This window comes from Phocoena phocoena, chromosome 1 (assembly GCF_963924675.1).
Source record: "Phocoena phocoena chromosome 1, mPhoPho1.1, whole genome shotgun sequence".
NCBI classification, from domain to species: Eukaryota; Metazoa; Chordata; class Mammalia; order Artiodactyla; family Phocoenidae; genus Phocoena; species Phocoena phocoena.
The window spans coordinates 35469380-35597993 of NC_089219.1; the positions used below are offsets into that span (position 1 = coordinate 35469380).

At 46.4% G+C, this 128614-nt stretch overlaps 2 protein-coding genes and 1 pseudogene across 2 annotated transcripts; 2 read left to right on the plus strand and 1 right to left on the minus strand.

The window, feature by feature from the left end:
* The first annotated feature begins 3006 nt into the window (after positions 1-3006).
* On the plus strand, positions 3007-50400 carry SZT2 (SZT2 subunit of KICSTOR complex). Its single transcript, XM_065880773.1, has 72 exons — positions 3007-3039; positions 10237-10362; positions 10673-10846; positions 11156-11326; positions 14634-14765; positions 15528-15669; positions 16082-16188; positions 20059-20269; positions 20492-20662; positions 21085-21319; positions 21501-21630; positions 22376-22518; positions 22773-22925; positions 23072-23186; positions 23401-23618; positions 23718-23933; positions 24322-24400; positions 24647-24741; positions 25013-25181; positions 25382-25496; positions 25610-25723; positions 25924-26094; positions 26259-26353; positions 26595-26718; positions 26825-26989; positions 27081-27285; positions 27590-27705; positions 27816-28062; positions 28931-29072; positions 29214-29306; positions 29445-29523; positions 29626-29919; positions 30076-30217; positions 30397-30492; positions 30581-30644; positions 30877-31062; positions 31410-31577; positions 31666-31753; positions 31853-31924; positions 32102-32303; positions 33131-33230; positions 33954-34083; positions 36036-36188; positions 36295-36397; positions 36487-36592; positions 36679-36790; positions 37422-37540; positions 37657-37821; positions 38102-38186; positions 38350-38514; positions 38603-38770; positions 39126-39277; positions 39705-39871; positions 39965-40062; positions 40151-40283; positions 40399-40529; positions 40661-40761; positions 40835-41011; positions 41211-41478; positions 41581-41660; positions 41745-41870; positions 41996-42195; positions 44125-44215; positions 44455-44535; positions 44618-44692; positions 46931-47144; positions 47568-47721; positions 47860-47982; positions 48090-48495; positions 48627-48743; positions 50052-50120; positions 50257-50400. The coding sequence occupies exons 1-72, from the start codon at positions 3007-3009 to the stop codon at positions 50398-50400; spliced, it is 10311 nt and encodes a 3436-aa protein (XP_065736845.1).
* Positions 50401-51138: 738 nt separating this feature from the next.
* On the minus strand, positions 51139-53704 carry HYI (hydroxypyruvate isomerase (putative)). The gene is made up of 8 exons (XM_065885742.1): positions 53479-53704; positions 53290-53401; positions 52243-52357; positions 51964-52042; positions 51825-51874; positions 51645-51714; positions 51410-51544; positions 51139-51291 (listed from the first exon to the last, which is right to left on the minus strand). Exons 1-8 carry the CDS (start codon positions 53675-53677, stop codon positions 51158-51160), a joined length of 894 nt encoding a protein of 297 aa, XP_065741814.1. The 5' UTR covers positions 53678-53704; the 3' UTR covers positions 51139-51157.
* Positions 53705-101844: 48140 nt separating this feature from the next.
* Positions 101845-101939, plus strand: LOC136140514 (U6 spliceosomal RNA; annotated as a pseudogene).
* The last annotated feature ends 26675 nt before the right edge of the window (positions 101940-128614 follow it).

Consider the following 128614-nt stretch of genomic DNA (forward strand, 5'->3'; position numbering starts at 1 on the left):
CCCGAAGCCCAAACATTCGTTATCTCCTCTCCCGCGCTTTCCTGGGGGGCCTAGAGGAGGAGCTTGTCGCTCTTTGGTTTGCCGAAATTTCATCCACGACGCGAACTCTAGGGCTTTCGGGTTCTTTGACCTCGCAATGGTATTAAGAAAACCTGTATTTTGATTTTCCGTTGCAGTTTCAGTGGGCAGCTTTGCCAGTTGCTGCATTTCTTCAAATATTGGAATGCCATAAACAGCATGAATTTAGTTCTAGCGCTCATGCTTTTGGAGAGCAGCTTTGGTTTTATGAAAAAACATTTGACTCAGACAGAAGCCTCGTTCCGGTATTGGCGCTGCCGTGTAACTATCTGTGCAACTTCGGGCAAGTCTTGACTTCCCGGCCTCTTTCCTTCTTCATAAAGTACTTATCATTGGTGTATTGTTAGGGTCACATGTTTTAAATCAGAAAATGCAAGTAAAGTATCCATAAGGTGCTAAGGACCATGCAAGGAACTTTATATACATTGTGTCATTCAGACTTGTGCAAAGGAAGGTGGCAATACCCACTGTCATTTACAGGTAAGAATCTGAAAATCGAGAGAAGTACCTTACCCAAGTGCTACTCTCAGCTGGGGTGTAGCAGAGTTTTGGAGTTAGATGATCTGAGCGTAAAATCTCAGATTTGGAAAGAACAACGTCACTAGGAGAGGGGCGCAGTGTTACAAGAGAATATATGAGTAGGTGGGAAGGGTGAGAGATGTGTATAATGATGCCGATAGTTGTCATTACTTATTGAATGCTTACTGTGTGTCAGGGACCATCTCAGCACTTTACCAACATCAATTAATACTCTGAACCCTACGCGGTAGACAATATTATCATCCCCATTTTTCAGTTGAGGAAACTGAGGCACAGAGATAGATATTAAGAGTAATAAAGTTGCACAGCTAGTAAGTACCAGAGCCAGGACTCCAAAACTGGTGGTCTGCTGTAGATCTTGTGTTCTTAGTCATAATGTTTACAGTATAAATAATAAAGTAGCCACAGGATGGTAAATCTCCAATTCGATGTCACAAGCCCCAAGATTAAATATGGTTGTAGGAAACTACCCTGTTAAAAAGGATCAGATGTGTTGACAGGGGTGATGGAGTAGCCTATGCATCAGAAATATCATTGAGAAAAACCGATGAAGGAATTTGGAGTATGTTTTGTTATGGATTAAAATGAGAAGAAATGGAGGGATGTTGTGGTGAAATACAACGTACCTTTTAGGCAGGTAGTCTAAAACAGCATTGTATCCAATGCAAGGCATATATGTCAGTTTTCTAGTAGCCACATTTAAAAAGGTAAAAAAAAAACAGGTAAAATTAACTTTAATAATATATTTTTCTTTAACCCCATTATTTCCAAAACATCATTTCAATATGTAATAAATATTAAAAATTATGAGATATTTAACATTCTTTTTTTTTTTTTTTGCGGTACACGGGCCTCTCACTGTTGTGGCCTCTCCCGTCGCGGAGCACAGGCTCCGGACGCGCAGGCTCAGCGGCCATGGCTCACGGGCCTAGCTGCTCCGCGGCATGTGGGATCTTCCCGGACCGGGGCACGAACCCGTGTCCCCTGCATCGGCAGGCGGACTCTCAACCACTGCGCCACCAGGGAAGCCCTTAACATTCTTTTATTGTACCAAGTCTTTAAAATCCAGAGTGTATTTTACAGCATATCTCACTTTGGACTAGCAACATCTCAAGTGCTCACCATATGGTAGTGGCTACCATATTGAGCAGTGCAAATCTAAGGGAACCTGGAGTCCAGACATATGCTCCTGGAAGTCTCACTCAGCCAAAAGTTCATTTGTTGAATTCTTGATTTACATTTCTGAAAATTTTATCTCAGAAGGTAAAGGGAGTGAAGAGTTCTGCCCCTGAGCAGAAAAGTGACTGATCGTTAGATGTTATTACAATTCCAAGAGGAAATATTGGGCATAGTCAGATTTCAGAAGTTATTCATTCCTCAGATACTTAAATTATTTTATGCTGCTGCTATGTACTTAGAATTGTGCTAATTATCAGGGTGGATATGGAGCAGTGTAAGACACATTCCCTATTCTAATGGAGTGCACATGTTGAATTATGATAATAAGCGCTTCAAAGGAAAAGTACAGATTGAATGAGTGTTTAACAGGGGTTCTTAAACTAATTGTTCAGTGGAGGGGGTGGATCAGAAAGCCGCAGAGGAATAACATTTAAGCCGGAAGAAGGAGTGGAAGGTGGCTGTGAGAAGAGGCAGAGCGCATGCATTACAGGCAAAGGGAACAGTGAAAATCCTGAGGTAAGGAGGAGCTGAGGACCTTCAGAGAACTAAGACGAAGCAGCTGCCAGTGTGGGCGCAGTGGCAGTGAGAATAGCTAACACTAGTGCTTACTGAGTATCATCTAATACTGGGAAAACCCCTGTGAAATAGGCACCGTGGGACTTCCCTGGCAGTCCAGTGGTTAAGACTAAGGCTTCCAGTGTAGGGGGTGCGGGTGCGAGTTCGATCCCTGATCGAGGAGCTAAGATCCCACGTGCCTCGCGGCCAAAAAACCAAAACATAAAACAAGTAATATTGTAACAAATTCAATAAAGACTTTAAAAATGGTCCACATCAAAAAAATCTTAAAAAAAAGAAAAAGAAGCACTCTTACTATCCCTGTTTCTCAGATGAGGAAATTAAGGCACAGAGCGTGTAAGTAACTTCACCAAGGCCTTATACTAATAAGCAGCAGAACCAGCGTTTGATCCGAGGTGCTCGAACTCAGGTGGAGGTGGGTGAGAGAGAAGGCTGGTGAAGAAGATTCAGGTTGAAGCCGTGCTAGAGGTTCAGGACTTTGGCATAAGTACAGTGGTTCAAGGGCACGTGGAGACTACATTATTTTGTGGGATTCTGTTAACAGAAAACAGCACAGGGGTTGGAAAAGTCCAGGAATAATTTATACCTTAACCACCAAGGGACGGGGCAATGAACAAACAACAAATTAACGAGATGGACAATGTTTGCTTCATCCTGGTATACGTGGTATGCAGCACAGTACCTGATAATGTTTTATTCATCTTGCTATAAATGGCATATAGGCCTCAATAAATTTTCCAAAGTATGATAGGCTTCCTCTATCATTGTTCTGACTCTCCTGATTAATTGCCACAACATCCTTCTGAAGTAGACATTCTTTTCCTTTTTTTAAATTTATTTATTTATTTTTGGCTGCCTTGGGTCTTTGTTGCTGCACGTGGGCTTTTCTCTAGTTGCAGCGAGTGGGACCTACTCTTCGTGGCGGTGCGCGGGCTTCTCATTGCCGTGGCTTCTCTTGTTGTGGAGCACGGGCTCTAGGCGCACGGGCTTCAGTAGTTGTGGCACTTGGGCTCAGTAGTTGTAGTTCGCGGGCTTTAGAGTGCAGGCTCAGTAGTTGTGGCGCATGGGCTTAGTTGCTCCGTGGCATGTGGGATCTTCCCGGACCAGGGCTCGAACCCGTGTCCCCTGCATTGGCAGGTGGATTCTTAACCACGCGCCACCAAGGAAATCCCTGAAGTAGACATTCTTATCCACACGTTATAGATGAAGAAACTGAGGCCTGGGAAAACTAACTTGTCCAAGCTCACCTAGATAGCAAGTAGTAGAGCCAGATTTAAATCCAGATCTCTGACTTCGAAACCCTGCTTTCCCTTTGCCAGACTGCTCCAGTGCACTTCAGACTCAGAAGGATTAAGTATCAGGGATTAAAGCTCCATATGAGTATGGGTGCTGGGAGAACACAACCAATTCAGGGATTCTCAAACAGTAAAGCGGAAGAATCACTTGGGGGAGCTTCTTACGTACAGCTTCCCGAGCTCTCTCAGCTCTTAATTCAATTGGTCTCGGATGGTGCCCAGGAATCTGCATTTTAACAAGCACCTCAGGTGGTTCTGATGCTGCTGGTCCTTGGATCACACTTGGAAAAATACCATTCTAGCTGCTTTAATTAATTCTTGAGTCTTTAGTTCTGTTAAATCACCTCTTGAATGTGAAGAAAACTTAGAGATGATGTTTGTGAAAATGTAGTCGTTGACTTGGAAGGATCACGTATGGGGGGAATGTTGCGAGAAAACTCGAGTTAGGAAATGTTCCTGGTTTCAAGAGAGTGGATTCTATAAGAACTGATTGGTGAACTAGACTTCAGTTTGGCCTTGAAGAGTCAGTCTGTCATTCAAAATAACCTTCGAAACAAGGTGGAGAAATGGAAGCTGCACAGCAGTGGAATTCAGCAGCCTACTAACAGATAGTGTGAAGAAAATCTAATAGGTCAGTGCTTGTTTATATCCTCCATCTGGTGTATTCCCCTTTCCCTCCTCACTAGGCCAACCCTGCTCAGTCTTCAGGGTCACTTTCTCTTAAGACTCTTGCCTGAGTCAGGTTACTTTGTTACATGCTGTCATAAAACCACATTCTTATCCTTGGCACACTTAGTTTGTATCAATGTAGTATTTAGAGTGATGATTTGATTCGTTTTTTCCTCCGTTACAGGGTAAATCTTGCGAGGGCAGAGAATGCCAATTTTTGCTTTCCATTGTGTCCTTAGGACCAGCCCAGTGCTAGCATGTATCAGGCTCTCCGTAAATTTGTTGACTGATAAATGAATGCATGCTCACCTTGCCTTTGTCCTCTTGGGACTTGGATGAGGACTTGATGGCATCCTGATCAAATTAGCAGGGAAATTAAGCTGGAAAGGGATTTACTAGCAGACAAAACAGCAGTCAAGCTTCACAATAGAAAATAGGCTGGATTTATCCAATGTAATAGGACGAATTGAATAATTGTGTGTGTCCCAAAAAAGCCAGCTGCATGAGAGAATGGGGGATGTGTCTAAGCAGCAGCAGAAGCGAGAAAGTCACAGAGGTTTCTTGGGTCAGTAGCATGGTAAAGCTTCGCCTGAAGTAAATAGAATCTAGGAGATTCTGAATCTGTGACCTCACCTGGCTATTGTGCTCCATTCTGGCCCCCACATTTTAAGTTGAAAAGTAGACCAACCAGAGTTCACTCGTAGGCACGTGATCTAAGATCTAAAATAGTGAGGGAACTTGAAACCATGCCGTTTTCTTTTTGTTTTATTTTCTTTTTATTTATTTTTGGCTGCGTTGGGTCTTTGCTTTCTCTAGTTGCAGCAAGCGGGGGCTACTCTTCGTTGTGTGGGCTTCTCATTGCGGTGGCTTCTCTTGTTGCAGAGCACGGGCTCTAGGGACGCGGGCTTCAGCAGTTGTGGCTCGCGGGCTCTAGAGCGCAGGCTCAGTAGTTGTGGTGCACGGGCTTAGTTGCTCCGCGGCGTGTGGGATCTTCCCGGACCAGGGCTCGAACCCGTGTCCCCTGCATTGGCAGGAGGATTCTTAACCACTGCGCCATCAGGGAAGCCCGAAACCATGCCGTTTGAGCTACATTCAAGGAACCTGGAGATGTTTATTATGGAGAATCAAAGACTCAGAACCATCATCAGATGTTTGATAGCTTCTCCTTTGGCAGAGGTTCAGATTTTTCCCTGTGTGGCCTCAGGAGGTAAAACCCAAAGTGAGTTAGATATGTTCAAGAGAACAGATTTCAAGAGCAGGCCAAGGTAATATCAACAAGACAGACTCTGGCTCAGTGTGAAGAAATTTCCAACTCTGCCAGCTAAGTGGGGGTGAGCCAAAAACGCTGAGGGGAATGGCTGTGCAGGACTTCCCCCAGACTCAAAGAAGCAGCACCTTGTTACCACTACTGTGTGCATTTGTGTGACACTTTTAACTTTACAGTGTGCTTTCACCCATCATTGGGGTAGGTGGTGGTATTTTATAGAGGAGGAAACTAAAATTCAAGCCCGGAGTCTCAGCTATGATATCACATTTTCTTTCCATAATACTGTAATTCTGTCTAAAACAAATCTATTCAGGTTTACACAACTCCCCTTCCCCCGATTCCAGAATTGTAGAAAAGAAGATGATACCAGTAAAGAACATACTAGTGAAAAAAAACTTGGTAAAAACAACTTTCAGGGAGGCAAAGTCCAAACAACAGACTGGGTTAGTTTTTCCATAAAGCAGATGAGGAAGGATGAGAACTCTTGAACAACAAAAGCCAGATGTTGATAAAAATGAAAAATTAGGAATCTCTGGTAAGATACTAAGAACATAGCTTGAAATAGAGAAGAGAATAAATATAGCTTGCGAGAGCAATTTCCCTCATTCATACATTCATTCAACAAATATTCAAACCCTTAGTGTGTCTTGGCACTGCGCTAGTTACTAGAGATACAACAAAGAACAATACAGACAGCCCCTACCTCCCTGGAGCTTCTACACTTGTAGGGGAAACCAACATTAAAAAATACACAAATTCTTCGTTATGAACTGTGGTGGATGCTATTAAGTAGTCCAGACTGCTTTGTGAATGCCTAGCAGAGATAACAAACAGTGTAGGGAATCATGGAAAGGTTCATTTATTAAACCCAGAGTGGCCAGGATTTTAGTCCTAGAAGATGAAGTGAGCCAAGTGTCCCCAACTGTCCTTATGGTGCTCCCTCCTTTAACCCTGGCTCAGTATGGGCCAAAACTCCTTTCCTGGATATTTCCTTGCATAACTGAAACAGGCTGGCATTTGAAAAAAAGTCTTCACTAAGCACCAAAGAAGAACAAAAGGAAAAACATGGAGACTAGTGTTAAGACTACCTTACCTTAAGAAAAGTTGTACTGCCTGTGATTCATTTTAAATGCCGCGTTTGCTTTGCTTAGCTTAGAACATATAGTGAATTCACTTATTCAGCAAAATTTTATTGAGCATCCTATTGCCAAGCAATGCACCAGGCTCTGGGGATAGAGTGATAAACAGAAAGGGCTGCTGAACTGGGATATCCTTCCTATTCTGATAATACTGAGCCCAGCCCGTCCTTTTTTAGATAAGAACCTTGGCAAGGATCCAGCATAGTCAACTTGTAGACGAGAGAGGTCACTAATATCATACCCACACCAGTTCAGCCAATCCTGAGGGAGAGGTTGCCTACTGGCATTGAGCACAGTTGCTCTTTCTCTGAGAAAGCCAAAGCCCAATACAAATGAATATATTTTATGGTGTTTATTGGTGCTCTAATCATACATATGGAAGCCATCAGGCCTTGAATTTCTTATAAGGGTGTTGACAAAATACCAATGAAAAGTTAATATTAAATGTTTTACAGTACAATATGTAAGTATACCCAAGTTAATAGACTAACACTGTGGGAAAGAAATTAGGCAATCTGGCAGAATTTTCGAGATGTTAATCAGGGAGAAGGCCGTCTTTTCTATTTATTTATTTATGGGAATATCTCCTCTTGAGACCAAGATCAGAGAAAGAGAGGGCAGGTAATTGCTGCAGTTTCCTTCTTTGCCGGTAGACCCCTTTTGTCTTTTCAGGAGTTTGGCAATAAGAGCGTTCAGTTTGATGGGACCTTTTGAGGGGGATGGTGGTTAGAAATGATGGGAAATAGCTATATCTGATTTCTCTAGCTAACGGAAATCATCCTGCAACTTACTGGTTTCTGATGTTGCCTTAGTCATCCTTGACACCTTGTGTTTTTGGCTTTTTTTTGGTTACTTTCCTCCCTACCTCAGGTAATCACCAGTTCTTGTCCACTTTTTTTTTTTTTTTTTTGCGGTACGCGGGCCTCTCACTGTTGTGGCCTCTCCCGTTGCGGAGCACAGGCTCCGGACGCGCAGGCCCATCGGCCATGGCTCACGGGCCCAGCCACTCCTCGGCATGTGGGATCTTCCCGGACCGGGGCACGAACCCGTGTCCCCTGCATCGGCAGGCGGACTCTCAACCACTGCACCACCAGGGAAGCCCCTTATCCATCTTATTTTAAAGATTCCTTAAAGTACAATTGAACTCACTTCACTTGATCACTTGTCTTGAAGGTTAGTTCAACTGACTTTTCCAAGACTCTCTCAGTGAAAGTCAGTGCTGGTTTTACATTCTAGCACAACTACTTGTCTCTTCAGGAACAGTCTCAAGCAGTTCACAGAATGGCTACTTTGAGTAGCTCTGGTCTCGGCCATTGTCATCTCCCCTGGTTGTTAGGGGATCTTTCTAAGTCATGTGGTAGCCAGATGGAATTTTTTTTGAATGCAGATATAATAGTACTGCCCTGCTGAAAAAAGAGTTTGGTAGCTTGACCTAACTCTTGGATAAAATCCAAAATCCTAGCCAGAGCCTGCCTCAGGCCAGTGCAGGAAAACAGTACAACAGAGAGTAGTATTTCCCAAAATGTGATTTTAGATGGTACAGAGACAAAACACAAAATAATACTAAATCACATCATATTGATGTTTAAATTGTCTTTTTGATTATGTCAAAGCATCCTTTCTATTTATAAACCCCCATCGTGTTCCTTCTTGTAACCACTTTAAATCTTTTCTGCTCTTAAGTCCCCAGTTTGATCCAGTTGTCACACTCAGTAGATGGGTTTTGCAGCTCATCAAGCCTGGGTTTGACTTCTGACCCTATGCCTACGAATTCTGCTAAGAATTCTGCTGAGAAATTAACTTTTTTGGACCTCAGCTTTCTTCTATTAAATGTTTTGTGTGAAGACTGAATGCAGTTACTTAGGTAAAGAGCCTAGTACTGGGCCTGGTAATAACCTGTAATAGTTGACTTCTATTATATTCTTATAAGTGCCATGCACCATGCTGAGTGCTTCATATGCACGGTTTCCCTTCATCTGCAGGACAGCACAATTAGATTGGTATTAGGATTTATCTCCATTTTACAAATGAGGACACTGAGGCTTAAATAGTTTAAGTACCTTTTCCACAATCTCACAGCTGTTAAGAGGCTGAATTGGGATTCAAACCCAGGCTGTTTGAGTCTGAAATTCTTGTACTGAACTTTTACAGTGTACAATTGAATGTATTTTAGGTGCTCAATAAATATGAGTTCCTTCCCTCTTCTTCCTTCTCCTCTCATCCATGCCATTTCCTAATATCTGTTTCTATACCTCTTTATGCTTGCCTTCTGAGGAAGAAAGACTTCCTTCATCTTTAGTCATTGCATCTCTGCTCTCCACACTCTTCTCCGACATCAGGCACCCTTCATTATTGCTTTTCCAGGACTTTTTCCATCTCTTCTCCATGCATATTTCCCCATTATTGAAAAAAAAAATCTTCACTTCCTTTCAACATCCCGTTTCTCAAAAGGTAGTCACTGACTTCTGCTCACTTCCTCACAGCCTGTCATTTCCACCTCACTAGGAACACTGGAGGAGAAATTTGCAGTTTGTCTAAACAGGAGGAGAGTAATCTTTTCATCTGAGGCAAGAGTAAGGGGGTAAAGGAATGTTACAGATAAGGGTTAATCTGGAGGAAACATTGGGGGAGTTCACACCAGTTGACCCTTATTTTCTCTGCGAAACAGTAGGCACATTTATCTGCTGGGATGGCGGGGGTTGAGAGATTGGAAAACCTGAGTGGGATAAGGAAAGGTTACTGACCAGGGAGAAATAAAAGGATTGGTAAAGGCCACTAGAAGTGGCACCACTGGCGAGTTGACAAGTTTCTTTCTGTCAGAGTACAGCTGGTGTGGTATTTGTGTGGATAAGGAAGAAGGTCAAATTCATCTTGAGTCAAGATTTAGCTGGGCTTGTGTAGTGACAGGTGAGGACACGGGCAAGGGAACTGACACTTGTTAGGACACAGTTGAACCGACTGCCCATGAGGCAGCGGAAGGAAGGAACTAGAGCGTTGACAGCTGAGAAGGGTGTGGGTGGGAGACTGTGACCCACAGAAGTTGGGCTTTGAGGTCTTTAGTAGGCTTGCCATTCACCCAGTGAAGATGCTTTAGTGCGTGCTGATGTCAGGGCTTATTAGGAGAAACTGCCAGGCATTATTGTCTGCTCTGTTTTAAGCAATTTGCTAAGCACAGGGACACAAAAATAGAGCAAGGCACAATCCCCACCCTCAAAGAACTTAGAGTTTATAGGAGAAACTCACATACCCATTGAAATGTGCAAAAGTCACTTGGTCTACATAGAGGTCTTTATAGGGGGAATGGGAGCCAAGAGTTGAGAATTGAATCCTTGGGAAGCCCTTGCACTGAGGTGGGGGTAAACATTTCACTTCTGCTGCCTTGCCTCTCACTAATGGATTCTCAGCTCTTTGGACAAGTTACTTGCACCATGATCTATATGTACTAGGAACTAGTGAATTTTTATGGATTTATTAAATATCTCTTTGTCCCCAGGTGGAAGAAGCTGGGCAGGTGTTCCTGTTGATGAAAAAGGATTATCGAATATCCCGAAATGTTCGCCTGGCTTGGTTCCTCAATCACCTGCATCAGACTGTGCAGGCCACGCCCCAGGAGATGCTGGTGAGGCCCAGAGACACACAGGATGTGAAGGGCTAGCCCCGAGGATCTGTTTTTTTAGGAGGGTACTGGAAACACACAGGAGGGGAGACTAACTCTGAGGGGTCTGATTCTAGGAGGGGCAAGTGACTTTGCCCACAAGATGATTCCCCAGGGGAAATCTTGTTTAATTGTTTTTCCAGCTCAGAAGAGTGCTTGGTTGGGTTGCAGAAGGTAGAACCAATGGTGTGTCATTTTGGATATGGAAGTCAGGTCCTGGAAAGAAAGGGGTGACTTCCTGACTCTTCCCTTTCCTCCCCATCCTAAATGTCAGCTTCAGTCTGAGCAGGAGTTGGAAGTCCTCAGTGTCCTGCCTCCTGGATGGCAGCCAGAGGAACCGGTGGTCCCCAGGCCATTCCTCCTTGTACCATCCACCCGGGTCACCTTCCTGGCCTGGCAGTATCGGTTTGTCATTGAGCTGGACCTCAGCCCATCTACTGGCATTGTGGTAAGGGGTTGGTTGAGGGGAGACAGTGGGAAGAAAGGATTGGGTGGGAAGTGAGGAGAAGAGGAGGGGCCTGGGATAAGTAAAGAATGATCCCACAATGATGCCGTTTTGGAAAGGAGACAGGTTTCCTTTACACAACGGAAGGAGTGGGGGGTGTTTGAAGACAGATCCCATTCATCTGTGGCACCGTATTTGGATGTGTGATCAACCTTAAGAGTCCCACTGACCCATGGAAGCTGCTTGTTTCTGCCCTCCACTCAGGGCTGCCTTTGGTTACCCTTGAGAGACCTTTCTCTGCATTGCCCTCAGGATGATTCCACAGGCGAGATCTTGTTTGATGAAGTTTTCCATGCCCTCTCCCGCTGCCTAGGCGGGCTGCTCCGGCCCTTCCGAGTGCCTGGATCTTCCATCGACTTCCAACCTGAGATCTACGTCACTATCCAGGCCTACTCCTCAATCATTGGCTTGCAGTCCCACCAGGTATTGCATCCTTTCTTCAAGTTTGTATCCTCAGACCTAATTTCGGATAGTCCACTGACCAAGTCCTTATCCTGTCTCCACTGTCCGTGCCCAAAGTCCCCAGCTCTCCTCGAACCTGTTCCTAGTCATCTCTGTGAGTCTCTGTCCTCTTAAGAAGCATCCATTGCTCTGGTCTTAAAGGGCCTTCCCATAGCATTAGGTGAGTTGGCATTGACTGGACAAATGCCCCTCTCATTCCTCCTCTAAGTCTCTGGTCCTGGCCACTGAATGACTGTTTTCTCTCCCCCGCTCCCTTTAGTTCCATCAGAAGGTTAGCTAATGTCCTAACTCCTTGCACTACCAGCAGGAGAAACAAAGACCCAGAAACATAATTTCTTCCAAGGACAGAGGAGGGTCATTTTTCTCCCAGAGCCCTGTGAACTGGTGGGTGTAACGCTGACCACACGATAATTACAGGGCTTATCCAGCACCCAAGCAGGCCATCAGAAGGCACTCCTTTTTGGAAAACGGCCAAGTCTGTTACTGGAATATCTGTATTGGGCTTAGATAAGCATTGGTCCAGTTTCCCTTCATCTACTCTTAACCACCCTCAACTCACTGGTAGAGGCTTACCCTGAAATTGTCCCTGATGGCTTCATTGTCACCTTAGCTATCAAACTGGCTTTGAGAGAGGGGGATGCAAGGAACAGTATCTGAGGGGCTGAAATATACACAAGGCAATTGGTACATGCCTGGATCCCAGCCCTCTACCCTGGTTTAAAGTGTTCTCCTAGTGCAGGTGTTAGGACTGTTGGTTGTGGGCTACATCCCCAGACTTTGCAGGTGCTCACAGTCAAGGCGGGAAAAGCTTGGATATTAGGTAATCACTCAACACTTGGTTCACTTTGACAAACACTTACTAAAGCCTGATCTATGCCAGGCCTGGGCTAGGTCCTGGAGACACATGAATCAGACCCTGTCCCTATCCTGATGGGAGGGGTTGAGAGTTAGTTGCGGAGACGGATATTAAAGGGGGTAATTTCCGTTGAATGTGATAAGGGCACTGATAAGTTTTGACTCGTGATATGGGAGCACCCAGCCAAACCTGGGGCAGCAACAGGAGAGACTTTTGGACAAAGAGGCATTTGAACTGAATCTTGAAGGATGAATTGATGTTAACTATTCAAAGAAGAGGAAATGGGCTTTCCAGGCAGAGGGGCCAGCAAAAGCAAAGGCACAGAGCTATGAAACTGTGCTCTCAATCACAGGGGTTCTAGGGAACTACATGTTACTCAGTTGGACACAATGAAGTTTGAATGATGGGGGGAGGGTTAGGGGGGTGGTAAAGAGGAGACTGGAGAGATAAGTGGGGGCAGAATTATGAAAGGCCTTGAATGTCATGGCTAAGAACTTATACTTTATTCTGTAGGGGAGTTTAGTGTGGTGGTGAAGAGCACTGGATCTGGAATAACAGTGCCTTATGTGCTTCCTGGCTATACCACTTACTGGCTGTGTGCTCTTAGGCAAGTTACTTAACCTCTCTGTGCATCTGGGTCTTTTCTCCAAAATGGGGATGTCAACAATACCAGTGTTGCATGGTGATTGAATTAATACATGTCAAGCATTTAAAACGGTGCCTGCCACATAGAAAACATGCAAATGTTAGCTTTTAAAACTATTAGCCATGGGTAGAGAACCACTGGAGGTTTGGAATGTCAGTGACAGGATCAGATGCGAACACTAGGAAGGTCACACTTGTTTGTGGCTGGTGAGAAAGATGGTTGGGGGACAAATTCTGGATTGGGGAGAACAGGCAGAAGAGTATTGCAGCATGGGAGAGGAGATAAGTCCTGGACAAGGACAGCAGCTGTGGAGAAGACAAGGAGTGAGAACTTAGGTAAGCCTCCAGGGCCACTTGCCACTAAGTCAGCTAAGAAGTCAGACAGCTTCCTCACTTGTCTCTGTAGCTCCCTCAAGATGCATCCTGCTGTTTTTCAAAACAAACAAACAAACAAACAAAAAGTCACGTTTATAATACATGCCCAGTGAAGAAGATTTGAAAAATACGTAAAATATAAAAAACTCACAAAACTCACTCATAATAACCACGCAGAAATAACTATAACTACTATTGACATGTTGTGGACTGTGTTTCTTCTCTTTGAGTTTGTGTTTACTTCCCTCGCCACCACCCCTCCATCCAGAGAGAGGAGAAACATCAGGCTCATTCTAAACACACAGTTCTACATCCTGCTTTTTTAACGTGTGATACGGGCATTTTTCCACGTCACTAAATATTTTTGAAAACAATTTTTAATGACCACTTGTCTTCATATTTTATCATATTTTATATTTAGCCAAACCTTTACTGTTGGACCCCTAGGTTGACCCGGTTTTCACTCTTCTAAACAATACAGCTCTGAGCATCTTTCTCACCTTTTCACAGCCCCAGTTCCCACTATTCCTCTGATTCTGTTTCTCTTCTCACAGTCAGGCCTTTAGTGGTCCAGAGTCCCGCTCTGCCCTCTTCTGGCTGTCCCCACCCACTCACCCAGTTCTGAATAGAGAGAAGTAGCTGTTGCACGGGAGGGCAGGGGTTGGGGAGAAGTGGGCAGGTTGTAGGAGTCTGATGGGGGCAGGGAGAGAGGAGAGATCCCGAGGGCCACCACAGGGACCACCAGGCCTTTATAAAATTTTTAGGATGGGGGCACTTATTTATATCTAGAGTAGAAGGAAGGAAACCGCATGGAGAGAGAATGAAGCTATTAGATAAAAGATCCAAGAGTAGATGGAGCGATTAGCTTTAGGGAGAAAAAGGAGGAAGAGGAATCTTTTCTTCTGAGCCTGAAAGGAAGAACTAGAACACATAGATATAAACATCTAGCAAACACTGAGGACATTTTCGATGGGTTGGAGAGTAGTACACCCTCAGGGTTAGGGTGAGTGGGTAGTTCCTGTTGACTTGTTTCCTTTCTCTGTGAAGAGGGGGGTGGGAATTATCTGCTGAGGGTAAAAGGAAGGAAGGAGCATTCACTGGGGGAATAAGATTTTGAGCTTAAAAAAGAGAAAAGGTCCAGAACAGCTTCTGTGTGCAGTGCTTAGAAATCAGCAAGAATAAGAAAGTATGAGTCAATGAGAAAGGCTTTGCCTGGCCAGATAGGGCAGCTTATAGACAATGTTCCGGAGGCCGAGGTGGAGGAAACTGGAAGATCTTCTGGTGCATCCATGCTTGGGGAAGCCCAGTGTGGAGAATAAATAGGGAGACCAGAGGGGTACTGCCCATGTCCCCCTGACCTTCATGGCTTGCTCTTTCCATCGTGCTTCTCAGGTGCTGGTCCAGGGCTGCCTTTTGGACCCTTCCCAGCGGGAGGTGTTCCTGCAACAGGTGTATGAGCAGCTCTGTCTCTTTGAAGATAAGGTGGCCACCATGCTGCAGCAGCAGTATGATCCCCAGAGCCAGGTATGTGGGAGAGAAAGTGGGTAGAGGCCACTTAGAAAGAGGAGCTGTTAAGGGACAGAGAGGAGAGAGGAAGGACAAGCCAAATATTATAGAGGGAAAAGACAGCAGAAAAAAAGGGCTGAAAGCCGGGGACAGAGGGAGCCAAGGAAAGAAGTGCTAGTGAGTGCACACAACAGGTTTCCCGTTGAAGAGCGCTCGGATACACTCCCCAAGACACACGTTCTTGCTGGGAGAAAACGTGAAGGCAATTTGCTTGTGTTTTTTCAGTCCTGCATCTTCTCCCCCAGTGGCTCTGAGAAGGTGATCATGGGTGACTTTGGTCTCTAGTATTTTGTACAATCAGTGATAAAGCTGCTTGGGCTCACTACAGTGCACTTTCTCATTCCTTTAGATATCCTAGAAGTAGCCAGGCAGATCTGTATGTCTGAAGACTTAATCTGATTGATGTGTAAGACATTTCATAATGGCGATGGGAAAAATATGGAAAAGGGGCCTTATTGGCAAAAGGTGGGGAAGCCCTGCTGCAGTGCAGTGTGGTGCTTCATCTGGTGCTGGATCCCCTGCCCATCTGAGGGACAGTATCCAAGCACACACTAGGGGAGGGAGCATAGTCAGGACTTGGCCGCACAGTAGGGGAATTGGGGTCCTCACAGGATTAGACCCACCTGGCCTGGGCAATGCTGGGCTATAAATTCTGGTTTTGCTGTGGAGGGGGCAGCAGTGCCATCTGTCCCATTCTATCTTTTCTGTAACTTGAACCAGGCAGAGGACCAGTCCCCAGACTCAGGGGAGCCCCCGGGCCGGAAAGTGGGAGTCTCCATGGTGACAGCTGATCTTGGACTGGTCAGTATGATCCGTCAGGGCATCTTGGCACTGCAGTTGCTGCCATCAAACTCTAGTGCAGGTCAGTAGAAGGAATGTCGGTGGGATTGGGGAAAACGGGGAATATAGGAAGGGAAGGGGGCATTATCAGCAAAGATAGAGGTTCCAGGGGATCAGTGGGCCCCAGGGAAGAGTGTCTGTTTCCTTGTTTGTAAAAGGTAAGTGTTTATTAGCGTATATCTCAAGTACCCCCTGCTCTGACAACCGTCATGGACCCTAGTGGGAAGGAGTAGAGCACCAAGGTCGTCGCTTAGGAGGAAGTTGGGATCCAGCCCTCAAGAGGAAGGAACGGGAGGGAAGGAGAGAAGGAAAAGTGCTGGAGGATTATAAAACACATTGGTTGGTGGACACTGACGCCCCGTCCATCAGATGCCTCCCCGTGACTTTGATCAGGCCAGGGTCCCCAGGTCTGAGTCTGATGCTTCCTGCTCCAGGTATCATTGTGATCACAGATGGGGTGACCAGTGTCCCTGATGTTGCTGTCTGTGAGACGTTGCTGAACCAGCTTCGCAGTGGCACTGTGGCTTGTTCCTTTGTGCAGGTGAGGACTTTCTGGGAAGGAGGAGAGGGAAGTGTCGTATATCACAAGGTGGGCTGTGGCTGGTTACTTTCTTGCAATGATTTCCCAGGTAAAGCCAATGACATAGTTCTGGAGGGTGTGGGGGACATCATGTCTAGAACAGGGTAGGTACTGTGGTGGGAGAGGACTCTCATCTTTGTCCTCTTTCCTTAGGACGTGAGAGACAGCATGTTATAGGAAGAAGAATGCAGAATTTGCAGTCTGGCAGTCAGTTCCAGTCCCACCTCTCTTATTAGATTAATTATTACTGTTTTGGTTGCAAGGGTCAGAAAACCCAGCTCAAACTGGCTTAAGCAGAGGAGGGAGTAGGTATATTCAGGGACCTGCAGCCAGTTTGGATTGACAGACTATAGGATAGGAGGCAGAGAGCTGTGGGAAACAAGGCTGGAGGGTAGGCATACGCCACGCATGGAAAGCTGCTTCTGCTGTGTTAGGCGTTCCAGCATAATTCTGCGGGTGATACAGATATATGGAAGGAAAACCACTAGCTGGGTTTATGTTTTATAAAGGTCACTCGTGTTGCTGGGGGAAGGGCAGGAGAGAAGGCAGGGAGGCTGTTAATTGCAGTGGTCAGGTAAGAGAGGATCGCGGTTTAAACTGGGGGAATTCAGGGTAAGAGAGAAGGGGGTAGGATTGAGGAAATGAAGCGGTAGAGTCAACATAACTTGTGATCAGCAGAATGTAAGGGATGAGCAAGAGAGAGGGGCTAAGGATGTCTCCAGGTTTCTGACTTCACTGATGACTGTGTATCTGGCAGAGCAAACAGAGAGCAGCAGTTGGGGTGGAGTGAGGACAGGACGGTGAATCCAGGTGTTGTGCATGTTGTGTTTGAGTTGCCTGTGGGTCAACAGGGTAGCTGTAAAGCATCACCTCTGGAGTTAGGCATGCCTGGCCGGCATCCTGGCTTCAGTTACTGGCTGTGTGACATGGGGCACATCACTGTCACTTCTTGGTTGGATTCATTTGTAAATGGGTGAGATGATGCATTTAAAGGGCTTAGCATAATTACGTAATAAATGACTGCTGTTCATAGCAGCTAGCAGTTGGATATGCAGATCGGATACTCAAGAGACAGCACTAGCTGAGAGATAGCAAGTTAGGATTTGGCAGCCGAAACATGGTGTTTGAGAAGGGAGGAGGGTCCCCAAAGAACCTGGGGGCCGCCAGTGTTCAAAGATCTTTCATAGGAAGAGGGCCCAGCAAAGAATGAAGGAAAATCATCAGACAAGAGCCAGGAGCTCTGGTGTCAAAAATTTCAGAGTTTGGGGGAGAAAAGCAGAACTTAACAGCATGCGATGCAGCAGAGAGATCATGTAAAATGAGGAATGAAAAGTGCCCTTTGGGAGATCAGCTTGGTGCTTTGTGACCACCTAGAGAAGCGGGATAGGGAGGGTGGGAGGGAGACTCAAAAGGGAGGGGATATGGGGATATATGTAAATGTATAACTGATTCACTGTGTTATAAAGCAGAAACTAACACACCATTGTAAAGCAATTATACTCCAATAAAGATGTTAAATAAAAAGAAAAGTGCCCTTTGGGTTTGGCGATTAGGAGGTGGTTATGGGGATTTTTTTCCAGGTCATTTCAGTGAAGAGGCGGCGAGGGAAATGATTGCAGTGGATTGAAGAGTGGATAGAAGAGAAGGAAGTAGAGAAAAGTGTTGACACCCAGAATTTGGTTGTTCAGATCAAGTTGGGAGCGAGAGAGAGAATGGCAGCCAGAGGGGAGTACAGGGTGGAAGGAGAGGGGTGTTCTGCTTTGTTTTGTTTTTTAAGCTAGAGACTTCAGCGTGTTTCCAAGGAGCTGTGGTGAAGCAGAGTTTGAAAATAAGGGAAAGGAAAGGAAGCCGGATGGAGTAAAGTCCCTAAATTGACAGGAGGGCATTGGCTCAAGAAACGGATGGAGGGACTCTTTAGGAGCAGGAGAGTGTCACTTCTTCTTTGAGACTAGAAGGATAGAAGTGAAGATGTAGATAAATTCTGCCAAGGGAGCCTCTGATTTCTCTCCAAAGTAGAAGGTGAGGATGTATACTGGAGGGAGGGAGGGAGGGAGGCAGAGCCAGGAAGGACGAGCGGCACTGAGGACGGCCCTGAAGGACTAGCTGGGTTGGGTGTCGTATGTTTTGATGTGGTGCCAACCTACACAGCTATGCAGGGTTTTTTTCCATTTGCGATTCACTGAGATCTCATTTGGGATCTGGGTATAGAACTTGTGATCCTAGTTGGGGTTTTCAGGTGGAAGCAGAGAAAAGGTGAAGGCAGCCAGGGAGTTGAGAATGATGCATAAGAAGTTGCTTGACCATGGGGTCCAGGCTGGGTTGAGAAAGGAGGGCCAGGAGGACATGGATAGATTTGAAAAGAGTAGAGGTTCAAGGCCTGGGAGCCTTAAGGAAGTCAAAGAGCAGCAAGAGGAGGATGGAAGGAACCTAAAAATGGGGCAAAGTTGTGTGTAATCAGTCAGATGTGGCAATTGAATTTGCAAAGAGGAAGTAGTTCCAGGTGAAGCCCAGGGCTAATGTGTAGTCAGCGGGACACGGGCTTTCTCTAGTTGCGACTAGCGGGGACTACTCTTCGTTGCGGTGCACGGACTTTGCATGGTGGTGGCTTCTCTTGTTGCGGAGCATGGACTCTAGGCCTGTGGGCTTCAGTAGTTGTGGCGCGCGGGCTCAGTAGTTGTGGCTCACGGGCTCTAGAGTGCAAGCTCAGTAGTTGTGGCGCAGGGCTTAGCTGCTCCACGGCATGTGAGATCTTCCCGGACCAGGAATCGAACCCATATCCCTTGCATTGGCAGGCAGATTCTCAACCACTGCGCCACCAGGGAAGTCCCCTGACTAGTAAACATTTTAAGCTTTGTGGGCCATGTGGTTGTCACAACTACTCAGCTGTGCTCTTATAGCCTGAAAGGAGGCACAGGCGATAAGAAAATGAATGGGCATGGCTGTGTTCCAATAAAACTTTATTTATTTTACTTATTTTATTTATTTATCTCTTTGGCTGCATTGGGTCTTTGCTGCTGCATGCGGGCTTTCTCTAGTTGTGGCGAGCAGGGGCTACTCTTCGTTGCGGTGCGCGGGCTTCTCATTGAGGTGACTTCTCTTGCTGCAGAGCACGGGCTCTAGGCGTGTGGGCTTCCATAGTTGTGGCATGCAGGCTCAGCAATTGTGGCTTGCGGGCTCTAGAGTGCAGGCTCAGTAGTTGTGGCGCACGGTCTTAGTTGCTCTGCGGCATGTGGGATCTTCCCGGACCAGGGCTCGAACCCATGTCCCCTGCATTGGCAGGCGGATTCTTAACCACTGCACCACCAGGGAAGTCCCAATAAAACTTTATTTACAAAAATAGATGATAGGCTAGATTTGACCACAGGTTATATGTTGTTTGCCAATCTCCAATCTTTAGGCTTTGTGCTCAAAATATTGTCCACAGTCCAGCAGCCTTGGCATCACCAGGGAGCTTGTTAGAAATGCAAAATCTCAGGCCCCACCCCAGACCTGCTGCATTTTAACAAAATCCCCAGGTGTTTTGTGTGCACCCTAAAGTTTGAGAAGCACTTTGTTAGACACTGTAGTCTTGAGATGATGACAGGAATCCAATGAACCAGTGGCCAAAATCTTCAGTGAACGGGGGCCGGCTCGTATTTGATGTGGAGCAAGACGGGTGTGGCTAGATGGCATGGGCTTCAGACAGAAGGGCTCAGGGAAGGAAAGCTGCAGAGCAGTGGTCTGTCTTGGGAGAGCACTGGCCCACTTCCCACCGTGTGGGTCAGGGATGGGAGCAGCCACCCAGCCCGGTGGCTCTTTTGGAGCTAGGTCTCTAATTGCTCACTTCTTCAGGTAGGAGGAGTTTATTCTTATGACTGTAGTTTTGGCCATGTGCCCAATGTGGAACTGATGAAGTTCATCGCGATGGCAACATTTGGCTCCTACCTGTCCACTTGTCCTGAGCCCGAGCCAGGCAACCTGGGTCTGACTGTCTACCACCGGGCGTTTCTCCTCTACTCCTTCCTGCGCAGTGGGGAAGCCCTGAACCCTGAATATTACTGCGGTGAGTGGCAGACTGGGGCAGGTATGGGAACGGGGGAATATAATGTGGACCTAGAGATGATGCAGGAATCCATCTAGGGCTTGGGTCCCCGGGGCACTAGCAGTATAACTGGGGCTGATGGCTTTGGCCCCGTTCTCTCGCGACTCAGTGTAGCCTCTGCTTCTGTGCCTCTGTCAGCTAACAGATAAAGCACTTTCCCCTTTCCCATGCTCACTGGTCTAGGCTCTCAGCACCGCCTGTTTAACGAGCACCTGGTCTCCGCAAGTAGCAATCCTGCCTTGGCCCTGCGCCGGAAGAAGCACACTGAGAAGGAGGTGCTGGCTGACTTGGTCAGCACCGTGTCTGTGCGGCTTCGAGAGGGCTACAGTGTCCGAGAGGTCACACTGGCCAAAGGTAAGCGTTTAGGTCCTGCTGTATCCCACAAGTCTGAACAAAGCAGAAGACACACATGTACCGTGCATGAGAGGGTGTCTCAGTGACAGATTCTGCCTGTCATTTGAGACAAGTGGGTTCTGAGTTGCCTTCAGGGCTTAGTTCTCATAGCGTTTAGCTTCCCAATTCCATCTCTTTTTGACCCAGGTGAGTCAGCTGACGATGGTGTGGTGTCCTGAACTTAGCTTTGTTTTCAGATTACTCCTACAAACTTCAGTTTGTGTCAGTTGGCAGGCTCTGGGCCTGCATTCTGTGGAACCACGCTTGGAACCTTTGGCCAGGCTAGAGTTCCATGTGGTAGGCGGGGTTTCAGATAGGACTCAGTACCGGGCCTGGAGTCCCATGCCCTCCTGCCCTAACCAGCTCTCCTTCTTCCCCTGAAGGAGGGTCCCAGCTGGAGGTGAAGCTGGTGTTGCTGTGGAAACACAACATGCGCATTGAGTACGTGGCTGTGGCACCCTGGCCCCTGGAGCCTGAGGGCCCTCGAGGCACCCGGGTGGAAGTGACAATGGAAGGTGGCTATGACATCCTGCACGATGTGTCCTGTGCACTAAGGCAACCCATTCGCTCGCTGTATCGGACCCACGTTATCCGGCGGTTCTGGAACACGCTGCAGAGGTGAGTGAGGTCACCGCTCAGTGAGGGGTGCCCCATTTGTTGTGTGGAGGGACAGATGTGGGGGCTAGAGAGGGTCACCCCGAGCACTAGGCTTGTGTCCAGGGCCCCCTGTGCCCCTGGGGCTCCCCTCCTCTGACTCACCGGAGTCCGGTGAGGCTCAGGGTTGGCACTTGTTCTGCAGCATTAATCAGACGGACCAGATGCTAGCCCACCTTCAGTCCTTCTCCTCAGTCCCGGAACATTTCACGCTTCCCGACAGCACCAAGAGCGGAGTGCCTCTCTTCTACATCCCGCCCGGCTCCACCACCCCGGTGAGGGGCCCCAGCGCTCACTCTCCCCATCTTGTGCCCACCCAGACTTGGATTGGCACTGCATCTAGAGCCCAGAACCACGTTCGTTTTCCTCTCCTCTCAAATCTAAGGCCCCCAAACCAGGACCCTGAGCTTTCGCCTTGAGAGCCCCCTCCCTCCTTCCATGCCCCCGGGGGAAGGAAGGGTCTCTAGAGAGAGGCTGTCCTCAGCAGACCACGGGTGTCAGAGGTAAAGACTTGCAGAATGTCTAGGTGGTTGTCTCCCAGCCGACTGCGAGCCCCCTTGCCCGTCTCCATGTGGCATACTCTGGCCTCCCCCAGCACCTTCAGCCAACCACCGTGAACTATGCACTTCCTGAAGACCATGGCTCCCTTTGTCCTGTGCTTTCTCCACACTCAGCCCCGGCTGTCAGCCTAGCACTGACAAGCAGGGGGCTTATGCTAGCAAATAATGGCCTCATCCTGGGGTCCTGCCATCCCTCAGCGGCTTTCCTCCAAAGTCAGTGGTGGAAGTTCCATCCTTTGCCTGGATTCAGCTTTAAAGGACTGCACAGCCTGTCCCTGGGTTCGTTCATCCTAATCCAGCCTTCATATTGGAGGCCGTTTTTGCCTCTGTCCCAGGCTGGGCCATGGGTTCCTCTGGCCTTACACCAGTGCCACCTCTGACCCCCTGAGCCCCACGGCTCTGTTTGCTGCGTGGAGGTTATTCATGAATGCTCCTATAGGGCTGTCCTTCCTGTCCCCAGGTGCTCTCCCTTCAGCACAGTGGTTCCGACTCCTCCCACGCCCAGTTCGCTGCCTACTGGAAGCCAGTGCTGTCCATGGATGCTAACTCATGGCAGCGCTGGCTGCACATGCATCGCCTGGTGCTAATCCTGGAGCATGACACGTGGGTACCCGCCATAGCTGGGCCATCGTTGTGGGGGAGGGGCTGGGGTGAGGGGACAGGGAGTGATGGAGAAGGGAAGCAGCAGATGAGCCCATACCGACCTCAGCCAAGAAAACCCCGAGCCGTCCTAGCCTTCCTGCTCATGAGCCTTCAGATCCTCAGACAGGTCCTAGCAGAGAGGGAGGTAGCAGCCTGTTCTTCTGCCCCATGACTGGGGCTGGGAGGGCTGCCCTCTCTCCACACCCTCTTCCCAGGCCAATCCCCAAGCACCTGCACACCCCGGGCAGCAATGGCCGCTACAGCACCGTCCAGTGCAGGATCTCACACTCCTCGCTGACCTCCCTGCTCCGTGACTGGAGCAGCTTCGTGCTAGTCGAGGGCTATTCCTATGTGAAGCTGCTCTCCAGGTGGGCAAAGTGATGTCCCCTCACTCCTCCCCCTCCCCCTCTTCCCACGTCTCTTCCTCTCACCCCAGACCCTCTCCCTCCTACCTCCTAAACCCATCTTCTCCCAGCCAAGGGCTGCTCACGGACTCCCTCCCGTTTCTCCCCAGTGCCCCAGACCAGCCCCCCTCCTCCTTCTACATGGTCCGCATCATTTCCAAGGCCCCGTGCATGGTGCTCCGCCTGGGTTTCCCCATTGGCACGCCAGCACAGGCTCGGCACAAGGTGAGCTGGGCCCCGACTCACTCCCAGACCAAGGAGCCCTGGAATGTTGACTAGCTCTTTCTCCCCAGACTCCCCAGGGCCAGGGCCAGTAGAGGGAGGAGCCCCCAGACCAAGTAAGGCTTGGGGTACAAGGCTTTCTCACCTTGTCTGTGGGCCCCTCCTCCACATCTGTAGGAGACGGGAGTAGGAGGGTCCGATCACATTTTTCCCTCAGATCGTGTCGGATTTGCGGGAAGAAATCCTGCGCCTACGTTTCCCCCACCGGGTGCAAAGCAAGGAGCCAACACCCAAGGTGAAACGAAAAGGGCTGGGGGGCGCCGGTGGGGGCAACTCTCCCTCCAAATCACCCCCGCTGCTGGGGCCACAGCAGGCCCTGTCTGATCGGCCCTGCCTTGTGGTCCTGCATAAGCCACTGGACAAGCTGCTCATCAGGTTGGTAAAGAGAGTGGGGACAGGGCCAGGAGCATGTGGGGGGCTGCGGCTAAGCTGGGTATGAGTAGAGATCAACTGGGAATTGCCCCCGTTGCTCAGGTATGAGAAGCTACCACTGGACTACCGGGCACCCTTCTTGCTGACACTGGAGCCACCAGGGCCACTGCCCTTGGTGTCGGGCCGCTCGGCCTCTTCTAGCCTAGCGTCGCTATCCCGCTACCTCTACCATCAGCGCTGGCTCTGGAGCATCCCATCAGGACTGGCCCCTGCACTGCCGCTCAGCGCCATCGCCCAGCTCCTCTCCATCCTCACTGAGTACGTCACCAAGCCTGCTGGGCAACTTGGGGCAGAGTCTAGTGTAGACTCTGGGTTTGGAAGCTGGCAGAAAGCCTAAGCCAGATACTGCCCCGTCTCAGCCCCAGTTTCTGCTGTGGCCGCTGCTATGCAGAGGATCCAGCACAGAGCAGTGTGGGCTGCTGCCCTCCCCACCACGACTCCCCAGACTCAGTTTATTTTGGCCTCTGGCCCTAACTGGACCTGCCCCCCTGAGGGACCAGTCGTTTGGGCAGGGCCACCAGCAGACAAGTCTGCCTGGATGGCTGCTGGAAAGTGGGTATGTAAGTGGCGTGGGAAGCAGGGGCTGTACACTGAGTGTCTCTCCCCATCTCATCCTGTCCCCGCCCCCACTCTTGTGGGCCTTCAGGGTCCGGCTCTCGGAAGGGTTCCACTTTGCCTGCAGCGGGGAAGGAATCATCAACATGGTCCTGGAGCTTCCAATTCAGGTATGTGCTGTCCCTCACGACCCCTCCCACCAAGGTCCATCATCATCCCGGGGATACTGGCCTCTGAGCTGGGTTGGGACCGCTGGAAACACTGCCTCACAGGGACCCCGTGGCCAGAGGACCCAAGGCCTGAGGCCAGTCCCCGGACAGTGTGGCGAGGGGACTAAAGTGCTGAAGGTCAGAGCTGGGCCAGGCCAGATCTCTGCCTGGGCTGGGGCAGGGCCAAGCTCTCCCATCCTGTCCCAGAATGAGCCCCCGGGGCAGGCTGCAGTCGAAGAGAGGCACACGTGCGTCGTCCAGTACATCCTCTTCCCCCCGCACTCTACCTCCACCAAGGACAGGTGAGGCCCAGCCCCTCTCTGAGCCGCCTTGCTCCACATTCCCCCTTCTTGCTACTGTCCCCTGAAGTTCTGTCTCCCAATGCTGAGAGTTGGGGTGGGAGATACTGTCTCCAGATGCTTTACTGGGCAGACGCAGGTCTGGAAAGACCACGTGTGAATTGTGGCTGTCCCGTGTGCCCTGGCCTTCCCGCCCTCCGTGGACCAGCTCCCAACCAGGTGGCGGTGGGTTGGACTCTCCTTTCTTCCAGGCTCAGAGCCCTTCCTCCTTTAGCTTCTCAACAGATGATGACAACGATGTGGAGGTGGAGGCCCTGGAGGGAGACTCGGAGCTCAACCTGGTCACCGAGGTGTGGGTGGAGCCGCAGTATGGACGAGTGGGACCTGGCCCTGAGAGCTGGAGGCACCTCCAGGACTTGGCATACTCTGAGATCCCTCGAGCTGTGAGTGGCTTCAGGAGTACCCCACCACTTACCAGGTTGGGTGCATCCCCTTGGGAGCAGCACAGCTTGGCGGCTTCCTGGTCCCCCTGAGTCTCCGTGTTCTGAATGTCCGTGACTGTGAGGGCTTCCTTGAGAGCTGGAGGCTGGGGTCCTCTCGGCCAGGAGGGGCTGACCCCTGTCCTCTGCTGTTCCTCCTCTAGCTCCACCCTCGGGATGCTGCCTGCATAGGCTCCATGCTGAGCTTTGAGTACCTGATACAGCTGTGCCAGAGCAAGGAGTGGAGTCCCCTGCCCCCGGAGCCGAGGGTCTCTGATGGTCAGTGGGGAGGGGGCCCCTGGGGAGGAGCAGGGGAGCGGGTGGGGAGAAGGCAGCCACAGGCAGGGACTGTGGGCCTCACTGCGCTCTTGTCTTCCTTCCCTCCCTCCCAGGCTTGGACCAGGGAGGAGACACCTGTGTCCACGAAATCCCTTTCCGTTTTGACCTAATGGGACTATTGCCACAGTGCCAGCAGATCCAGATGTTCTTCCTTCTGCTTTCCAGAGGTGGGTGAACCTTGTACCTAGAGGGCCAGCCAGCCAGGGGGTGTTAGAATACAGAGGGCAGATGAGTCTGCGAATGAGCGGAAGAGTGAGGGGGCAGGAGGGGGCTGGGAGGCTGCAGGAGGGGCCGGGCTGGTTGGGGCTGAGCCGGGGCGCCGGGCAGCAGGAGACCGTTGGTGCTGAGCAGAGTGTGTGTCGGGCAGAGCCAGAGGGCGTCCCTCTCGCCGAGGGGCCCTGTCCCGCCAACGACATGGTGCTGTGCCTGCTGCACAGCTGCCTGGGGCAGGAGCTGAGTGACCGGGAGATCCCGCTGCCCGCCGCCGACCAGGCCGCCTTCCCGCGTGAGGTGCTGCGGAGGAGCTGCCACAGTCCACGTGAGCCCCCGCCTCGTTCCCGGCACCGGACTTCGGCCCAGCCGCTCTCCCCCACCCCGCAGGGTGCCTTCTGTCTGGGTCTTGGCCTCCCCTACCCTTCACCTCAGAGCCCTGCCTCTCTTGCTGGCCCTGCTCTCTCCCACCCTTCTCTACCCGCATTGTAGGTCCAGAGGGGCCACCGGTAGGGGACTGTGGGATCCTGAAGGATGAAGCAGGCGGCAGCGCCCAGGCCAGCGGAGACTCAGTTCTTCCCACCCGGGTCAGCACTGGCGCATCTCCTTGAGCCCTTTGTCATAGTGACCTCCTGCCGTCCCCACATGTTCACACCCCAGCTTTCCATCACTGGGGATACTAAGTGCCCCCCTCCACTGACAGGATGCCATCATTCCCCTTGGTCCCCGATCTTGCAAGCTATCCCTGAGGATGGACTCGGGCGGAGGAAGAGAGCGGGCATTGGATGGTCCCTTATAGATGGCTCTAAGTTTGTTTCTCTCTTACAGAGTCTAGGCCCTTCTGAAACTCTCGGGCCTGTCAACTCTGCCCAGCTCCCTCAGTGGCGCTGCTATGCAAGGCTTGTGACCCCCCAGCATGTATTTCTGACTTTCCTCCCTGCGACCTTCTCAGGTACCAGCCGCAGACCTCTCTCACTGACCCCCTCAGATACAAGCCCCGGAGCTCCCTCCCCAGCCCATCAGGCGGCTCTGAGTTATGTCCTGCTTTTCCTCTTCAGATGTCCAGCATCTGGCTGCCTATGGCCTGGAGGGACCCTCTCAAGAGGAGACAAAGTCTAAGTTCGAGGACTGGAGTGGGGCTCCCAGCCTGAAAGATCTAGGAGGAACCGGGGTCAGGGCAACAAAGTCCCAGGTCCCCATCCTCAGTGTCACCCCAGCCAGCGGTAAGGCTGATGACTCTGAAGTCAGTTAAGCAGCAGCGGAAATGGGAACAAATAAGAGGGCTCAAAGCCATGTGCCACCTCTTGCCCACAGACAGTGTCCAGAATCCAGGAGAGCTGAGCCCACCCTTCCATCGGGACTTACCAGCTTACACTGGGCGCCAGGCTTCACAGACAGAGGGTGCAGATGGGCCCCGGACGCGGTGTCCTGTCTACATCTATAGCTGTTCCCTGGAAGCGCTGAGGGAGCAGATGGTGGGTGTGCAGCCCCCTCAGGCGCCCCGAGACCTCGTCTTCCGGTGAGTGCCCTCAGTGTTGACCTAGGTCCTCTCCCAACCCCCAGCCAACCATAGCCCCCAGCTGTGGCTCAGATACATACTCAGTGGTACGGGCAGACAGGTTGATGGTCAGTGGCAGGAGCTCAGCTTCTGAGCCATGTCCTGCCCGTTTCGTGCTGGACTTCCTCAGCACATCAGTTGAGCTTGCTGGGCCGTGGATACATTTGGTAGGGACCTAGGGATGATCCACTGGAAGGTTGGGGATGGTGAGTCTGAGGTGTCACCAGGGGAGCTGGCCAAGCCGTCTCTTTCCTCCTGTTGCTAGGACTCAGCTCCTCGACCAGCCTTCCCTCTCCTCAGCCTGGATGGAGCCCAGGCACAAGGAGGCAGCTACCCACTGTGCCTTGCTGCAGGAGCACGCACAGCGATGCTACGTCCGCGGTGAGTGTGACGCCGTGGCAGGGAGGAGCCCACTTTGCAGGATTACGGGCGTGGGCACTGGAGAGGCCCTTGCAGAGCTTGACCCTCGTGGCCCCTTCCACTTCCACTAGGGCTGTTCCGGAGCTTGCAGCAAGCACAGAGCGTGACCTCGCAGGACATGCTGATAGCCGTGGACGCCTGTGAGGAGCTACTACAGGAAGTAGACATCACCCCTTTTCTGCTCGCACTGTGTGGCCACACTCGGGGTTTGCCTCATGCACCCCCAAGCCCTGGTCCTCTCAGCCCTGGGCCCTTCAGCAGCAGTGTGGAGGAGGGCCCCGAGCCTCGGGAACGAGCTGTCTTGGCTTCTGAGTCCAGGTTGGGATGGTCCTTGAATGACATATAAGGGGGCACACAGACAAGCCCCTATAAGCAGGGGCCTTCTGACCTGGGGGAGTGGCTATGCACGGTAGTCCCCAGCCGTGCTTTGTCCTGGCTTCCCACCCCTCCTGCCCAGGCTTCTTTCTCCCATTTGGCACCCACGGCGGTCCTCCTCTCCTACTCTCCTTGTTCTCCTGGCTCTCCTGTTCTGGTGTGGAGTGTTGAGCTAGATTAGGGGTGGGGAGTTGTCAGTGGCCGTCAGTGAAAGTAGAAGTTTGTTCTGGGGACATTCACATAATAGTAATAATCCCCCAAACTGTGAGTTTCATAGAGGCAAAAACTGTTGAAGGGAGGGAGAGAGGCATGCAGACAGACGGCCACGTGTCTGGTGTCTGCAGTGGATCAGCACTGGGGACACAGAAGGAGCGGAAGGATGAGTGCACTGATGATGCCCAGATCGAAGTCCAGCCCAGCTCTCTCTCCGGAGGTCTAGATCCCACACCTTTCATGCCTCCTAAACGAGTGCACTTTCTTCCCACCAACCCTTGCTTCTCCGCCTGTGTCCCTCCTCCACAGTGAAAGATCTCTTCCTCCACCCACTGGTCCAAGTTAGAAAACTGGGAGTCAGCCTTACTCATTCCTCTGTTTCACAGCAATGTCCAGCCACTAAGAAATGTGGAGGTTAGAGCCAAGACGGGTGGGTTGGCTCTCCCGGCCTCTTCCCGCCCGTGTCGTGTGCTAATAAGCACCCTTTCTAGAGGCGAAGACAGACAGGTGTGTGCTGCTCCCACTCGGGAAGCAGGCTCATTTAGGCCTTGATGGTTCCTAACACTTCACTGTCCCTCACCCCACCCTGACCACTCAGCATAGAGACCGAGGACCTAAGCGAGCCTGAGTTTCAGAGCACCCGTGTCCCTGGCCATCCAGACCCTGGCCTGGAGATATCTCTGACAGACGTCTGCCAGCTCAGAGGAGAGGCGCGTGATGCCCTGCATAGCCTCATCCAGGTGAGGGTAGAGAGGACAGAGTCCTGCCTGCACAGGGGGACCACTCCTGGGTTGGGGGTGTATAGGTGTCTGTTCTAGGGTGGGAGCAGTGTCCTGCCGAGCAGTGACTGACATCGTAGCCTCCTTCTAACCCCCAAACAGGAGAAGTTCCTGGAGATCAGCGGTCTCTACTTCCGCACAGTGCCCTCCAATCCCCACTACTTCTTCTATTGCCCTCCATCGAGCAGGCGTGAGGTGAGTGGCTTTCTCCCTTACCTCCCTCCTACCCCCAACCTGTAGCCCCAGAGGCCCCACTTGACCCACCCGGATCCTCTTAACTCTCGGTTCCCTGAGGCCCTGCCTTGGATCATACTGTCTCTTTCTTTTGCCCAGGATGAGGGCCCCCGGGACGCAGGAGACAGAAAAGTCAGTGACTTGGAGTTCTCAGAGGCTGAGCTCATGGGAGAAGAAGGTATATAGGCAAGCGGGTAGAGGTGGAAAGGCTGCTTCAAGCCAGGATTCGGGGGCCTTTGCTGCCAGCCTATCCTGTTGACCACATGACGTGTATCTCTAGGAGACACATCTGCCTGCTGTGTGGTCACCGAGAGTGACCCAGAGCTGGAGGTGGAATACCTCGAGAGCCGTGAATCAGACCTGGGGCCTGCTGGGCTGGACTCCGCCTCTTTGTCAGACGCAGATACCGTGAACCCCGATGAAGACTCCTTCAGCATCCTGGGCGGCGACTCACCCACGGGGCCCGAGAGCCTGGCACATGACCTGCCACCACTCTTCCTGCACCTCACATGCTCTGTGCGGCTACACGGCCAGCACAGCTCAGTACCCGTGTGCAGCCTGCCCACCTGCCTGGGTGAGTTTGGGGTGCCTAGGGGAGGGCCACTGGTCCGATGCAGCCTGTCTGCCTGCCTGGGGAGAGAGCCTACGGGTGTAACTCTTTAGCCCTGGAGACTTGGAAGCTGTGTTCATCCCAGGGCTGCAGTAACCCCTGACTTTCCCCCTCTCCCAGGCCAGGTGCTTTCTAGTCTGGAAGGCCCCCCCATTGGAGGCCGAGTTCCTCTGCGGGACCTCAGTGTCACTCTGGACGTCTTTGTGCTGACCTTGCCCCTGGAAGTGGAGCTCCCCCCGACCTCAGACCCTCAGCACCACCGGTGGGACAGCAAGTTTGGTGGGGGGTATCTGGGGTCTTGTTGGAGTAGCGGGACCATTAAGGAATCTGGGGGCACCTGGGGACTAAGGGTACCTTAAGGATTCCAAGAAAGGAATGCTGAGGAGGCCCTAGGAGGATAATAGCTGCTGACCTTTGACCTTTGCTCCTACCCTGTTTCAGGTCTACATCTGAGAGCAGTACGTCCTTCCCACGATCCCCAGGGCAACCGTCCGATGATGGCCTGGGGCCCCCACTGCCACCTCCAGGAGAAGACAGGTACTTCCTTATGCTCCCTCTCTGAGTTCCTTGTTCCCTGTTGGTTTTGTTTTCTGGAAACCAATATCTAAACCTTTCTTCCAATTAGGCACCCAGGACTATCTAATTTGGCCACACCCCACAGACTGGCTATTGAGACCACCATGAGTGAGGTGAGGGCCTTCCCTCCCCCAACCTAAGTGACAGCCCCTCAACACTGTAACTGACACCCTTTCCATCAGATGGTGAGGTGAGGCACCCTGTTTATGCTGGGGTCCAAGTGGGGCCTCTCTCAGTCTGTGAGGTGGAGTATCTTCCAGTATCTTCTAATCTAAGAGTGCAGTGATGTCCCAATCAGCATGGGAAGTGCCCTTCACCACTTCCTGGGTTGCTCTCCGCCTGCAGATCCGCTGGTTGCTGGAGGACGAGATGGTGGGGGCACTCCGAAGAGGGGGCCTCCCCCAGAGCCCCGCCCTGCACCGTGCAGCTGCCCACATCCATAGCTCTCTTGGACGCTCCACCTGCCTTCGCCAGACTCTGCCACTGAGCTTTGTGTTCGGGCCAGAGCGTTCCCTCACACAGTTCAAGGAGGTATGCTGCCCTCAGAATGCTCCCTGGTCACCTGGGCGCCCGTCCGTCCCTGGACTCCACATGCACAACCGGAAGGCCCTCTCTCAGTTTGAGTTCACCTCCTCACCCTATTGTTTGACCTCTACCCCATGCCTGGCAGCCCAGCTCAGTGGGAAGAGACCCAGCTCCACCTTGCCACTGGGCCTGTTGAACCTTAGGCAAGCCACTGAGCCTTTTCGTAACTCAGCAGTAGGGATGCTAGTGTCTGCTTCACCAGGTGGTTGTGAGGGTCTGATGAGGAAGTGTGGGGCGCCGTGACCGGGGAGGGCTGTCCTGCCTAACCTCTGCCCTTGGTTCCTGCTCCCCAGGAGTTCCGCCGCCTCCACCTCCCTGGGCATGTTCTTCTTGAGGACGCTGACAGCGGCTTCTTCTTTGTGGCAGTTGGCCAAGAGCCAGGTGGGTCCCATGGGGAGCCCCCTTCGGCGGCCTGGGCTTGGCACAGCCAGGAGGACAGGGCGGAAGGCGTCGAAGGGGAGGTGAGTCTTTCCTGGGCTGACCTGGGAACGGAGCAGGTGGTGGTGGAAGTGTGGGGCCTGTACTCCATCCTGACCTCCTGCCTCTCAGGCCCTGACAGCCAGCCCCCAAGCCCCTGGCTCTCCAGAGGATTCTGAGGGCCCCCTGCTCATCAGTCTGCCCAGCCTGCCCCAGCGAGGTAAGAGAGGACTTGCACCTCCCTGGCCCTGCTTCCACGTTCAGAGGGCATCCTTGGCAGGATTGAGAGAGGCTCCAGGCATTTCCCTTCTCTTCCCAGGGAGCCAGCCTGGGCCCAGCCGGGGACTCAGACTCATGTCCAGTCAGGGCAGTGTGGACTCAGACCACCTGGGTAAGCTGGGGTAGGGCATGGAAGACTAAGCTGATGGGAAGTGGACTCAGGGCTGCACAGTGAAAGGTCTGGGCAGGGCCATCAGTAGGGACTAACCTGGAGGGGCACACCGAGCTGATACACTTGGGGCTCAGATGAGCCTAAGGATGGGGTTGAACTTCAGCACGTTTGACACAGGTTACGACGGTGGCAGCAGTGGCTCAGACAGTGAGGGTCCCAGTGAGACCCCAGGTGAGAAGGCCCCCTTCACGCTGCGGACCCCGCCCGGCCCGGCGCCTCCACAGCCTTCGCTCGCGGGCCTCCCTGGGCCCTGCCTGCCTGACTTCTGGCTCATCGTCCGGGTGCTGCAGGACCGTGTGGAAGTGTATGCACACGCGCGGTAAGGAGCAGCGGGGCCCTACACCCGACTCTGATGTTAGCTTCTCCCTGGTCCCACGTCACCCCTCTTCAGTGTCGTTAGAAGGCTAGACTTGGGGCTGAGAGTTTGGGTAGGGGTCTGACTTGTATTCTAAGGTTGAGGGCTCCTGACCACTTCCCACAGACTGTAGCAAAACACATCACTCTGCTTTCCTAATGGAGTTGAAAAGCCGATGAGGATTTTGGTTCCTAGCCGAGCATTAAGGGCATCTGTAGTTCACAGCAGCTTCAGGAGCTGTAGATACATAAAAATAATGGATGATAGATAATATTTAACAAGTACTTGCTATGCAGCAGGCACCGTTCTAAGTTTTTTACACGGATCAACTCATTTAATCTGTAACAGCCCTGTGAGGTATTACTATCCTCGTGGTCTGAATGAAGAAACTCCAGCACAGATAAGTTAAACACTTGCCCAAGGTCTCAGTTAGTAAGCGGCAGCGCCAGGATCCATACCTAGGTATCTGGTTCAGTACTGCTGTAGTCACAGTGTTGAGAGGGGTGGGGGTGCTGAGAGAAGGGAGGACCCACCATTCTGAGGAAGAAGATCTGAGGGTAGAGAAGGCGAGCTGCATGATGGAAGCCTCAGCATGGCAGCTGGTGAGGCAAGCATGGAACCCAGGCTTCCAGAATTGCTATCGAGAATTCCATCTTTCCCAGTTCCCATCTTGTTTACTTCCCCTTGTCCAGTCCTCCTTCCTTTTCATGGTTCCTCTTGGCGCCAACTCCCATGACACCCTCCCCCCATTCCCTCCCCATGCAATTCTGTGTCTGATCCATCCTTCCCAGGAGCCTGATTCGGGAGGACGGGGGGCCAGGCACTGAGTGTCGCCACCTGCAGCAGCTCCTGGTGAGGCGAGTTGGGGAGATCTGCAGGGAGGTCAACCAGGTAAGAGGCAGCCGGGGGCAGGGCTTTCCAGGCATGGGACACAGCCCAGATGAGGAAGGGGTTTCCAGGAACTTGACCTTCAGAGGCTGTTGATCCATCTTGGATGTTTTCTTTGACCCTTAGTTACTGGGATGCTATTACTCCCCAGGCTCCCTACAAACTGGGGAGCTCTCCCTAACCCACCCCCAGGGTGGGTTACTCTCTCGTCCCCTCCCAGTGACTGTGAGATGCTCCCTCTCATTGCACTGTGCTACCATTTGGGACATGATAGTGAACAAGACAGAGGAAAACCCTGACTCTCTGGAGCTTGTGTCAGGTGGAGGAGATAGACATGGAACAACTAAAACACACTAACTACTTCCGCTACAATTGTGAAGGCTTCTACAGAGGAAAAGCAGAGACTGGTGTGAGAGCGTATAACAGGGATCTGACCACCTGCAGTGTCAGGGAAAGCTGGGAAGAAGAGATTTTTTTAAGATGGTGAGCAGATTCTGGCAAAGAGGAGGGACAGGTGTTCCTAACTGGGCTTCAGTGCTCAGAGCCCGGAGCCCAGTGGCTGTCAGACGTCATCTCTGAGCTCCCAGTGGTTACAGGTGCTCTTTTTGACTTCTTATCCCCAGTGGTAATGGGCGTTCTCTCCAGCCTTTGATCACCCCTTACCACCCCCACCATTGTATGGGGGAATATTTCAGCTCCCTGAGACCTCGCTCCTTCTTCTCCCAGCGGCTGCTGCTTCAGGACCTTCATGACAGTCACGTGTGTAACTCTCTTCTGGTGGCTGAGAGTGAAGAAGATCTATGGCGCAGCGAGACGCCCTTCCACTCCCGTCAGCGGGTACCACTGCCCAGTGATGGTGAGTCCTGCCCAGTGATGGTGGGTCCCACCCAGGAGCCTCCCTCCCCAGGGGATGCCGCTGCCCTTGCCTTTATCGAAGACTCTGTTGAGAAGCTGCGGGTAGAGTCACCATTAACTGGCCATCAGTGCCAGGTAATACAGGGAGGGCAAGGAGGAGAGGACAGAAAAGGATCACCAGGTTTGGCTGTTGCGAGTTCATCAGTGACTTTAGTGAAAATGCTTTCAATGGAGAGACGGGAGTAGAAACCAGAGGAAATGGAAACATGAAAGGATGTTCAGGAAGAGGAGCTGGGACTAATTGGTCTTTCAAGTAGCCTGGCAGTGAAGGAGGAGACAAAGTACATCCGGCAGAAACTAAAGGAAGGTGGGAGGCAAGGCAGGAATTTAAAATAAGGTAGAGACTTGAGCACCCTTATGTTCCACGGGAAAGAGCCAGCAGAGGGGGAGAAATACAGGAGAGAAGGTACACGGAAGAGGCCCCTGCTGTGACCTGTCTTCCTAAATGCACGCCTCTGCCTGGCCCTACCTTGTTTTCCAAAATGACCGTCTTTCCCCTGCAGGGTAATAGACAGGGCCGAAGAAGGGGGCAGGGGCATCGTGGACAAGTGGTGGGCCCCTCACAGGGGAGAAAAACAAAGGGGTGGAGCCTGAGGGCCGGTAGAAGGATTTGCCTTCTGATTGGCTGTCCCTCCACGCAGGCAGGCAGGCAGGCAGGCACAGAACCCTTCGGGGTTTCTGAGATTTGTGCTCGTGGTTAGGAAACGTGATAATCTGAGATTTCTGGTCGTGGTTAGGAAACGTGATAATCTACTCGAGATGGTAATTGAAGTCTCCGCAGTTCTGCTCCCTTCTCTTACTCCTCATGACCTCTCACCCCAACTCACAGAGGAAAGCCGGATCATGCCATTCCTTTGCCATTGTCTCTCTGTTATAAAAGTCAGATCACTCCTTATCTTTAACATTCTCAGCAAGTCTGTGGATGAACGTTCCTAACAGCTCCGGGAGAGTACATCTCTCAGCTCATCCTGGGATGTATTCCATATCAAAGCCGAATCCCCATAACTGATGGACTTCCCAGGGTTTTGAAGCATCTTCTGCAAATTGAGTATGAGCTGTGACAGCCAAGCACTTTTACTTCACAATGGCTCCCAGCAGCCCAGGACATTAGATCAGTCAGAATCCAGACCCAGCCCTTCCTCATTTTAGTCTCTCCATATGGTTTTGCTGAAACCCTTAGCAACCAGCATTCCATTCCAGACTCTGCAGCCTTCCAGATATCCTGCATGCTGCTCACATCTGACAGCAGCTTCTCTGGGAAACCAAATTGCCACCTTGACCTACCGGAAGGTTCCTCATCGACCTGGAAACCTAAAAAGGGTGGATTGAGGCCATGGGCTATGGCCATGGGCTCTCGCGTAGAGCCACACCACCCTTTGGGTTCTCTGGGATAGCTGTCCTCCAAAGCACAGGACGTAGTTTCCCCCCACTTTGCTGCATGTGTGTGTAAGCAGTCACGCCCTTTTTGTTTTAATGGGGTTATTGTTGCAACTCCCAGTGAGTACACAAGGGGGGTGTATGTTGTGTACCCCGTATGTGTATATGTATGTGTGTGTATATGTATATGTGTGTGTATATGTATATGTATATGTATATGTTGTGACAGGCTCAGAGTGTCTTGGCATTATCTTCAGAATTTTCTCATGCTTTGCCTTGCCTGACACCTTTTCTTAGCTCCTTCTCCACATCTCCCTGACATAGTTCTGAAAACCTTTGTGCTGTGACTTATCTTCCTAAAAGCATGGTCCTATCTTATTACCCAGAATGACCATCTATCCCCGCTGCAGAGTAATAGGCCCGAGGAGTAGGACAGGTAGGCCGGTTCACAGGTGAGAAGTCTCTGAGGGCAGAGGGCTGTGTCCCATTTCTGATCCACTGTCTCCCTTCCCCCAGATTACACGGCTGATGAGAGCTGTGGACCCCGAGGGTACCTAGCAGCCACCATGCAGTTTGTCCCTGGCCATTTCTCCTGTGACGTTGTGTGGGGAACCGTGATTCGAGTCCACTCACGCCTCAAAATGGGGCCCAGCATGGGGGTCTCTCGGGGTATGTGATTGACATGAGAGGGCAGGTAGAGTTAAGGGGAGTCGAGGTTGTGTGTGTGGGGGGGATCTGGAGAAGGGAGTTTCCTAAACCCATGTTCCTCTCACAGCCATCCAGGCCCTGCGCTCTGTGCTCAATGCCTTCTCCGTGGTGAACCGGAAGAATATGTTTGTTTATCAGGAGCGAGCAACGAAGGCTGTATACTATCTGCGGTATGTGGGCCCTGAGAAGATGGGCTACAGCATGGGTTAAGGTTGGTGCAGGAGGAGGTATGTCCAAAGCCCTTGCCACTCTTTCCCAGGCTCCTGGAGACGTCCTGCAGTGAGCGGCCATGGGACGGCGATGCCCTGCCCCCGTCCCTAGCTCTGTCCCGAAGCCAGGAGCCCATCTACTCTGAGGAAGCCTCGGCATGTATCCCCCCACTCCCTGATGCCCCCGTGCTCCCTCATACTTTGCTCCCTGGAGCCGGGCCCTGACCAGAGTTTCCCTGCAGGGTCCTCGTTCCCCCCTGGACATGGCCTCCAGCCGAGGTTCAGATGCTGCTCGTCCTGTGGGCCAAGTGGACAGACATATCCAGCTGCTGGTGCATGGCGTAGGGCAGGCAGGTGAGGGCCATGAGGAGGGGTAGGGGAGTGACCAGATGAGGTTCCAAAGTCCTCTGGGACTTCTCTTCTTCTTATGCCAGCTCATGCTATGCTCTGGGCTTCTCTCGAGCAGGAGCTGGGTGGGAAAGGACAGGCTCCTGGGGTGTTTAGGGGTAGGACCTGTCGCTGACTGAAATGCAGCTTAGGGAAGAGGAGCTGTAAAAGTTGACACCCAGGTGTCTGTCCTGGATGACTGTGTGGATAGATGGTGGTACCACTGGCCAGGTACTGGGGCAGGTTTGGGATGAAGATGATGGGTTCGGTTTGGGATACGTTGAGCCTGAGGCATCCAGTAGGCAACTGGCTCGTTTAATTTATTTATGGCTCAAAAGTGTGCACTAGTCTTGGGCTAAGACTGCGACATAGGAGGTAGTTGCTATTATTATCCCCATTGTATTGAGGGGGGCACCGAGGCTTTGAGAGGTTAGACTCACTTGTCCACGGTCATGTACGAGTAGCTTGGCAGAACCAGAACCTGGTGTTGGCCGCCTCTGGTGCACGGGAGTCTGTTTGAGTCTGGGGTTAAGGGCTGGGATGGGGGTAGCTGGATCCTCCGCCCGTGTCCCCACCTTGCCACTGTGGCTGTGTCCAGGTCCCGAGATCACAGATGAGCTGGTGCGGGTTCTGCGTCGGCGCCTGGATGAGGCCACCCTGGACGTCATCACAGTCATGCTTGTTCGGAACTGCAAGCTGACGCCGGCTGATGTGGAGGTCAGCTCCCTCCCAGGCTCCCTGCATGGCTCCTCCCACGCAGCCAGCCGCAGGGATGGTCTCCGCGGGAACCTCTTCCTTCATCTCTGACTCCCCTTCCTTCCCTCTCTCTGCAGTTCATCCAGCCCCCAGGAAGTCTGCCCTCGGAGGTGCTGCATCTGGCTCTGCCGCCCTCCTGCAGGCCCTGGCTTCCTGCCCTGGCCTGGTACCTGCGGCAGAATCTGCTCATCTTCCTGCACTCGCCCAAGTACACAGACAGCAACAGCCGGAACCACTTCCAGGTGAGACTGCACGCACCTCTCCCCACCCGCTTGCACCAGGCCCTCCACCCACCACACACCCTTGCTGTGTAACTGTTTGCTACAGATGCCCCCTGCCAATGTACCTTTGCCCATGGACCTGTGTACACCCAGGCCCCCCTTCCCTGGCCTTTATTATCTACCTGTGTCTTCCTGTGCTTTTACGTGTAGCTGTCCCCCACTTCCCCTTGTGGATACCCGTTCCCTGATGGCATTTGTCCATTTGCCTGGTCTTAGTGCTCGGTGGCCGTTCTCTCCCCAGCATCCACTCCCACCACAGGGTGGCCTCCCCGACTTGGACATCTACTTGTACAACAAGCCTGGAGGACAAGGCACTGGGGGCAAAGGTACAGTGCAGGGCCTGGGCCCGTGGCACCACCAGGCATGGGAAAGCCTGTTCCTGTCTCGCGGCTGAGGGCCTTTCCCAGCCTTGCACCTGAGGGGGATTGGGTGGGGTGGGGCAGGGCCTGGAAGTCCCAGACCTGAGCTTTCCTATGGATTTCTACCCAGGGGTCGCCTGCATCACTCTAGCTTTTGTGGATAAGGAGGGAGCCCCCATCTCACTGGCACCATGCCCCCCCTCTTCTCCGGGGCCCCCAGACCCACTGCAGGAGGAGGAATTTGAGCAGCTGACTCAAGTCACTCGCTGCCCAGTCGTGCCGGATAACTCTTCAGGTAGGGAAGCTTGGTCAGAGGAGGGGGTGTTTATTTAATGCTGTAGAAACCAGGGACACACTCAAGTGGCCCCCATTCTCTCCTCCAGCTCCGAACGGGGCCCCACGGCTTCGACTGGATGTGTGGGAAAAGGGGAACATCAGTATCGTGCAGCTGGAGGAGAAGCTCCGAGCAGCAGCTCGCCAGGCCCTGGCTGATGCCATCATGGAGCTCCGGCTGCTGCCAGCTTCACTATGCACAGAGGACACGGCCCCAGGTGTGCAGGGTCTGGAGAACCTCACAGGTCTAGGTGCAAACGTGAGAGTCTGGGGAGACGTCACAGAGGCCCCATCTGAAATACACGTTCACAGTTGTCCATCACCTTCCCTGCATCAGCAAGGTGATATGCCTTGGTAGAAATGTATGCATGCTGGTCCCTCACTCAGAGGGGGAATATGTGGTCAGGAACTCCCTTCACACACACACAGCCATGCACCTTCAACTGCATATACTGCCATTCAGGAACAGGTAGAGTAAGTGGCACATCACTCTCTTACCAGTCTCGGGGCTAGGTTGTCTGAAATGGGGATTGATGGTCAGTGACAGGAGTCTGTAATGTCTGGTGCCCACAGGAAGTCTCAAGAGCGGGTCATTGGAAACCAAGAGCCCTGCAGGCCAAGCTGGCATCTTTCCCCCTGGCCCTGGCCCTGGCCCTGGCCCTCGCCCTGGCGAGCCTGTGACACCCCCAAGCAAAGCTGGCCGACGTAGCTTCTGGGATATGCTGGTAATGGGAGAAAGGGAGGTGGTGAAGTTGATATCTGCCTTCTTGTCTGCCTCCTGTCTCCCCTACACGCCCCGCCCCAGATCTCCTGTTGTGTAAAACTGCTCTGTGCCTTGTATAGGAGTGTGCAGAGCGTGGCAAGTTCTCACCGATACAGAGATACAGAGAATGCCTCAGCTTGTTAAGTGCTTTCACTTCCACTTTTCCTGTCAGATCCTCACAGCCTGCATGATTGCAGCAGGCCTTTCACCAGTGAGGTAGCTGAGGCTCCAGAAAGTTGAGCAGCCTGTCCAAGGCTGCTTGGCCAGCCTCCAGGGCCTAAACCCGGGCCTCCAAATCCTCCAGGCTCTCGTTACCGTCCATGATGCCTCCGTCCTCCGCCCCGTTCCCCTTCCCTTTAGCCCCTCCTCATTTACTGCATTGTTGCCAGAGTAAAACAGAATGTGGGGACTTGGGTTCCCCGAAAACAACTGATGACATTGTCCTGGATCGGCCAGAAGACACTCGGGGCCGGAGGCGTCACAAAACAGAGAGTGTTCGGACTCCCGGTGGGACTGAGCGGGCAGCAGGCCCAGAGTCTGGAGCCCAGAGACAAAGGTGTGTGTGTGTGGTCACAGGGGATGTTGGGTGCATGTAAACACAGCCGTCTTGTATGTGGGTGCAAGGCTGTTACTCCTGCTGTGTCTTCAGACGCAGGACCACACAGCTGGAGGAGGGTGAGGCAGGCACCCTGCAGCCTGTGTTTGCTCTCGTCGCTCAGCGCTGGATGGAGTTCATGGTTCAGATGGGTGAGACCCCAGCCCCCCTCCCACCCTTAAGCTCCTGCCCTGGTCCCCATGCCACAGCCCCACCGTGACTTCTGTGTCCTGGATCCAGGATGTGCCTCGGTGTCCAGGAGCTCCACTCACGTGGTGTCCCGGTTCCTGCTCCCATCTGTCCTGTCTGAGTTCACCACTCTGGTCACCTCAATGGCTGGAGACACCAGTGTCCGCATCTTTGAGCAGCATTTGTGAGTTTGGGGTCTCACGGAAGCTGAGGTAGGAGAGGTGGGGGCCTGGCCCAGGAGGAGATAACCAGGGAATGGGGCCATGGATGGTCTGCTTTCTGTCCGTCCCTCCCACTAGGGCTTCTGAGCCAGAGATCTTCAGTCCTTGTTCCCTTGGACAGCTGGGCCCAACTCCCCGCCCGGCAGCTGAGCGGCATCTGCTGCTTCTGGGAAGGAACTTCTCGCAGTGGAGGAGACCCACCCAGCAGGGTGAGGCCACGGCCCGGAGGAGGGTGGGCTCAGAGTGACTGACCCTGGAGCCGCTGACCCCGTGGGACGCAGGGTGGGATCGAGGGGGATCGGCCCCCAGACCCTCATTTTGCCCCTCCCTGACCCCGTAGCTGCCAAAGCCGTACAGCGCTTCGAGCCAGGAGGCGACGGGAGCTTGGGGCGAAATGCTCCCCGGCAGAGGTTCTTGCTGCTGGAGGTCATGGACAAGAAGGTAGACGTGGGGCCAGGGGCTGGCTGGGAGGAGGGGCTCCATGATCCCACTGACGCTGAGCCCTGACTTCCAGCTGCATCTGCTGACCTACAACTGGGCCCCAGACCTGGGGGCGGCCCTGGGCCGAGCACTGGTTCGTCTCGTGCAGTGGCAGAACGCACGCGCCCATCTCATCTTCTGCCTCCTCAGCCAGAAGCTTGGGCTCTTCCACCACTACGGCCAATTGGACTTCCCAGTGCGCGACGAAAAGGTGCCTGCTGCTCAGGTTCCCTCCTCTCCTGAGTGGTCAGCTAAAGGAAGTAGCAGTTCGGGAACAGGAGAGGGAGGGGACAGGCTGAGGGCAGGGGCAGTGGGGAGGGAGAGTCTGAGAGAGGAGGCCACGGGGGCGGTGGGAGAGGAGGTCTGAGGGCAAAGGCCATGGACCCATTGTGAGGCTCCGTCTCTCTTAGGAGCCAAACCCATTCCTGCTGCCGACCATGGAAGCAGAGACCCTCATCCGGAGTGCAAGCCCCCCTCTGAGCCGCGAGCAGGGACGGCTGAGTGGGTCCTCTCGGGGTGGGGGCCCCCTTTCCCTGGACACATTCCCCTTCGATGAGGCCCTAAGGGATATCACGGCCGCCCGCCCCAGCTCCTCCCTCGGCCCTGTGCCCAGACCACCCGATCCTGTCACCTACCATGGACAACAGTTCCTGGAGATCAAGATGGCAGAGCGCAGAGGTGAGGGCGCTGAGCCAGGAAGCGGGCAGGGCAGTCTGTGGAGTCTGGCAGGGCCAGGGGTGGCCATTCCTGGGGGCCGCTACTAATGCCTCCAACCCCCAGAACTGGAGCGCCAGATGAAGATGGAGAACCTGTTTGTAACGTGGCAGCAGCGCTCCGCCCCAGCCAGCATGCCCATCAGTGTGAGTGGCCAACCTGCGTCCTCTGGGAGCGTCCCATGACCCTGCCCTGGCCACCGCCCCAGTGCTCACTGCCCATTTCCCCAGGCCGGGGAGCTGGAGACCCTGAAACAGTCATCCCGCCTGGTGCATTACTGTGCGACGGCCCTGCTCTTCGACCCCGCAGCCTGGCTGCATGGGCCCCCAGAGACCTCTGGGCCCCCGGAGGGGCAGGTGAGGCTCCAGACTCTGGATTTCTCCTGTGGGACCTCCCTTTACCCAGCGGGGACCTCCATTCCTCCACCCCTGCTAGGGTGGTTGACGGTGGGTAGAGCCTTTCTTAACCTCCACTCCCACAGCGGCGCCACCGCCCTGAGTCAGGGTCTGGGAGCCGAGAGGCCTCCGCCAGCTGCGACTCCTCGGATGGGCCTCCACCGGGCGCCCGGGAGGAGCCTTGGCTGAAGGAGCTGAGCTTGGCTTTCCTGCAGCAGTACGTGCAGTATCTGCAGAGCATGGGCTTTGTGCTGGTGCCGCTGCGGCCCCCCTCGCCCGCCCGCAGGTGAGCGCGTCTCGTCTCCCCACCCTCCTCTCCTCCTCCTCAGCAGGTGTTGCCCCACACACCCTTCCTCTTGGGTCCTATTTGGGTAATTTGGGCCTTGCGTACATCCATCTCATCAGGCCCGCACACACACGTGAGGATCTGGGACACCTACCTGCAGCCCTCAAGCACATTCCGTAAGCCTCACACATCTCGTGGAACTCATGGCCACGTTCGTACACAAACTGGGTACATTTTCACAGAGCTGCTTGCCCACGTGTGTCTTCTGTGCTTTCACGCTGGTGTCCATCCACACACACCAGTCCTGTACAAGCTCTTGGACCTGGGTCTTAATGATTGTTGTCCTGATGACCTCCTGACCTCTCCAGAGATTTACATAGTTCCTGGCCCAGGAAGTTCTTTTCTCACCATGTTTTTTTTTGTTTTTTGTTTTGTTTTTTTCTCACCAAGGACTCAGCAATGGGCCTACTCGCATCACCGTCCTCTGGCCTGTTCTTGGTCATGTTCACTCACTGGCCAGTAGTGAGAGGTCTGAGTCATGGGAGGTAGTAGACAGCTCCTCTGGCAACACCTTCCATCTCCCCAGAACGCAGTGAAAACTCTGCAACCACCTTTCCCATCCTGTGTCAAGTCTCAAATTCCCATTTCTATGGCCCGTGCCCTATGCCCCTCTCAGCGTCTGAGCCTCCAGATTCTATGTTCCCAGCTCCTTCCCAGTGGCTGCATGGGAAAATGTCTGTTCGTGTTATGCTGTTGCTTTCGTGTATCCAGATGTGTGAGTTTGTTTTCTCCCTCCTCTCTGCTTTCAGTTTGATACTTTTTCAGACTAGTAAATATAAGTTGTACTTCCTTACTCAAGATGCCCTCTTGGCCCAGAAAGCCAATTCCAACTCCTAAGCATTTTTGTAACCAGCTCTCTACCTCCCAGGCCTCCCTCTCATTTCCAGGCCTTAGGAAGAGAGGACAGGCCTGCGCCTCTGGGACATTTCATTCAGCACCCCTCTCATTTCTCAGTGACAGACCCCAGGAGGAGCTCTCTGCTCATTGCCCCCCACAGCCAGTTCCCAGCTGTAGGGATTTCTCTGGAGTTCGCATCCTTCCCATTCAGTTATGTTCTTCCCGGAAATCAGAATTCCCTTTTAAAACCAAAGATACTAGGATTAAAAATATGTTTCTAGAGGAGAATTTAAAGTCAGGCCTTCCTTCCTCTCCAGTCTCTAACCATTACCAATCACTAGTTAGGTCTGGTCCCTATTTCCTTGAGGATTAAGTGGGACATTTCTTGCCAGAGGCTTTGAACCCCCAGCAGGAGTTCCAGTGGTTTATAGCTCCTGAGTATGAGTGCATCCCACTGGCCCTTTCTACTTTGTCCTCATTCACAGTATTTCTCTTTTCCCTTTGCCTCTGAGTTGAGAAATGAAGAACAGCAGGCCTGTGGAACACTGAAAATGCCCTTCCCGGGTCAAAAGAGAACCCCTTTTCCCTCCCAGGGGAATGTCCCTAACCAGGGCATCAAGCATCTGCTTGCACTTTCCCCATGAAATCTTAGGCAGACATCACACTCTCCCCTCCCTTGCTGTCCACAGTAAGCAGGTATCTCCATCCGCTCATAAGTGTCCCCCCCCAGTCACAGCAGCCTCTGCAGCTCTACCCTCACCCTCTCACTGGAAGAGAGAGGCCTGGTCTCCGCCTCCCCCTTAGAGCAGCAGCTGCTGTGGAGAGAGCCCCACCCCACAATCGAGCCCTGGACTCCTGGCCTAGCCTTGCCACTTACCCACCGTGGAACCCCAGGCAGGTTCTTCCCTTCTCTGGGCCTGTCTCCTCTCCTGCAGAACGATTCCACGTGAAATGGGTTCTGGGTCTGATAGCCGTGACCCTTCACCCCACTGGCCTGCCTCACCCCCTTGTCCCTCTCTTCCTTTTCTGCAGCACCAGCCGGCTGCGGGCCATGGCTATCCTTGGAACAGAAGGTCGGGGCTCCTTCTCCTGCCCGAAAGCCAAAACTGAAGGGAGCCCCAAGGTAACACGTCGTCGTGTTCCTTCCCCAAGAGTGAAATCAGTGATGCCTCAGACACCAGCATCACTGAGCCTGAATTATTTGCCCAAGGCCTAAAGCGGGGGGCTCTGGGTGATGACTGAGGTCATTGATCCCAGCCTGACACCATTAAAGTCACTGACCCAGGGGACTTTTTCCCCGATGGTCCAAGGCTGGTAAGCCCCCTGCCCTTGCCCCTGAACTCGTCTTTTTCCTTTCTGCAGAGCACTGGCTGTCCCGTCACCACGTACCACCTGCAGCGGGCACTGCCCGGGGGCATCATCCTCATGGAGCTGGCCTTCCAGGTGAGCAGAAGGAGCTCTACATGGGGAGAGCCAGGCCCACCCGTCTCTCGCCCTCCTGACCTCATCTTCGTCCTCTCTCCAGGGCTGTTACTTCTGTGTCAAACAGTTTGCCCTGGAATGTTCCCGAATCCCCATGGGGCAAGCTGTCAACTCCCAGGTATGTGGTGGGGACGGAGGGCCGTGAGGTCTCAGGCGTAGTCAGTGCAGCCCCAGTGACCACCTGGTGCAGGCGTCTGGGCCATTCCAGTGCTCTGCCTTCCTCAGGCACCAGTCTTACTCTGTGGTAGTCTAGACCTGTACTCAGCCATGGCACTGGGGGCAGAAGGCAGTGCAGTACAGTGGCTGGTCTGGCCCTGTGGTCATTCTGGCACTGACCATACATGGGTAGACAGTGAGGACATTTGAGCAGAGCGGGTAATCTGACACATGTGTGGGTCGGTGCCATGGGCAGTCCTGGCCTCGTCTAGGGCTGGGGACAACCTGGCACTGTCCATATAGTCACTAACACTTAGAATGTGGACTAGAGTCCCCACTCACACAGCACAGCCCCCCACACTCAGTTGTTATTTCTGTCCCTGTCTGACTGCCTGAAGGCAGGGCTTCTGCACCCCATGAGGTTCTGAGCACTCAAGAGGGCTCAGAAAGAATGAGTCGCGACTGAGTGTGGTCGGAGACCCGAAGCCCTCCAGCCTTGAGTGAGTTCAGCCCCTTCGTTGTTTGGCTTCTGCCTTCCTTGTGCCTCGAGTTGAGTTTCTGAGAGATCAGGGTCTGACTGGGTGCAGTCCGTCGCCCTCCAGTACAGATGGCACACACTCTTCCCGTATCTGGACAGCTCAGATCCAGCCCACAGGTGTGGATGCCTGGTCTAGTCATCACAGGATAGTGAGATCCAGGAAAGCTTGGTGATTTTAGTGCAGGAACCTACCTGGCCCAGGGCACAGAAGGGAGATTGGACAGGCAGGTACTCTTTCACACTTTGCTGTAGTATTGGCGGGAAGGACCCACCCCATTATTCTCTTGAGCTTCTTGAAGTCCTGGCTGCCCTGCCCCCTGATCTCCATCCAGCTTGGCTCTCTCTGCACCTACATATCTAATCTCTAACCTTACTTAGATTTCTAAGTTGCTTTATTATAGCTATTACTTATTTATTAACTGCTTAGTATACATGCTAAGGGAAGAGGAGAATTTTACTCCTACTGTACAGATAAGGAAACTGAGGTTCACGGAGGTTAAGTGATGTGCCCCAGGGCACACAGCTAGTTGCTGGCAGTACTAGGGTTGCAAGCTGGGTCTCTGACTCTGAGGCTTATCCTTGGTTACTGCAGTTTATCACGCAGCTCTAAATTTATGAGGACCTTTCCTTTATCTCCATGGTAGATGAGGAAACTGAAGCAGAGAGGTTGTAAGTTACCCAAGGTCACGCAGCTACTCTGACTCCTAGGCAACTGCTGCTTCTACAGTCACTGATTTCCTTTCCTGTTAATTTTTATGCCCTGTGCCCCCAAGGGCACGGTCAGGTAGATTCTGCCATTCTAGCATCACCTATCCAACTGTTAACACACTCTCAGTAACGCTGATTTACACCAAGAGAAGCACCAGCTCTGTGTCTCTGCCCTCCTTTCTTCCTCCATCAATGGTTCGTTCGTTCATTCATTCATTCACAGATGAATTAGAGGAGGCCAGCCCTGGACTAGCCTTGGCAGGATGTCCCAGATGAAGCTTTACAAATGAGTGGGAGTTAGCCAGCTTTGGGGACCAGGGGGAGCAGCATTCAGGCAAACAGAACAGCAGGTACAAGAGTGTAGAGAAAATATGTAGTATACGTCGCAAGAGCAAGTAATTTGATGAGAAGATAAAGCTGGAGGGATGGGAAGCGACCAGGAAAGCCTTTCTAATAGTGAGTAATTACACACCTGGCCTACCCTGACCACCCTGTTTAAAACCACACCTGCTTTATTTACTGCTTGATTTTCCATAACCATCTACTAATGTGCTATTTATTCTGCCTAATGTTTATTGTCTTATCTCCCCACTACTAGACTGTAAGCTCCTTGAGGGTAGGGGTTTGTATCCCCAGCAACTAGAACAGTACCAGGTAGGCACGTGGGAGGCACTCGACAAGTATTTGTTACATGAGTGAATCTGTGCCAGACTTGAGTGGAGACTGGGATACAGAGTAAAAAAGGTTCACGTCTCAAAATGGTCAGTTCATGTAAACAGAGTTACAACACTGTATAATGTAATGAGGAGGGCTTCTCACAGAAGCGTTTCTGGCAGAGGGGCCCATGGCGACGGGGTGAATCTTGAGCTGCCGTTTTCCAGGCAAGGAGGGAAGTGAGACGGGCGGGCAGCCTGCCACCGTTTCCTGACCAGGTCCTCCCTCCCCGCTCCCCAGCTGTCCATGCTGTTCACGGAGGAGTGTGACAAGGTGCGGGACCTGATGCACGTGCACTCGTTCAGCTACGACTTCCACCTGCGCCTCGTGCGCCAGCACGTGCTGGGCGCCCACCTGGTGCTGAGGCACGGCTACCACCTCACCACCTTCCTGCGACACTTCCTGGCCCACCACCCTGATGGGCCCCACTTTGGCCGCAATCACATTTACCAAGGTCGGTGCCCAGGGGCAAGCCAGTGAACCCGGAAAGGAACAGGCCGCCAGGTGTCTCAAGCCAGGGCCAGGGGGACCACTTCCGGGGACCTGACCTTGTCTCTGCCTCTCCTGTCCTATATGGTCAAGTCGCCTCATGTCACCTGGACCCTGTCCCCATGTCTCTGTCTTAAGTTCTTCTCAGTCTGTTTTCATAGCAAGTTTGGTTTAATTTTCGTAGCAAGCAAAGTTTAGATCCTGTGTCGTGTGTACCCTGCCCCCTGTGTGTCCTGAGCCACTTCTGTCCCATCTCCATGTCCCTCAGGAGCTCCCCAGAAAGAATCGGCCTGCTTGCCCATCAGAGCCTCAGGGATTCCCATCCTCCGGCCCCACCAGATCACTGTGTCTGTCCCAGGCTCAGTGTCTCCTGTAACTCGCCCCTCAGGGACCCTGGAGCTCCCAACTCCACTCATTGCTGCCCACCAGCTGTACAACTACGTGGCCGACCATGCCAGCTCCTACCACATGAAGCCACTGCGGATGGCCCGGCCAGGAGGCCCGGAACATAACGAGTACGCCCTGGTGTCGGCGTGGCACAGGTAAGGCGAGAGGGGATGCCTGGAGCCGGAGTCGGGGCCATCCTTGCAGTGGGGGACCTGCGTTTTCTTGGACAGAAGGGGTGGGGTTGGCTTCATCAGAAGCTCAGGCTTGACGTCTCCCCAACCCCCACCACACAGCTCTGGCTCCTACCTGGACTCTGAGGGACTTCGTCACCAGGACGACTTCGACGTGTCTCTGCTTGTTTGTCACTGTGCCGCACCCTTTGAGGAGCAAGGAGAGGCCGAGCGGCACGTTCTGCGGTCAGCAGATCCCCTGCCTTGAACTTGCCCGTTGCCCAGCCGCTCCCTGCTGTTGCCCTGTGTCTCTCCTGCTGTGACCGTCACACTCCTGCCCCTCCCCACCCTAGGCTGCAGTTCTTCGTGGTGCTCACCAGCCAACGAGAGCTCTTCCCCAGACTCACTGCTGACCTGCGCCGGTTCCGGAAGCCGCCCAGACTGCCCCCTGAGCCAGAGGCTCCTGGGAGCTCAGCCGGTAGCCCTGGGGAGGCCTCAGGGGATGGTCTGGCCCCTGGACCGGCTCCCCTCTTCCCCCCACTGGCTGCAGAGGTGGGTGTGGCACGGGCACGGCTGGCTCAGCTGGTACGGCTGGCTGGAGGGCACTGCCGTCGGGACACCCTTTGGAAGCGCCTCTTCTTGCTGGAACCACCAGGACCTGATCGGCTGCGACTAGGGGGGCGCCTGGCCCTGGCCGAGCTGGAGGAGCTCCTAGAAGCAGTCCATGCCAAATCCATTGGGGACATTGACCCCCAGCTGGTAAGCAGCTGTGGGTTCCAGAAGGGGCTGGGACGGAAGCTAGGAATTCCACTGGCAGCCCCGGTAGAGGTTGCAAGGGTCTCAGAGGTGGTTCTGGAACAGCAGATCCATGCCTGTGGACCTTCCCCTAGGACTGCTTCCTGTCTATGACGGTCTCCTGGTACCAGAGCCTGATCAAGGTTCTCCTAAGCCGCTTTCCCCAGAGCTGTCGCCATTTCCAGAGCCCAGACTTGGGAACTCAGTACCTGGTAAGTCTCTTTGACCTTCCTCTGAAAGGGGAGACACAGCAGAAATCCTCATCAGAGAGATGATAGGGTCCCCCTCAAAGAACCCCAGTCTGACTAAACAGGGAGGCTGAGATGGAGTGACCACACCGGTAGATGGATGTAAAACCTTTCAAGCACCAAGCCACAGCATGTGATTCACTGAGAATAACCTAGAGCTGTGCCCTCAGGGCTCACAAAAAGCACAAACTTTGGCTAGCGATCCTGAGGGCCAAGCCAACCTTGTGAGTGGTTGCTCTTGGAGGTTCCAGTCCCAGAAAGGACCTCCTGGGCTTTCAGGCCTTTTTACCAAAGTGTGGTCCTCACACCAGCAGCGTCAGCACCACCTGGGAGCTGACCGAAGTGCAGACTCTCAGACCCCACCCCAGACCTGCTGGCTCAGAACCTGCCTTTCAGCCAGATCCGCAGGTGATTGGTACGCACAGTAGAGGTTGACAGGTTGCTGGGAAGGACAGGTAGAGAGGAGAGCTATGGCAGTGGGCACAAGCCTGGGGATTGAGAGCCTAAAGGATGGCCCCAACGAGAGCAGCGATCAGGAGAGGAGACATTCAAGAGAAGATTTCAAAAGAAAAGGTGCTTGGTCTGTGGTAAGGGGTCCTGCGACATAGTGCTTGTGGGGAAGACAAGTTTCAAGGTGTGACAAAGCAACAGCCGGAGAAGCCGAGGTTAGTTAGGGTAAGGCTGCGGTGGTGCAGGTGGGCGTGAGCAGGTGGGGATGCTTCTGTGGGTGGCGGGAACGCCGAAGCAGGAGTGGGTTTGGGGGAAGGGTGAAGAATCTGAGGCCCAGGAGGACCTTCGAGGACCACAGTCTAGAAGGTATATGGGCATCGGGGATTGGCGCTCAGGAGAGAGATGTAGGCAGCACTTAAATACAAACAGGTGGTGACTGAAGCTGGGCATAGAAGAAACTGCCCAGGGAGAGATCACAAAGCTGAGCACCAGGGACAGGCATCAGGGAGGCCAGAGACACGAAACCCAGGAGGAAAGGAGGGCTCGCGTCAAGGGGAGAGAACCCTCCTTTGCTTCTGGGCTTCAGTGTGTGAGCTTACGCAGGGCCTTCCAGTCAAGTACCACTCGCTCATCCTGGTGAGGCTGGACAGGCTAACCAGGGGCCAGTGAGGACGAGGACCGAGGTTGGGCTTGGAGGAGGTCCTGGGCGGCCGTGCAGTGTAGGTAGGGTCAGGTGTGGTGATGGGAGCGGGCCCCACTCTCAGGACGCCCTCCAGGAGGGTGTGTGCCTCACTCCGCATCTCATTCTGTCTTTTGCTGCAGGTTGTGTTGAATCAGAAGTTCACTGACTGTTTCGTGCTCGTGTTTCTGGATTCCCACTTGGGAAAGACGGTGAGAATGGGAGGGGGCGGTGAGGGGCTTTGTGTCAGCCTAATGCTCCATCCCAGAGCCTGCTGAGGTTGGGGAGCCCTGCTCCCTGGGCTCAGCCTGCCCTCCTCTCACCACCCCCGCCCCGTGTTCCCCACAGTCTCTGACAGTGGTTTTCCGAGAGCCCTTCCCGGTACAGCCCCAGGACAGCGAGAGCCCCCCTGCCCAGCTGGTCTCTACTTACCACCACCTGGAGTCCGTCATCAACACAGCCTGCTTCACCCTCTGGACCCGCCTCCTCTGAGGGATGGACCACTGAATGTCCTCGAATTATGGCTCTGTAGGATTGCCCACTTGCAGCAGGACTGACCAGCCCTCTGGGCACCCGGGCAAGACTGGACACTGAGGGATGCCAGTCGTTGTGTGAATGTGTCTTGGGGACCTGGTAGCAGGAGCTGCCCTCTCTAAACACTCACTGCCACTGACCAGCCCAGGGATCCAGAAGGTCCGGTCACCTCCCTGAGGTGCCCATGCCATCTCAGGTCCCTGGGCCCTTCCAGAAGGAGAATCCTCCTCCCTTCTCACTTGGTAGAGTCCGGGAATTCTTCACATCAGGTGGCACATAGACCCCTTAGAGTTCCTCTGCCTGAATCCTGCCCCTCTTGGGGCAGGTCTTGGCTTGCGGTCAGCCACCCGCCTTCCCCACCCCCATCTTGAGCCCTGTGGTCTTCACTTCCCACGGGGACATCATTGCTGGACAATTGCCACTAAGACACCTGGGTTCCAATCCCAGCTCTGCCTTTGAAGCATCTGTGACCACGGGTGAGTCCCTTTGCTCTCGGACCCTTGGTTTCTCATCTGTACGTGAGGTGGTGAGCTCGAAAGCTCTCCCATCTCCACAGCAACACTGGCACAGACTGGAGGACTTGAACGTGAGCTGTATGTCCCTTCTCTGCAGGAAGGAAGTGACCCAAAGAAACTGAAAAGTTAGGCACTGTGTGTCCCTCCCCCTCCCCCTCCAATACCACGCAGGTGGAAACCTTCAGCAGATTGTCTTTAACTCAGAGGAGACTCGGGATGCCCAGCTCACCATCCCAGAGGCGCGTGGCTAGAGCGCAGGACCTCACTGGCCAGACTGGGCGGCCCCGCTTATCCCAGTACGAACGTAGCCGACTCAAGCCCTCTACCGTGTCTCCTGAGGGGAGAGGGACCCGAGGCATCTCAACCCACGAGGAGGAAAACAGCCCCTGCCCGACACCTGTCCCTCCAGAGCCCCCTCCCCAGGGCCAGGCCTGGAGCTCAGCCCACCTCACCTCGAGGTTGGTACTCGCAGCCCACAAAGCCTTTGTAGCCTTCATCTTCCAGCAGTTGGAACAGATAGGGGAAGTTCAGCTCTCCAGGGCTGCCGGGTTCCCCTCGGCCTGGGACCTGTGCCACCTGCACGTGCCCTGGGAGCAGATGTGGGCAGATGTGGGGGGGGTAGAAAGAGTGGGAGGACAGAGGAAGCAGCATGGCAGACTAGGAAGGAGCCAAGAAAGGGGCCCTCACCAACGAGGGGCAGGAACTCCCGGATGTTCCCTGTCAGGTTCCCGTCCATGATCTGCCAGTGGAATATGTCCTGGGGCAGAGATTCCGAGTCACAGACCCTGCAGGCCACACCATTCTGCCTGGATTTGGAGAACACAGGCGCACGGGCCCTCTGAGAAGCACTCCCCCTCTCCCACTTACCATCTGTAACTGGAGGTTGGGTCTTCCAACTTTCTCTAAGATGGCTGCCGCTGGGAGAGAAACCGGGGAGGGGGCCATGAGACTCAAGGAGGGCGCCAAGAATCAAGGGACAGGAGGAGACACAGGGCTGGGGTCCTACCCTGCTGGGGCGTATCCAGGAAGTACCGGGGGTCCGTGATGCGGGTGTTGATGGGCTCCAGCAGCCTCACAAGGTTCTCCTAGCACCAGGCAGGATCCGTGAGTAGAGCTCTCCCTAAGGTTTGTACCCCCTCAATCACCGATCAAGCCCATCACCAATCCCTCCGGCCTGGACCGGGGCCCAGCCTCTGTGCCTCACTGTTCTCCCCACTGTGCATCCCCTCCACACACACACACATTCATGAAGCATGTGTGTCTGTATGTGTTTTCACCGTCTCACCTGAGCCAGGACCCCAGCTGCGTGCCTCAGGTTCTCCAGAAAAACTGTATCCATTTCATCCCTGACTGCTGCTCGATCAGCCCCCTGGGGCACTCGGCCAGCCATCAGGTGAATCCTGTGGGGAAAATGGGCCTGGAGGGGGCTGTGGAGTCCATCCTCGAAGCGCGAGCCTTCACTCCGTCGCTCCCTGGGTGCACCTCTTCCAGCTGCTCTCCCATCATGCCGGCTTCCCATCTCCCCAGGTCTCTCACTTAGCCCCTCCTGTACTTCCAAATTCTCCTTTTCCGTGCCCCTTCTCCTCATGCCTACAAACATGATTCTCACCTTTAAAAAATTACTTTGACCCTTACCCTTCTCAGGAATTCCACGCTGCTTGTCACGCCTCCTTGCATCCGTTTCTTAGCTTCCCATCTGTTTTCTGCACACACACTCCTCCACCCCCTTAATAACCCCTTGTTGCCAGTTCCTTCTCAGCCTGGTTGCTCTGTGCAGGATTTGACATTTATGAGATCAGTCCCACTTTGAGTCCCCCTCACTTCACCACCTGATCCTTTTCAGCCACCTCCAAAGCAGACAGGTTACTTTTCCAGCCTCGTAAACTCTGCAGAACACACCAAGCCCCTCTTGCCTTTGGCCCCTGCATCCTTGACGGGAATGCTCCTTACCTCAAGCAAGTGCCCACTAGAGACCCACTACTTACTACCTGTAAGAAGCTTTCTCTGATCCCAGACAGAGTTACTGCCTACCTGCTCCCACAGCCTCCTTGAACTGACCTGTCCTCAAATGGATCACTCCGTTTGTTTACTGTGCTATCTATCTCCCAGATCAGACTAAGCTCCCAGCATGGGATCCCTGCATGAGTTGAGCAAGAAAGAGTTGCAAACTGAGAGTGACACACAACAGATGAAATACAGGAGGCAATTTACAAGGGACCCGGACGGAAGGGGCGAAGAAAGGCCAGTGCGCTCGGACCTCTGAGCCTCTCAAGCCTCGGCGGCCTGTTCTCTCGCGGGTCATGGGGGCGGGGGATTGGAGAGAGGAGGATACCTAGGACAGCCCAGAGCCTTGGCGTACACCACAGCCTGCTCCAGCCCATCTCGGAAGGCCGCCTGCCTCCCGGGAACGGCCCCCAGCCCCATCTCCCCTTTCTCTCGGTCTCCTGCGGAGAGAATGGACCTCAGTTCCCGGCTCTCTCTCCCGGCTCGCCCCGCCCAGGCCCGGGCCCCCACGGCGCACCCGGGGGCGTGTTGATCAGCACGAGCTGTAGCCCCACTTCCTGCGCCGTGCGCGCCAGCGCCTCCGGCGGCTCCCCGTACGGCCAGCCGACCTCGGCCGCCTTGAAACCTGAACTTCCCGCGGCCCGGAGCCGCGCGGGGAGGCTGGGGAGCTCGGGGAACAGCCACGACACGTTGGCCGAGAAGCGCAGCGGAGCCATGGCCGGCCAGGAGCGCGCCTGGGGCAGAATCCGCGCAGCCGGAAGGCAGCAGCCGCAAGGCAGCAGCCGCGGGCGGGGCCGGGGAGGGGAGGGGACTGAGGGCCCGAGTGGGGGGCGGGGCGGGGCGGGGCGGGCGCCGAGGCGGCGGAGGTGCCCGGCCCCGCCGGGCGGGGGCGCGCTGTCGCCGCGAACTGGGTGCCGGCTCTCTCCGGCTGGGAAAGCCGTGCGTCGTAAAAACCGCGGACTGGCCAGAAAAGTGCACTTTCCCTGACGGGAGAGGGCGGCGCGCGGAGGAGGTGCGGGCCCAATTAACGTGAAGGAGCGTGGACGCTAACAAACGCTTCGTGTTTTTCCTTCATTATAACCAGAGTACCTGTTCATTATGGAACATTTGAAAGTGTGTGCCGCACCACTCACCCGTTAACTTTCCCGTACAGAGCAAAAACTAAACACGTGCAGTCTTTTCTTAGAAAACCCTGATAATAGTGTATATGCGATTTTATGGCATATTATTTCGTGAGCATTTCCCGTGAAAACCTTGAATTAGCTGCTCACTGTTCCGCACCTGGACATCCCAGAATTGATCATGCTACTCTGTTGATGGTCATTAGGGATTTCAACGTGTGTGTGCGCGTGCGCTACAAAAGCACTTTAATGCACTTCTTAGTCCCAACTCTGAATCGTTTTCTTAGGTTTCTTTTGTAGGAACAAAGTACGAAGTCCTTCATAAGGAAAACTGCCTCCACCCCAGGACTCCGCACTGAGCGGCTGTGGGCGGGCTGTCCCCTCTCAGCCCCGGCTGATTGGATCACGGAAAGACATCTGATCCAAGGGCAGCCAATCCATAGAATAGTCCAAGACCCTTGATTTGTCCAATTTGGAAAGATAGTCTGGCCAATCAGGCTCCCCCTTGGAGAGTTCAAACAAGGAAATACTGAGAGCCAAGTGGGAGGTGGGTTTGCCGGAAGATGACTGTGGCTGAAGAAACTAAATAAGCGGGAGTCAGGTGGTAAAGAAAAGCTAGAGCAGAGGGGGTGGGAAACTGAGCACTATGAATAGGGGTAGCACGTTGAGATACCGCTGCTGCAGAGTTCTCAGGACTGGCCAAACCCACGGCAGCTCCCAGGTCTACACTTCCCAAGGCCAGGATGTTTAGACTTCCCCGGGTTTCTGTGTCTGTAGCCTCTTAACGTTTCTTCAGATCATTCAAATGAATTTATCAATATTTCAGCCACACTAAACCAACTGAATGGGCAGATTCCAAGTTGGGTGAAAAAATAGGAGCATGCTTAAGTTCTTGACGACTGTTCGAAATGGCTTTTCAAAAATATTGTCAGTTTACACGTGGACAATACATTCATAGACGTCATCTTGATCTGCTTCCTGTACTAGCTTTGACAAAAAGCAGCTTGAAGTGCAACATCAGGAGAACCCAGCGTCCACTGTCTTCCTGTCACTGCTCTCCGGCATCCCAAGTCGGGCTCACCCAGGCACCTGGGGTCCAGGCTCAGCTCAGAGTGAATGCAAGTGCCTGGCAGGTACTGTTTCTTCAGCTCTGCCTCCAAGCACGGATTGCCACCAGCTATGACTGATCACCTGATTTCTTGCCCCCCTGCAGCTGGCAGTATACTTGGAAATCAGACTCCTCCTGGAACGTGTTTCTTGGGTACTGTCCAATCAGGATGTGACCTCACTAAGTTTAACAATCCCAACTTCAATCCCAACTTCATCGTGTTTATGATCCATTGTTGGCAATACAGAATAACATCTAAGGTAAGTAATTCCTTATTAACACTTCACTGTAAATCTGAGTATGCAAATTCTATTTAAGACTTTCAAAGCACCACCATCTGCTGGGGTCTGTACCAGAAACAAAATTTGTCCAGCCTCCAATGGTTCCACTCCTTTTTCGCTTGTATTCCCTGTAGGGCAGCAGAGATGATGTATAAGCTAGATGTGCGTGACTCACTTTTCCCCTTAATTCCCTTACAACCACCTTTACATAATGTATCAAAATATATACAAGAGAGGTACAATGCCCATGACAATTATTTTCTTTAGTCACCATTTGTCTATATCTTAACCCACTTTGCAACAGAAGCATTACACGAAGTTATTACAAATCTTGATTCTTTGCATTTAATTTTTAATCAAAGAACTTGTACAGGTATGATGATCAGTTAAGATAACAACAGCTTGTAAATAGTTACGTGGATAATGGCTGACACTTGCACATAGAGTTCAGAGTCGCATTTGACCACTGGATTGCACTTGCCAATGTCATAAAAAATATTACAACTAATATGGGGAATGCAAATCAAAACCTCAATGAAATTTCATTTTATACTTTCCAGATTGGAGGGAAAAAAAAAACACCTTAAAAGTCAGACAATAGCAAGTATTGGAAGGGATCTGGAACAACTGCAACATTTATTCACTGCTGATAGGAGTATAAATCACTACAACCACTTTGGAAAATAATTTGGCATTATTTCTTAAAACTGAGCATTCATATACCTTTGATCCAGCGGTTCCTTGCCCAGGTTTATCTCCTGGAGAACATCGTGCACGAGTGTACCAGGAAATAATTCAGTGATGTTCATAGCACCACTATTTATGTAGCAAAAGTAAGGAATTAACTCAAATGTCCATTGATAAATGTATAGATGTGTTGTTGTATAGTCCTACAGTGTTGTTTATAAAAGTGAAGAAAAAGCTGGTGACTCAAATGGTAAAATTGAGTTTGCTCTTGGATTAGAGTAATATATGAAGAGCTTAGTGATGTTTAGGTCGAATTGAAAGCATCAGTATGAACACATCGAATGGATAAATCTCAGAAACATAATCGTAAGTGAAAGAAGCAAATCACAGAGAAATATATACAGTATGATTCCATTTACGTGAAGTCAAAAGCAGGGAAAACCAAACAATATCTTGTGCAGGGCTACAAACATCTGTGGTAAGACTATAAAGAAGAGCAAGTGATAATGACCACAAGATGATAGTGACCTCTGGAGTGGGAGGGAAGGGAGTGGCATTGGAGACTTCAAGAGTAATGGTTGTCCCCTTTCTCTGGTGTGGTGTGATCACACATCTTTGTTTTTATCACTACTCTTTATATCTTACATATATTTTATAAATATCATTTTGTATCTGGTTCATATTTAATAAGAACAAAATTTTAAAACTTTCTGTATGCATTATTACCACCTGTTAGCACATTTTCTATTAACGTCCTCATTGTAGTATCATGAGAATCTCAAGGTTTTTCTACAGACTCAGCTTGTTTGTATTAGGCCAGAATTACTACTTTTTGGATTCAATGTGTCACTGCTCAAGCTAGTGGTCTTTGATTGTATTACCTGCTCAGAACCTGTGCTAGGCAGCCTGTGAAATGGTCCCCAGTGATCTCCACATTCTGGTCTCCCTGCCCCCTCTGCTTGAATATGGGCTGGACCTCGAGATTCACTTCAAACAAATAGAATACAGCAAAGCTGGTCCAATGTCACCTCAGAGATTAGGTTACAAAAAGGCTTTGGCTTGTGTCTTGGGTGCCCTCTCTCACTCTTTCACTCACTTGCTCTAAGGAAAACCAGCTGCCGTATTGTGAGCTGCCCTATGGAAAGAGCTATGCCAAGGGGCTGATGCAGCCTGTGAATGAGCTTGGAAGCAGGTCTGCTCCCACTGAGCCTTAAGATGACTGTGATCCTGACCAGCACCTTGACTGCAGCCTCATGACAGATAAGGTTTGAGTCAGAGACATCCACCTAAGGCACGCCCAGATTTCTGGCCTACAGAAACTCTTTGATAGTAAACATTTGTCATTTTAAGCCACTGAGTTGTGGGGTAATTTGTTAGCGGCAATAGATATCTAGTAGAGGTTCCCTTTCTTCTTCTGGGAACTGTTCCCTTGTTTGGGGGAATTATCACTTTCACCACTTCTTCATCTTAAGTGTGAATAGATGCTGTCATCTTCTTATAAGATCCTCTCTTCCCAGTCACAGTAATTGGTCAGTGAGTGGGCACCTGACCCAAGTTGGACCAACCAGAGTACCTGTTATAGACATTGTAGATTGCCTACCCCACATCTGTTGCCTCTTTTCTCCTTCTTAATAGAACCATACCTCATGGGGACATTCAGGCAGAGAGAATAGAAATGATGTACAGAGAGATGTGGCAAGAAAAACCGAGAGAGGCGTTGTATTCCCTTGGAACATCTGTAAGGAAATCAATCAAGCTAGCCTTCCTGCTTCATCTTAATTCTTTCCAAAAAAGAGATGTCTCAGAACTAACTTGCTTTTCCCATCCCAAGACCAAGCATTGTGCACATTTCAAAAAACACCTGGTGCTTTTGGTAAGAAGCAATTTGAAGACCTGGACCCTGGGCACTTGGGCTATGTATTTATATCATTTCATGAATTTATATCATTTCATATAGCTGGTAGTGGTGAACTGGATGACTGATAGCAACTTAGGGATCTCAGTGTCTCTGAGGGAGTCTTTATCTTTCAAAGTCATGAGTTTATGCTGATGATTTTTATTTCGCCCGATCTTCATTAAGCTCTTTCCTACCTTCCTCTAATACAAGAGCATCTTCATTTCTATTTTAACTTTCTTATTTGAGCTCCCAGCCTTTTTATCACTTTTATACAGCATGTTCAAATCAGGCTCCATATATCATGTTATATATTTTCACATCCAACCATGTGTTCAGAATCTAGTGTCACTTTATTATTTGTTTGAACCATTGAGTCTGCATTTCTAAGGCTTCGGAATTTAACTTTCCCACTTTACTCAATTTTACCAGTAATAGTCCATATCACACAGATTCACGATAGCTTGTCAAAAAGGAAACTAAACCTTTGGTAAAGTTTTTCTTTCATAGGGTATCCAAGTATGTCATAGGGGAATATTCGTGATACATCTATTATACATTAGGACTCGATAACTAAAATTTCAGCACATTTACACAGAATCATTTCACACACACAGTACATTGAATAATAACATCATTATACAAAACAGCATTGAATCACTTTACAAAATTTGTGCTTGCATGAGCGATCACTATATTCTTGGAAGAATATAATAATATTTGCTGTTCCATGTTATACATCCTTATCTTTAAAAGGAGGCTCCTATAACTGGCCCTTATCTTTAGTTTCTGTTCTATTACTGGGTGGCTGGATTGCATCCAGAAACTCTTCTTGTGCCGTTGCCCTACATATGCATGTTGTTAGGAACACATGAAGGCTCTTGGCCATATTATTTAATAGAGTGTTAGCTAATTACATTCCCATCCACATGCAATCTTTAAACTTAAATACAACCAGTGAATGTATGACTCAAAGAGAACAAGTGTGGATAGTCAGAAAGGTTTTTTTTTCATGTTTAGGATTTTGAAAAATCTCAATAACCCTAACTACAGAATCTTATTCTTCCCTTGTTTAATTTTTACACTCATGAATTCTACCCATGGTATTAGGTATATATTTTTTGCAACTTGTTTTTTTTATCCACTTAGCATTATACATAGGAGGTCTTATAGGATGTCTTTCCTTTGTGGGGGGGAATATATATATATATAATTATTTATATATATAAACTCAATCTGTCTTACTGTTCTCCCTTTCTTTGGCCATTCTTTTAACTGCATTTTATTCCAGAATATGAAATTTTTTTTTTTTTTTTTGTGGTATGTGGGCCTCTCACCACTGTGGCCTCTCCCGTTGCGGAGCACAGGCTCCGGACGCGCAGGCTCAGTGGCCATGGCTCACGGGCCCAGCCGCTCCGCGGCATGTGAGATCTTCCCGGACCGGGGCACGAACCCGTGTCCCCTGCATCAATCATCAGGCGGACTCTCAACCACTGCGCCACCAGGGAAGCCCCAGAATATGAAAATTTTATCCTTCCCCTATTGATGGACAAAAGATTGCTTCCAATTTATCAGTATTACAATAAACATCCTTGTACATGCCTTTCTGTGTGTGGGTACAAATATGAATATTTCTCCAGTATATCTCTCTGAAAGTGGACTTGCTTGGCCAAAGGATATGCACGTTTAAAGTTCTAATTCACTGCCAAATTGCCCTTCAAAACGCTTTATCAGTTTACATTCGTACTGACAGCCTATGAGCGCCTGTTTCCCTGCATCTTCATCAAGGCTGGATTCTTGCCAATCTGAAGCGGGGGGAAAAAAACATTTAAAAAAATCAAATCGTTCATTATGGCTGAAGTTGAACATCTTTCCAGATGGAGTGCCACCTTTCTACCAGGCTTCGCGTTCCTGTTTGGAAGAAGGTCTGCCCTCTATAGATGTCTCTGGGCGCCTGCCCCGCCTTCTCGGTCTTTCCCAGGGGAAGGAGAGTGACTCCTTTGTCAGAAAGGAGGCGCCAAACTGCTCAGCTCAGTCCCATCCTCCCTTCTCTCTGTAAAAAAGCACACTCCCTACCCTACCCCCCTCTGCCGTAAGTTTTACAGGAATAAACCCTCACAGGGCTGACCTCAGGGGTGAAATATTAGCAGCCTGCTTGCCTAGCAGACCTAAGCCATATTGTCCAGTGTCAGTTGTAGTGGTAATAAAGGTAATATTTGTATCTCCATCTGCCATACTCCCCTGCCTATCTCTTAATAGGTTCTTGTATCACTGAGTCCAAACAGAAAACAGATGGCACACTCAAATTAGGATAATTCAGAAGATTGAATAAAGGGACTATTTATGAAGGCGTGGGCAGGCGTAGGGGAGATACATGGGATAGTGAAGCAACCTAGGGCTGGGAACAGCAGAGCTGTTACTCCTCCTAAGCCTGAAAGGGTGAAGGGGATGGGGGCATGGGGACTGAAATCCGGGAGGAGAAAGTCGTGCAGAGATAACTGTCCTACGAGGAACCGAAGCCCTCAGTTGCAGGACACGGGCAACCTGAGGCAGCCTGTAGGGAGGAAACCTGAGAAATAAATACCCTACCTGACTCTCCTTCTGCCCTGTAATCTCCTGCTGGGCCTCCCCACTAGATAAACCAACCAGAGCCCAAGGACAAGGGAACCCATTGATGGAGCCAACATCAGTCCCTCTGTTTGGGCAGAAAGCAAGGAGGAAAACAGAATGAGGGACAAACAGGAAATATCTAGCAGGGCTCTCCTCTTTCCTCCCTCAGTATGCCCTCTCATTCTTCATCTGGGTGAAAAATTCGCATCCCCATCAGCGGGATGCACAAAATCCCACTGACTACCATTTTATCAAGAGGCGATCTCGATCCGGAAAAACCTCTCTGGAAACCTAAACCTTTACTACTACTAGTGTTCTTCAAATAAGGAATCGGGTTAAAGTGAGGAGAGGTGTGGTAGGCAGAATCCGGAGATAGTCTCCCCAGATTCCTGCTCCCGGGTGTACACACCTGGAGTGTGTTTTCTCTGTTTTTCAATCAAATACTAGTCTAGATACTGCTATGAAGGGATTTTGCAGATGCAGTTAAGGTCCCAAATCATTTATGAAAGGGAGACTAAGCTGGGTGAGCCTGACCTAGTCAGGAGAGCCCTTAAAAGGCCCAGGGCTCTTCCTGGTGAAAGAGATTTGAAGTTAATGCGTGAGAAGTTGTCCATTGGTGGCTTTGGAGATGGAGAAGGAATATGGGTGGCCTCTAGGAGCTGAGAGTAGCCCCTGGCTGACAGCCAGCAGGGATAAGGAAGCCTCAATCCTTTGGCCACGGGGAGCTGAATTCTGCCACAACGAAGTTAGCCTGAAAGAGGACCCTGAGCCCCAGATGGGAATGCAGCTCAACACCTTGATTTCAGCCTTTTGAAACTTTGAGCAGAGAACCCAGCCATACATGCCACGCCTGGACTTTTTTTTGGCCGCGTCACGTGGCTTGCAGGGTCTCAGTTCCCCCACCAGTGACTGAACCCGGGCCATGGTGGTGAAAGCCCAGAATCCTAATCAGTAGGCCACCAGGGAACTCCCTGCTCCTGGACTTCTGCCCTACAGAGCTGTGAGCTAGTAAATGGGTGTTGTTTTAGGCTGCTGAATTTGTGATAATTCGTCAGATAGCAGTAGAAACCCATATGGGAGCAAACAGTAAAGAAACATAGACACAGCTGTTACGGTCTGCATTTTTGGAGCCAGTAATAGGGCCTAAATTGGTAATCACAGCTGTCTTCTTCCAGCACTCAAAGCAAGTTCCCTTTGCCCTTTCCAGCACCGCAGCTGGATGAGTTTCTTTACCTGGTGGAATGACACATGCCTTCATTGCTGTAGGATCCAAGTCTTTGGTGGTCTTGACAGTATTGGGTTGTCAGTTTCCACTGACCAGAACTTTAGAGCAAGAGAAGAATCAGAGTTGCCCTAAACCAAGTCCTTCTCATCCCCACGGTGTAGCAGCAACACAACTTTCCCTGGTGATCAGGATCAGCCACCTCAGCCAAGCTAGAGAACCTCTCCTCTGACTGCTTAGTGGCATGTGGAGCCTAAAATGAACAGGGGAAATCTCAGCTTCTAGTTCACTGGAACCATGACCATGTTTCCTGGCAGAAGAATTTACTGCTGTGGACACTAGAAGCTTCAGATCCACCAAGCCTTTGGTTGCAAGGATGGAAAACAAAAAAGTCTTCTAGTGAATGATTAGGTGAAACAGTGAGAGGGACCACTCCCAGAGCCCTTTGTTCTCTGGCCACGAATCCTGCCATGGGGGAGATGGCACCAAAAACTGACCTCCGGTTTAGAACATATACTGCTGGAAGGGTGTTTTCTTCCCTCTGGCACTGTAACCGAGTGCTTAGTAATCCACCTCCCGTTCTCTCTGGCTGTTTCATACTAGGTGATCAGCCACGTGATAACATCAGTGAATTTCATGGGCATGAGCCTGTTGCCACACTTGTTTTGTTTTTTAATTTAATTTATTTTTATACAGCGCATTCTGACTAGCCATCCATTTTATACACTTTATACATGTCAATCCCAATCTCCCAATTCATCACACCACCACCCCCAGCACCACCACTTTCCCCCCCTTGGTGTCCATACATGTGTTCTCTACATCTGTGTCTCTATTTCTGCCCTGCAAACCAGTTCATCTGTACCATTTTTCTAGGTTCCACATATATACGTTAATATACGATATTTGTTTTTCTCTTTCTGACTTACTTCACTTTGTATGACATTCTCTAGATCCATCCACATCTCTACAAATGACCCAATTTTGTTCCACTTTATGGCTGAGTAATATTCCATTGTATATATGTACCACATCTTCTTTATCCATTCATCTGTTGCTGGGCATTTAGGTTGCTTCCATGACCTGGCTATTGTAAATAGTGCTGCAATGAACATTGGGGTGCATGTGTCTTTTTGAATTATAGTTCTCTCTGGGTATATGCCCAGTAGTGGGATTACTGGGTTGTGTGGTAGTTCTATTTTTAGGTTTCAAGGAACCTCCATACTGTTCTCCATAGTGGCTGTATCAATTTACATTCCCACCAACAGTGCAAGAGTGTTCCCTTTACTCCACACCCTCTCCAGCATTTGTTGTTTGTAGATTTTCTGATGATGCCCATTCTAACTGGTGCGAGGTGATACCTCATTGTAGTTTTGATTTGCATTTCTCTAATAATTAGTGCTGTTGAGCAGCTTTTCATGTGCTTCTTGGCCATCTGTATGTCTTCTTTGGAGAAATGTCTATTTACGTCTTCTGCCCGTTTTTAGATTGGGTTGTTTGTTTTTGTAATATTGAGCTGCATGAGCTGTTTATATATTTTGGATATCAGTCCTTTGTCCGTTGATTCCTTTGCAACTGTTTTCTCCCATTCTGAGGATTGTCTTTTCGTTTTGTTTATGGTTTCCTTTGCTGTGCAAAAACTTAAGTTTCATTAGGTCCCATTTGTTTATTTTTGTTTTTATTTCCATTATTCTAGGAGGTGGATCAAAAAAGATCTTGCTGTGATTTATGTCAAAGAGTGTTTTTCCTATGTTGTCCTCTAAGAGTTTTATAGTGTCCAGTCTTACATTTAGGTCTCTAATCTATTTTGAGTTCATTTTTGTGTATGGTGTTAGGGAGTGTTCTAATTTCATTCATTTACATGTAGCTGTCCAGTTTTCCCAGCACCACTTATTGAAGAGATTGTCTTTTCTCCATTGTGTATCCTTGCCTCCTTTGTCATAGACTGGTTGACCGTAGGTGCGTGGGTTTATCTCTGGGCTTTCTATCTTGTTCCATTGATCTATATTTCTGTTTTTGTGCCAGTACCATATTGTCTTGTTGACTATAGCTTTGTAGTATAGTCTGAAGTCAGGGAGTCTGATTCCTCCATCCTCGCTTTTTTCCCTCAAGACTGCTTTGGCTATTTGGGGTCTTTTGTGTCTCCATACAATTTTTAAGATTTTTTGCTCTAGTTCTATAAAAAATGCCATTGATAATTTGATAGGGATTGCATTGAATCTGTAGATTGCTTTGGGTAGTGTAGTCATTTTCACACTATTGATTCTTCCAATCCAAGAACATGGTATATCTCTCCATCTGTTGGTATCATCTTTAATTTCGTTCATCAGTGACTTATAGTTTTCTGCATACAGGTCTTTTGTCTCCCTAGGTAGGCTTATTCCTAGGTATTTTATTCTTTTTGTTGCAATGGTAAATGGGACTGTTTCCTTAATTTCTCTTTCAGATTTTTCATCATTAGTGTATAGGAATGCAAGAGACTTCTGTGCATTAATTTTGTGTCCTGCAACTTTACCAAATTCATTGATAAGCTCTAGTAGCTTTCTGGTGACATCTTTAGGATTCTCTCTATATAGTATCATGTCATCCGCAAACAGTGACAGTTTTACTTCTTCTTTTCCAATTTGTATTCCTTTTATTTCTTTTTCTTCTCTGATTGCCATGGCTAGGACTTCCAAAACTATGTTGAATAACAGTGGTGAGAGTGGACATCCTTGTCTTGTTCCTGAGCTTAGAGGAAATGTTTTGAGTATTTTACGATTGAGAATGATATTTGCTGTGGGTTTGTTGTATATGGCCTTTATTATATTGAGGTATGTCCACTCTATGACCAATTTCTGGAGAGTTTTTATCATAAATGGGTGTTGAATTTTGTCAAAAGCTTTTTCTGAATCTATTGAGATGATCATATGGTTTTTATTCTTCAATTTGTTAATATGGTGTATCACATTGATTGATTTGCGTATATTGAAGAATCCTTGCATCCCTGGGAGAAATCCCAGTTGATCATGGTGTATCACCCTTTTAATGTGTTGTTGGATTCTGTTTGCTAGTATTTTGTTGAGGATTTTTGAGTCTATATTCATCAGTGATATTGTTCTGTAATTTTCTTTTTTTGTAGTATCTTTGTCTGGTTTTGGTATCAGGGTGATGGTGGCCTCATAGAATGAGTCTGGGAGTGTTCCTTCCTCTGCAATTTTTTGGAAGAGTTTGAGAAGGATGGGTGGTAGCTCTTCTCTAATTTAGTTTGATAGAATTCACCTGTGAAGCCATCTGGTCCTGGACTTTTGTTTGTTGGAAGATTTTTAATCACAGTTTCAGTTTCATTACTTGTGATTGGTCCATTCACATTTTCTATTTCTTCCTGGTTCAGTCTTGGAAAATTATACCTTTCTAAGAATTTGTCCATTTCTTCCAGGTTGTCCATTTATTGGCATAGAGTTGCTTGTAGTAGTCTCTTAGGATGCTTTGTATTTCTGCGGTGTCTGTTGTAACTCCTCCTTTTTCATTTCTAATTTTATTGATTTGAGTCCTCTCCCTCTTTTTCTTGATGAGTCTGGCTAATGATTTATCAATTTTGTTTATCTTCTCAAAGAGCCAGCTTTTAGTTGTATTGATCTTTGCTATTGTTTTCTTTGTTTCTATTTCATGTATTTCTGCTCTGATCTTTATGATTTCTTTCCTTCTGCTAACTTTGGGTTTTGTTTGTTCTTCTTTCTCTAGTTCCTTTAGGTGTAAGGTTAGATTGCTTATTTGAGATTTTTCTTGTTTCTTGCAGTAGGCTTGTATAGCTCTACACTTCCCTCTTAGAACTGCTTTTGCTGCTTCCCATAGGTTTTGGATCATCGTGTTTTCATTGTCATTTGGCTCTAGGTATTTTTTGATTTCCTCTTTGATTTCTTCAGTGATCTCTTGGTTATTTAGTAACGTAATGTTTACCCTCCCTGTATTTGTGTTTTTTATGTTTTTTTTTCCTGTAATTCACTTCTAATCTCATAGCGTTGTGGTCAGAAAAGATGCTTGGTATGATTTCAATTTTCTTAAATTTACTGAGACTTGATTTGTGGCCCAAGATGTGATCTATCCTGGAGAATGTTCCGTGCGCACTTGAGGAGAAAATATATTCTGTTGTTTTTGGATGGAATGTCCTGTAAATATCAATTAAATCTATCTGGTCTGTTGTGTCATTTAATGCTTTTGTTTCCTTATTAATTTTCTGTTTGGATGATCTGTCGATTGATGTAAGTGAGGTGTTAAAGTACCCCACTATTATCGTGTTACTGTCGATTTCCTCTTTTATAGCTGTTAGCAGTTGCCTTATGTATTGAGGTGCTCCTATGTTGGGTGTATATATATTTATAATTGTTATATCTTCTTCTTGGATTGATCCCTTGATCATTATGTAGTGTCCTTCCTTGTCTCTTATAACATTCTTTATTTGGAAGTCCATTTTATCTGATATGAGTATTGCTACTCCAGCTTTCTTTTGATTTCCATTTGCCTGGAATATCTTTTTCCATCCCTTCACTTTCAGTCTGTATGTGTCCCTAGGTCTGAAGTGGGTCTCTTGTAGACAGCATATAGATGGGTCTTGTTTTTGTATCCATTCAGCAAGCCTGTGTCTTTTGGTTGGAGCATTTAATCCATTCACGTTTAAGGTAATTATCGATATGTATGTTCCTATGACCATTTTCTTAATTGTTTTCGGTTTGTTTTTGTAGGTCCTTTACTTCTCTTGTGTTTCCCACTTAGAGAAGTTCCTTTAGCATTTGTTTAGGGCTGGTTTGGTGGTGCTGAATTCTCTTAGATTTTGCTTGTCTGTAAAGCTTTTGATTTCTGCATCAAATTTGAATGAGATCCTTGCAGGGTAGAGTAATCTTGGTTGTAGGTTCTTCCCTTTCATCACTTTAAGTGTATCATGCCACTCCCTTCTGGCTTGTAGAGTTTCTGCTGAGAAATCAGCTGTTAACCTTATGGGAGTTCCCTTGTATGTTATTTGTCATTTTTCCCATGCTGATTTCAATAATTTTTCTTTGTCTTTAATTTTTGCCAATTTGATTACTGTTTGTCTCGGCATTATTCTCCTTGGATTTATCCTGTATGGGACTCTCTGTGCTTCCTGGACTTGGATGTCTATTTCCTTTCCCATGTTAGGGAAGTTTTTGACTATAATCTCTTCACATATTTTCTCGGGTCCTTTCTATCTCTCTCCTCCTTCTGGGACCCCTATAATGTGAACGTTGGTGTGTTTAATGTTGTCCCAGAGGTCTCTTAGGCTGTCTTCATTTCTTTCCATTCTTTTTTCTTTATTCTGTTCCATAGCAGTGAATTCCAACGTTCTGTCTTCCAGGTCACTTATCCATTTTTCTGCCTCAGTTAGTCTGCTATTGATTCCTTTTAGTGTATTTTTTATTTCAGTTATTGTATTGTTCATCTCTGTTTGTTTGTTCTTTAATTCTTCTAGGTCTTTTTTAAACATTTCTTGCATCTTCTTGATCTTTGCCTCTATTCTTTTTCCGAGGTCCTGGGTCATCTTCACTATCATTATTCTGAATTCTTTTTCTGGAAGATTGCCTATCTCCACTTCATTTAGTTGTTTTTCTCTGGTTTTATCTTGTTCCTTCATTTGGTACATAGCCCTCTGCCTTTTCATCTTGTCTATCTTTCTGTGAATGTCGTTTTTTTTTCCACCAGCTGCAGGATTGTAGTTCTTCTTGCTTCTACTATCTGCCCTCTGGTGGATGAGGCTATCTAAGAGACTTGTGCAAGTTTCCTGATGGGAGGGAGTGGTGGTGGGTAGAGCTGGGTGTTGCTCTGGTAGGCAGAGCTCAGTAAAACTTTAATCCACTTGACTGCTGATGGGTGGGGCTGGGTTCCCTCCCTGTTGGTCGTTTGGCTTGAGGGGACGGAACACTGGAGCCTACCCGGGCTCTTTGGTGGGGCTAATGGCTGACTCTGGAAAGGCTCAGGCCAAGGAGTACTTCCCAGAACTTCTGCTGCCAGTGTCCTTGTCCTCACGGTGAGACAGAGCCACCCCCAGCCTCTGCAGGAGACTCTCCAACACTAGCAGGTAGGTCTGATTCAGTCTCCTATGGGGTCACTGCTCCTTTCCCTGCGTCCCAATGTGCACACTACTTTGTGTGTGCCCTCCAAGCATGGAGTCCCTGTTTCCCCCAGTGCTGTCGACATCCTGCAATCAGATCCCGCTAGCCTTCAAAGTCTGATTCTCTAGGAATTCCTCCTTCCGGTGCAGGACCCCGGTTTGGGAAGCCTGACGTGGGGCTCAGAACCTTCACTCCACTGGGTGGATTTCTGTGGTATGTGTTCTCCAGTTTGTGAGTCACCCACCCAGCAATTATGGAATTTGATTTTATTGTGATTGCACCCCTTCTACCGTCTCATTGTGGCTTCTCCTTTGTCTTCGGATGTGGGGTATCTTTTTTGGTGAGTTCCAATGTCTTCCTGTTGACGATTGTTCAGCAGTTACTTGTGATTCTGGTGTTCTCGCAGGAGGGAGTGAGAGCACGTCCTTCTACTCTGCCATCTTGAACCAATCTCCCGCCACATTTCTTATGCTGTAAAATGTGTGCCCTTGTCAGAGGTGATGTTGCGTTTGATAGCAAAGTGAACGATAAGGCATTCTGTAAGTCTACAAATGATCCTGGAAGAAGAACTTCAGGCAGAGAAAACAATCGGAATATGTATTTACCCCATGAGAACCAAGCTTCACTCCCTCTAAGATAGAGGGGTCCACGGTAGCCTCCCTCCAATCCCAGTGTCTCTCTTTCTTTGTGGTGTGAAATTCAAGAGGCCGCAACTTGTCTCTCCCTTTAGAAGTTTACCCCAGATCACAGAGGCCCTAGAAACTTCCCCTATATGGTGGGTCCCCCTCCACCTCAGGCTCACATACACCTTACAAAGGCATCTAGAGTGCTAGGCAATTCCCACTCACAGGTCCAGTTAGCATAATACCATCAATGTGATGAACCAAGACGTCCTGTCTGATATCAAGATACCTGAGTTCCCCTTACATAATATGACAGGGAGGACAAGACTTGACATTGTCCTAGTGAAGATGGTAATGGTATACTATTTTCCCTGCTATGTAAATTCAAATTGCTTCAGCTTTTCCTGGAAAGAAAATGTTTTCCAGGTCAAAAGCTGAATGCCAGATGCCTGGGCTGTGTTGACTTGCCACAGTGAAGATTCCACATTTGGTACTCTAGTTGTGATTGGCATCACTACCTAAGTTTGCAGAGATTTACTCTCTTTCTCTATGTCCCATCTGGCTCTTCCACTAGCCAGATAAGTGAGTCACATGGGGATGTGCTAGGAATCACTACCCTTGCACATCTCAAGTTTTAAAGGTAGTACCAATCTCTGTAATTTCCCCAAGGTGGAAGTATTGCTTCTGACTTACCTTCTTGGTGTGGCGGGGATGGGAATGGGGGAGTCGTTTCAGGAGCTTTCACTTTGCCTCTCTCATCATAATAGCCTTCATTTCATGAGTGAAAGGACCAGTATAAGAATTCTACCCATTATTAAGTATCTCTCTTTTCACCATATATTCTGGGGGAAAAACACAGGGTCCATGACCCCATGGACACTGTATTAGACTTGGGTCAGGACTCCATACATAACCTGACTCTCATAAGTTCCCAGTCTCACTGGTGGCACTTCAGGGCTCTGGGGATCAGCATGAATTCAGATCCAATATCTTTTTCTTTTAAATATTTATTTATTTATTTGGCTGTACCAGGTCTTAGTTGCGGCATGCGGGATCTAGTTCCGTGACCAGGGATCGAACCCGGGCCCCCTGCATTGAGAGCACAGAGTCTTAACTGCTGGACCACCAGGGAAGTCCCAGATCCAATATCTGTTAACCTAAGGAAGATCATGTACCTTTCAGTAGTGCACAGTTACCTTGGTCAATGGCAGCAAGTCATTTGGGGACAACACATGGTATCTATCTGCAGCCACATTGCAGGCTCCTCCCTCAGTTGAGGGTGTCTGAATCTGTGACCTGACTTAATTAGATCTGGAAATTGGGTAAAAGGCCAAGAATACCCACCCACCCCCAGTTTCTACCCAGAAATCTAGAATTTTTCATCTGTGTTTGTCAAGCAATACCTTAACAGGCTGCCCAACTATTTCATTTCTAAAAATCTTTGCCCCAGTTCCCTAGAGATCAAAGCGCTTGGATTGCCATTCTTGGCTTACCTGGTCTCTGACAGGTAAGCATGGCCATCTTGCCCTTTCTCCTCTGGGATCCCATTATTCCCACTGAGATCAAGGGATATAATTCCTTTGCATTATCCCCAACCATCATCTCCAGTCTATAGATGACAGTCCAGTCACTGCAAGCTCTTCAAGGATTTCTTAATGCCTTCATGAGGGGAGTGTCCTCCAGGCCTTCCTGAGGGCTCTGGTTGGGGAGAATCAAGCAGGTTTACCTACGACCATCATTCTCAAACTGTGGTGATTCTGAAACATGCTGAAGTTTGAGAACCATTACTGTAGAACAGGGCTTCTCAAACTTTAATGTGCATGCAAATCACCTGGAGATCTTTTTCGATGCAGAATCTGATTCAGTATGTCTGGGGTAGAGCTGAAGCTTCTGCATTTTTTAACAAGCTCCTAGCTGATGCCAGTGCTTCTGATCTGATACCACCGTTTTGAGCAGTAATGCTATAGAGGAGAGTGTCTGATGACTCAGGAAATGGGAATATAATGGATCTATTCTATCAGTGGTCCTCAAACTTTGGGGTGTATCAGAATCACCTGAGAGCTTGTTAAAACATAGATTTCTGACCCCTCCCCAAAGCTTATGACTCTGTAGATCTGAGGTGAGGCCCAAGAATTGGCATTTCTAACATGTTCGCAGATGATGCTGATGTTGATGGTACAGGGACCACACCTTGAGAACCTGTTATCTAACATCCTTAGAATCCACTACCACACATGTTCCCTAGATCCTTGTTTCTACACCTTGGCAAAGTTTTGTAGCCTTTAAGTGCATAGGCCATCTTCTTCTGGAGCAGGCCTTATACCTCTCCATCTGGGCCTTGATATGGGCCTGAACGTGATAAGATAAGGAGATAGGACCTAAGGAGAATTGACCTCAGCTTATGAGGCAACTGCCCTGGGTGCAATTATTGTAAGGCTTTTATACAAAGGAGAGCTAGTTTTTCCAGCCAGAAGAAGAGGTTCGAAGGAGTATGGAGGGTCAGAATTTTCAGCCGTGTCATGTCTGCATCATGACTCCCTTTCCCATATCTCAGAGTTTTACTCCACCCGTCAATAACCTTGACTGGGTGTAAGAGACTTGGCAGAGTTAAGCATTTAATTGGTGTTGCAAATCTACCACCCTTACAATCAGACCCTAGGATTGGTTCTTAGCCATATTTCCTCTGCAATTAGTGGAAACAAGGGACTCCTTCATTGCTTCCATGGAGGTATTCTGGTTTTCCATGCATCTTTTTAATTGTATTTCTGTAGCTTTTATTTTCTCTTTCTCCCTATGTATACTTTTCAGGGTGGTAAAAAGAATCCAGTTGGTTCCACTATTTTATAACCACCGTTCTTACCATAGCAGTGAAGTGTCAGAGCCACTTGATCTCTTAATGCCTTGCCCTCCATCTGCATTTCATCTCATGCTGCCATCATTGATAATTTGAGTAATGATGATGCTAGCACATGCCATGGATTGCTTACTTCCTAATTCTTCCCGCAAGGTTATCACTGTGATCCTCAAATATATGAGCAACTGAATTCCAGGATCGCATTTTGAGGGACTATTTCCTGATTCCACAATTACTGTATTATTCTGAATCCAAATAGGAAACAGATGGCTCACTGAAATTAGTATAATTCAAGGAGGGTTTTATAAAGGTACTATTTATTAAGGTTTGGGCAGTGGAAGTGTATAGGGGACCCACAAGGGATAATGTGGTAATCCAGAACTAAGAACAGCAGAACGCTTAACACCCGTAAACGCTTAACACCCGTAGGCCTGAAGGGATGAAGAGAGGGAGTGGTTTCTGTAATCCTGAAGGAAATTCCGATAGAGTGGGTCAATTGGAAAGAAGCAGTGACTTTTTTTTTTTTTTTTTTTTTTTGCGGTACGCGGGCCTCTCACTGTTGTGGCTTCTCCCGTTGCGGAGCACAGGCTCCGGACGCCCAGGCTCAGCGGCCATGGCTCACGGGCCCAGCCGCTCCGCGACATGTGGGATCTTCCCAGACCGGGGCACGAACCCGTGTCCCCTGCATTGGCAGGCGGACTCTCAACCACTGCGCCACCAGGGAAGCCCAGAAGCAGTGACTTTTGATCGACGGACACAGCAGCCCAAGTGGACTTCTAAGGGAGATGTCTTGCTGGGGATCTGCATTGGCTGAACCCAACAAGAAGCCAGAAGGTGAAGAATCCACTGACATACTCCATGCAGGTCAGGCCCAAGGCAAAGAGCAGGGTGGAAAAATGTACACAGTGAATCTGGAGAGGCAAATATCCTACTAATTTTTTTCTGACACTCTTACTATTTATTTTTTCTTTACATTCAAATCTACCATTTTGTTCTTTGTTTTCTACTTGTTTCACCAAGTTTTTGTTCCTTTATTTCTCCTTTATTGCCATCTTTGGGACTAATTATTTTTTATTTTTCCATTTTTCCCTCCATTACCTTGTCAGTTTTACATTCTTTTCTTATTCTTTTAGTAGTTACCATAGAGACTGAATAATCTCCTTACATCCATATGAACTCATGTTTAGTTTAATATAGATACAGATATAGAAATATATATTTATAAATATTTATACATACACACACATACATACATATGTGTGTACACAGGCTAGTATACAAACATATGCTTCGTTACTCTGTCAGCTGAGAGGGCACCCCATTAGCAGCAAGCACAGCTAGTACTGAACCTTGGTTTCTAATGCCATTCTCAAATCAAAGAAACCAGGGCTCTTTGGAGAAATGGCTGACTAAAATTGGAACAGAAAATATACAAGATAAGCCTAAATCATCATGTAGTGCCAGAAAGTGAAGAAGTGCTTTAAAAAAAAGAAAAGGTGAGGTGGGCTTCCCTGGTGGCACAGTGGTTGAGAGTCTGCCTGCCAATGCAGGGGACACGGGTTCATGCCCCGGTCCGGGAAGATCCCACATACCACGGAGCGGCTAGGCCCGTGAGCCATGGCCACTGAGGCTGCGCGTCTGGAGCCTGTGCTCCGCAACAGGAGAGACCACAACAGTGAGAGGCCCGCTTACCGCAAAAAAAGAAAATAATAATAATAGGGGAAATTGAGTATGGGAACTCTCTGTACTATCGTCTCAATTTTTCTGTAAATCTATTCTAAAATTTGAAAGTGTATTTAAAAGACATGACTCCTTGACTCAGTACAGTCTACCTTAAAGTAGTACTTTTGTTACTTCCCAAAAAATGAGAGAAACTTATGACAGTTTAACTCCATTTACCTCTCCCTCCCCACCTTTGGTGCAATTTTTGTTATCCTTTTTTATTTCTATATCTGTTTAAACGCCACAAGACATTATTGTTTTTGTTTCTGTTTTTGTTTTTTGCGGTACGTGGGCCTCTCACTGTTGTGGCCTTTTGCGTTGCGGAGCACAGGCTCCGGACGCGCAGGCTCAGCGGCCATGGCTCACGGGCCCAGCCGCTCCACGGCATGTGGGATTTTCCTGGACCGGGGCACGAACCCGTGTCCCCTGCATAGGCAGGCAGACTCTTAACCACTGCACCACCAGGGAAGCACCCATTGTTGTTTTAAACAATTAATATTTAAACACACACCATCTATATCTATATATCTATGTACACACATGCATACATGCATACACAAAACCTCTGTGTGTGTTTATATATATACACACATATATATATACTATGTGTGTATGTGTGTGTGTGTGTATATGTATATAGTGTTTCACATTCCTTCCTGCAATACTGTGCTTCCATATAGGATTATTTTCCTTCAGCCTGAAACTCCCTTTAATAGTTTTTTTTTAACATCTTTATTGGAGTATAATTGCTTTACAATGGTGTGTTAGTTTCTGCTTTATAACAAAGTGAATCAGCTATACATACACATGTATCCCCATATCTCCTCCCTCTTTTGTCTCCCTCCCACCCCCCCATCCTAACCCTTTAGGTGGTCACAAAGCACCAACCTGATCTCCCTGAGCTATGTGGCTGCTTCACACTAGCTATCTATTTTACGTTTGATAGTGTATATATGTCCATGCCACTCTCAATTCATCCCAACTTACCCTTCCCCCTCCCTGTGTCCTCAAGTCCATTCTCTACATCTGCATCTTTATTCCTGTCCTGCACTTAGGTTCTTCAGAACCTTTGTTAGCATATGGTATTTGTTTTCTCTTTCTGACTTACTTCACTCTGTATGACAGACTCTAGGTCCATCCACCTCGCTACAAATAACTCAGTTTCGTTTCTTTTAATGACTGAGTAATATTCCATTGTATATGTGTGCCACATCTTCTTTATCCATTCATCTGTCGATGGACACTTAGGTTGCTTCCATGTCCTGGCTACTGTAAATAGAGGTGCAATGAACATTGTGGTACATGACTCTTTCTGAATTATGGTTTTCTCAGGGTTTATGCCCAGTAGTGGGATTGCTGGGTCATATGGTAGTTCTGTTTTTAGTTTTCTAAGGAACCTCCATACTGTTCTCCATAGTGGCTGTATCAATTTACATTCCCACCGACAGTGCAAGAGGGTTCCCTTTTCTCCACACCCTCACCAGCAATTATTGTTTGTAGATTTTTTGATGATGGCCATTCTGATTGGTGTGAGGTGATACCTCATTGTGGTTTTGATTTGCATTTCTCTAATGATTAGTGATGTTGGGCATCCTTTCATGTGTTTGCTGGCAATCTGTATATCTTCTCTGGAGAAATCTCTATGTAGAGTTTTAGATTGGGTTGTTTGTTTTTTTTATATTGAGCTGCATGACCTGCTTGTAAATTTTGGAGATTAATCTTTTGTCAATTGCTTCATTTCCAAATATTTTCTCCCATTCTGAGAGTTGTCTTTTCGTCTTGTTTATGGTTTCCTTTGCTTTGCAAAAGCTTTTAAATTTCAGTAGGTCCCATTTGTTTATTTTTGTTTTTATTTCCATTTCTCTAGGAGGTGGGTCAAAAAGGATCTTGCTGTGATTTATGTCATAGAGTGTTCTATGTTTTCCTCTAAGAGTTTTATGGTGTCTGGCCTTACATTTAAGTCTTTAATCCATTTTGACTTTATTTTTGTGTATGGTGTTAGGGAGTGTTCTAATTTCATTCTTTTACATGCAGCCATCCAGTTTTCCCAGCACCACTTATTGAAGAGGCTGTCTTTTCTCCATTGTATATTCTTGCCTCCTTTATCAAAAATAAGGTGACCATATAAGCGTGAGTTTATCTCTGGGCTTTCTATCCTGTTCCATTGATCTATATTTCTGGTTTTGTGCCAGTACCATACTGTCTTGATTACTGTAGCTTTGTAGTATAGTCTGAAGTCAGGGAGCCTGATTCCTCCAGCTCCATTTTTCTTTCTCAAGATTGCTTTGGCTATTCAGGGTCTTTTGTGTTTCCACACAAATTGTGAAATTTTTTGTTCTAGTTCTGTGAAAAATGCCATTGGTAGTTTGATAGGGATTTCATTAAATCTGTAGATTGCTTTGGGTAGTATAGTCATTTTCACAATGTTGATTCTTCCATTCCAAGAACATGATATATCTCTCCATCTGTTTGTTTCATCTTTAATTTCTTTCATCAGTGTCTTATAGTTTTCTGCATACAGGTTTTTGTCTCCTTAGGTAGGTTTATACCTAGGTATTTTATTCTTTTTGTTGCAGTGGTAAATAGGAGTGTTTCCCTAATTTCTCTTTCAGATTTTTCATCATTAGTGTATAGGAATGCAAGAGATTTCTGTGCATTAATTTTGTATCCTGCTACTTTACCAAATTCATTGATTAGCTCTAGTAGTTTTCTGGTGGCATCTTTAGGATTCTCTATGTATAGTATCATGTCATCTGCAAACAGTGACAGCTTTACTTCTTCTTTTCTGATTTGGATTCCTTTATTTCTTTTTCTTCTCTGATTATTGTGGCTAAAACTTCCAAAACTATGTTGAATGATAGTGGTGAGAGTGGACAACCTTGTCTTGTTCCGGGTCTTAGTGAAAATGGTTTCAATTTTTCACTGTTGAGAATGATGTTGGCTGTGGGTTTGTCATATATGACCTTTATTATGTTGAGGTAAGTTCCCTTTATGCCTACTTTCTGGTGGGTTTTATCATCAATGGGTGTTGAATTTTGTCAAAAGCTTTTTCTGCAGCTATTGGGATGATTATATGGGGTTTTTTCTTCAATTTGTTAATATGGTTTACACATTGATTGATTTGCATATATTGAAGAATCCTTGCAACCCTGGGATAAATCCCACTTCATCAAGGTGTATGATCCTTTTAATGTGTTGTTGGATTCTGTTTGCTAGTATTTTGTGAGGATTTTTGCATCTGTGTTCATCAGTGATATTGACCTGTAGTTTTCTTTCTCTGTGACATATTTGTCTGGTTTTGGTAGCAGAGTGATGGTGGCCTCGTAGAATGAGTTTGGGAGTGTTCCTCCCTCTGCTATATTTTGGAAGAGTTTGAGAAAGATAGGTGTTACCTCTTCTCTAAATATTTGATAGAATTCACCTGTGAAGCTATCTGATCCTGGGCTTTTGTTTGTTGAAAGATTTTTTTTTAATTATTTATTTATTGGCTGCGTTAAGTCTTCGTTGCTGCGTGTGGGCTTTCTCTAGTTGCGGTGAGCGGGGGCTGCTCTTCGTTGCGGTGTGCAGGCTTCTCATTGTGGTGGCTTCTCCTGTTGCAGAGCACAGGCTCTAGGCATGCGGGCTTCAGTAGTTGTGGCACACATGCTCAGTAGTTGTAGCTTGTGGGCTCTAGAGTGCAGGATCAGTAGTTGTGCCGCATGGGCTTAGCTGCTCCATGGCATGTGGGATCTTCCGGCACCAGGGCTCGAATCCATGTCCCCTGCATTGGTAGGCGGATTCTTAACCACTGCACCACCAGGGAAGTCCCTGTTGGAAGACTTTTAATCAGCGTTTCAATTTCAGTGCTTGTGATTGGTCTGTTTATATTTTCTGTTTCTTCCTGGTTCAATCTTGGAAGGTTGTGCTTTTCTAAGAATTTGTCCATTTCTTCCAGGTTTTCCATTTTATTGGCATATAGTTGCTTGTAGTAATATCTCATGATCCGTCATATTTCTGCAGTGTCAGTTGTTACTTCTCCGTTTTCATTTCTAATTCTATTGATTTGAGTCTTCTCCCTTTTTTTCATAAGTCTGGATAATGGTTTATAAATTTTGTTTATCTTCTCAAAAAGCAGGCTTTTAGTTTTATTGATCTTTGCTATTGTTTCTTTCATTTCTTTTTCATCTATTTCAGATCTGATATTTATGATTTCTTTCCTTCTGCTAACTTTGGGGTTTTTTTGTTCTCCTTTCTCTAATTGCTTTAGGTGTAACGTTAGGTTGTTTATTTGAGATGTTTCTTGTTTCTTGAGGTAGGATTGTACTGCTATAAACTTCCCCCTTAGAACTGCTTTTGCTGCATCCCACAGGTTTTGGGTTGTCGTGTTTTCATGATCATTTGTTTATAGGTATGTTTTGATTTCCTTTTTGATTTCCTTAGTGACCTCTTGGTTATTAAGTAGTGTATTGTTTAGCCTCCATGTGTTTGTATTTTTTACAGATCTTTTCCTGTAATTGATATCTAGTCTCATAGACACTTTATACGATTTCAGTTTTCTTAAACTTACCAAGGCTTGATTTGTGACCCAAGATATGATCTATCCAGGAGAATGTTCCATGAGCATTTGAGAAGAAAGTGTATTCTGTTGTTTCTGGATGGAATACCCTATAAATATCAATTAAGTCCATCTTGTTTAATGTGTTATTTAAAGCTTGTGTTTCCTTATTTATTTTCACTTTGGATGACCTGTCCATTGGTGAAAGTGGGATGTTAAAGTCCCCTACTATGAATGTGTTACTGTCGATTTCCCCTTTCATGGCTGTTAGCAATTGCCTTATGTATTGAGGTGCTCCCATATTGGGTGCATAAATATTTACAATTGTAATATCTTCTTCCTGGATTGATCCCTTGATCATTAGGCAGTGTTATTCTTTGTCTCTTATAATAGTCTTTATTTTAAAGGCTATTTTGTCTGATGTGAGAATTGCTACTCCAGCTTTCTTTTGATTTCCATTTGCATGGAATATCTTTTTCCATCTACTCACTTTCAGTCTGTATGTGTCCCTAGGTCTGAAGTGGGTCTCTTGTAGACAGCATATTTACAGGTTTTGTTTTTGTATCCATTCAGCTAGCTATGTCTTTTGTTTGGAGCATTTAATCCATTTACATTTAAGGTAATTATTGATATGTATGTTCCTATTACCATTTTCTTAGTTGTTTTGGGTTTGTTATTGCAGGTCTTTTCCTTTTCCTGTGTTTCTTTCCTAGAGAAGTTCCTTTAGCATTTGTTGTTAAGCTGGTTTGGTGGTGTTGCTTGTCTGTAAAGGTTTTAATTTCTCCGTTGAATCTGAATGAGATTCTTGCTGGGTAGAGTTATCTTGGTTGTAGGTTTTTCCCTTTCATCACTTTAAATATGTCTTGCCACACCCTTCTGGGTTGCAGAATTTCTGCTGATAGATCAACTGTTAACGTTATGGGGATTCCCTTGTATGTTATTTGTTGCTTTTCCCTTGCTGCTTTTAATATTTTTTCTTTGTATTTAATTTTTGATAGTTTGATTAATTTGTGTCTTGGTGTGTTTCTCCTTGGATTTATCCTGTATGGGACCCTCTGCACTTCCTGGACTTGATTAACTATTTCCTTTCCTATATTAGGGAAGTTTTCAACTATAATCTCTTCAAATAGTTTCTCAGTCTCTTTCTTTTACTCTTCTTCTTCTGGGACACCTATAATTCAAATGTTGGTGCGTTTAATGTTGTCCCAGAGATCTCTGAGACTGTCCTCAATTCTTTTCATTCTTTTTACTTTATTCTGCTCTGTGGTAGTTGTTTCCACTGTTTTATCTTCCAGGTCACTTATCCATTCTTTTCCCTCAGTTATTCTGCTACTGATTCCTTCTAGAGAATTTTAAATTTCATTTACTGTGTTGTTCATCATTGTTTGTTTGCTCTTTGGTTCTTCTAGGTCCTTGTTAAACATTTCTTGTATTTTCTCCATTGTATTTCCAAGATTTTGGATCATCTTTACTATCATTATGCTGAATTCTTTTTCAGGTAGACTGCCTATTTCCTCTTCATTTGTTTGCTCTGGTGGGTTTTTACCTTGATCCTTCATCTGCTGTGTGTTTCTCTGTCGCCTCATTTTGCTTAACTTACTGTGTTTGGGGTCTCCTTTTTGCAGGCTGCAGGTTTGTAGTTCCCATTGTTTTTGGTGTCAGCCTCCAGTGGGTAATTTTGTTTCAGTGGGTTGTGTAGGCTTCCTGGTGGAGGGGACTGGTGCCTGTGTTCTGGTAGATGAGACTGGATCTTGTCTTCCTGGTGGGCAGGACTGCGTCTGGTGGTGTTTTGGGGGGTGTCTGTGACCTTATTATGATTTTAGGCAGCCTCTCTGCTAATGAGTGGGGTTATGTTCCTGTCTTGCTAGTTGTTTGGCATAGGGTGTCCAGCACTGTAGCTTGCTGGTCGTTGAGTGAAGCTGGGTCTTAGCATTCAGATGGAGATCTCTGGGAGAGCTTTCACCATTTGATATTATGTGGAGCCAGGAGGTCTCTGGTGGACCAATGTCCTGAACTCGGCTCTCCCACCTCAGAGGCACAGGCCTGACACCTGGCCGGAGCACCAAGACCCTGTCAGCCACACAGCTCAGAAGAAAAGGGAGGAAAAAAAGAAAAACAACAATAAAATAAAATAAAGGTATTAAAATAAAAAGTAATTATTAAAAATAAAAAAATTAAAAAGCAATTAAAAAAGAAGAAAAGAAAGAAAGAAAGACGAGAGCAGCCAAACTAAAAAACAAATCCACCAATTATAACAAGCTCTAAAAACTATACCAAAAAAAAAAAAAAGCAGACAGACAGAACCCTAGGACAAATGGTAAAAGTAAAGCTTTACAGACTAAAATCATACTCACAAAAAGAGAAATAGGAAAAATAAATATATATTGTTGCTCCCAAAGTCCACTGCCTTAATTTTGGGATGATTCGTTGTCTATTCAGGTATTCTACAGATGCAAGTTGGTTGTGGAGATTTAATCCACTGCTCCTGAGGCTGCTGAGAGAGATTTCCCTTTCTCTTCTTTGTTCGCACAGCTCCTGGGGTTCATCAGCTTTGGATTTGGCCCCCGACTCTGCATGTAAGTCGCCTGAGGGCGTCTGTTCTTTGCTCAGAGAGGACAGGGTTAAAGTAGCAGCTGATTAGGGGGCTCTGGCTCACTCAGGCCGGGGGGAGGGAGGAGTATGGAGTGTGGGGCGAGCCTGTGGCGGCAGAGGCCAGCATGACCTTGCACCAGCCTGAGGTGCGCCGTGTGTTCTCCCGGGGAAGTTGTGCCTGGATCACGGGACCCTGGCAGTAGCGGGCTGCACAAGCTCCTGGGAGGGGAGGTGTGGATAGTGACCTGTGCTTGCACACAGGCTTCTTGATGGCTGCAGCAGCAGCCTTAGCGTTTCATGCCTATCTCTGCTGTCGGCACTGATAGCCGCAGCTCACACCCATCTCTGGAGCTCGTTTAGGTGGTGCTCTGAATCCCCTCTCCTCCCACACCCCAAAATAATGGTCTCTTGACTCTTAGGCAGGTCCAGACTTTTTCCAGGACTCCCTCCCAGCTAGCTGTGGTGCAGTAGCCCCCTTCAAGCTGTGTTCACGCAGCCAACCCCAGTCCTCTCCCTCCGAAGCCAGAGCCTCAGCCCCCAGGCCCCACCCAACCTGGCGGGTGAGCAGACAAGCCTCTCAGGCTGGTGAGTGCTGGTCGGCACCGATCCTCTGTGTGGGAATCTCTCCGCTTTGCCCTCTGCACCCCTATTGCTGCGCTCTCCTCTGAGGCCCCGAAGCTTCCCCCGAGCCACCCCCCATCTCTGCCAGTGAAGGGGCTTACTAGTGTGTGGAAACTTTTCCTCCTTCACAGCTCCCTCCAGTGGTGCAGGTCCCATCCCTATTCTTTTTTTTTTTTTTTTTTAGCTGTACGCGGGCCTCACTGTTGTGGCCTCTCCCGTTGCGGAGCACAGGCTCCGGACGCGCAGGCTCAGCAGCCATGGCTCACGGGCCCAGTCGCTCCGCGGCATGTGGGATCTTCCCGGACCGGGACACGAACCCGTGTCCCCTGCATCGGCAGTCAGACTCTCAACCACTGCGCCACCATACAAGCCCCATCCCTATTCTTTTGTCTGTTTTTTCTTTTTTCTTTTGCCCTACCCAGGTACGTGGGGAGTTTCTTGCCTTTTGGGAAGTCTGAGATCTTCTGCCAGCGTTCAGTAGGTGTTCTGTAGGAGTTGTTCCACATGTAAATGTGTTTCTGATGTATTTGTGGGGAGGAAGGTGATCTCCACGTCTTACTCTTCCACCATCTTGAAGGTCTCTCTCCTCGTCCCACCCTTTTAATAGTTTTTAATGTGGGTCTGATGGTGACAAATTCTCTCAGCTTTTATTTGTTGGAAAACAACTTTATTTCATTTTCCTTTTTGAAGCATATTTACACTGGGTATAGATGCTAGATTGGCAGGTGTTCCATTGTCTTATGGCATCCATTGTTTTGTTGAAGAGTCTGCTATCATTCTTAATGTTGCTTCTATGAAGGTAATGTGTTTTTCCCTCTCTAGTCATTTTAAAGATATTTTCTGCCTTTGGTTTTCATCAGTTTGACTCTAATATGCCTGAGCATGGCTTTATTTGTATTTATCTTATTTAGAATCCTCAGAGCCTCTTGAATTTGTGGTTTTATGCCTGTCCCATTTGCTTCTGTCTCACTCTTCTCCTCCTGGAAACCTTACTATACATGTATTAGACTTTTCCATTGTATCTCATATTATCTCTTATGGGTTCTTTAAGATCCTTTGTGTCTCTCTTTTAAAATCTTTTTAAGAATCTCTCAGTGTTTCAATCTATGTATTGTTTTCTGGACTGTCTTCCAGTTTATAAATCATCTGTGTGTCTAGTCACCTGTTAAACCCACCTATTGAATTTCTGGGATTTAATTTAACCATTTTTTATAGATTCCACGTTTCTGGTGAAATACACTATGTATGTTGTTGACTATATTAATAAATTATTTTGGGGTCCCTGTCTAGTAACTCCAATATCTGAATCATGTATGGGTCTATTTTTCTCTTGATTTTTAAGCATTTGGTTCTGTTTCAGTCATGCTTCATAATTTTTATTGAATGCCAGTCATTGTGTATGAAAAATTGTTGAGGCTTTGATGATGTTGTCTTTCTACAATGAGGATTAAATTTTCTTCTAGAGGGTAGCGTATTGGCCAAATACCTCAATCCTGTCAAGGGTTGGATTTACCCCTGGAGCAGAGGCCTGTTCCCAGGTCAAGAAACTTACTCTTAATGTGTGTACCTTACCCCCAGGAATGGCTTTTCTGGAGTCACAACTAAAAGCCTAAGGTTTTTACTAAGACCCTTTCACCCTGGCAGGACTTGAACTCCAACTTCTGTCTTCTCAACATAATGCATTTGCTGAAATCCCTGCTCAACTTTTTACTCTATCAGCTATTCTTTTCTTCTAAGTTTCTTGGAGCCTTACTGTGTGCATGTCCATCTTAGGAGTTGGCCAAGATCTAAAGAGATATTAGGTGCAGAAAAATCCAACACAAGCTACTCTCCACTGCCTTTTATTACAGTTAGATGTTTATCTTTGTTAAATTATGAAATATATAATACATTAAAAAGAGTATGTATAACATATATGTAAATTTTCTAAAATAACAAAACATAAACCAATAATGAGGTTAAGAAATAAAATAACAACAGAACCTTTGAAGTTTTTTATATGCCCCTCTTCAAATGCAAAGGCATCCTCCTCCCTGAACCCAAAGGTAACCACCATCCCAAATTGGTCTTCATCATTTCATTGCTTTTCTTTATAGTTTTATCACATATATATGTGCTATATATTGTTTAGTTTGGCTTGTAATTCTAATACAATATAAGTGAAAGCATATTGTTTTGATTCTTTTGTAATTTGCTTTCTATTCTAAACATTAATCTTTGAGATTCATTCTTGCTAATGTATGTTTCTGGTTCATTTTCATTGCTATATTATGTTGTATTAAGTAGTATTACATTGTATGGATGTATTGAAGTTTGCTTATTCACCAGTTGATGGATATTTGAGTTTCCAGTTTCGTGCAGTTATGAAAAGCTGCTATAAACATTTGTATACAGGTTTTAGTGAAAACATAAGCTTTCATTTCTCTTGGGTAAATAACTAGGGGTGTGATTATTGGCTCACATGTTGAGTGTATGTTTAACTTTATAAGGAACTTTCAAACTGTTTCCCAAAGTGGCTGTATCATTTTTGCATTCCCACCAGCAATGTATGAGAGTTCCAGTTGCTCCATATCTTCTTCAGTGCATGGTTTTGTCAGTTTCTGTTTGTTTCTTTGTATGCTTAGCCATTCTAATAGATGTGTAACAGTGTCATGTTGTAATTTTAATTTGCACTTCCCTAATATCAAATGATGTTGAGAATCTTTTCATGTGCTTTTTTCCTATCCATATATCTTTTGAGGTAAAGTGTCCATTAAAAATGTTTGCCTATTTTTAAATTGAGATATTTTATTAGTACTGAGTTTTGGGAATTTAAAAAACTTTATTCTGGATACATATTCTTTGACAGATATGTGTTTTGCAAATATTTTCTCACAGTCTGTGACTTATCTTTTCATTTTTCAACAGTGTCTTTCACAGAGCAGAAAATTTTAATTTTAATGAAGTCTAATTTATATTTTTTGTAATGGATCAAGGTTTTTGTGTCATATATAAAAAATCTTTGCCTCCCCCAAAGACACAGTGATTTTCTTTTATGTTTTCTTCAAGAAATTTTATCACTTTGGGTTTTACCTTTAGCCTATAATCCATTTTGAGTTAATTTTTGTATAAAGTGAAAAATATGGGTCAAGGTTCCGTTTTTATGTTGTTTTTTTAAAAAATTTATTTCGTTGCACTGGATCTTAGTTGCAGCAGGCGGGCTCCTTATTTGTGGCTTGCCAGCTCCTTAGTTGTGGCTCGCTGGCTCCTTAGTTGTGGCATGTGAACACTTAGTTGTGGCATGCATGTGGGATCTAGTTCCCTGACCAGGGATCGAACTCAGGCCCCCTGCATTGGGAGCACAGAGTCTTAACCACTGCACCACCAGGGAAGTCCCCAAGGTTCAGTTTATGCACCTGAATGTTCAGTAGTTCCAGCACTGAGCCAGGAAACAGGACCTCGGAGCCATAGGCACAAGAAACTGGATTCTGCCAACAACCTGAATGAATTTAGAAGGAGTTTCTTCCCAAGAGGCTCCAGTTCGTCAACCAGAGATCAAACCTGTGCCCTCGGGACTGAAAGCTCAGAGTCTTAACTGCTGTACCGTCAGGGAATTCCCCAGAATCCCCCACTTCTTACCATCTCTGCCACCCTCATCCAAGCCACCATCATCTCAGGTTTATCCGCTGAGAGGGACTGGGGATGGCAACATCCCAAAGCAAGGAGCCCACTTAGCAACCGGATCTCAGATTCTGAGTGCTAAGGAATCTGGCAGAGACCATCTTCATCAAATGAATCAAGTAAACAAAGTTAACATCACAAGGAATGCAACAAATTGAAATTGTGCACCCCCCGATAGGATGCAGTAGGAAGAACACAGCATCACTTGAGTGATATTCCTGCCAAAGTGCATCACTTGAGACCTGTGACTTGCATGAGTGGCAGCTCCACTGGAATACTGTGGGACATAATTCATGTTCCATATGGATAGGAATTATCAAAGCAAAAACTGCACTGGACACAGTTGTAGAGCCGTGTGGCAAATGGGGTATTGGGGCTCTGGCCGGGTGTCAGGGCTGAGCCTCTGAGGTAGGAGAGCCGAGGTCAGGACATTGGTCCACCAGAGAACTCCCGGCCCCACATAATATCAATGGACCAGAGCTCCAGCAGAGATCTCCATCTCAATGCTAAGACCTAGCTCCACTCAACAACCAGCAAGCTCCAGTGCTGGACACCTCATGCCAAACAACTAGCAAGACAGGATCACAACCTTACCCATTAGCAGACAAGCTGCCTAAAATCATAAGTTCACAGACATCCCAAAACACACCACCGGATGTGGTCCTGCCCACCAGAAAGACAAGATCCAGCCTCATCCACCAGAACACAGGCGCCAGTCCCCTCCACCAGGAAGCCTACACAACCCACTGAACCAACATTACCCACTGGGGGCTGACACCAAAAGCAATGGGAACTACAAACCTGCAGCCTGTGAAAAGGAGACCCCAAACACAGTAAGTTAAGCAAAATGAGACAACAGAGAAACACAGCAGATGAAGGAGCAAGGTAAAAACCCACCAGAGCAAACAAATGAAGAGGAAACAGGCAGTCTACCTGAAAAGGAATTCAGCGTAATGATAGTAAAGATGATCCAAAATCTTGGAAATACAATTGAGAAAATACAAGAAACATTTAACAAGGACCTGGAAGAACCAAACAGCAAACAAACAATGATAAACAACACAATAAATGAAATTTAAGTATCTCTAAAAGGAATCAATAGCAGATTAACTGAGGGAGAAGAATGGATAAGTGACCTGGAAGATAAAATAGTGGAAATAACTACCACAGAGCAGAATAAAGAAAAAAAGAATGAAAAGAATTGAGGACAGTCTCAGAGATCTCTGGGACAACATTAAACACACCAACATTCGAATTATAGGTGTCCCAGAAGAAGAAGAGTAAAAGAAAGAGACTGAGAAACTATTTGAAGAGATTATAGTTGAAAACTTCCCTAATATAGGAAAGGAAATAGTTAATCAAGTCCAGGAAGTACAGAGGGTCCCATACAGGATAAATCCAAGGAGAAACACACCAAGACACATATTAATCAAACTATCAAAAATTAAATACAAAGAAAATATATTAAAAGCAGCAAAGGGAAAATGACAAATAACATACAAGAGAACTCCCATAAGGTTAACAGCTGATTTCTCAGCAGAAACTCTACAAGCCAGAAGGGAGTAGCATGACATATTTAAAGTGATGAAAGTGATGAAAGTGATGAAAGTGATGAAAAACCTACAACCAAGATAACTCTACCCAGCAAGAATCTCATTCAGATTCAATGGAGAAATTAAAACCTTTACAGACAAGCAAAAGCTAAGAAAACTCAACACCACCAAACCAGCTTAACAACAAATGCTAAAGGAACTTCTCTAGGAAAGAAACACAGGAAAAGGAAAAGACCTGCAATAACAAACCCAAAACAACTAAGAAAATGGTAATAGGAACATATATATCAATAATTACCTTAAATGTAAATGGATTAAATGCTCCAAACAAAAGACATAGCTGGCTGAATGGATACAAAAACAAGACCTGTAAATATGCTGTCTACAAGAGACCCACTTCAGACCTAGGGACACATACAGACTGAAAGTGAGGGGATGGAAAAAGATACTCCATGCAAATGGAAATCAAAAGAAAGCTGGAGTAGCAATTCTCATATCAGACAAAATAGCCTTTAAAATAAAGACTATTACAAGAGACAAAGAAGAACACTACATAATGATCAAGGGATCAATCCAAGAAGAAGATATTACAATTGTAAATATTTATGCATCCAACATAGGAGCACCTCAATACATAAGGCAATTGCTAACAGCCATGAAAGGGGAAATCGACAGTAACACAGTCATAGTAGGGGACTTTAAATCCCACTTTCACCAATGGACAGATCATCCAAAATGAAAATAAATAAGGAAACACAAGCTTTAAATAACACATTAACCAAGACGGACTTAATTGATATTTATAGGGCATTCCATCCACAAACAACAGAATACACTTTCTTCTCAAGTGCTCATGAAACATTCTCCAGGATAGATTATATCTTGGGTCACAAATCGAGCCTTGGTAAATTTAAGAAAATTGAAATCGTATAAAGTATCTTTTCCGACCACAATGCTATAAGACTAGATATCAATTACAGAAAAAATCTGGAAAAACTACAAACACATGGAGGCTAAACAATACACTACTGAACAACCGAGGGATCACTAAAGAAATGAAAGAGGAAATCCAAAAATACCTAGAACAAATGACAATGAAAACATGATGATCCAAAACCTATGGGATGCAACAAAAGCAGTTCTAAGAGGGAAGTTTATAGCTATACAGTCCTACCTCAAGAATCAAGAAACATCTCAAATAAACAACCTAACCTTACACCTAAAGCAATTAGAGAAAGAGGAACAAAAAAATCCCAAAGTTAGCAAGAGGAAAGAAATCATAAAGATCATATCAAAAATAAATGAAAAAGAAATGAAGGAAACAATAGCAAAGATCAATAAAACTAAAAGCTGGTTCTTTGAGAAGATAAACAAAATTGATAAACCATTATCCAGACTCATCAGGAAAAAAATGGAGAAGATAGAAATGAAAAAGAAGTAACAACTGACACTGCAGAAATACGACAGATCCTGAGATATTACTACAAGCAACTATATGCCAATAAAATGGACAACCTGGAAGAAATGGACAAATTCTTTGAAAGGTATAACCTTCCAAGACTGAACCAGGAAAAAATAGAAAATATTAACAGACCAATCACAAGCATTGAAATTGAAACTGTGTTTAGAAATCTTCCAACAAACAAAAGCCCAGGACCAGATGGCTTCACAGGTGAATTCTATCAAACATTTAGAGAAGAGCTAACACCTATCCTTCTCAAACTCTTCCAAAATGTAGCAGACGGAAGAACACTCCCAAACTCATTCTATGAGACCACCATCACCCTGGTACCAAAACCAGACAAAGATGTCACAAAAAAAGAATACTACAGGCCCATATCACTGATGAACATAGATGCAAAAATCCTCACAAAATACTAGCAAACAGAATCCAATAACACATTAAAAGAATCATACACCATCATGAAGTGGGGTTTATCCCAGGGATGCAAGAATTCTTCAATATATGCAAATCAATCAATGTGCAAACCATATTAACAAATTGAAGTATAAAAACCATCTGATCATCTCATAGATGCAGAAAAAGCTTTTGACAAAATTCAACACCCATTTATGATAAAAACCCTCCAGAAAGTAGGCATAAAGGGAAATTACCTCAACACAATAAAGGCCATATATGGGAAACCCACAGCCAGCATCATTCTCAATGAAAAACTGTAACCATTTTCCACTAAGATCAGGAACAAGACACGGTTGCCCACTCTCACCACTATTATTCAAAATAGTTTTGGAAGTTGAGCCATGGCAATCAGAGGAGAAAAATAAAAGGAATACAGCTTGGAAAAGAGGAAGTAAAACTGTCACTGTTTGCAGATGACCTGATACTATACATAGAAAATCCTAAAGATGCTACCAGAAAACTACTAGAGCTAATCAATGAATTTGGTAAAGTAGCAGGATACAACGTTAATGCACAGAAATCTCTTGCATTCCTATATACTAATGAAGAAAAATCTGAAAGAGAAATTAAGGAAACACTCCTATTTAGCATTGCATCAAAAAGAATAAAATACCTAGGAATAAACCTACCTAAGGAGACAAAAGACCTGTATGCAGAACACTGTAAGACAGTGATGAAAGAAATTAAAGATGCTACAAACAGACGGAGAGATATACCATGATTGGAAGAATCAACATTGTGAAATGACTATACTACCCAAAGCCATCTACAGATTTAATGCAATCCCTATCAAACTACCAATGGTATTTTTCACAGACGTAGAACAAAAAATTTCACAATTTGTATGAAACACAAAAGACCCCGAATAGCAAAAGCAATCTTGGGAAAGAAAAACGGAGCTGGAAGAATCAAGCTCCCTGACTTAAGACTATACTAGAAAGCTGCATTAATCAAGACAGTATGGTACTGGCACAAAACCAGAAATATAGATCAATGGAACAGGATAGAAAGCCCAGAGATAAACCCACACACATATGGTCATCTTATCTTTGATAAAGGAGGCAAGAATATACAATGGAGAAAAGACAGCCTCTTCAATAAGTGGTGCTGGGAGAACTGGGCAGCTACGTGTAAAAGAATGAAATGAGAACACTCCCTAACACCATACACAAAATTAAACTCAAAATGGATTAAAGACTTAAATGTAAGGCCAGACACTATAAACTCTTCAAGCAAAACATAGGCAGAACACTCTATGACATAAATCACAGCAAGATCCTTTTTGAACCACCTCCTAGAGAAATGGAAATAAAACAAAAATAAACAAATGGGACCTAATGAAACTTAAAACTTTTTGCACAGCAAAGGAAACCATAAACAAGACGAAAATACAACCCTCAGAATGGGAGAAAATATTTGCAAACGAAGCAAGTGACAAAGGATTAATCTCCAAAATATACAAGCAGCTCATGCAGCTCAGTATTAAAAAAAAACAAACAACCCAATCAAAAAATGGGCAGAAGGCCTACATAGAGATTTCTCCAGAGAAGATATACAGATTGCCAGCAAACACATGAAAGGATGCTCAACATCACTAATCATTAGAGAAATGCAAATCAAAACTACAATGAGTTATCACCTCACACCAGTCAGAATGGCCATCATCAAAAAATCTACAAACAGTTAATGCTGAAGAGGGTGTGGAGAAAAGGGAACACCCTTGCACTGTTGGTGGGAATGTAAATTGATACAGCCGGGCTTCCCTGGTGGCGCAGTGTTTGAGAGTCCGCCTGCTGATGCAGGGGACACGGGTTCATGACCCAGTCCGGGAAGATCCCACATGCCACAGAGCGGCTGGGCCTGTGAGCCATGGCCGCTGAGCCTGCGCTTCCAGAGCCTGTGCTCCGCAATGGGAGTGGCCACAACAGTGAGAGGCCCGAGTACCACAAAAAAACCCACAAACAAACAAAAAAACCCCTAAAAATAGAACTACCATATGACCCAGCAATACCACTACTGGGCATATACCCTGAGAAAACCATAATTCAAAAGGAGTCATGTACCCAATGTTCATTGCAGCTCTATTTACAATAGCCAGGACATGGAAGCAACCTAAGTGTCCATCGACAGATGAATGGATAAAGAAGATGTGGCACATATATACAATGGAATATTACTCAGCCATAAAAAGAAACGAAATTGAGTTATTTGTAGTGAGTTGGCTAGACCTAGGGACTGTCATACAGAGTGGTGTAAGTCGTAAAGAGAAAAATAAATACTATATGCTAACACATATATATGGAATCTAAAAAAGAAAAAAAGAGGTTCTGAAGAACCTAGGGGCAGGACAGGAATAAAGACGCAGGCATAGAGAATGGACTTGAGGACATGGGGAGGGGAAGGGTAAGCTGGGAGGAAGTGAGAGAGTGGCATGGACTTATATACACTACCAAATGTAAAATAGGTAGCTAGTGGGGTATAGCTGCAGAGCACATGGAGATCAGCTCGGTGCTTTGTGACCACCTAGCGGGGTGGGAGGGAGGCACAAGAGGGAGGGGATATGGGGATGTATGTGTACGTATAGCTGATTCTCTTTGTTATATAGCAGAAACTAACACACCGTTGTAAAGCAATTATACTCCAGTGAAGATGTTAGAAAAAAAAACATAGTTCCAGCACTGTTTATTGAAAAGATTATCCTTTCTCCAAATTTGCATTTGCATCTTTACAAAATAAGTTTACCACGGTGTCAGTCAATTTCTGGACTCAATTCTGTTCCATTGATCTATATGCCTGTCCTTTTGCCATTACTACACAGACTTGATTACAGTATCTTTGAAGATCTTGAAATGAGGTAGTGGAGTTCTCCAACTGGCTTTTCATTATGGTTTTTAGTGAACAATGTTTTGGCCTTCTTGATTTTCTGAGTTGTATCATTGTTTTCTATTTCAGCAATTTTGGCTCTTTTCCTTATTATTTCCTTCCTTCTCCATTAGGCTTATTCTATTGTTCTTTTTTCTAATTTCTAAATTAGACGGTTAGCTCATTTACTTTTAGCTTTTCTTCTTTTCTTCTACAAGTTTCTGAATAAAATCTATAAATGTCCCTCCAAGTTTCTCTTTAGCAGCATCCTACAAGTTTTGATATGTTGTATTTATTTTGTGTTTTTATCTAAATATGTCCTTATTTACATTTTCATCTCTTCTTTGATCCAGCAATTATTTAGAAGTATGCATTTAAATTTTCAAATTTACGGGATTTTAAAACTTTTTATGTAATTGCATTATGGTCAAAGAATGTGGTTTAAGTGGTATTAATTCTCTTAAATTTATTGACTTAATATATGATTTAGCACATGATCAGTTTTATAAATGTCCAATGTATGCTTCAAAATAGTTCATATATTTTTATTCTCCAGTTGTTGGGTGCAATGTTTTAATTGTGTTCATAAGATCGAACTATTAATTGTCTTATTTAAATATTCTATATCTTTACTGATTTTCTGAATGTTCAATCTTTAAAATTTTAATGTTTCTGTTGAAAATCTTGCATATGAATAACAAATTAAGTAGTATTATATTATGGCCCAAAGTATAAAATAAATATACATGGGTCCATACTGATATAAATGATTGAATAAGTAAATAGATGGAGGAGAAGAGAGAAATCTCCCTTGCAAAATTCTAAATAATTTATGTAGATACTCTGCCCTCAGAAAAGGGAAGTATACTTCCTTATTCCTTTATTTTTTTTTAACATCTTTATTGGAGTATAATTGCTTTACAATGGTGTGTTAGTTTCTGCTTTATAACAAAGTGAATCAGCTATACATATACATATATCCCCATATCTCCTCCCTCTTGCGTCTCCCTCCCACCCTCCCTACCCCACCCCTCTAGGTGGTTACAAAGCACCGAGCTTATCTCCCTGTGCTGTGTGGCTTCTTCTCACTAGCTATGTATTTTACATTTGGTTGTATATATAAGTCTATGCCACGCTCTCACTTCGTCCCAACTTACCCTTCCCCCTCCCCATGTCCTCAAGTCCATTCTCTACGTCTGCGTCCTTATTCCTTTAGTTTAAGGTGCACATGGTGACTTCATTCCAAAGAGTAGAGAATTGACAGGAAGGAAAAAGAGTAACTTTACAGTGGAGAAACCTGATAAACATTAACTCTGCCAGGTGATCAAGGTCAACATCAACAGCTATATAAGTCACATTGATAGTATGTACCCTGGATATGATATGGTGAGAATGGTACTTTACCTCTGTGGGCTTCCTCTCAAATACATTACCAGTCTAATCATGAGAAAACATTACATCGTTTCCAATAAAGGGGTAACCTACAAAATACTTGACTGGTACTTCTCAAAATAGTCAAGGTCATCAAAAACAGGGAAAGTCTGAGAAACTGTCACAACCAAGAAGAACCTACCTAAGGAGACATGACAACTAAATGTAATGTGGTATCCTGGATGGGATTCTGGAACAGAAAAAGGACATTAGGTAAAAACTAAGGAAATTTGAATAAACTACTTTATTTAATAATAATGTATCAATATTGGTTCATTAATTATAACAAACGTACCATACTAATATGTTAATAACAAGGGAAACTGGGTGGGGGGTATATAAGAAATCTCCATACTATCTTTTTAAGTTTTGTGTAAAGATAAATCTGTTCTAAAAAATAAAGTCTATTTGGAAAAAAAAAAATCTTCCACATTTATAATGGATTTATCGATTCTTCCTTATAATTTTATTGATTTTTGCTTAATATAAAGTTATGTCATATATATATAATGCATATATATTTAGAAATGTTATCTAAATCTCTCTATATATTTTTAGAAATGTTATCTCTAGTGTGTTTAATATTCTATCATCTTTATCTGATGGTTTTTATTCTTGGTATTTTTTTTGCCTTAAAGTCTGCTTTGTTTGATATTAATCTAGCTATGCCAGCTTTCTTTTGCTTAGTGTTTGTTACATGTTTTTCCATCTTATTACTTCCAACCTTTCTTTGTCCTTATGTTTTAGGTGTGTCTCTTGTGAATAACATGTAACTGGATTTTATTGGGTTTTCTTTGTTTGTTTCTTAATATAAGCTGACTAATCCTTTATTGTGATTATATAAATAGTTGAAATAATTTCTACTCTTATCTGTGCTTTCACTTTGTCTTCCTACCTGCACACACATATCTGCATATATCTACCCCTTCTTACAGCGGCATACTGGAAAAAGTTTAACCACCAGCTCTCTAAATATAGTTCTGATATCAATGTTGGTTTATATTTTCATTGACATTAATAAGAACATCTTCTTTGCTAAACTAGATAATAGTTTCAAATATGAAAAGGCTATTCCCTCAATATTTTGTGCTATTCCCAATATAATGGCTGCAGACACAACATACTTTTAGGTTTAACCTCTGTTAACATTTTTCTTCATCACTTTCTTGAGTCTGGATTATCAGCAAAACAATAAACCAAGCCCTGATTTGTATTGTTTCCCTATTTCTGGGTGTAATCACTCCTGTCATGGCTCCTTTCAAGCTACCAACATGACATCACTAAATATAGAGTTTGAAAAAAATGAGCAATGACGCACATAGTATTTCCACCAGACAGATGGAATAGATGTGAATAACTTCAAGAGCACAGGTAATAGTAAAAGAATTATGAAGTGATGAATTTTGAGTATTTATTACCTCTGTTATTAATAAACTTTGTATATTTAATTGTAAGTTATCTATTTTAATATCTAATCATAGCTATGGTTAACAACTGAAAATTTAACAGTTGGCTCTCAGGAGCCAGTACAGGATGTCTCCAGCACACCGCTTCTTGCCTTCTTTTGGATTTTTTTTCCTCTACTAGTTTTGAAAGTATACACTTCATTTATATGCTTTTAGTAGTTACTCTAAACATTTTAATATTTAACTTTAAAAGTCTACAGTTAGGGCTTCCCTGGTGGCGCAGTGGTTGAGAGTCCGCCTGCTGATGCAGGGGACATGGGTTCGTGCCCCGGTCCGGGAGGATCCCACGTGCCGCGAAGCCGCTGGGCCCGTGAGCCATGGCCGCTGAGCCCGCGCGTCCGGAGCCTGTGCTCCGCAACGGGAGAGGCCACAACAGTGAGAGGCCCACGTACCTAAAAAAAAAAAAAAAAAAAAAAGTCTGCAGTTAATATCTATATCATCCTCCCAATCAATTCATGGATCTTGTGATATTTGAACTCCAGTCACCCTATTTCAGACCTATGTGCTATTGTTGTCCTTGTTGTTCTGTATGTTAGATCTACCTCGTTATCTTTAACCCCATGAATTAGATATTAACAAATTTTTACAACGTTTTATTTTTAAATTTATTCACGTTTTTCATGTTCTTTGCTCACAATTTTTTTCTTGCATTCAAGGCATTTCTAGGATTGATTTCCTTCTGCCAATGTACATCCAGTGATAAGCAGTAAAGTGGGGGTGAGGGAATCCCTGATTTGTAGTCAATAAGTGTACTCCCACTACAGCCTATTTCAAGCTACCAATGTAATATCACTGAATGTGGACGTAGGAAGAGACAGTAGAATTTTGCAGGCTCCAGCACACCACTGAATTCAGTTTTTCTTTTTCCTTCTTCCCTACTTCCTTCCTTCCTTGCTCCCCCCATCCTTTCTTACCTTTTTTTACATTTTTATTGAGGTATAATTGGCATGCAATAAACTGTATAAATTTAAAGTGTACAGTTTGATAAGTTCTGACATCACCATCACCACAATCAAGATAGTGAACTACCCATCCCCCACAAACATTTCCTCATGACCCTTGGTGATCACTCCCTCCCACCCCACTTACCCCTGCCTCATCCCTAGGCAAGCACTAATCTGTTTTTCTGTCACTAAAGATTAGCTTGCATATTCTAGAGTTTCCACCAGCAGTGAATGAGCATCTCGTTGCTCCATTTTCTCAACAACACTTGATGTAGTCAGTCTCTTTAAATTGTAGCCCTTCTGGTGGGTATGTAGTAGTATCATTGAGGCTTTAACTTACATTTCGCTCATGACTACTGAAGGTGAGTATTTCACCTAAAGGTGCTTAACCTTTAGCATCTTCTTTAGTCAATTGAAGGTAAATTCCTGTTTTTATTTGTCCAGAAATACCTTTATTTTGCCCTCTCTTTTGAAAGAAAATTTTGCTGAGCATATAATTAAACAACAATTACTTTCTCCCAGCACTTTGCAGATTGTATCCTCCCATCTTCTGAGTTCCACTGTGGCTGTTGAAAAGACAGCTTTCAGTCTAATTCTTGTCCTCTTGTAATGATCAATTTTGCTCTTTCTTTATCTTATACAGATGTGTATTTCTTTTTATTTATCCTCTTTGAGAATTGTTTGTCTTTCTGAATCTCATACTGATAATTGACACCTCTCATCTGTTTTGGAAATTCCCAGTGACAATCTCTGAATATTGCAGCTCCCCTTCTTTCTGGAATTCCTATTACGTTTATGGTAGGCTTCTTCATTCACTCCTCCTGATCTCTTAATCCTTCACATTTTTGCTACCTTTGTCTCTTATTAATGCATTCTGGGTAGTTTCCTAGATGTATCTTCTCCTTCCACCTGAGTATAATTTCCCTCTTTTTATTTTTTCCCATTTTATTTTTAATTTCCAGAAGTTCTATTTGGTTTGTTTTCAAGTCTGCATAATTCCTCTTGATGGTCACTTTCTCCTTTGCCAAACTTTTGATGTCTTTTGTATTTCCTTAAGCATATTAAATATGTCTTTTATATTCTGTACCTGATCATTCTAGTAGATATCATATGTACAGGTCTGATTCTGCTAGGTATTGTTTCTGCCAATTCACACAGGGAGTGTCTTATTAACTCCTATGTTTGAGGATTTTTTAAATGTGTGTGAACTCATATTCTTTGAAAATGTATCTGTGGGAATTGAGGCCTGGGTGAAAATGTGTTCTCTGTGGAAAAATCTCGCATTGTTGCTTCTGCCAGGTAGTTTAGTGCACTGCAAACCCAGAATCACTTTAACTAAGTTTGGGGCTTGAGGGTTTTTTCTAATGCACACTTATGAGACATCACTTCCAAGTGAGCACAGCCCCAGGTTTGTAGACGGGTATCCACATTGCCTTTTTTCTGTTGGCAGCATTTTTTTTTTTTTTCAGTTCAATCACTTTTCTAGTTCACACTCAGGGAATTCCAGCTTTATGTGTTTTCAATCCAAACTCCCTGCCCTCTTAGGCTTCAACCCCTATCCTCTGCATTTTGCTAGGCCATCAGGGATTGGCAGATGTCACCAGGCAAGTACCAGCTCCAGCTGGAATTTTTCTGGAGTGGAGCTTTCTTCTTGTCTCTGACAATTTCCCTTTCTTTTCTGACATCACCATGCCTTTAAAAAGAAAGATGCTTTTTTGTATTTCATCCAGCATTTTAAGTGCTCTATACTAGGAGGTTTCTCCAGACAGCTATTGCTAGAAATACACTATTTATATTTTTACCCATCTGGAATTTAATTTAATACGTGGTGTGAGGCAGAGGTCTAAGAACTCTGCCACCATTTTTACTGTTCCTCCTTTTTCTTCAGAAATGGTATCTGTAAATCAACTTTTTAAACAATATTTCTTCCCTATTTTCTGTTGCTTATTGCCAGCTGGATATCTAAAAGAGTCATAGAAACCTACATTTAAGTGAAATATTCCTAAAATTAAAAACTGTAATACTATTGGCTCCTTTAGTGGCTCTGGGATTTTTACTCCTATGTATTTCTTTATGAATAAACCCAAAATCTATATAACAAAGTTTATTGATTCTTTTCCCTTTTTTTAAAATTTTTTTAGCATCTTTATTGGGGTATAATTGCTTTACAATGGTGTGTTAGTTTCTGCTTTATAACAAAGTGAATCAGTTATACATTTACATATATCCCCATATCTCTTCCCTCTTCCTCCCTTTTTTAAATTAATTTATTTAATTTATTTTATCTAATTTTGGCTGCATTGGGTCTTCGCTGATACGTGCAGGCATTCTCTAGTTGTGGCAGCGGGGGCTGCTCTTCGTTGAGGTGCGTGGGCTTCTGATTGCAGTGGCTTCTCTTGTTGCGGAGCACAGGCTCTAGGCACGTGGGCTTCAGTAATTGTGGCACATGGGCTCAATAGTTGTGGCTCACAGGCTCTAGAGTGCAGGCTCAGTAGTTGTGGTGCACGGGCTTAGTTGCTCCATGGCATGTGGGATCTTGCCGGATCAGAGCTCAAACCTGTGTGCCCTGCATTGGCAGGCGGATTCTTAACGACTGCGCCACCAGGGAAGCCCAAGAAAGATTTTTCTAACAATCCAATTTCATCATTTGATTAGAGGGAAAAGGGAGCTAGGTCTTCTGGTATACAGATAAGCAAATGCAGATTAACAACATTTTGGATTTTTAAAAAATCACAAATTTTAACAAAGAAAGAATTCATAACTTGGACTCTCAAAACTATAAATCATACTGGAATAGGATTATCATCAGTTTAAAGGCCAAGACAACCTGAGATTCGTTCACAAGGGGGAGTAGAAGGACGTGCGCTCTCTCCCTCTTGCAAGAGCACCGGAATCACAACTAACTGCTGAACAATCATCGACAGGAAGACACTGGAACTCACCATAAAAGATACCCCACATCCAAAGACAAAGGAGAAGCCACAGTGAGACGGTAGGAGGGGCGCAATCACAATAAAGTCAAATCCCATAACTGCTGGGCGGGTGACTCACAAACTGGAGAACACTTATACCACAGAAGTCCACCCAGTGGAGTGAAGTGCAAATCAAAACTACAATGAGGTATCGCCTCACACTGGTCAGAATAGCCATCTTCAGAAAATCTACAGACAACAAATGCCGGAGAGGGTGTGGAGAAAAGGGAACCCTCTTGCACTGTTGGTGGGAATGTAAATTGATACAGCCACTAGGGAGAACAGTATGGAGGTTCCTTAAAAAACTAAAAGTAGAACTACCATGCAACCCAGCAATCCCACTACTGGGCATATATCCTGAGAAAACCATCATTCAAAAAGAGTCATGTACCACAGTGTTCATTGGAGCTCTACCTACAATAGCCAGGACATGGAAGCAACCTAAGTGTCCATCGACAGATGAATGGATAAAGAAGATGTGGCACATATATCCAATGGAATATTACTCAGCCATAAAAAGGAACAAAACTGAGTTATTTGTAGTGAGGTGGTTGGACCTAGAGACTGTCATACAGAGTGAAGTAAGCCAGAAAGAGAAAAGCAAATATTGTATATTAACACATATATGTGGAATCTAGAAAAATGATACAGATGAACCGGTTTGCAAGGCAGAAATAGAGACACAGATGTAGAGAACAAACGTATGGACACCAAGGGGGGAAAGCGGGGGTGGGGGGCGGTGGTGGGTGGTGGGATGAATTGGGAGATTGGTATTGACATATATACACTAATACGTATAAAATAGGTAACTAATATGAACCTGCTGTATTAAAAAATAAAATTCAAAGAAAAATAAAAGTAAAGAAAAGAAAGACCAAGACAACTTTCTATCAGCTAAATTCATACCAATGGATGGAAAACAGAAGACGTTGCAAAATAATTTGCCGGATGTTTTTTCTTGTAAGTGGAGAGAATACACTGCTCAGCCCCAATCACATACAGACAGGCAAACATTAGAAAGAGAACATCTGTTGCAGTTTTCACAGCATAAATTTATATTTTCATTTATGTTAAATTGTTGCTTGGGAAGCATATTCCCAAGGGAACAATAACTTCTAAAGCTCTATAAACACTTTTTTTTTATTTGATTAACTCTCAGCCAAGCTAAAAATATCAAAGAAGACCTCTAGAACAAAACTCTTTATTCAAAATATCAATCCCACTTAGAAGGAAAGATATGAGGGGGGAAGTTAAATATATTTTTAAAGATGCTTTTTTATTTTAATCAGTGAATGCAACTCGTGGGGGAAGAAGATCTCCTCGTTCTTCAAAGAAGGTAAAAAATTATGTACAATAAAATGCTCAGATTTTAATGAGTTTTGACAAGAATATACATCCAAGTAATCATCACAATCAAAATAGTAAACATTTCCATTACACAAGAGCGTTTGCTCGTGCCCTGTTCCAGTCATCCTCCCATCTTACCCAAAACGTAAATACCACTCTCATTTCTATTGCCATAGCTTAGTTTGTCTCAATAAACATTGGAAAACTTTTCTATAAAGGGACAGATAGTAAACATTTTAGGCTTTGCAGGGCACATACAATTTCTGTCACTACTGCTTCTCCTCCTCCTTCTCCTTTACAGCCCTCTAAAAATGTAAAAGCCATTCTTAATTCAAGGTTATACAAAAATGGGCACTAGGCTAGATTTGATCAATGGGCCACTGTCTAGAACCCCAGATATATGGAATCCTACTCTTTTGATCTGACTTCTTTCACTTAACATAATTTTGAGTCAATCCATTTTATTGCATGTATCAATAATTTGTTCTTTTTATTGATTTTTGGATTTATTGATTTTCTGTATTTGTCTGTTTCTCTTTCATTTGTTTCCACTCTTATCTCTATTATCTCCTTTATCCTCCTTCCTTTGAGTTTAATTTGCTCTTCTTTTTTAGCATTTTAAGGTGGAAGCATACATAATTGATTTTAACACTTTGTTCTTTTCTAATATTAGCATTTAAAGCTATAATTTTCCTTCAAAGTGTTGTTTTAGCTGCATCTCCCAAATTTTGGTATAAGTTCACTATCATTCAGTTCAAAGTATTTTTGAATATCCCTTGTAATTTCTTATTGACTTCTGGATTTAAAGGGTATTCTTTAATATCCAAATGTTTGGGGATTTTCTAGCTTTTTTAAATTTATTTTTATTTGTTTCTAATTTAATTCCATGGTGATCACAGAACATATTCTGTATGGTTTCAGTCCTTTGAAATTCATTGAGACTTGTCTTAATGCCCAGCATATGGTCTACCTTGATATATGTTCCTTGTGTGCTTGAAAAGAAAGTGTACTCTGGAGTTGTATCAATGTTATATAAATGTCAATTAGGTCAAATTGGTTGGCAACATTCAAATTTCCTGTATCCTTACTATTTTTACTGCACTTGTTTTATCAATTACTGAGAGGACACAACAATTTGAAATATGTATATGCACCTGTATCAGTCAACTTGGGCTGCCATAGCAAAATACCACAGACTGGGTGGCTTAAACAATAGACCTTTATTTCTCACAGTTCTGGTGGCTGGGAAGTTCAAGATCACAGTAATAGAGACCTCTTCCTGGCTAGTAGACAGCCAGCCTTCTCGCTATATCCTCACATGGTAGAGAGAGAGTTCTAGTTTCTTCCTCTTGTTATAAAAACACGAATCCCATCATGGGGGCCCCACACTCGTGACCTCATTTAAACCTAATTACCAAAATGCCCTACCTCCAAATACCAACATTTTGGGAATTAAGGCTTCAACACATAAATTTTGGGGAGACACAACATTTAGTCCATAATAGCACCTAACAATAGAGCTTCAAAATACATAAAATAAAAATTGACAGAACTATCAGGAGAACTGGTCAAATTCACAATTATTGGAGATTTCAGCACCATCTCTCTTGAAAAGTAGATCCTCTTATCATTAAGAAATGACATCTTTATCTCTGATAATACTCCTTGTCTTAAAGTTTACATTTTCTTATATTAAAATGGCCACACCAACTTTCTTATACCTCCAGCCAAGATAGAGTACCAGGGATCAGATTTACCCCCTCACCTGAAACAGGCAAAATACCTGAAACAAGTTTTCAATACACTGTACATCAGACAAAAAAGAACGGTGATCCTGGACTTCCCTGGTGGTCCAGTGGCTAAGACTCCATACTCCCAATGCAGGGGGCCCGGGTTCGATCCCTGGTCAGGGAACTAGATCCCACATGCTGCAACTAAGAATTTGCATGCCACAACTAAAAATTCCACATGCCACATGTGGAAATATCTATTTTTAGTTTTTTAAGGAAATATCTATTCAGATCCTTTGGGTTGTTGGGTTAAAAAATAACCCAATTTTTAAGTTGGATTATTTGTCTTTTTTTTTATTATTGAGTTGTAAGAGTTTTTTTTATGTATTCTAGCTAAAAGCCCTTTTTCAGATATATGATTTACAAATATTTTCTACTGTTCTGTAGGTTGTCTTTTCATTTTCTTGATAATGTTCTTTGTGCAAAAGTTTTTAATTTCAATGAAGTCCCATTTATCTATTTTTTCTTTGGTTTCTTGTGCTTTAGTTGTCATATTTAGCAAACCATTGCCTAATCCAAGGTCATAAAGATTTACTTCTATGTTTTCTTTTAAGAGTTTTATAATTTTAGCTGTTATATTAAACTCTTAGATCCATTTTGCGTTAATTTTTTAATATGGTGTGAGGTATGAGTCCAATTCATTCTTTCACTTGTGGATAATCAACTGTCCCACCACCATTTGTTGAAAAGACTCTTCTTTCTCCCATTGAATGGTCTTGGCATCCTTGTTAAAAATCAACTGACCATGGGCTTCCCTGGTGGCGCAGTGGTTGAGAGTCCGCCTGCCGATGCAGGGGACACGGGTTCATGCCCTGGTCCGGGAAGATCCCACGTGCCGCAGAGCAGCTGGGCCCCTGAGCCATGGCTGCTGAGCCTGCGTGTCCGGAGCCTGTGCTCCGCAACGGGAGGGGCCACAACAGTGAGAGGCCCCCGTACAGCAACAAAAAAAATAATCAACTAATCAGTGCTTGCTTTGGCAGCACATATACTAAAATTGGAGCGATACAGAGAAGATTAGCATGGCTCCTGCGCAAGGGTGACACGCAAATTCATATTTTTGCCCTGCGTACTGCAAAAAAAAAAAAATCAACTGACCATAGACTTATTTCTATTCCATTGATCTATATGGCTATCTTCATGCCAGTACCACACTGTCTTGATGTCTTGATTACTGAAACTTCGTAGTAAGTTTTGAAATTGGGAAGTGTGAATCCTCCAACTTTGTTCTTCCTTTTCAAGATTGTTTTGGTTATTCGGGGTCTTTTACATATCCATATTAATTTTAGGGTCATCAGGACTTCCCTGGTGGCACAGTGGTTAAGAATCCACCTGACAAAATTTTAAGGCTGTAATGAGGAGTCACATTTACAATAGTCAATATATTCTCTACAATGAATATGCTCCCTTAATTAAAACATGATGCTGAAAAAAAAAAAAAATCCGCCTGCTAATGCAGGGGACACTGTTTCAAGCCCTGGTCCAGGAAGACCCCACATGCTGCAGAGCAGCTAAGCCCGTGTGCCACAACTACTGGGCCTGTGTTCTAGAGCCCGTGATCCACAACTACTGAAGCCCACGTGTCTAGAGCCCATGCTCCGCAACAAGAGAAGCCACCACGATGAGAAGCCTACGCAACACAATGAAGAGTAGCCCCTGCTCACTGCAGCTAGAGAAAGCCTGCACACAGCAATGAAGACCCAATGCAGCTAAAAATTAATTAATTAATTAATTTTTTAAAAATTTTAGGATCATCTTATCAATCACTACAAAAGAATAGTTGGAATTTTGAGAGGGATTCCATTAAATCTCCAGACCAATTTGGAGATTATTGCCAGCTTAACAATATTGTCTTCCAAACCATGAAAATGGGATGTTTTTCTATTTATCTAGATCTCCTTTAATTTCTTTCAACAATGTTTTTCAGTCTTCAATGTAGAAGTCTCACACATATTTCAGTAAATTTATACCTAAATATTGCATTCATTTTGATGCTATCATGAATAAAATTGTTTTCTCAGTTTCATTTTTAGAGTTCATTGCTATACAGAAATACAGTTGATTTTGTCTCTGGATCTTGTATTTTGATCTTGAATCCCGCACACTCGCTTAACACATTTATTAGTTCTAATAGTTTTTAGTGGATTCTTTAGGATTTTCTGTATATAATATTATTTCATCTACAAATAAAGATAGTTTTACTTTTACCTTAACAATCTTGATGGCTTTTATTTCTTTTCTTGCCCAACTGCCCTGGCTAGTATCTCTAGTACAATGTTGAATAAAGTAACAAGAGCAGACATCCTTGTCTTGTTTCTGATTTTAGAGGGAAAGCATCTAGTCTTTCATCATTATGTATTATGTTAACTGTAGGTTTTTCATAGATGCCTCATATAATGTTGAGGAAATTCTCTTATAGTCCTAGTTTGGTTAGTATCTATCATGAAAAGGAGTTAGAGTTTGTCAAATGTTTGTGTGTGTGTGTGTGTGTGTGTGTGTGTGTGTGCCTATTGAGATGATCATGTAGTTTTTGGTTTTTATTCAATTTATATGGTGTATTACATCAATTGATTTTTTAGCTGTTAAATTAACCTTGCATTCCTGGGATAAATTTCCACTTGGTCAACTGTATAATACTTTTTATACGTTGCTTGATCAGATTGTTATTATTTTGTTGAGGATTCTTGTATCTATCTTCATAAGACATATTAGTCTGTAGTTTTCTTGTGGTATTTTTGTCTGATTTTGGTATTAGTGTAGTACTTGTCTCATGGAATGAGTTGAAAACTCTTTCCTTTTATTTTTTGGAAGAGTTTGTGAAAAATTGGTATTAATTCTTTAAATGTTTGGTAGAATTCGCTAATGAAGCCATCTGGGCCTGGGCTTTTACGCATGGACAGTTTTGTTTTTTTTAATTACTAATTCACTCTCTTTACTTATTATGTATCTATTGGGACTGTTTCTTCTTGGGTCAGTTTCAGTAGTTTGAGCCTTTCTACAAATTTGCACACTTAATCTACATTATCTAATTGTTGACATAATTGTTTATAGTATTCCCTTATAATCCGTTTTATTTATATGTCAACAGTAATATCCCCACTTTTATTCCTAGTTTTAATAATCTGAGTCTTCTCTCCTTTTTTCTTGTCATGTCTAGCTAAAGGTTTGTAAATTTTTTTCTTCTTTTTAAAAAACCAATTTAATTTTTGGTTTTGTTGATTTTCTCTATTGATTTCTTTTTTATTATTATTTTTTTTTATTTTTAGTTGTGCTGGGTCTTAGTTGCAGCATGTGTGCTCCTTAGTTGCAGCCAGCAAGCTTCTTAGTTGCGGCTCGCTGGCTCCTTAGTTGTGGCACATATGCTCCTTAGTTGTGGCATGTGAACTCTTAGTTGCAACATGCATGTGGGATCTAGTTCCCTGACCAGGGATCAAACCTGTGTCCCCTGGATTGGAAGGCAGATTCTTAACCACTGCACCACCAGGGAAGTCCCTCTATTGATTTCTTATTCTGTATTTTGTTTATTTCTGATTTAATCTTTATTATTTCTTTTATTCTATTTGCTTTGGGTTTAATTTTCTCTTCTTCTTCTAGTTTCTTAAGGTGAAAAGCTGGGTTATTGATTTGCAATCATTCTTCTTTTTGAATGTACATCTTTACATTATTTCCCTCTGAGCACTGTTTTCCTGCATCCCATAAGTTTTGATATGTTGTGTTTTTGTTTTCATTCCTCTCAAAGTAATTTCTAATTTCCCTTGTGATTTCTTCTTTACCTCTTGCATGTTTTAGAGTGTGTTGTTTAACTTCCACATATTTGTGAATTCCCACATTTCCTTCAGTTATTTCTAATTTTATTTCATTGTGCCTGGAGAACACAATTTTATTTCATTGTGCCTGAACTCATACATTGTATGAGTTCAGTCCTTTTAAATTTATTAAGCCTTGTTTTATTGCCTAACATATGGTCTGTTCTGGGGAATAATTCATGTGCACTTGAGAAGGGTGTGCATTTTGTTGTTGTTGAGTAGAATATTCTATAGATGTCTCTCAGGTCAACTTGGTTTATAGTGTTGTTTAATTCTCCCATTTCTTTTCTGATCTTCTAATTGTCAGTTTTTGCTTTTATAATTTGAAGCTATCTTTACGTTCACTGATTATTTCCTCTGCCAGCTCAAATTTGCTGTTGAAGACCTCTAATGATTTTTCCATTCTAATTATATTTTTTTACTCCAGAATTTCTATTTGATTATTTTTTATTATTGTCTCTTTGTTGATATTCTTTAAATGGTGATACATCATTTTCATAATCTCCTTTAGTTCTTTAGACATGGTTTCCTTCAGTGCTTTGAATATATTTAAAATAGTCAATTTTAAGTTTTGGTCTAGAAGGTTCAACATCTGGGCTTCTTCAGGGACAGTTTTTATTAATTCCCTTTTTCCTGTGAATACTTTTTTGTATTCACAGGAAAAAAACAATAATTTTTCACTAAAACTGGACATTTTAAATACTATTATGTGGTAACTTGGAAATCATTGCCCCCCCCAACAGTGTTTATTGTTATTGTTACTTGTAGCTGTGTGGGGTTTTGTTTGTTTGTTTATTTTTGTTTTTAGTGACTTCTCTGAACTAATTCTTTAAAGTGTATATTCTTTACTGTGTGTGGCCAATGAGGTTTTTGCTTGGTTAGCTTGGTGGTCAGCAAATGATTGGACAGAGAGAGATTTCCTTAAAAACTGGAATGAATAAGTCATTGCCAGGGGGTTCTGTGTGTGTGTTGGGATGCACCTTCAACACTCAGTCAGGCAGTTTACTACTCCACCTAAGCCTTTACTTCCTATTTACACAGGCCCTCAAGGTCAGCCATAAGTGAGAGCTTGGGGCTTTCTCCAGTCTTCTGGCTTTCTGCACAGCTCTATGCATGTATGTGGCCTTGTAGATCCCCAGGAATATGACAGAGCTTTTCAAGACCCCATGGTCATCTCATTCCCTAGATTTTCCTTTTAAGCTTTTTGGTTAGTCTCTTCTACCCCCAGCTGTTATTCATTGCTTCAGGTAGTCATGAAGTTAAAACATTTGCCCGTAATTATTTTCAACAAACACCCCCTCCTTCCCCTCAGGAGGAGGCTGTGTATATGAGCTTGCTTCAAACTAGCCTTGTAATTGGGGTCTTTTTAGGGACAGGCCAAACAAGGACACTTCTTTGAGAACAAGTCTTTGGAAGAGATCCAGCTGGAGAGTGGGAGATGAGACTAGAGCAAGTTTAAATGTGACAAAACTTGCTGCTTTTACTGAGATTCAACCATTTTTCTTGAATACACACTCCCCAGTTTACTCCAAGCTCTTGGTTAATTTCCAGAGTTCTGCATATGTTAATCCTGTCAATCGTTTTCCAATTCTTTTGTTGTTTTTATGGAGGAATGAATTTTTGGAGGATCTTATTCTTCCATTTTCCCAATCTGCTTTTAATCTTATTCAATGGGTATTTTATTTCATTTAGTATATTTTTCAGTTCAAGGATTTCCACTGACCTTTTAAAATATATGTAACAGTTTTATTCAGATGTAGTATACATAACATACACTTCATTCACCCAGTTAAAGTGTACAATTTAATTCACATTCACAGAGTTGTGGTTTTTGTTTTGTTATTTTACAGTTTTTGTACCTCTACTGAAACTCTCCATTTACCACATTATTTTTACCTTTTCCTGTGAGTTCTTTAACATATTTATCAGTTATCTTGTCTGTTAATTCCAACATTGGGTTATCTGAGGGTTGGTTCCTATTGCCTTATTTTTTTTTCTCTACTAAGAGTCACATTTTCCTGTTTCTTCATATGCCTAATAATTTTTTATTGTATACTGGGTATCGTAGGTAAAACATTGTGGAGAGTCTGGATTCTGTTATCTTCCTCAGAAGAAGGTTGAGTTTTGTTCTAGTGGGCAGTTAAATTACTGGTACATCACCTTGGGCTTGTGGAAGCTTGGTTTTATGCTTTATTATAAGTCTTTTTTTTTTTTTTTTTTTTTTTTTGGCCTTATTCCTAGGGAGAATTCCTTGGTCCCAGTCATTGTCCTTCTGGAATTTCAGTGGAAAGCCTGTGGTGTTTACAAAGCTCCCCCTAACATGATGACGCTCAAACTCCAAGCACTGCTTGCCTTGAAGTGGAGAGCTATGGAGGTCTCCGCTCAGCTGTTTCAGGCTTCTGGAAGGTATTTTCCCTTAATTTTTTTGAAGTCTCTCCACTCATGTAGTTTAGGAGTCAGCCAAGGATTTGAGGAAAATTTATGTACAGATTTGGTGTTCCACTTTCTGTAGTTCCCTCCTTCCTTGTTTTCCCTCCTCAAGTTCCTGCTGCTCTGACAGCCCTAAATCCTGTCCTCTGACTCATCAGGCTACAGCTTTCTATTTGTTCTCTATCCTCACACTTTGCAAGAACTGGGAAGTACTCTCTGAGGAGAAACCATATAAACATGGATCTCACCTAGCATGTTCTATTCTTTCAAGAATTGAATTCTCTCAAGTTTCTTCCTGTTTTTTGGTCATTCTCCAGTAGCTTCAAGTCATTTAAAAAATATTTTGACCAGAGTTTATTATTTTTATCTTCAAGAGAACAAATCTGATGTAAACTATGCTGCCAACACCAAAAGTCTGGACCTTGTTCTTAAATTGTTACCGTCTTAATGTTAGCTATAAAAAGTATTCATTTATTATCCATTTTATTATATAACTAATAAATACTCTTATGTAAAATAATACAAATAATACAGAGGTATACAAAGGAAAAATTAATTTTTAAGTAATTAATCATGGCGCTTCCCTGGTGGTGCAGTGGTTGAGAGTCTGCCTGCCAATGCAGGGGAAATGGGTTCATGTTCTTGTCCGGGAAGATCCCACATGCCGTAGAGCGGCTAGACCCGTGAGCCGTGGCCGCTGAGCCTGCGCGTCCGGAGCCTGTGCTCCACAACGGGAGAGGCCACAACAGTGAGGGGCCCGCATACCGAAAAAAAATTAATCACTTTAATTACCCCCATCCCATTTTCCTCTCCATATAGTTTGATATTTTTTCTTTATTCACACACACACACAGAAACACACATATATTATTTTTACATGAATGATATACTATACATGTTATTTGGCAATTTGCTTTTTTTTACTTATGTATTTAAAGGTTTTTCTATGAGTACATATTTATTCTTTCATCAAATATTCATAGGGCACTTGCTATGTGTCAGGCACTATTCCAGGTCCTGGGGCTAAATCAGTGAACCAAACATACAAAAGACTTGCTTTCGTGAAACTTACATTCTAATGAGGGTGGGAGGAGGTGGATTAGATATGAACAATAAAAAAAAATAAATAAGTAAAGTGATAAGTGATGTGGAGAAAAATTAAGCGAGAAAGGCAATAGGGAGTGCTAGCATGTGGAAGGAAAAGAGGTTTGCAGTTTTTCAGAGGGTGAACAAAGAACACCTCATTCAAAAGGTAATGTTTAAACAGACGTGCAAGAAGTGAGGCAATATGAGAAAAGAGCTTTCTAGGCAAAGTGAGAGCAAAGGCTTGGCGACAGCCTGCTAGCGTGTTTGGGGAACAACAAAGAGGCTTCTGTGTCTGAAGCAGAGTGAGGAAGGGAGCAGTAATTGGAGATGAGGTCAGGTTGCTATAGAGGGCCATAAACACCAGTGACATTCCATGGAAGGGGTCAACTTGACCCTCTTGAGCCACTAGTATTTTTTCTTCAGTTGACTCTACATGGTGTTCCTGTTGAACCTGGCCCCCACAACCCAATGCATGCTCTTCTACTCTGATGCTGAGGCCTGGGTCTTTGTTAGTAGAGTTGCAACTTAACTCTAGATTCCCCAAAACATTACCATGCCTCGGTGCTCTGACCTAAAAGCACAGCTTTCCCAATGATCTCTTAGATACTTGTTTTGAGCCCCAATTCCCCTTCCTTCATGGTGATTTCGCCCCTGGAAACCACTGTGTTCTTCTTACCAGCAGACCTACATCAGGGCATTAGTGTTCTACCTGTCAGGGCTCCTTAACTTCCAATGTCAGAAGAGAGGCTACAACTGCCATCACCTCCTCAGAGGACTTGTGCTTCTCATGTAAATCAGTTTACCTTCTCCTCAAAGACCAAACCTCCATAGCAAGGGCATCTGTAAGAATCCCGCTTTGATGAAGCCACAGAAAGCTTCATTTCACCATTCTCTCAGGGCAAGGGGTGCCTGTCTAACGTACACTGCCATAAATAATGGATACCACGAAAGCTATCCTTCCCTGAACGGAGAAGGTTTTTTTCAAGGTGAAATGTTAAAATCACCTAAGCAGAGAAGCAGGGCAGCTGCTTGGCCCTCTCTTACATATGGATGTATTGTAATTTAATTGATCTTTCCTCTACTTTTAAATATTTGTTTCCCTCCTTTTTTATTATTATAAATAATTCTGCAATGAGTATCTTGGCATGAGTGTAGATATTTCTGTAAAATAGATTCTTGAAAGAAGAATTGCTGGGTCAAAAGACACATGCATTTAAATTTAAAGCACTCCCAAATTGCCCTACAAAAACATGTTACAGATTTTTATTCCTATGAGAATGTGTTTCCCCACTTCATCACCATCACTAAATATTAAGGATCTTTTTTCACTTTTGATATTAATATTGTTTCAATTTCCAAATCTCTGATTACTAGTGAGGTTGAACTTGTTTCTGTGTCTACCAACCATTTTTATTTTTCTGTGAACTGACTGTTCATAACCTTTGCTTATTTTTCTGTTGGATAGTTTGTCGTTTTCTTATCTTGCACACATTGTTTTAAGTTTATTCCTAGATATTTCGAAGTTGTTGTCGTTAATTGATTACTACTGACAAATAGTAGAGCTATTGATTTTGGTGTCTTGGTCTTATTGCTGGCATCCTTCCTGAACATTTTTCTTGATTTTAATAGTTTTATAGTTGATTATCATTTCTTTCCTGGGGAACCCATCATATACGTGCAAATAAGGGTTTACTGTGACTACTGATGTATTTGGTCTTATGCCTACTATTTTGGTCTGTATTTTCTGTTGATCATGTTTTCTGATTTCCTTTTTCTCTTCATGCCTTTTGAGGCTTGATAGGATGTCTTTGTTCCTTTTGTGGTCTGGAAGATCTGCATTCTGTTTCTACACTTCTAGTGGTTGTCCTTGTATATTTTGTTAAATATTGAAACAAATTTTCCTATTAATGTCAAGAATCAGATCAGCTAATAAATTTCCTCCAAACAAGATAAGATCATTAACTGCACTCCACTCCTCACCCCTTTTTTATTGAAGTCATTTGAAATCTTAGTATCAGATTCTTTTTTACAATCGTTTTTCACATTGCATCTCTATTACTTAGGAATCCTTTACTTTCTGCTTTTTGCTATGTAGCATCTTCTATTTTCTTTTGTCACCTCCCACGATTTAAAAGGTAGTAATCCTGTTTTTCATTTTACTGGTGATTGACTTTTATATTTACCAACTATATTCCTAAACCTCTATTTCTCTGATTAGGAAAGTAAAGAACAATCAATATCTCCCACTCCCTTACTTTATGTCAGATGAAGATTTTAGTGTATCCTTACCTGTCTTGCCCTCTGTTCTCTCATTTCCCTGTCTTTTAAAATGTACTGTGTGTTTATAAATCCAGCTTGCATTTCAACCATATATATTTTGTTGTTTTTGTTCAAGTCTTATGATATATTTAGTTCATTTTAAATGCTTGCAACCAAACCTTTTATATTACAGTGTTCCCATTTTCAAGTTCTTAATTTTAATTCATCTCCTGAGCAGCTGAAATATGTCTTCAGGTTGTTTACTTAGGGAGAACACACACGTGATACATTTTCTACATCCTTCTCTGTATATCTAGAATGTATTTCTGTTGTTTTCGCACATGAACGACAATTTGTTGGGTACGGAATTCTTGTATCACCATCTTTTTCACCCAAAACTATAATCATTGCTCCCTATTGTCTAGCACTCAGAAATACTGAGGCAAAGCCTAAGGCCAACCTAAAACTTCCCCCTTTGTAACCTGATTTAATCTGTGGATCTGTGCAATATTTTTCCTTCATGGAAGAAAAAGAATTTTTGCATGGCTAGGATATGTCCTGGTATATAATTCTTTTGTTAATTTTCCATGGAACTCATTGATTTATTTACCCAATCATTTTTCAGCTCAGGTCATTTCCCGTTGAGTATGTGAATATTACTTCTGTTCATTTGATGGTAATGATTGTAAATATCTCTTGGCTGTGCCTTCTTTTCCATCATCTCTCATCTCTCACCAGAGTGAAGGCAACACCCTGCTTTCACTCGGCCCCTACTCACTTTTCATTCTCTACTTCCATTTAAGACCCTTGCGCTGAGGACCCTGACTGCCCTGTTCACTGCTCTGAACACGAGCTTCCCACTGCCCTGGGACTGTGACCCAGATCCTGAAGGTAGCTACTGCAGCCTCTGGTGAGGCACCCCCATCCCCAGCCTCGTCTCCCACTACATACCTACCGTGTACCCTACACACCAGCCACGCTGCTTCCTCTTACTCCTTCAGTTAGGCCGGCTCCCTCCGCGCCCGCCACTCTCACCATTGGCCACCCAGGCCTGGTCAGTCAGAATGCCCCATTCCCTAGGACACAGAGATCAGGCCAGAGGAGGCATCTGATCTACGCTGGACCAATCACCAGTTGTCTGGGCCCTGATTTCTGCCCCTCTGCTCTTATGGCCTGGCCAACTCCTCCCTGTTCTTTTTTTTTTTTTTTTTTTAATTTTTATTAGAGTAATAGTTGCTTTACAATGTTGTGTTAGTTTCTGCTGTACAGCAAAGTGAATCAGTTATACGTATACATATATCCCCTCTTTTTTAGATTTTCTTCCCATTTAGGTCTCCCTGTTCTTTAGGTCTCAGCTTAAATATTGCTTCCTAGAAAAACTCTCCCTGACCCTCGCACCTCCCCTCTGTTATGTCTGGAACTTTGTCTTTTGTTCATTTTTTTCAATAAGTATTTTTGAGCATCCCCTATGTGCCTGGGGATACATCAATGAGCAATAGAGATGACCCTGCCCTCACAGAGCTTCATTCTACAGGTGTTTCTTCATGATGCTTCTTAGAATTAGTATATAAAATAATTGACTGTAGGATTCTTTTCTTTTTTTTTTTTTTTGCGGTACGCGGGCCTGTCACTGTTGTGGCCTCTCCCGTTGCGGAGCACAGGCTCCAGACGCGCAGGCTCAGCAGCCATGGCTCTCGAGTCTATCCTCTCCGTAGCATGTGGGGTCTTCCCGGACCGGGGCACGAACCTGTGTCTGCTGCATCGGCAGGCAGACTCTCAACCACTGCGCCACCAGGGAAGCCCTGTGGGATTCTTTTCATTCTGCCTCTTTCAGAAAACAGTAAGCTCTCTGAGGGCAGGGATCAAATCCACTTGTTTATACTTGTAGCTCTGGGATATAAGTCACTTCTTGGTATATGATAGGCACTCAATAAATGTTTGATGAATTAATTAATGAATTCATGCTATTTGTACAAGTCAGGACTCTTTCAGTTAAAATCCATCTCAAACTAGCTTCAGCAAAAAGATAAAGAAAAGGAAAAAAAAAAGAAGAAGTAAAAGGAAACGAAAAATGAGAAAGAAGTGAAAAGAAAAAAGCAAGGGGAGGGCTCCCCTGGTGGCGCAGTGGTTGAGAGTCCACCTGCCGATGCAGGGGACACGGGTTCGTGCCCCGGTCCGGGAAGATCCCACATGCCGCGGAGAGGCTGGCCCCATGAGCCATGGCCGCTAAGCCTGTGCGTCCGGAGCCTGTGCTCCTCAACGGGAGAGGCCACAACAGTGAGAGGCCCGCATACCGCAAAAAAAAAAAAAAAAAAAAAAAAAAAAGCAAAGGGAGATGTGGATTCATAGGCTCATTCCAGGGGAAAGGCCACGGGCAGCTCTAGCATCGTGCCTAGTGGACCCAGCGCCCCCCTCGATGCCACCAGGGCTCCCTCTGCTTCCCTCTGTGTATTGATCTCTCCGGCTCTAGATGGATTTCCTCCATGTTGCCAGGGGAGATAGGTGCCGACAGTTCCAAATTCACCTATTCTCAGTTTAGCAACACCAAAGAAAAAGCCTTTGTTTCTCTCAGCGTCTGTATGTTTGCAGGGCCCAGACAACTGGTGATTGGTCCAGCGTAGATCAGATGCCTCCTCTGGCCTGATCTCTGTGTCCTAGGGAATGGGGCGTTGTGACTGGCCAGGCCTGGGTGGCACACCTCTCCCTGAGGGTCTGGGGGAAGTCAGGTGGGCAGGACACCGTGACCTTCACACCAAGAAGTCTCGCAGTTCAGGAGATATTCCCCAAAGGAATAACAGGTGTCACCAACAGGAAGAAAGAAACATGCTACTAGGACAAATGCAGCAATTGCCCCCTATCACAGGATGGCTTTTCTTGCATTCTTTTATTTTTTGCAGCCAGTGCTTTCGCATCTCTCTCCCTTAGTCTATTCATTCTGTCTTCTGGTTAGCAGCTGTTTCCTGGGGTGCTGTCTGCGTGCTCAGCACCGGCAGTAGAGGGGTCCCGGGAACTTTGCACCTGCTATACGCAAAGCTACCTTTTGAAGACAGTAGCTTCAGATGGCTCTTTCATACTCTGGGAACCCTTGTCCCAGAGTAATGCTCCACTGGAGAAGGGCCAAACGGCCCCAATCAAACCATTTTGCGTCTCTGTGATCCAGACCGGAAGACCAGTAGACCAGTAGACCAGTAGACCAGTAGAACTGCTAGTTCGATTTCGTGTGTTGAGGAGCTAGCTCTTCATCTGGAGCCCTCCCAGGCCCACACTGCACAGTTTGCTGTCCTGTAACACAGAGTTAGGGTCCAGGTTCAGATCAGCATAAACAGGTTATTCACTTACATGAAAGTCCAGTGGGCTATACCCAAGTCAGGCAAGATATAAGAGGGCTTTGCCCTGGGGTCCCAACAGCAGCTATAATTCAGATTTCTCCACCTGCTCCCCTCACAAGCATCACATCTAGACATTCCTGCTTCCTGAAAGGCCAGCCCTGGAGGTGAGAGTCCTGGCAGTGATAGACTCACATAACCTTGGAGAGAGGGCCCCTCCTCCACTCCACCGTGGCCTGTATCATCTGCTCAAGCCCACTGCTTTTCCTGGGGTCTCACCAAGTCCCTCAGTTTTTTTCTGAAGGCCCTATAGCTCTGAAGGGCTCACACTTCATGAGCCTAGGATCAAATTCAAGGCAGACACTGTGGGCTCCCCAGCCCCCTTTCCCCCAGGCACATGTGCCCTGAAATATCCCCCAGGCAGGGCAGGTTCAGTTCCAGGACCCAGCAGGCAGGATCGGTCTCCAAAGCAGCAAAGCCCTCCCTCTTCCTCCTGCTGGAGGGAGCCTTCTGAGTCCTGAAGCCATTCTTCCCACTAACCACACTCTCTAGGGCTGCATGGAGTCATGTTTGTCCTGGAAAAGGGAGGAGCCGAAACAGGAGGTCTTCATTTGGAATCTGAGCACAGAGGCCTCTCTCACGCCTTCATTTGAACCTTCTCTGGATTTCACTGGCTTATCATGTCGCTTGCATATGAGTGGGCCACCCAGGGCTGTGCTGGCTCTCCCCTGACACCCTTGAGGCCAGTCCCCGCATGCGGCTGCATCCCAGATAAACAGAATTCCAGCTCCAAAGGCAGCAATAGATAACGTCGATTTTTCTGAGGCTTTGCGAGATGACAGGGGAGTCCAGCGCTCCCCTCAGGCTCCTTCCACCAAGTCCTTCTGCGCACAGCAGCTGCACATCCCTCCCCTCTCCCCAACCTTTCTTCCTTGCTCTCTCTCCCTCTCTCCGTGGTGGCTCCAGCCTCCCCTCTCCTCTCTCTCAAAAGCAGCATGTAAACACCGCCCCCCACCCCCTGCATCCTTAGCCAGATGGAGGCCACCACCTGCTGGCCGTTCCCCTAGCACCCCCAGAAAGGCCTCAGTTCATCTCCTGCCCTCTCCTGCTCAATAGATGCCTCTGGTCTTTAGCAGAGAAATGGGTGTGCTATTTGCTTGTGCCCAGGAGTTTCTTCCGGCTCAAGCCCAGACCATTTCCCCCTCCTCCCTTCCCACCCCATCCTCGCCTTCATCCCTGAAGCTTTGCTCACAGACGTGCCTGCCAGTCCCATCCTGGCTCTTCAAGACAGTCTCCTCCAGGACCTCTCCCCCGACCCCCGCTGGCCCGAAGGGGACCCTCAGTGGTTACCAAAACCTGTGGTGATGCCCTGGAGCTGAGGAATGTGTGACTGCTACGGAGGCAAACCCACGGGTCCTGGGATTCACTAGGAGCTGAGCCGGAAGCTGGTCCTTCGGCCAGGGGCTGCTGTCCTGTGTCTCCCACTCCCTCGTTTTCCTGGGCACCACTCTGTCCACTTTGGTCTCCCTTCCCCAGGAGAAATGCCATGTTTGCCACGCTCTTTTCCCACGAGCACGGTCTGCTATAACAAACCCTTCATTGCCACAATCTGTACACATTTTCCAGACAGGAGAGGGTGGAGAGTTTCATGCCACAAAGCCCTGGACTGTCCTGGGTTGGCCCCAAGGCTGTCTGCCCATTGCTGGACCCTACGGGGAGCCATGAGAGCCAGGAATCTCCATGCACCAAACTTGGGCACGGTATCTAGCCAGGTCTGGAGCCCATCTGAGGGACCCTCAGATTGGGGCTTATCTCCCGGCTCCCCAGGGCTCATCTATGGAGAATTTGACCTACATCACCTCCAGCTTCCTGTGTCGTCGTCTCTGATCCCAACCTCCCTCTCTTCCTCCCTCACTAAGAGCTAGAATGCAGGTGGCCCCTCCAGATTCTAGAGGGTCTAAAATTGTTCAGGAAAACCTGGCCAAATCATCCCCACACTGTCTGGCTTCGACCATTCTAGATTCTCAAAGCTGGGCTTGTACACCGTGCAAACAACTTGCTCCAAACGTTTCTGCAGCCCATACACACGTGTGAGAGTGCCTCCCCATTCCCGGTGACCTGGGGTCACTACCTCAACACTGGAAACAGGCACCTCACCTCCTTGCTTTGTGTTGTCACAGCTGTCAGCTCATAGGACCACTTGGTTCCCCAGAAACAAACCCTGAAAGGAGAATCTGTACGCAGGAGATTTAAGAGTTCCTGGGAAAAAACACTGGGGAGTCAGTGCGGGGTGGGAGGGGTGGTCACCAGGCAGGGAGGGGGTCAAGTGAGGGTGGGATATTGAGCAAAGTCCCATGGAGGGTAACCTTGGCTTGATCCCACACGGGGACTTTGAGGACCACCCCGCAGGGTCGTCCTGACCAGGGAGCAGGGGAGCCCCACAGTCACTGGTAAAGGCTGCCCCTGCCCTGTGTCAGTTCCCAGGCCCCCGCCTGAGCTCAGTCTCTGACAGAGATGGAGAGCAGGCTCTTGGGTGTGAAAGAGCTCGCGAGCTGATATGCAAGAAACATCCAGGGGAATATGGGCAGAGCACTGACAGCATCAGCTAGTCTCTCTGCAGTAACTTCTTTTTTTTTTTTAATTTATTTATTTATCTTTGGCTGCATTGGGTCTTCATTGCTGCATGCAGCCTTTCTCTCTAGTTGCGGAGAGCCGGGGCTACTCTTCATTGCAGTGCGCGGGCTTCTCATTGCGCTGGCTTCTCTTGTTGCGGAGCACGGGCTCTAGGCATGCGGGCTTCAGTAGTTGTGGCACGCGGGCTCAGTAGTTGTGGTGCACGGGCTTAGTTGCTCCACGGCGTGTGGGATCTTCCCTGACCAGGGCTCGAAGCCGTGTCCTCTGCCTTGGCAGGCAGATTCTTAACCACTGCGCCACCAGGGAAGCCCTGCAATTACTTCTTAATGCAAACTCTTCATATCTGAAACCTGCCACTCTAAGTCATCTCCCATCCTGGGCAGAGTGCCTTTTTACCCCATCCTATCCCTTGGCATCTGCTCAGCCAGCAGGTGAAGTAAGAGTGGACCCCAAGCTAATCCAATTATATGGGCTCCCAACTCCTCTCCCCTCCAGGAAAAGATTGACCCCCTTAAGGAACTGAAAGTCTGTTGGTGCTGGAGTTTCCTATTTCCTCACAGAGAGGGACTCACACATGAAGGGTAGCAAGGATTTGGAGTATCTGCATGCCCCACAGAGGAGGCAGCCCCTGGACAGGTGGGGGTGTCCATCTTGGGCAAAACCACCCTCTAATCCATCAACTGAGTGACTGGTAGGTTTCCCCTTGCCCATCTGCTCCAGCGCCCAAGCTCTCCACCCACCACCCCTCCCTTCGTGATACTCTTTTCTTCTTCCTTATCGTCTGCTATCTCCAGATTAAGTGTTGTGAAGAGGCTTCCCGCATCCCCGTGGAGAGGAGTAGGTGTCCGGGATCAAGGCGTCACTAGGATCCCCTGCCAAATGGTCATCAGGCGTCCTTCCCATCCTCGTCATCCTCCTCACATTCGTCTCCTACCCACTCCTCACCAAGAGAGAGGGCTGGCTTCTCCTCAGCCTCATTAGGGCCCTTCCTGCTCCACCAATCATGGGGTTATGGTCAGAGTCCTCAGGCAGGTAGACTGCCACCCTTCCAGGTCTCCCTTGGGTGGGAGTTTGCTTGGATACACAATGTTAACAGCCCTGCCCTGTGGCTGCATATTATAAACAGTCAGGCATCCTGACCAGTCCCCTGTCAGACATGGGGTTTCCTTAAGTGCTAAGCTGTCTCCTGCCTACCTGGGGTCACCAGATCCATTGTGAAACCCCGTCTCCAGTCTGCAACCCTGGCTCTGTACCTGGGTAAATTAGTAAGAAACCTCGCCATCGTGTCGACAAGAATACCAGCTCAAATTGCTTTAAATAAAAGGGGAATGTATTGGTTCATTAACTGAAAAATCACAAGGGCAGTTAGCTTCAGGCTCAGCTGGATCCAGGTACTTAAACAAAGGGTTGATAAACTACTGCCTGTAAGCCACATCTGGCCTGGCCTGCCACCTGTTTTATAAATACCTTGGTATTGAAACACAGCCATGCTTATTTGTTTACATGTTATCTATGGTGGCTTTCAGTCTACAACCAAAGAGCTGAGTAGTTACAACAGAGACCTATGGCCCACAAAACTGAAAATATTTACTACTGGCTTTTTGTAGATAACTTTGCCAACCCCTGACTTAATATCATCAGGAATCTACCTTTATCTCTTAGCTGATGGTTGTGGTGAGTTCCCCTAGTCCCTGATCCCTAAACTACACAGACTGAGAGTGGCTGAGGTGTGGTTCCCTAAGTGAAAAGTGGAGTGTGATCCCTGGAAGAAGGATAAGTGGCTTCTGAGCAAGCCAAAACAACAGATGTCTGCTCTGCGGGCTCCGATCTTGTTTTCTGTGCTGCGTTCCACCAAGCCACCGTGGTGACAAACCATCAGCCACCTGGAGCTTATCCTTCAGATTGGTGGCATACTGAGTGAGACTGTCCCTGTGTGGCCCCTTGTTGTCAAGCCCCAAATGAGATCCATCAGTGGCCATGGCTCCAGCGCAACTATCACGATGGAGTGCCACCAGCAGCAGTGTTCCCAGGGCTTGGCATGGATTAGAGCATCTGCACCCCAGCACCGCTGCCACTGTTGATCTGGATAGAACCTTCCATGCATGTTTAGTGAAGTTCTGTGGAACCCCTTTGGGTTGGGGTCCATTTCAGGGAGTGGCCCTAGCCTTGCCAATTACAATTCTGCTAGTAAAAGGATTCCCAAAAATCTCACAATTTCTTGGTGAGGATGTAAAAAGACAGGAAATGCACAAACTGAGAACTTCTCCCACCACACCCCTGCCTAGAGGATGCTTCTGGATCCCTGGTGGGATGCCCGGGCATGGGAGGAACTGTGCCATCCCAATTTTGACTCTCCAGTTTCAGAAGACAACTGTCAAAGTACACCATTTCTAAGAGCGTGCCACTCTGAGTCCTCTCCAGATAGGCTGGTCGGGAAGCAATGTTGTACACGTAATGCACTGGGCACATCTGTCCCACTTTATTTGGATGTCCTCTGCCGTCACGGGCCAGAGGAGCATGCCCTAATTAGCCCCAGCATCTGTTCCCTCCCCAAGGCCCAGTGTCATCATGCATGGACCTCAGTGCTGTGGGGCAGCCTTTTTGAAACTGTACCAACTGCTTCCACGGTCCATTTACGAGGCACACAGGATTCTGTGTGATACCTGATAATCGGGGCGATGTCCTAGAGTAGGACATTTGGGCCATAGGAGGAGCTTCATACCCTCCCTGCTAGAAGGATCCACTTCTTCCCCTTCACTGTCAACCACAGCTCACTTCCTGGCAGAGATCTTTGCTGACTCCCCACCTCCATCTGGGGAGGCACAGTTGGGTTATGTAATTCAAGGTTGTAAGTACAGCTTCTGAGGGTTGCCCCAGGCCGTCAGCCAAGCCTCTTTCCCAGACCCCTTTGCCATTCCAAATGGCCTGCACTCCCTCATTAAAGATGGTCTCAGCGACCTGAGAACATGACCTTTGCAATGTAGCAGCTGCACCTTCACAGCAGATGACAATGCTGGAATTACAGGCCCCTGGAGCTTCCATCCAGCTTACCTCTTCATACCCAATTCGGTACTGGAAAATGAGGCAGGTAGCAACCCATGCCAGGAAGGGTACACCGTACTCATACTCCTTAAATGTATTCTTGGTGATCCACTTCAGCATTAAAAACTCTGTAGTCTGTTAATGGGGTCTTGGGCCTCACTGCCAGGTGGGCTTTGATGAGCAGTGTCACAGTTTTATTATTCCCATAGACCCAATATTACATCATCTTCCATCTTCTTTCCTAGACCAAGGTTGTCTGTCTGCCTGGCATACTTTCCTGTAGGGAACCATCCCCCCTCTAATTCCACGTGGTTTAGGTGGCACTGAGCCCCACTCAGTCCCCAGTCCCAGAGCCCAGAGATGGGTATGTGACACAGGCCTGCAGATCATTCCATTTCACTAGCCTTAGTGATTAGTTCAGGGATGGGCACATAGCCAAGTTGGCCAACCTGACACTTCCCTGAGAGTTTTCTGTCAGCTCCATCAAGAAAATGCTCCCTCCTTTTCTGAGAGTTCAAGCTGGAGCCACCTGTGGCCATTTCACTGTCCCCATGGAGGAAAAATTCTACAGTAGAAGAGAATGAAGCCAACAAGTCAGCTGAACCAGAGATCAAGTAGAGATGAGAGATGAAGAGAGACACAGACAGAGACAGAGAAAGAGAGCACTTTGATGACCATATTTGAGCCCCTGGACCCAACCATGTCTGAGTATCAATCCTTTGAGGAAATAAAATATTATAAGCCCCCAATCTCTTATTTCATGTATGTTTAGAAATGTAGTTGAAACAACAAATAAGGAATCTTGAGAGAATGAGAAGTTATTGCCATGAGGGCTTTTGAGAAGGCAAAGCATTGGGCTGGATATAATTTTTGTGTGGCAAAGATTAGGAGTAAGTTGAAAGGTACAAGGAATACATAGAGAGAAAGAGAGGGGGGGGAGAGGGAGGGAGGGAGAGAGAATATTAACCATATGGAGTTAAGATCTTATTTCAAATTACATTTATTCTTATTTTATATCTTGTCATGGTGATACTGAGTAGTTTGTATGCAAGAAGTTCTCCTATAAAATTCGATTCTAACTACAATCGTTTATTGTTTTATAACCCTTCACCTTGAGACTATGATGCTTGTTTATTGTAGGAAATTGTACTTACTCATTGTAAGTTTGTTATAGGAAATTGAACTTTCCATCAACCTTGTAATGTTTAACCTGCTGAGTATGACTTCAGTGCTTTTGTTTTATTTAAACCAACCAGCAGTGTAAGTATGGTAGAGTTTCTTGTCATTTGGAAAAACAATTTGTAAGCTTTTTCCCCCTTGCAGAAATTATGTAAGAAAAACAAGTACTAATTATAGCCAACTCACATTAAAAACACAATGCAGAATTTAAACTTTTTCTTCCACACCCTGGACTTTTCAGTCACACAGACCAATGCATTGTACTTTCTCTGCCATGTGCAATGGAAAGAATCCTGACTAATGTACCTTCCAAGGAGGAGTGGTGAGGGAGGCCGGTCAGGTGGGTCAGCAGGGTCATCCAGGAGCACAGAGTAGCTGATCCCTGGGGTTCTGAGTACCCTGCCCTCTTTCAGGGCCTGTGGCTACCCCAGATATTTTAGAGATCGCTGGGCATCGGCACTGACCTAACATTGATTCCCAGAGCTCCTGATACCAGTAGGTCCACTGGTTAGAGTGGGAGTGTGTGGGGCTGGGGGCAAATGGAGATCTGAACCTGAGTCCACCTCACAGAAGCCCCAGTGAGGCCCCGACACTATCTGCAGTCATTCCCCTCAGGTGTAGCCGGGACCCAGAGCTCCAGCAGCTCCTGACCCCCACCCAGATCCCTGCCCTGGATGGATGAAGAGCTTTTTTCACAGGAGGGACCTAGTGTGAGCTCCTGGATTCTCCCTCTCCATCTAAACAAAATAAAAGGTATCCTAGGGGGCTTCCCTAGTGGCGCAGTGGTTGAGAGTCCGCCTGCCGATGCAGGGGACACGGGTTCGTGCCCCAGTCCGGGATGATCCCACATGCTGCGGAGCGGCTGGGCCCGTGAGCCATGGCCGCTGAGCCTGTGCATCCGGAGCCTGTGCTCCGCAACGGGAGAGGCCACAACAGTGAGAGGCCCACGTACCACAAAAAAAAAAAAAAAAAAGGTATCCTATATCCCTGGGACAATTACATATGTTGGTGAAACCACTAATAACTTGAAATATACAGGATTCGTGATTCCCATCACATACCAATGCTTCCTCATTTCTTTTGGCCCTAGCCTTGGAGAATGGCAGTGGATCATCACGCGCTTCCTTAGTGACACTGTTTGCATCTGTCGCTCCAGACGTGCTCAGATCATACGTGTGCACACAGCTCCCCGCACGGCTGCCTCCCCTAGACGTTGTCTGGGGCTGCCTGGTTGAACCATCCGTGCTCAACAATTACACCCTCCAGCCACTCCGGAGCCAGGTGTGACTGTAACCTCTCGCTCCCCCGCCCCTACCCCGCCGCTGGCCCCACCCCGGGTCTCTCTTCTTCTTCCTTCCATTGCTGGATGCCCTTTTTTCCTCAGTACATTCCTTACCGTTGGTTCCTAGGATACCGCAGTGGGGAACTTGGGATGAACAGTAGCATGGTGAGGTTGCCAGCCTCGGTCGATACTTCTGGGTGGTTTTCACCGACACTACCCAACACGACTCTGTAAACGTGGAAGCGAGGGAGAAGTAGAGCTTACTGTAAACAACTGTACTATTAGAAAGGGCACATACCTAAAGCACTAAAATCATTGTTGACTTCCGACTTGAGTTTTTCTTCCAATCTGTACAGTGTATCCAGAGAACTTTCAAGAATGGCTGGACCCTAATAGCGGCACAGTCGGCAAGGGCCTTTTCGTGCAGGCTCTCAGCGCACCCCAAACCACCACCCTCTTGACACTGGGAGGAAGAAAACCCTCTCCTGAACCCTGTCTCTCTCTTCTCTGGCTTCACCCGTTTGTGTCTTGTCTTTCCTTCCCCGGTGCAGGAACCTGCCTCCTTGAGCTCTGGTTCAAGCTGTCAGTGGTTCAGTTCTGTGGTTTTACTCCAGATGAGTAGGAGTGGGGTGCAGGTGGGGGCCGTTGGTTGGGAGAATATCAAGAAAGAAAGACTTCCTACCACCATTGCAATCTCCTCTTGGCACCTGGCCTGCGTGTTGTTATGTACAAAGAGCTCTTGTCTCTTTGGTCAGGAGTCACACGGCCACACGCCCTTTTGGTCACTCAGGCCTTTATATGTCTCATGCTTCAGGAAGGCATATATGGGCCCAGAGAGGACCTTGTGCCACCACAGTTGTCATTTCTATCTCAGAGTGGTTTCCACAATTTCCCCCTGACTTTGAGATGGGATTCCAAACTTCATTACAGCTCAGGCCTGATCAATCTTCATTTCTTGGTGCCATAAATCTGCAAGCTTGGCAGTCAGAGTGAGGTTGGAGTCTGGAGTTTGAGAAGAATGATTTAATCCAAGATGCAGGTAAGAACCACCCATCGGGTAAAAGAATCCCGGTCGAGACCCAGCCTTTAACCCCCACGTGACTGGATCTCCCAAAGCCACTGCTTCTGCCACCTTCTGCCAGACAGGAAGTTGGTCTCTGCACACCATGAAATCTCCCCAAATACAAACCCAACTCCCATGTGACCAAAAGTTTCTTGGAGCACTGAAGAGAAAGGTGCGTGACCTTTCTCTTCATTCACGCACAGCAAAATCCCCTTGGGTCCTCACTCCTTTAGCACCTGTCCTCACGGCAGAACCCACACTCACCCCTTCTATCCCCATCCATCCACATTTCAGCCTCTCCCTGCCAGCCTGACCTCCCTTCCCTGCCCTGTATATCAAAATCCTGTCAGCCTGAACATACCACTCAGCAAAGAGAAGCCAGCCAAAGGGTGCTTTGTGAAACAGAAGCCCAGTCGTTAGCCGAACAGCTAAACTAACCAAATGTTGTTCCCCAAAGGAGAGTGACCCTGGGGGGCCGAGTTTATCCCACCACTCCCCATTCAAAAGTTAGAAAAAGTCAAAACATATCTATGTTAAACTGGTTCCTATTTTTTTTTAATAAAATTTCCACTCTTATCCCCAACCCATCTTTTTCCCCCTGTTCTCAATGTGTGATGTTATGAAAGCAGATTGAAGAGTTCCATCCATGCCAAGGTTGGGACAGAATCACTCTTTCACCCACATTCTGAACTCCAAACTCTTTTTTAAATTAATTTTTATTGGAGTACAGTTGCTTTACAATGTTGTGTTGGTTTCTACTGTACAGCAAAGTGAATCAGCTACACGTATATGTATATCCCCTCTTTTTTGGATTTCCTTCCCATTTAGGTCACCGCGGAGCACTGAGTAGAGTTCCCTGAGCTATACAGTAGGTTCTCATTAGTTGTCTATTTTATACATAGTATCAGTAGTGTATATATGTCAATCCCAATCTCCCAATTCATCCCACCCCCGCCTTTCCCCCCTTGGTGTCCATACGTTTGTTCTCTATTGAACTCTAAACTTTTATTTGTTTTTACTAAACTCTCTAGCCTAGCACCACCCAGTAGAACTTTCTGCAGGGATGGAAATGCTCTATAGATGCACCGTCCAATATGGTAGCCACCAGCCCAGGTGGCTCCTGGGCACTTGGGATGTGGCTCGGGTAACGGAGAAATGAAATTTCTAATTCTACTTAATTTTAATTTCAATGGCCACGTGCAACTCTGGCTACCACATTGGGCAGCACAACTCTAGCCTAATTCCACCAATGACAATGAGGGATGTTCTAGGAAACTGTCAAAGAAGACTCCACAGGATGTTGACTGGTTCCTATATTGCCCGCTCACTAGGAAAAAATTTTCTCAGGTCTAAGGAACTGAAGAGGCAAAGCTGCTCTTAACAGTTAGTCTTGTTTTGTTTCCTTTTCCCCTTTGGCTGTCAGAAAGCACAGCCAAATTTAGAGCCCACCTCTACCTTATGTACCCTTGGATACTAGCATCACCCTCAGTTCCATTATTTTTTTCCTACCTTGTTGTCTTGTATGGGATGGGATGTAGCATGTCAACACCCTTCCCCACAAGAATAATCTTTGGGAGGAGGTGCCAACTTGAGCATTACTGATCAACTTGCTGAAGGCTGCAGACATGACTTACAAGTTATCCTGGGGAACTGAATGGGGGAAGGGAAGGGATCTAGGGAGTTAGACCCCCATCCCAGTGGGGAAGTAAGGGATTTTCTGTGTTGCAAGGGGGAGTTGACGAAGGATGCAGTTCAGAGAAAACCTGTATAAAGGAGGGTAGGAGAGTGAAACCCTCATTTGATTCTTGAGATACTTTTCTCTCTGGTCTCAGGGAAAATCCCAGGTATTACCCAGCTATAATTTTTCTCTTTCTTCACTGTGTGTGTGTGTGTGTGTGTGTGTGTGTGTGTAGCGTTAAATGCTTCTTAGTAAATTTACAGAATTGTGCAACTATGGCCACAAAACATTCCCATCACCTCGAAAAGAATCCTTGCGCTCATTTCTAGTCACTCCACATTCCCACCGGCAACCACTAATCTACTCTCTGTTTCTGTAGGCTTGTTTTTTCTGGACTTTTTACATACATGGATTCATATAATATGTGATCTTTGGCTTCTTTCACTGAGTATAATGTTTTTGAAGTTCATCTGTAGAATCTATTAGTACTTTATTCCTCTTTATTGCCAAGTAGTATTCTACTGTGCAGGTAGACTACATTCTGTTTATCCACTCACCAGTTGAGAAACATTTGGGTTGTTTCTACTTTTTGGCTATTGTGAATACTGCTGCTATGAACTTTCACATATATGTTCTGTGGACATATGTTTTCATTTCTCTAGGGCTGTTACCCTGAAGTGAAATTGTTGGGTCCATGGTAAATTTGTGTTAAGAATCTCAAACTGGGGCTTCCCTGGTGGCGCAGTGGTTGAGCATCTGCCTGCTAATGCAGGGGACACGGGTTCGAGCCCTGGTCTGGGAGGATCCCACATGCCGCGGAGCAACTAGGCCCGGAGCAACTAGCCCCATGAGCCACAATTACTGAGCCTGCGCGTCTGGAGCCTGTGCTCGGCAACAAGAGAGGCCGCGATAGTGAGAGGCCCGCACACCGCAATGAAGTGTGACCCCCGCTAGCCACAACTAGAGAAAGCCCTCGCACAGAAACGAAGACCCAACACAGCAAAAATAAATTAATTAATTAATAAACTCCTACCCCCATCATCTTCTCTAAAAAAAAAAAAAAAAAAGAATCTCAAACTGTTTTCCCAAGTGCTGCACTATTTCATGTTCCCACAAGTAATGTGTGAAGACTCTAGTTTCTCCACATCCTCATCAACACTTGTTACTTGACTGTGTTTTTTTTTTTTTTTTGCGGTACGCGGGCCTCTCACTGCTGTGGCCTCTCCCGCTGCGGAGCACAGGCTCCGGACGCGCAGGCCCAGCGGCCATGGGTCACGGGCCCAGCCGCTCCGCGGCATGTGGGATCCTCCCGGACCGGGGCACGAACCCGTGTCCCCTGCATCGGCAGGCGGACTCTCAACCACTGCGCCACCAGGGAAGCCCTTGACTGTGTTTTTGTTCACAGCCATTGTAGTTGATGTGTAGTGCTATCTCATTGTGGTTTTAATTTGCATTTCTCTAACAACGAATGATGAGCATCTTTTTATGTGCTTATTGGCCATTCATATGCCTTCTTTGGTGAAATGTCTGTTCAATTCTTTGCCCATTTAAAAAAAATTTTATTTTATTTATTTTTGGGTGCGCTGGGTCTTCATTGCTGTGCACGGGCTTTCTCTAGTTGTGGCGAGTGGGGGCTACTCTTTGTTGCGATGTGTGGGCTTCTCACTGCGGTGGCTTCTCTTGTTGCAGAGCACGGGCTCTAGGCGTGCAGGCTTCAGTAGTTGTGGCTCGCAGGCTCTAGAGTGCAGGCTCAGTAGTTGTTGCACACGTGCTTAGTTGTTCCACGACATGTGGGATCTTCCCGAACCAGGAATCACACCTGTGTCCCCTGCATCAGCAAGCGGATTCTTAACCACTGCGCCACCAGGGAAGCCCCCTTGCCCATTTTTAAATTGAGTTATTTGTCTTATTATTGAGTTTTAAGAGTTCTTTACGTTTTCTAGATACAATTTCTCTTATCGGGCATGAGATTTACAAATATTTTCTCCTAGTCTGTGACTTGTTTTCACTTTTTTTTTTTAATCTTTTTTATTTTTAGCTACGTTGGTTCTTCATTGCTGCGCATGGGCTTTCTCTAGTCGCAGAGAGCGGGGGCTACTCTTCTTTGCTGTGCGGAGGCTTCTCATTGTGGAGCATGGATTCTAGGCGTGCGGGCTTCAGTAGTTGTGGCGCACGGGCTTAGGTGCTCCGTGGCATGTGGGATCTTCCAGGACCAGGGCTCGAACCCGTGTCCCCTGCATTGGCAGACAGATTCTTAACCACTACGCCACCAGGGAAGCCCATGTTTTCACTTTCTTAATGGTGTTTTCTGAATTGAAAAGTTTTTAATTTTTGTGAAGCCCAATTTATTATTTTTTCTTATATTGCTTGTGTTTTAGTGTCATATCTAAAAACTCTTCCTAACCCCAAATCCTGAAGATTTACTCCTATGTTTTCTTCTAACAGTTTTATAGTTTTAGCTCTTACATTTAGGTCTATGACCCATTTTGAGTTAGTTTTTGCATATGGCATCAGACAAGAGTCTAAATTCATATTTTTGCATGTGGGTATCCAATTGTCCTAGAACCATTTGTTGAAAAGACAATCCTTTCCCCCATCGAATTATCTTGGCACCTTTGTCAAAATCAATTGACCATAAATGTAAGGGTTAATTTCTGGGCTCTCAAGTCTGTTCCATTGATTTGTAGGTCTATCCTTATGCCAATATCACACTGTCTTGTTTACTGTCCTTGTTTTGGGTTTCTTCTTTTTTTCCAGCCTCTTCATATACTTCAATTTTATTTAACTGGGAGAATAGGCCAACCCCCTTCTCTTTCCCCAGATTGATATTAGCTCTTGGCAAGAATATAATTGAGGCATCCTAAAATCAAGCCATCAAATTCTCGCTTGTGAAAATCACTGAGAAATCATTAAAGGGACTATGACCATATTCTTATTCAAACAAATCCCAATGGGGATCAAGAAAGGCACAGACATTCTAGCCTTGCCACAATAATCGGATTTACTGATTCCCAGGGCAAAGGGAAGACACGATGCTAATTATGAGGCTGTTTAGGAATTATTTCCTTTCTCAATATGGTTTCAGAATGTACTAGACCTAAGAAGTAAAATCTTTGAGCTATGGGTATGAATGTATTTGTTTAGCAACTTCAGTATGTAAGGAAACCAGTACGGATAATGAATATTGAAAAGAATATTTTCATTTTATTTATTTTTTGGGCTGTGTTGGGTCTTCATTGCTGTGCACGGGCTTCTCCCTAGTTGTGGCGAGTGGGGGCTACTCTTCGTTGTGGTGCACGGACTTATCATTGCAGTGGCTTCTCTTGTTGCGGAGCACAGGCTCTAGGCGCACGGGCTTCAGTAGCTGTGGCACGTGGGTTCTAGAGCGCAGGCTCAGTAGTTGTGGTGCATGGGCTGAGTTGCTTTGTGGCATGTGGGATCTTCCTGGACCAGGGCCCTTGAAGAAAAGAAACCCACCTTAAAGAATGGGAATTAGAATGCCAAAGCCCTTCCCCACAAGAATAATCTTTGGGAGGAGGTATCAATTTGAGCATTACTGATCAACTTGATGAAGTCTGCAGATATGACTCAGGAGTTATCTTGGGGAACTGAATGGGGGAAGGGAAGAGATCCAGGGAGTTACACCCCCATCCTGGTGGGGAAGGAAGGGATTTTCTCAGCTGCAAGGGAGAGCTGATGAAGGATGCAGTTTAGAGAAAACCTGTGTAAAGGAGGGCAGGAGAGTGAAGTTAGCATTTGATTTTTTTTTCTTTTTCCTTTTTTTTGGGGGGGGGCTGTGCCACGCGGCATGCGGGATCTTAGTTCCTGGACCAGGGATAGAACCCCCATCCACTGCAGTGGAAGCACGGAGTTTTCTTAACCAGTGGATGGCCAGGGAAGTCCAGCATTTGATTCCTGAGATACTTTTCTCTCTGGTCTCAGGGAAACTCCT

What these genes read in the sequence shown, in the direction of transcription:
- SZT2 (XM_065880773.1), top strand. Translation starts at nt 3,007, where the DNA reads ATGGACAATGTTTGCTTCATCCTGGTATACGTG. An exon ending in TGGCTTGTTCCTTTGTGCAG is followed by an intron (nt 16,189 to 20,058) that starts GTGAGGACTTTC and finishes TCACTTCTTCAG; the next exon opens with GTAGGAGGAGTTTATTCTTA. An exon ending in TCAGACCCTCAGCACCACCG is followed by an intron (nt 30,218 to 30,396) that starts GTGGGACAGCAA and finishes ACCCTGTTTCAG; the next exon opens with GTCTACATCTGAGAGCAGTA.
- HYI (XM_065885742.1), bottom strand. Translation starts at nt 53,677, where the DNA reads ATGGCTCCGCTGCGCTTCTCGGCCAACGTGTCGTGGCTGTTCCCCGAG. An exon ending in AAGGCTCTGGGCTGTCCTAG is followed by an intron (nt 52,358 to 53,289) that starts GTATCCTCCTCT and finishes TTTTCCCCACAG; the next exon opens with GATTCACCTGATGGCTGGCC. An exon ending in CCTGGATACGCCCCAGCAGG is followed by an intron (nt 51,875 to 51,963) that starts GTAGGACCCCAG and finishes TTTCTCTCCCAG; the next exon opens with CGGCAGCCATCTTAGAGAAA.